The sequence below is a fragment of the Polypterus senegalus genome, chromosome 17 (genome assembly GCF_016835505.1).
Source record: "Polypterus senegalus isolate Bchr_013 chromosome 17, ASM1683550v1, whole genome shotgun sequence".
NCBI classification, from domain to species: domain Eukaryota; kingdom Metazoa; phylum Chordata; class Cladistia; order Polypteriformes; family Polypteridae; genus Polypterus; species Polypterus senegalus.
In genome coordinates this window covers 61,376,665-61,520,843 of record NC_053170.1, presented here as the reverse complement: position 1 = coordinate 61,520,843, position 144,179 = coordinate 61,376,665, and the positions used below count along the sequence as shown (strand labels likewise).

At 38.2% G+C, this 144,179-nt stretch overlaps 2 protein-coding genes and 1 long non-coding RNA gene across 3 annotated transcripts; 1 reads left to right on the top strand and 2 right to left on the bottom strand.

Moving 5' to 3' along the window:
* Positions 1–31,528: 31,528 nt before the first annotated feature.
* LOC120517401 (myeloid-associated differentiation marker-like protein 2) lies at positions 31,529–38,637 on the bottom strand. The gene is made up of 2 exons (XM_039739709.1): positions 38,374–38,637; positions 31,529–33,259 (listed from the first exon to the last, which is right to left on the bottom strand). Exons 1-2 carry the CDS (start codon positions 38,407–38,409, stop codon positions 32,279–32,281), a joined length of 1,017 nt encoding a protein of 338 aa, XP_039595643.1. The 5' UTR covers positions 38,410–38,637; the 3' UTR covers positions 31,529–32,278.
* On the top strand, positions 36,496–61,648 carry LOC120517402. The gene is made up of 3 exons (XR_005631027.1): positions 36,496–36,739; positions 54,926–55,066; positions 61,609–61,648. It is a non-coding gene; the product is annotated as an uncharacterized LOC120517402 (long non-coding RNA).
* notum1a (notum, palmitoleoyl-protein carboxylesterase a) lies at positions 55,809–115,802 on the bottom strand. The gene is made up of 11 exons (XM_039739708.1): positions 115,084–115,802; positions 83,461–83,513; positions 80,542–80,637; positions 79,686–79,746; positions 72,194–72,252; positions 69,667–69,769; positions 67,496–67,687; positions 66,474–66,574; positions 63,026–63,173; positions 62,589–62,636; positions 55,809–57,182 (listed from the first exon to the last, which is right to left on the bottom strand). Exons 1-11 carry the CDS (start codon positions 115,452–115,454, stop codon positions 56,876–56,878), a joined length of 1,539 nt encoding a protein of 512 aa, XP_039595642.1. The 5' UTR covers positions 115,455–115,802; the 3' UTR covers positions 55,809–56,875.
* Positions 115,803–144,179: the final 28,377 nt, after the last annotated feature.

The window sequence follows — 144,179 nt, the reverse complement described above, 5'->3', positions numbered from 1 at the left end:
AAACTGAACAACTAATTTACAAATCCAGACATCATTATTATGAACATGGAGAGAAAGCTAATAAGCTTTTAGCCAACAAATTCACAAGCAAGATGTACGCAACGCAATCTCGTAATCACTAACACGAACGGAGATAAAATCATCGAACACAAAAATATAATGCACACTTTAGAGACTACTATAAATCCCTATATACTACTGAGTTTAAAGAAGACAATATACAATCTAATGCATTTCTGGATACATTACAGATACCACAAATTGACGCTTTTAGTGTGGAGGAACTTGATAAACCTCTGCATTATCAGAATTACTAGATGCTATAAAGTCACTCCAAGGTGGAAAAGCAGCAGGCCCTGATGGCTACCCTGCAGAGTTTTACAAGAAATTCTCCGCTCAGCTAGCTCCCTCCTATTAGCAACATTTACAGAAGCCAGAGATAACCAATCTCTTCCACAAACCTTTCGCCAAGCACTAATCACTGTCTTTCCAAAACAAAATAAGGACTTATTACAATGTGCATCATACAGACCAATTTCACTTCTGAATAACGACGTTAAAATACTCTCTAAAATCATAGCTAGAAGGATGGAGAAAGTGCTCCCTCGTAATATCACAAGACCAAACTGGATTTATTAGGGGCCGACACTTATCTTCAAATCTTCGACGCCTGTTTAATGTAATATACTCACCAACTAAATCAAACACCCCAGAAATATTATTATCATTGGATGCAGAAAAGCATTCGACATGATTGAATGGAAATACCTTTTACTACATTGGAGAAGTTTGGGTTTGGCCCAACATTTGTGCATGGATTAAATTACTGTATACTAACCCAGAAGCTTCAGTTTGCATCAATAACATTTGCTCAGACTACTTTAAACTAGAACGTGGCACAAGACAAGGATGCCCTTGTCACCACTGCTGTTTGCATTGCCATTGAACCACTGGCAATACATTGTCGAAATACTGATCAGATAAAGGGGATTAGCAGAGAAGGACTGGAACAGAAAATCTCATTATATGCAGATGACATGGTACTGTATATATCGGACCCAGAAAATTCTGTGCCTGCAGTCTTAGCAGCACTCACAGAATTTCAAAAGATCTCTGGTCTCAGAATTAATCTGAATAAAAGTGTACTCTTTCCGTGAATTCTCAAGCATATAATATTAGATTAGACACCCTACCTTTTATCATTGCAGAACAGTTTAAATACCTCGGGGTAAACATCACAAGTAAACATAAAGCTCTTTATCAACAAAATTTCGCCGTCTGCATGGAAAAAATTAAACAAGACTTGCATAGATGGTCAACCCTTCATCTCACACTAGCTGGAAGAATTAACACTGTTAAGATGAATATTCTTCCTAAGCTCCTTTTTATTTCAAAACATACCAATATACATTAATAAATCATTCTTTAAGCAATTAGATTCAACAATAACCTCATTTATTTGGAATTCAAAACATCCACGCATCAAAAGAGCGACCCTACAAAGACAACAGGCAGAAGGCGGCATGGCTCTACCTAACTTCCAGTTTTATTACTGGTCGGCAAATATACAGTCGATAAGAACCTGGACACAAATAGAAGAACATACACAGGCTTGGACCGCAATAGAAGTAAAATCCTGCAGTACTTCTTTGTATTCCTTGCTCTGTGCTCCAATAAACACACGCTATCGGCAATACACTAATAACCCAATTGTGCTCCACTCACTTAGAATCTGGAACCAATGTAGAAAGCATTTTAAGACGGAGAAGCTTCTATCTGTGGCACCCTGCAAGAGAACCACCTCTTTCAACCTTCACAAACATATGCAGTTTTAATATCTGGAAAAATTTGGAATTAACTTGCTTAGAGATCTTTATATAGACAACGCCTTTGCATCCTATGAACAATTACATTCCAAATTTAATATTCCAGCTACACATTTCTTTCACTATCTTCAAATCAGGAACTTTGTTAAACAGAACCTTCCAGATTTTCCTCATCTTGCACCCTCATCCACGCTGGAAAAATGATTGCTCAATTTCAAGGAGTTAGACTCCATCTCTACAATATATAAAATCATTTTACAATCCCTTCCTTTCAAAGATCCAAGAGGACACTGGGAAAAGATCTCTCAATTAATATATCAGAAAAGGAGTGGAAAGTAGCAATGCAGAGAATTCACTCAAGCTCCATATGCGCAAAGCATACAATTATACAACTCAAAATTATATATCGAGCACATCTGTCTCGACTAAAACTCTCCAAAATGTTTCCAGGGCATGATCCAACCTGCGAACGTTGCAACCAAGCCCCAGCCTCACTGGGTCACATGTTCTGGGCCTGCACCAAATTAACATTATTCTGGACAAACATTTTTAATTACCTCTCAGACAGCCTTGGACTCACAATCCCTCCTAACCCATTAACAGCTGTGTTTGGGGTTCTTTCAGAGGGTCTTAAAGTGGAGAAGGACAAACAAATTGTGATTGCATTCACTACACTGTTGACACGCAGACTTATTCTGATAAACTGGAAGAACCCAAACTCTCCTCTTTTAAGTCAGTGGGAAACTGATGTGTTATATTATTTGAAATTGGAAAAATCAAATACTCAGTTAGAGGATCCGTACAGACTTTTTTCAAAACATGGCAGGATCTAATCAGTAATATTTTAAAATAAGTTTATAAAACACAGAGAATTTATTAATTTAGGTATTTTACAAGCCTTAAATTTTACCGTTTGGCTTGCTCTCTCTCTCAGGGTGGGGATCGATCTGTTCTTAACATAATTCTTCTTTTTGTAAAAACTTGATTGCTATGTATGGATTGTAATAAAATATTAAAGTATGAAAAAAAAAAAAAAATAAAAAAAAGAAATTTCTTTTTTTTGCTACACAAACTCAAATCAGCCAATTACGTCTTCTTCATTTTCATTGCATGTTCATAATCTACTGGTCTCTCATTCCCCTTCACATATTGGACCATGCCAACAAAGGACATATCACTAAAGAAAACCACAGAGCGGCAAAGTACTGTAGTATGTGAACAATGATGCGAAGAAAGCTTAGTCCATCTTAGGCAGAACATCTATAGTTCTTCTAAAGCAGGGGTCGCCAACTCCAGTCCTGGAGGACCACCATGGCTGCAGGTTTTCATTCTAACCCTTTTTTTTAATGATTGTCTTGTTTGTACTGCTAATTAACTTATAGTGAATTTATTTTAATTGTATTGCTTGTTTTTTTAAGATTTGTTCCTCTGAATTGCTTTATTTCTTTCCTTAAATGGCACCTAAACAGAAATGAAATATGAAGTGAGGGAGCCAACAGAAGACCAACTAAGTCTGGGCCTCCAACTCCAACCAATTTCACTCCAACCAGCTGCTTAATGAGGTGCTGATTCTTGTCATTAATTAAACCCATTCTTTAGTTCAATGGCTTGTCTTCTGTCATGGTGCATTAGCAGACATTTCCAAAATTGTTGAATTTCTCTTTCTAAGAGCACTGTTAAAATGTTTTGGGGACCTGAGCAGATTGACATTCCTGAGACCTTCATCTTTCTTTATTTTCAGATATTGTATGATGGACACCAGGGGCCTCATGTATAACGCCGTGCGTAGAATTCAGACTATAACATGACATAAGCACAAAAGCTGAAATGTGCTTATGCACAGAAAAATCTAGATGCAGGACTCTGTGCGTACTGCAACTTCCGTGTTCTTCCCCTCCATAAATCCCGGTCAGCATGAAAAGTAATGCTCATGCACGCGTGTGCTGTCCCGCCCAAACTCCTCCCAGAATTATGCCTCTTTGAATATGCAAATCAATATAAATCGCCCTTACGCTCAGCCTTCTGGGAAAAGACAATAGGAAAAGCAAGAGGGAAAATATAAGAATTTCAGCGAATACCAACTGGAGGCAAAGGAAAAACATACTATTTGTTAATTTAAACAGTGGAATAAACAACAAAAGGAAGTTGATCGAGTGACATAGCATGTCGAAGAAACTCGAAAGCTCAAGTTCACAAAGTCTCACAGTGCCAAAATAAAAAAGAAGTCACATATCAAAGTCGCCGTGAAAAGGCGAGTTGTAGCCCACCGTCTGAGTGTCATATGAAAGCTTATTAGGGTACAGACAAAAAAAACAGGCACACAGTGGGAAAAAAGCACGAAATGTCAGCTTTAATCTCGAAATTTCCATTTTAATCACATAGTTTATTTTGTCATTAAAGTAGAACATCATAAACTTCATCTTAAATTCATTTAATTTACTAGTTTCTCAAATCCCATTGTAACTAAAGTAGCAAGTTAAATGCTTTGTTTTTTTATTTGATCTTCTATGTGCTCTGTGTGTGAATCACTACGTGCTTCCGTTCTTTCTCTTCCTCCAACAGGACACAGAATCCATTACATTCCTGATATTACAGCTGTCTGAATAATTAAAATACAGAGATGTATACTGTACGTGATATCATTTTCATGATGACTGGAATGAAAGCATGTTATTAAACATGGAAACACGATGGCACAGTGATTGTTCATGTCTCACACCAGATGCTGCTGCACCATGTGTGACCTTTGATGAAGTAATTTATTGCAGCAGTACTGTATCTTTCAAATGTACTAACCTCTAATTCCTGACGTTACTTTTCTTTCCCCAAATACCCAATCGACACACAATCAGCTCTGTAATAGACATTAAGCCATCTGTAAGCTTACAATGACGATTCTTCAAAACTTTTAAGGAACATTGAAATATCTTCGTAATGTTTAATGATTCTATCCGTCTATCCTTCCAGTGTCGTGCCAGCCTCAGCAAATATACAGCGCAAGGCAGGAACAATTTGTGAACTTGCTAGTGCTGCGGCACCGTGTCCTCACGTGTTTAATTATTAACAATACAGATTATTTAAATGAAGTTACAGTTTTATCTGTATAATATAATCAACATATTTTGCTGCATTTCATCTTAAAAATGATATTGTCATCATATGTAAATATGCGCTTTATAAAGTGGCGCAGGTTGTGCGATATTTTAACTGTAGTGCAAGTTTACAGTGAGGTGATTGTACTTAAAGTACAAACAGTTCTACAAGGAGCAATTGATTGAGTGCATTTATAGTTCTTGGGATGAAACTGTTTCTGAACCGCGAGGTCCGTATAGGAAAGGCTTTAAATCGTTTTGCAGTGGCTGAGACAGCGTGTCCATGAAACTGTATACCGATAATTCTCTTTCTGATCAGCTAATGCTGTGATTCACACTCAGATACAGTGATATAAATACTCTGAGTGGTGCAGTGAGAGTAATATGGAAAAAGATGATCCGCTGTGGGAACTCCTAACGGGAGGAGCTGAAAGAAGAAGAAGAAGAAGAAGAAGTGAAAGTAACAACGCTAAAGCAGTTATGGTATTTGGAATACTATGGCTATTCCCTGGGCCATTATATTGTTACAGGTAATCTACAATCAGATGCATTACATTAATAAACAATATGTGGTTAGTTTCAGTGTATTTATAAAGCCTCGTCAGAAATGTGGTTCTAAGAAATAAAGGGCAACCACACAGGAACAGTAGCACTGCTTTGACGCTGGGTGCCACCAGCCTGCAAAACCGAGCGGAGAACTTGCGTATGACAGGGTGTGAGGTACCATGGAAATGTATGCGTGGCTTTACACCAAGTGTAGGTTTTATACATCGCGATTTGAACGTAGAAATGTTCTTACGCAACATTTCTGTGCGTACGCACTGTTTATGCATGAGGCTCCAGTTGTTTGGCTTATTTTGTATATCATTATTGTTTGACTGTTAATTATGGAAAAGAAACAATTCAGGGGTGTGAGTCTTCAAGAGCAAGTCAATTAAAATTACTTCAAAATAAGTTATTTAGCAGCAAAAACAGGTCACTCATTAAGAAAAGGGTTAGAATGAAAACCTGCAGCCACGGTGGTCCTCCAGGACCAGACTTGGTGACCCTGGATGTAGATAATCTGCCATGCAGTCACAAAGCAAAACAAAGTACTAAATATATTTCTGGTGTGATTGACAGTATCGGTTGATATACAGATTGGTAAAGTCAGCTGTGCTACAGAGAAGAATCGGCTTCAAAGTGTTAAATGCAAAGAAAACTAAATGAAATGCAAGACAGACATGGTGGTCTTTGAGCACTGCATTTAACAGTCGTAAAGGATATTAATAAAGATTTATATTATGTTATAGCCAAGAGTTTTCCCTGGGTAGTATTTATTTACTGTTTCATTGTTAATATTAAATTACTAATATCTGATTATTTGTGTCTTTTCTGTTGGTCTTGTTTATAATTCATTTAATATTTTTTATATTTTTAAATTATGTACAGTATAGTACATAAGAAATGCACTGTTGTTGACCTTGCTAAACCTGGCACCTTGCTCTGTTACTCCAGCAGAATCAGAAGCAAACACCATCATAGGGCACATTCATAAACACACCCATGATCATTATTGTTTTTTATATTAGTTTTTATTTTTATATTATTTTTCTGATCTTACTGAGAAATTCAGTTTAATTCTAGTTAGCATTAATGCTGCATTGTTAGTTTAGTTTTTATTTCACAAAAAACATTTCAGTTTATTTTATATATGTTAGTTTTTGTTTCAGTTTTAGTAATTACTAGCTGTGGTACCCAGCTAAGATGGGTTGAAATCCAAATACAGTAATCAACATAAACCTCAGTGTTACTGTTTGCAGTGGACTGTGCAATACATTTGTGTCCATTATATGCCATATTGAATTAATAAAAGCGGTGTTAGTGTTTATGATGTCCATCTACTGGAATGAAAAATGCATGCATTTTATTTCCCAAATGTTTATGATGCACCATCTTTTGGATTGACTGAGACATACTGTAACAGCCAAATGGGCACACTGACTCTTATCCTTTTATTAAAGTGGATTGTATGGCTAAATACATATTAAGGACTTTAGTTTTATACCATAAATAAACAGAACTACAGAATAAATGGGCTTGGGTATAATATTTGCTTAATGTTAGCAGAGGCCTTTAAGTACACGCCACAAGAAACAAGTGAAAAGCAAATCAAATACTGAATATGAACATTTTTATAAAATACTAATATTTTGGAGTACTTGTGCTGAACAAGCTGCACTTTCCATGTAGATTATCCATCCAAATGTAACTGGAATACAACAAACAACAGATGATTAGATTAGATTAGATTAGATTAGATTAGATTAGATTAGATTAGATTAGATTGAGGGTGGCACGGCGGCGCAGTGGTAGCGCTGCTGCCTCACAATAAGGATACCTGAGTTTGTTTCCAGGGTCCTCCCTGCATGGAGTTTGCATGTTCTCCCCGAGTGGGTTTCCTCCAGGTACTCCTGTTTCCTCCCACAGTCCAAACACATGCAGGTTAGATGGATTGGCAATTCTAAATTGGCCCTAGTGTATGTGCTTGGTGTGTGTGTGTGTCCTGCGGTAGGTTGGCACCCTGCCTGGGATTGGTTCCTGCAGACCCCCATGACCTTGTGTTCGGATTCAGTGGGTTGGAAAATGGATGGATGGATGGAGATTAGATTCAACTTTATTGTTATTGTACAGGTACAATGGAATGTTGTTTAGCATCTAACTAGAAAGTGCAAATAGTCGAGTAAAGTGCAATAGACAGTGGGTGCAGATATCAAATTAAAGTACAATGAGGCAGCATACACAAGGAAGAGTATATAGATATGAATACTGATCAGTAATTACAGATACATGATATGAATAAATACTGATAAATAACATATTTTTGTGTACAGAATAGATATATGTAAACAGGTGAAAATATACATAGAGTACAGTTAGAATTTATCGATATTTAAAAAGGTCAGCTATTTGAGTGGTAAGGGTTGAGAGTTCAGAATGGTCATTGTGTTATGAAAGAAATTGTTCCTGAGTCTTCTGGTGCAGGTCCAAAGGCTCCTGTAGCACCTCTGTGATGGGTGGAGTGTAACCAGTCCATCGTTGTGGTGAAAGGCATCCTTGATGATATTGTGAGCCCATCACAGACACCGTGTATACTGCAGGTCAGCAATAGTCAGCAGCGGGATGCCGATGATGTTCTGGGCAGTTTTCACCACCTGTTGCAGGGCGTCCCTGTCAGCTATGGAGCAATTGCCATACTACATCGTAATAAAGTGTGACACTAGAGGGTGCTGTTGCTCCTCAAACCCCACAGGCTTCACCTCCCACTGTGTCCTGCAGTAATCCAGGGCACCTCCCTGCTGCAGAAAAGATGCCATCTAGAAGCCAGGATGTGTAGGCCGGGATGAACTGCCAGCCATCTATCACAACAGTTAGTCAATATGCTCTTGACAGTGAAGCAGTAAAAGTTCAACAAAATCTGAGGGAACAGGCAGGCTTTCTTTAGCCTCCCCAAAGAGTATAGTCACTGTTGTGCTTCTTTAACCAGACTGGAAATGTTTATTGTCCAAGAAAGGTCCTCAGAGATGTGGACATCCAGGAATATGAAGCTAGAAACACTCCACGTCAGCCCCATTTATATAGTTGGATGCATATCTGCTGCCTTTACTTTTTTGGTAATTCACAATGAAATCCTTAGTCTTCTTCATGTTGATGGAGAGGTTATTGTCAGCACACCATGTTGCTAGATGCTAAACCTCCTCTCTGTAAGCTGACTTGTTGTTATAATTGATCAGTCCAATTACCGTGGTGTCAGCGGCAAACTTTAAAATGGAGTTGGAGCCATATAGTCGGATGCAGTCATGGGTGAAGAGGGAGAAGAGGAGTGGGCTGAGCACACAGCCATGTGGAACACCATTATTCAGAATCAGTGTAGAGGATGTGTGGTTGTTAAGCCTGACGAATTGGGGTCTGTTTGTTAGAAACTCCAGTGTCCAATTACAAAGAGAGATGCTGATGTTGCAGTTGCTGAGTTTATTTACCAGAATGGAGGGGAAGATGGTGTTAAATGTGGAGGTAAAATCAACTAATAGCATACTGATGTAGGAATTGTTGTTATTCAGGTGTGTCAGGGCAGAGTGAAAAGTTGAGGATATGACATCCTCCGCTGACCTATTGGGGCAACAGGCAAACTGGTAGGGATCTAGTGTGGGAGGAAGACTGGATTTTAGGTGGCTGAAGTATCCTAATAGCACTCTTTTACTACCCTTGTACTGCATTCTGTCTTCTATATTTACAATATTAACCTTGCACAAGCCATCTAAATTTAGAATTTACATCTAATCCAATCATCTCATCTTTGGAATGTGGGAAATTTAAGAACCCTTCACCCTCCAAAGAAAACATGCAGGCACCACACAGATATTGTCTGGATCAGGACTTGTGGCCCTGTGAGGCAACAACATTAACTACCACCCAACCTAAGTAATGGCTACCTACCAAATATCTAAAAGCAGCAAAACTAACCCAAAATACAACTTCCCTGTGCCACCACAACAACTGTTAGCCATGTTAAGGTAGCTTGCTGTTGCTGAAGAGCACTATCACTCATTCATTTCTGGGCTCAGATGAAGCTTTGATTGCTTTCAAAGGTTCTAAACCTGCATTTAGTTTTTGTTGTGAGAACCCTTATTCATATTAGTGAGCAACAGTTGTAACCTGCATCCCATGAGGAACCTAAAGGCACACGCCAGAGAAATTCTTACCTGGCCAGGAGTGCAATGTGTTTTATTTATTTATGTAAGTATTTTGGTCTCAAAAACGCAGAAGATGATTTAGTGGTTTGATATGCAGAATGGGCATTTCTTAAATTAGAAGGAACTGCCTCTCAATTACTTACTTATGTATCCTCATTTGTATCATTAAGTTGCTAATGATAACTGTTTATTTAACACGTGTGTAGGCTTTGGAATCACTTAAACATCTCTTCATTTTCTGAGATTACTTATGCCATTATGGGGAGATAAGACAATAGACCCTGTACCACTAATATTGTAGAAGTATTATCCAAGTCTCAGTCAGTTTAGCATGGACCTCCAAACACGAGAGAAAATAGAGTATACAGAAAAATGTAAACACAGTGAAAACATAAAAAGTACATGTAATTATCAGATGTCACAAACTCGACAAAGAGCCATAGCAAAGTTTGGGGCAGCCACCTGTATATTGTTTCCTGGTTGCAAAATTGAATAAATTGATGTACGGAAGTGTACAGATCAGAGTGCTGAACAGAACTGAGGGGATAGAGGAAAGGTTGGTGGCTTTTAAAGGGCAGTATAGCAAATGACCTAAAAAGGGTTCGGAACCTGAAGAGTGTTCATCCATAGGCTCAGACCCAGAAGTGATGTCAAAGGGGTCGGAACCAGAATTGATATCTTCAGGACCATACGGAATTTCCTGTGAATGGTCTTTAGAAAGACAAGAAAAAGAGTCGGTGCACTCTGCTACCCCCCAGTCTGATTCGGATTTACTCTCATTCAAGCCCTTTAGCTGCCTCCCATGCACACATATGCGACATAGAGTATAGTTACCTAGAGCTGTGAGGCAAAACTGCTAAGCACTGTGTCCTCAAAAAGCACAAGGGTGATATCTAAAGAATTTACTGGAGAAAATTCCTCTGAGTGATGGTTAATTACCTAAAACATTCCACTGTGGACAGGAGGAAAACTACTGGGAGTAAGACATGCTGTTCAGTTGTCTTCTGTGAGGTCAGATTTCTCAGCAGCTGAGGAGTGTCTTAATATTAAGGTGCTGGCCACATTCCAGTCATAACTGAAAGTGGAGCAGATGGTGATCAGTCTTGTCTGAAATGAATTTACTACTAAAAAACTTTCTCACCACAGGGATTATAGTGATATTTGGTGATCTCTCATTCTCTCTATACCTCTTATTCTGTTCACACTTTATTTTAAGGTTTGCCACCTAGCGATCATATTTAAGTATTGACATTGTCAAGTTGTTCAATTCATCTTTCTTAAGAAGGCAGTTTAGTGAAGTTCTGAACACTTTGTAGTTTTACAATCAAGAATGAATGATTTATCAGTATAAGCCTCACTCTGAACAAGAATCGAGTTTACTGGAGTTGTTGTTCGCTATCTGTCTAGCTTTGCACAGATACGCAATCGTGAGGGCAGAATGCCTGTCATAGCTGAAATGGTTCCCATTATCTGTTTAAGGTGTTTAGGCTGACTTTACAGTCCTGATGGTAAGAGAATCCCTTTGGAATCTATACACACTCATCAAGGGATTAATGATGTCTTGATTTTTTTTTTTATCGTAATTTTATTTGTAAATTGGTTTTCATAGCATTAAATTTTAAGCCTTTGTTTGAAAATGAACAGTTATCATGTCACCTAGGCTCCATCTCTGACCTGCGTGACCATATGAACTACAACATCCCTAAACCCCTCAAGCAGTCATCCCGTTTTACTGATAGCCTCCCAAACATACTTGTCTTTCTTTCAAAATGAAGAACAATATATACATTAAACTTTAAAGTCCAAACTACCCACATAGCAATGCCACATATATAAATCTTAAATAAATTATTATTACATGATAACTTAATGATTCATGATTAGCAGGATCTTCTGGTCTTTATCTGCAACTGATGCTATACAATAATAGGGAAAGAAAGGACCCACAAAATACATCAGCAAAATTTTACATAAAAACTAAAGTACCCCCACATGTTTTTAGGGTTTGAGATTGCAGTGGAAGAAGACACAGGTTACTAGAATCAGCTTAGCAGTCAGAGCAAAGAAAAAGGAATGAGTGTGGTGAGTTTGCAGTTTTCCTTGATGGTGATACCTTTAATAACTTGGAGTGTTGCTGGAGCTACAACAGTGGCCATAAGCATAGGAGACTATATCCATGAAGTAAAAACATACTGGTGAGAATATTATTTCATTGTCTGGGAACCTTGCTAAATACACTTTTCCATTTTTCTTTTTACAAAGAGGTTATCAAAAATGTATTGGTACTGCATATTTTGTTTTCAAATTTGCATTCTCTGTGTAATTATTTATTTTCTTAATTGTGTTTTCATTGCATTTATAATTACTGTGTATTATATATATATTTAATCTTTCAAGTGTGACAGTGGTGAGGTCTGCGGTAGGAGTGATGGATGCATCCAAGGTGGAGGTGGGATTACATCAGGGATCAACTCTGAACCCTTTCTTATTTGCAATGGTGATGGGCAGGTTGACAGACAAGATTAGACAGGAGTCACCGTGGACTATGATGTTTACTGATGACATTGTGATCTGTAGTGATAGTAGGGAGCAGGTTGAGGAGACCCTGGAGAGGTGGAGATATGGTCTATTGAGAAGAGGAATGAAAGTCAGTAGGAACAAGACAGAATACATGTGTGTAAATGAGAGGGAGGTCAGTGGAATGGTGAGGATGCAGGGAGTAGAGTTGGCGAAGGTGGATGAGTTTAAATACTTGGGAACAACAGTAGAGAGTAATGGGGATTATCAACGAGAGGTGAAAAAGGGAGTGCAGGTAGGGTGGTGAACAGTGTCAGGAGTAATTTGTGACAGACGGGTTTCAGCAAGAGTGAAAGGGAATGTCTATGGGATGGTAGTGAGACCAGCTATGTTATATGGGTTGGAGACGTTGGTACTGACCAGAAAGCAGGAGACAGAGCTGGAGGTGTCAGAGTTAAAGATGCTAAGATTTGCATTGGGTGTGACGAGGATGGACAGGATTAGAAATGAGTACATTAGAGGGTCAGCTCAAGTTGGACGGTTGGGAGACAAAGTCAGAGAGGCGAGATTGCGCTGGTTTGGACATGTGCAGAGGAGAGATGCTGGGTATATTGGGAGGAGGATGCTAAGGATAGAGCTGCCAGGGAAGAGGAAGAGCGGAAGGCCTAAGCGAAGGTTTATGGATGTGGTGAAAGAGGACATGCAGGTGATGGGTGTAACAGAACAAGATGCAGAGTACAGAAAGATATGGAAGAAGATGATGTGCTGTGGCAACCCCTAACAGGAGCAGCTGAAAGAAGAAGAATATATATTTAATATTTCAAATTTTACTTCTTTTGGCTTCTTACTATTGTTACAGGAAATTTGAAGTGGAACTAAACAGTAGCATGTCCAAATACAAATATTAAACCTATAATTCAAAGTAGCTAGCTTTATCATTTGGAAACCACAAACAGCTGCATCCTGAATTAGAATATGTTGGTTTGAGAATGCGAATATGTGTTTGTGTATGTACGTACACTCAATGAACAAATTGGGTCCTTTAATACCAATCGGTCATTGTTTGAATGTGATGGCCTATTTGACTATTGTTGCTGACCACTTACATCTCTTCATGTCCACAATTGGCCCATCTAGTAATGGTTTCCTCCGTCATATTAATGCACCATGTCAGATGTCATTTCAAACTGGTTTAATGAACATGATAATTAGTTTGGTGTTCCTAAGTGGCCTTTGCAGTCACCAGATCTGAATTCAACAGAATGACTTGGGGGTGTGGTAGAATAAGAGAACATGCAGACATTGTGTGTAGCAATCATATTAACATAGATCAGAATCTCAAGGGAAAGTTTCTAACATCATGTGGAATCCATGCCACGAAGAATAAAGGTGGTTTTGAGAGTAAATGGAGGCTCTACTCTGTATTAGTGTAGTGCTCCTAATTATTTGCACAGTGAGTGTATATACAATTGAATGTTTCTTATTGCCTTTAGTGCCCTCTTCATCTTTTTCATTTGCTATTATGAGTTACACTATGCTTTGAATCATGATTTCCTGTTGAGTTCTCTGAGCAAAACACATTCTGCAGAATACTCTACAAATATTAACTGAATTGATTTACAGGGGACAGCATGGAGGCATAGTATGTAGCAGATTTGTCTCAATGCTATGTGGACTAGGGTTCAAATCTCAGCATAGTCACAGCCTATATAAGTGAGTGTGGTTGTGTGCATGATTATGTCTGCAATTAAATGTTACCAGCACTGAAAGAAAAGCTTGCAGCTCACTTAGATCCTGTAATGGCAAAAATGACATCAGAAAATCCATAAATAGACTGCTGACTTATAGCAGGAATGGTGACAAAGTGGTCTCACAACTCAGAAATGCTGAGTTCATGGCTATGTCTGGTAACAGAGTGGCGTCTTATCCGGTGTTAGTTCATGTCTTTGTCCTGACATCTTGGGATGTGCCATGACCAATCACATGGATAGGTGATTTGAACATGATGTAACTTAGTGGTGTGTTTAGTAGGACCTGGGTTCTGTCTGAGTTTATTTTTGATACTTCACGCATCCTGTTTAGTTAATTAATGAAGGAATGTGGGCATGTATGTGTATTTGTAGGACAAAATGGTCATTGCCCATTCAGCTTTAGTGGCACACTAGGCCTGTTAAGAAAACAGATTTAACAGGGATACAGGCATCCAGCAGTACATTCCCCCACTTAAAGTAAATCAGAGTTGCATTGTCATTTCTCTAGAGACCCCTCTGAAGGCTTCTTGAGCCAGAAGGCATGAAATGGACCCAAGCAATAACAAAGAGCTTCAAGTCAATGAATGACTACTCTGATGGAAAGGAGACACTGATTTTGTAACTAGATGTGACTTTAATCCAATCAGGAAAAGTTATACATTTCCTTAAAATTTGCTGCACCATCTGAAAGGTTCTCTAGGAAATGTAGGGCTCTCTTTGTCTCTCTTAGATGGCTTGCTCAAGGGAATTCACTCTCCAAAATGACTGAAAACCTCTGAAACCTGCTCTCTGAACCTGAAACATGGGAGCTGCTCTTCCTAGGGGCGCTGAATATGACAAACTCTTCTCTTTGTGAATGTAAGAGCTGAGATGCAGTTTGCCAAACTAAACACCAAGCCAGTCTGAAGGCATGGAAGCAGCTATCACTTCAAGAAAGTTACTTCAGGACCTAGACTCTTGTACTAGAAACAGTAATGCTTCCTCCTTTGAAGTGGCAGACAATACTGTACAGCAAACAGCCTAACTAAGGAAAGCAGTAGACAGCAAAAACAAAGGGTCATGCAGCAAAGAGAAAGAGTGCACGCCAACACAAGTAGAATCCTCCACTTGAACGCAAAGCAGCAACAAAGCAACAACTCCATGCATTAGTGGACATCACCTTTAAAGACTTGGCATTATACAACTATTTATCTTTGTCAAGATAAATTAGCTGCGGTGGGTTGGCACCCTGCCTGGGGTTTGTTTCCTGCCTTACGCCCTGTGTTGGCTGGGATTGGCTCCAGCAGCCCCCCGTGATCCTGTAGTTAGGATATAGCGGGTTGGATAATGGATGGATGGAGGATAAATTAGAACTCTAAATAGCAAGTAAACTGCCAGCCCCACTGTGTTATATATTTGTGTGAGTCCTGTCTTATGTGTCAACCTTGGCAAATTATTTGATTAATTACCAGTATTGCTGAAGGCAAAACTGATAATTAATTAATTAATTAAAGTTAAAATTCACTTTTCCATTCCCAACATTTATTGACATCCTCTTGGGTGGGTGTTTTATTGATTCTTATCAATTCCTACACCATTAAGCTTTTAAGACTAAGACAACACATGCTGGATAAAGCAGAATCCAAAATGGATAAATGGATGTTTTGAAATTAAATTACAGAATGGTAAAGCTGACATGAGAATAATGTCCTTCTTGATAGTAATGGAAAGTAATGAACAAATTAAATGAAAGAAACAGTCAATTCATTGACAAATATTTCACCCCAAACTCTATGAAGTAGAAACTGCAAGATCAGAACTTAAGAGTGTTTGTGTTCTTGCCCTTTGGAACTTTGACATTTAATGAAGGTAAACAAATTGATTATTAGTTTGCCTACCGTTAATAGCCTTTTTGGCTCACTTGGCCCCTGTGATGAGATGCTGAGCGCTGCAGGCGAAAAATTTAGATGCATACAGCAGCAGAAACATAAAAAACAAAAATACAGCTGCTCAAAACTAATAATACAATATAATAATCACAAATAATAATATAATAATAATAGTAATAAATGTATATTTGTGCAGAAATACCAAATTAAAGAGTACTAAGGGGCTCTGCCCCCTACTTACTTCGTTGGCAAACGCCAAGGGGCAGGCACTGGGCGCCCACTATCTTGCAGCTCAGCAACTCAAAGGGTGTTGGGGTCCCCTCTACTAGAGAAAGTGATTACATTTAAAGAAATGGTATACAGATGTGTATGCGGGGCTTGGGTTTGGTCCTTAGTTATTATAGGTAGAAAATCAGTTACTTGAGTATTTCACTACACCTGTCTATTTTAAATGTCAATAAATAATATAACGTAGTAAAACGTAAAAGTCAAAAAGTAAAATGTAATAAAAAGTAAATAAAAAAATTAAATTACATTAACACCTCGTGAAAAACACAATATTATGAATTACTTTATCCTCTTACTTACATTCTATAAACGTTGCTTTTTTGCATTTCTATTCGCACATCGTTTGGGATATTTTTCTCTTTTTTTATTTATAGCACGATTCTCTTTTTTCTTCATTTTTTATTAAATGCAGCTGTTTTTTGTTCATTTTCTTTTTTTGACGTTCATTATCAGCTCTTTCCGCTCTTTTTCCATCGATCTAAAGTTTGACATTCTTGAATTGATAAATTTGCTTTTCTGCCTTGCCATTATAATTGACTGCGTTGAAGGTTGAGTTAGCACTGAGAGTGTCTCAGGGTGGTATGCGGAGAGAGGATGTGCGCAGTAGGAGTAATGATTGTGCGAGCGGTGTGGAGTGGAGTGATCAAGGCCGAATAACACAGACATGACAGAAAACGTTTTTAATATGATAGAGAGATAAGTATGTAGTCAAGGATGTCAGAAGGAAGCGCTGAATTGCCTGATAGCAGCATTCAGTTTTACCACCATACTCATTTCCACAACAGCTTCCAGTGTGTTCAGGGTTCGCCCTATGATGGAACAGGCTTCCCTGATATGTCCGTTCTGACGTTATGTATCTTTTGAACTCAATTTGCTTCCCCAAGAGACCACAGTATAGAACAATAACACTGTGTGGGTAAATGGGGGTGGTCAGAAGGCTATTAGGAGAAGTATCATGTGAAATTTGTTAAAAGAAAGCTTTAGTCCTCCACAATAGTAGATTATAGCTTGGAAAAGGACACATCCTATAAGAGATTGCACACAGGTCAAAATTGTAATGAGAAGGTAAAAAGAAAGCCACAAGGGCTGAAAAAGAGTAAATTGAACAAGAAAAAAGGTTTTCAAATAAACAGATGGAGTCTGAAACAAAAAAAATAATGTGAAAAAATGAGGGTTGTTCCAAAAAAGAGCTAAAAATTGAGGCCAGAAATCAAAATAAAATCCTGATCCAACTTTGCAGAAAAATCATTAGATACCTATGTATTTTTCATTGCTCTTTACAGAAAATCCAGAGATTTAGACATGTGGCAGTGTCTCAAATAGGGATGATGTCATGACATGACATGCGAATATACTTCCACATGTCACCAAGCAATGGGTGTTGTTACCATAATGAAATGCCCAAATACTGCAAAATGGTGTCACCCATGCACACAAAATACTAGTGCAAAAATCCTATAAAATAAAATTATAACGATAATGTAGAACAGGGGTGCCCAATGCGTCGATTGTGATCGACTGGTAGATCGCAAAGGTAGTGCAGGTGGATCGCGTTGCATTCAAAAAAAATTTTTTAGATGTTAGTCTATCACAGTGATGGCTAACATTTTTGAGCCCGAGTGCCCAAACTGCCGCACAAAACCAAAGAATTTCCTCAAAGTGCCAGCACGTCAATTAAACCTTAATAACAAGATTTTAGTATCTAAAAACTCTTTATAAAGTTGCCTGAACTATGTAACATTATTTTTAAAGGTTGGAATCTTTGTATTGTCAGAAAATCAATTTGATTCACAATCCTTTGGTTTTCATTTCAATTTATTGCCAATTTATAATGTTTTAATGATTTCATTCAATTTAATGAATTTAGGAAGAATTTGATTCAGTTACACAATATATTTTAAATGTATTATTCACATAACATGTCAAATGTATCCTGAGTAAAAAAAAAGATAAACTTCTTAAAACTGTTAACTGTGTCAAGACTCGGTGTGTATTCCCAAAGAGTCTATACATGTTTTTTTGTAAAATTTACAATCAAATTTGAAAATAGTTAAATCATTACATTTCTAATAATATGATGTAAAGAAAACAAAAGAGCTTTCAATTAAACCAACCGTTTTTATTGGAAATTCCAGATTGGAATGCAACAGGGCCATGTAAAGTCCCTTTTTTAAATAACATCTTTAAATAATGTTTAAATAACTTAGAAAGTGTCTTAACTGCAAACTGAAATCTCTGCTTCATGTAAACATATGCATTGGGCATGCTCTGAAAAAAATTTATGTGATTTTTGTTGTTGCATGCATGCTGATAACTTGTCAATCCTTGGCTCATAGTGCGTTAATTTCAGAGCAACACATGCAGCACTCATGTCATCCGTTAATCTGTTTCTAGCATCAGATTTTATATGATTCAAAGCCGAAGACAGCTGCTCACAAGCATAGGATGACCCAAACAAAGTAAGAAGAGCAATCCCAAGTGCTTTCATGGACTTAAAATTGTCTGGCAGAGAATTCCACGATTTTAGGATTTCATTTCCAGAACTGCTAGCAGTGATTTCATTTGTCACCCTTTCACACTCAATACCTTCAAGAGCCGCACGCAGGTCATTGAATTTACTTTTCCAGATGGAGCTTTCTTGAAATTCCAGTAGCTCCATTTCCAAATTTTGAATATCCAACGACTGTAAGCAGGAAAGATCATGATCTTCAAATGTGGACTTTTCTGGGGAAGTTATAAATGAAAGGGTTGTCTCCATCTTACGGAACTGAGAAAATCTTTTACTAAAATTCTCCTTTGCTTCGGCTACAATGGTGGGATATGCTTTGTGGATTTCCTGGTGTTTTTTATGACTGTCCACAAATGTTGTAGAATTATCCAAATGTATTTTTAGGTTGGGAAAATATTTTAGCTGTCCACTCTCAAGGTCTTTTTCAAAAACATGCAATTTTCTCTCAAAAGCTTTGATGTCGCTAAACATGCTTTCTGCTGTTTTTCCCATGCCTTGTAATTTTTTGTTTAGTACATTAAAGTGGTTAATAAAATCTGTAAAGAACATGAGGTTGGTAAGCCAGGCCATGTTGGTGAGTTGAGGATAGTCTTCCCCCTTTTCGTTCATAAATAGCCTAACTTCTTCCAAGCAGGCCACAGATCTCTCTAACACTCGTCCTCTGCTCAGCCACCGGACATTATTGTACATCAGTAAAGTGTTATTTTGTGCCAGAACCTCATCAAGAAGGGCATGAAATTGTCGAAAATTAAGAGCATGCGCCATGATGAAGTTCACCATTTTTGTTACATCTTTGAGGACATTGTCAAGTTTTTTGCTGCTTTCTTTGGCGCAGAGAGCCTCTTGATGTATTATGCAGTGAAATTTAATCAGTGGATGTTTTGCTTCCTTAGCAAAGAAATGAATGAATCCTGATGTTGTCCCCACCATGCTAGGTGCTCTATCACTAGTAACTGAAACCACTTTTTCTGGACTTATGTCTAGTGATGAAAAAGCCTCCATCACAGCATTGTGGATATCTATCCCTTGTGTTCTTCCAGGCAAAGACAGCAGTTTTACCAGCTCTTCTCTCATGATGTCACCAGTAGCATAACGCAAAATGAGAGCTAGTCTTGCATGGTTAGTAATATCTGTACTTTCATCCAAGCACATGGAGTAGAAGGGTGCTTTTTGTAAGTCGCAAGTAAGCTGTTGACTAACATCAGCAGCCATTTGGAGAACCCTATCTTTTGCAGTATTTCTGCTTAGCGGCATCTCAGAGATGTGCTGCACAATTCTATCCTTGTTTTGGAAATCATGGAAGAGTGAATTACTCCCAGCCAAAATTGCCTTTTTGATAAAATCTCCATCAGAGAAGGGCTTACCATGTTTTGCCATGCACAGTGAAATTTGAAAGCTGGCAACTGTAAGATGATTAGTTTTTGAAAGATGGTTGCTAAAACTAAGAGACTGGGAGTGATATTTCTTTAGTTTTCCTACAAGGAACTCTTTTCTTTGAGCTAAACCAAGTTCAGCAACACTGTTATGGTTGGTCTCAAACTGACGTTTGACACTTGATGTGCGAGACACAACACTTTCATTACACATAATACACAATGCTTTCCCACTGCGTTCAATCACTCCATATGTCTCTGTCCAGGCCTCTTGGAATGGTCTTCCACTATCTGTTTTTGCTTTTTTTGCTGTACTCATTTTCTTTGTTCAAGACTTCAAGTCTACAAAAAGATAAAATTTGTATAATAAAAAAAATCTAATGAAGTGCTGTATACAAATCCGTCCCCATAAAAAAAATATGTGATTGGGGAATTTTACTAATTGTAGACATCCGTTTTGGTCAAAAAATATACTGTCCGGGAGAAAACCGGACTTGTGCAACCCTAACCTGGACACCTAGGCAAATAGCCAGATAATTTAATAAGTTTTTAAAAAGGAGCCCAGGTAAGTTTATAATTAACATTAGTATTATTGGTCCAATTAAACTTAGGCAGCACAGGTAGGGCAAAGTAGAAGTTTACCCAATAATAAATGATGTAGAATGCAGATTGCGTCTCCTGTTCTCCTCAAGTCTCCCACCAGGGTGGGAGGGCGTGACAGAAGAACGCTCGGTGCTGTAGGCGAGTACCTGGGCGGGTTCAGAGGCGGAGGCGGGGAGTGAGACTTTGCTTCTCACAGCCCCGTGGCGGTTCAGGCAGCCGCGAGGAACACATTGCCAGGCAGGGCTGGACTGGGACAAAAAATAGGCCCGGGCATTTTAGGTTGAGCAGCCCAATCACATGACCTCACGCAGGCCCCGCCCATTGAAGTCCAGGGGCAGGGCTAAAATGCAGAAGCACACTTGAGAGGCACGGCCAGCCACTAATAAGTAAGGAGTGCAACAGCCAACACACAAGAAGATGTGACATGGGGGAGGGGAGAGAGAGAAGATGGGACATGGAGGGGGGGAGAGAAGATCCATAAAGACTACGACTAAAACATCTCTTCTTAATCCTCTGCTGTCACACAAAACTCCCAAAGGAATGCTGAACACCCAAAGATCCTCCAGAAAACAATGTAATTTAAAGGAAGATGCACAGGAAAGATAATCGTGCAATATGTTCAAACTTTAATGTTCTATAAAAGCAATGACAGACTCTCACCTTTGAAACAAAAATGACAAGCGCTTATCAATAAAACCAAACCACGGGGTCCGCGCTTTTTACAATGAAAAATCCGGATAACAAGAGGCAGCTCAGCAATGTCCAACCTTAGTGAGCTGGAGGTTTATGTGACAGCAGAGGACTAAGAAGAGATGTTTTATTTGTAGTCTTGATGTATTGGAGAAGTGACTGCGATTCCCCAAATAAAATGACCTGCAAACTGGATTAATCGCATTAATGACTATACAACATTGGATTCATCACAATAACAACTAATTAAGAGGTGACCTGAGTGTATGGGAAAAGGACTTTTATTTTTCATTATTGGAGCCTTTGTTATTTTATTATGATGTTTACAAAAGCACTGTGAAGGGCCACATATACACTTTACTGTTTTTTGCTATATTGAGTTTTCCATAAGGTACAGCGCAGAGGATTAGTGTGTTGGTTGTTCACAGAGAGCCCAGCCCTACTCTCAGCTTACTGAACTTCTCTATGCAATCATCATAAGCAGCTTTTTTATTTCCTCGAATTTAGCATGTCCCCCATGGAAGATACAGAGGTTTTTACAGAGGAGCACATTATTAGACGCATTAACATCCCCCATATCCTCACCTCTCTAGCATGGGAGCACTAGGAACTGTTCCTGATTACAGATGTCACATGTGGAGTCACACTACAGCCTCACTGAGTTCCTGTGACAGACTCAGTGTGAAGCTTCTCTTCCTCCCCCGACTTCCCCCTCACACACTGCCTGGCTCATGGGATACTAAGGGGAAGACAGGCAGGCTAAACATCCACTCACAGGACTGCAGCCAGCACAGGAGGATTGGCCGCGGCCCACTGGGACAATGGCCAGTCCGGCCCTGTTGCCAGGTGAGCTGCAAAGCAGACACCGGCACACTCGCCTCCCGCCGCGCCGCATATCTTAATTGCGGACCTTCCCGCGTGCCAGCTGCAAGGCCTTCGCGTGCCACAGGTTCGCCATCGCTGGTCTATCATATCCTCTCTATAGCATTTGCCACTTGATTGACATACAGCCAGTCTGAGATCTCTTTTCTTCTAACACACTGGTCATCCCGCATGCATAATCAAATGCGCGAGTTACTGCAAAACTCATGGTTATCTAAGTGATCTAGTTAGCCTTCCAATTTATATCGACTAAAGAAGGGATATTCTTTTATATAAAAGCAGTCGGTGTCCTTCCGTCCCGTGAGTGCTACGCAGGCGCGGAGTTTCACACACGCCCCGTCCATTTTGCAATGCACGATGGGATTTGTAGTTTCGTTTTTCCAGGTAAAAGATGATTTTCTACTCCAGACTGTGCGATATCTTCTTCTTCTTTCTTACTATATAAAAGCAGTCGGGATTGTCCTTCCGTCCCGTGAGTGGAAAGCGTAGTGGTATTCCGCTTATCACAGACTTACTACTTGCAGCTTGCGGTACGAAGCGACATGATGTGAGCAGAGTTCTGGTGCTCCCATCGTTCCCTTGCTTTTGTGCGCGATGCGCTGGAAAAATAGACAAAATTATGTCTCTGGAAATAATTAATGTTGATGGAGTACAAATGCCTCACCGCGTAGTACATATCAGGGGGGTTCAAAAGGGCGACCTCAATATAGAAAAAAAGTTTCAATTTCATCACAAAAATAACAGAAACTACGAGTATTAAAGTAATACCGCTCAAATGCAATATAACCAAATTAATGAGTTTGTATAAAATATCAAATTGATCTACATATTGAATTGCCTTAAGAAGTGGTTAACTTAAAAGGCGGGTCAACCTAGTGAAAAAATAATTGGTGAGGGGCTGGACATGTGGAATTTGAAGAGGAATTTTTTTTCTCACAATGTCACAATCGAAGTGTGTTTATCTGTTCTGTCAATCTATCATTTCTATTCCAAAGAAGGAAAATGTGGAAAGGCACTTTCGAACTGTTCATAAAAAGTATGAAACTGACTTCTTTCCGAAAAGTGATCTGACCAACATGTTAAATGAGCTTAATTTACAGCTGCAAGTAAAAGACAAAACCACGGTCAATATGATTAGCTCAGTTAATGCTTTCAAACAAAAAATGCAACATCAGTCCTCAAAGCTGCAGCGCCTTGATTTGGGGAACATCCAAAACCTCGCGTCAGAGCTGGAGACGCAATGGAAGGTGTGTGTGCAACTTGACAGCATACGCAACACAGAGCGGATTGAAAATTTTCTGTCAGACTTTGACAGACGGTTTCAAGACTCAGCTTTATTTGAGCCAATCACTACATTTAAGTGCTATCCATTTAGAGAAGATGTTGAGGGTGATTCACCCACATCAAAAATTGCAACACTGTTTCACCTAAAACCCCCCTACAGTGGAGGATAAGATTTGGACACTACAGGATGGCATTCAGCTGAAGTATAGGGATCATGGACAGTTTTGGAACACTCACAGAGGAAAAGTACCCAAACATGAGGAAATGTGCTACCTCCTTGGCTGCATTATTCGGCTCTACTTATTTATGCAAGTCAGCCTTTTCCCACATGATTATTAAGTCTAAATACTGTAGTGACTGTAAATGTATTGAATTGTTATTGTGCCATAAGGGTTATTCAGTTATGCAAGGTATGCTAACATGTATTTTATATATAAAGTGTGTGTGTGTATGAATATATATATATATATATATATATATATATATATATATATATATATATATATATATATATATATATATACACCTAACAGTTTTAAGGTAGGTAGATCATTTTTGACCTGGTCATTTTAAAAGTAGCTCGCAAGCTGAAAAAGTGTGGGCATCCCTGATCTAGAAAGACACACATGTGTTCTTGACAAAAATATCATTTTCTTGTCAACTAAAAAGGTGCTGCGAGTTGGGGTAAACCCAGGGCTCACTAAGAAGAGACTGTGGCATTCCAGTGTTTCCAGAAATCAGGGATAACAGAAGTAAATCAAATGAGGAGTATAAATTCTTGTTTCCTAAGAGCAAACCTTGAGCCTACAGCCAGAGGGTGGGTTGGAGGAAGGGCAACTAGAAGGAGGGAAAGATGGCACTAATACAAGAAAATACAAGGTGACATAGAAATGGTAGGATGTATGCTTTTGGATGGTCAAGTGAACAAGACATTCTATTGGAGAAACATAGAAAGAAGTGTTTTTAGTATGGCTCAGTGGAGCAGTAGAACTTTAGTTTCATATTTTATTGGCTACTATCTACCCAGTAGAGAGCACTCCAGTTTAATATAAAGTGCTTTTCTGCATTAAGGGCCAGTGGGGCATAGCCCCACCAGATGGTGTGATAAATAAGTAATAAACTTCCCTCAACAATTAAGCGTATTATTAAAATGTTTGTAGCAACCCTCAGCTTGACTTCATAAACATTTTTTCATCATATGCTCAGGTAATTACTTATCTGGAAAAACTTTACTTATTGTAGAATGAGAAATTCCCCATGCCATGTTCATCAAGACCAATTGGCCCTGAAGTGATCTTTATGTCCTTAGATGTAAATGACTGTCCAAATTGTATTTTAGAGTTTAGTAATGGTGTTTGAACAACAACAACAACATTTATTTATATAGCACATTTTCATACAAACAGTAGCTCAAAGTGCTTTACATAATAAAGAATAGAAAAATAAAAGACACAATAAGAAAACAAAATAGGTCAACATTAATTAACATCGAATAAGAGTAAGGTTGAATGGCCAGGGGGGACAGAAAAAACAGAAAAAAAACCTCCAGACAGCTGGAGAAAAAAACCTAACATAAATGAAACAGTCCTCTTTGGATTTAGGGTTCTCACGGAAGGACTTGATGATGATGGTCACATAGACTTCAGGCTTTTAATCCATCCATCATTGTTTGAGCATCATGATGCTTTCAGTAGGTGGTGGCCTGCGCCACCACCACAAAGAAACCGGAAAAAGAAACAGAAGAGAGAGTAGGGGTCAGTACGGATTTTAGAGCCACCATGAATTGTTATAATGAATTGAACATACAGAGTATCAGGATTAAGTTAAAATGAAGTTATAAAAAGGCCATGTTAAAGTAATGTGTTTTCAGCAGTGTTTTAAAGTGCTCTACTGTATCAGCCTGGCGAATTCCTATTGGCAGGCTATTCCAGATTTTATTTTTAGCAGCAGAAGGCCGCCTCACCACTTCTTTTAAGTTTTGTTCTTGGAATTCTAAGGAGACACTCATTTGAGGATCTGAGGTTACGATTTGGAATATAAAGTGTCAGACATTCCGATATATAAGATGGGGCGAGATTATTTAAGGCTTTATAAACCATAAGCAGAATTTTAAAGTCAATCCTGAATGACACAGGTAACCAGTGTAGTGACATCAAAACTGGAGAAATGTGTTCGATTTTCTTTTCGTAGTTAGGATTCTAGCAGCTGCATTCTGCACTAGTTGCAAACGATTTATGTCTTTTTTGGGTAGTCCTGAGAGGAGTGCGTTACAGTAATCTAGTCGACTGAAAACAAATGTGTGAACTAATTTCTCAGCATCTTTCAGTGATATAAGAGGTCTAACTTTTGCTATGTTTCTTAAGTGAAAAAATGCTGTCCTAGTGATCTGATTAATATGCATTTAAAATTCAGATTACAGTCAACAATTACCCCTAAGCTTTTTACCTCCGTCTTGACTTTTAATCCTAATGTATCCAGTTTATTTCTAATAGCCTCATTGTATCCATTATTGCCAATCACTAAGATTTCAGTTTTCTCTTTATTTAACTTGAGAAAGTTACTATTCATCCATTCTGAGATACCAGTCAGACATTGTGTTAGTGAATCAAGAGAGTCGGTGTCATCAGGTGCTATTGATAAGTACAGCTGTGTGTCATCAGCATAGCTGTGGTAGCTCACGTTGTGCCCTGAGATAATCTGACCTAACGGAAGCATGTAGATTGAGAATAACAGCGGACCCAGGATAGAGCCTTGTGGAACACCATATCTGATATCATGTGTCTTTGAGTTTTAATTACCACAACTAACAAAAATTTTCTCCCTGTCAGGTAGGATTCAAACCAATTTAAGACACTGCCAGAGAGGCCCACCCATTGACTAAGGCGATTTCTAAGAATATTGTGATCAATGGTGTCAAATGCAGCACTCAGATCTAAGAGGATGAGAACAGATAAATGGCCTCTGTCTGCATTTACCCACAAGTCATTTACTACTTTAATAAGTGCAGTTTCTGTGCTGTGATTTGTTCTAAAACCTGACTGAAATTTATCAAGAATAGCATGTTTATTGAGGTGGTCATTTAACTGCATAATGACTGCCTTCTCTAGAACTTTACTTAAGAAGGGCAGGTTAGAGATGGGTCTAAAATTTTCAAGAGCTGAGGGTCAAGATTATGTTTCTTAAGAAGGGGTTTAACTACAGCAGTCTTAAGACAGTCTGGGAAGACCCCCGTATCTAATGACGAATTTACTATGTCAAGAATATTATCAATTAGCACGCCTGATACTTCTTTGAAAAACCTTGTTGGTATCGGGTCAAGGACGCAGGTGGAGGGTTTTAATTGAGATATTATTTTTAGTAAATTGAGTAAATCTATCCTAGTGAAAGAGTTTAATTTGTGTATAGCAGATGCTGGGGTTTAGGAGGATCCTTAGTGTTGGAGGGATATACTATGTTATTTCTAATATCATTAATTTTTTGATTGAAAAATACAGCGATAGCCTCACAGGTTTCACTGGAAGTACTTAGGAGGCATTCCTTTGAGTTACCTGGGTTTAGTAGGCGATCAATTGTAGAAAATAAGACTCTGGGATTACTAGCATTGTTATTTATAATCTTAGAGAAGTAGCAGCGCCTCTCAAGACAGACAGTGTTGTTGTATTCTGTTATTTTAACTTTTAATATCTCATAATGGATAGTAAGTTTAGTTTTCCTCCATTTACGCTCAGCTCTACGACATGTTCTTTTTAAATCAGACACTCTTTGGGTCTTCCATGGTATAACAATGCTAGAAGATTTTTTAACTGTCTTTTCAGGTGCAACTATGTCAACAGCAGCTCTCACTTTAGTATTAAATCTTTCCACCTTACTATTTACATTATCCTCGCTATTATAGCTGGCACTATAAACGGACTGATTGCTTAGAATGTTTGTAAGTTTTAAAGCTGCTGATGAGTCAAAGAAGCGTTTTTTAACAATATGCTTCTCATGGGTGTTTTTTATCATTATTTCTATATTAAAAAGTAGAAGAAAATGGTCTGATAGACCGATATCAATGACCTGCTTTATATCAACTTTCAGTCCTTTAGTAATCACTAAGTCTAATGTATGACCTGCTTTATGTGTAGGCTGATTTATGAGTTGTCTCAAATCAAAAGAATCCAGGAGGTTCATAAATTCTTTTACTTTTAGATCACACTGATTATCTATATGAAAATTAAAGTCGCCGACTATTAAGGGTGTGTCATAGTTCATAATTAAAATTGACATTAAGTCAAAGAATTCCTCAAAAAAAAAAAGACGCGTTGAATTTTAGAGGTCTATACACGGATAATACTAGAACTTGAGAATCTCCATGGATAACAACGGCGAGATACTCAAAGGACTTGAACTTATTAAAACTGACATCTTTACATTTTAACCGGCTCGAGTAAATGTTTGCCCCCTCTTTTCCCTGGCGGTCTGCACGAGTAAAACTGTAATCCGGAGGCGCAGATTCAATTAAAACAGCCGCGCCGTCTGAGTTAAGCCACGTTTCACTTAGTGCAATAAAATCTATTTTTTTATCACTAATAAGATCATTGATAAAAAACGTTTTGTTAGTTAAAGCTCTAACATTTAATAGTGCCATATTTAATGTTGAAGGTCATCACCCATATTAAAATGACAACTGCCATATGTTTACATGCCCAGTTTGAACTTTTCCCATTCATGGCCATGTACCACATGCCAGCGAAGAGGTACAGAACGTCCAGTACTATTTTCTCCCTTGAAACATAGTAATTATAAAAAAGAAAGGAGATCAATATCAGGAATTCATTGTTCATTAGACATTATGCTGCGTCTTGATTTTCAGCCACCATTGAGGAGGACAGTGCTAAATTTAGAAAAGACACCAAGTAAGCCACCATATGCTGCTTTCACTTTGAGGAAAAGAAGCGAAAGTGTGATGCTCTTGTTTCAAAGAACTGCAAAATCCTGCTACAGAAAAAGCAGGGTTGTAAATTGAAAATTGTTTTTTCAATTCTTTGTTGGATGTGCAGTGTGTTTAGTCTGTGCATTTGTTCCATGTTATTCTGACTTGTTCTTTTTCATGTAATAGCCGTTTGATTCTAAACCGGAGATGTTACTGTTTCAATTCAGACAGCTCATAGCAAATATGTTTTCATGAGCAGGGGAGGCTCTCAGATTTTTAAGATATTTAAAACTATATGAATGAATTTTGTCAAAAGGTAACCATGTCAGAGGGTATTTACAAAGATGTGATGCCAGTTTAGACAGGCCAGGCACCAGCATCCCATTGTTTGACTGATTTTTTTGTGATGTGAAAAGTATGTGAAAGTGAATGTTTTATTAGTCATTAGCAAAAGAGGAATAGACATTATTAGTTAGGCAGGTTAATTTTTATGCAACAGATACCAAATCTAGGAAACATTAGGTGTAGCCCCACCACAATTTTCATGACAAACATGACACCAGTTTTGTGACTAACAGGAATGAAGTCTCCTTGAAGGCTCCATTTAATGTTGAAGGATACGTTCAAGCTCACTTATTACTTTACAAGGCCAGGTTTAAAACCATGACTGTGGAATTACTAGCATTAATTACTATTTAAGAGAAGTGACACTTTTTTGAAACTGGAAACATGTCTTTTCAATCATTCATAAGGGTCTTCACTATTAGTGTCTCCTCATCTCCTCCCCTCACAGATGCACACTTCAAAAACTTAAAAGCAGCAATAAAGATCAAATTCAATAACCTGAAATCCTGCAATCCTGTGGCCTGCATAAAGAATTTTGGTAGGAAGACCCCCACTCCCGCCCTCCCAAGCATATCTTCATATAGCGTTCATTTGAACCCGCTCCACAGCAGAAATAATGAACTGCTGTATAACTGTCATCTAGTTTTATTTCTTGCACAGTGTAGATGCAGCTGGTGTTCTGGTGCGATAAAACACCAGTGGCTATCCAGGACACTACAGTCACATGATAATATGGAGCCAGACCATCCATTATGAACTCTAGAGGCCTCCAGTGTGTATGAAGGGGACTCTAAGTTATTGCTCTTGTTAGTTGTAATGTGAATGATGTGTTATTTGCTCATCTACCAAAGTACAGATCTGGCACATGCAAGGAGCATTCGAATGAGGCTACTGTAAGTATAGACAATAATGGAGCTGCACATAGGCACATGACTAGTGTGCCGACGGCTGGGACGCCCCTTTGACACAGGATCCGGGGGAACAGCCATGGGATGCACACTATGTCCCCCAGGAGGAGGAGGACGACGACAACAACGACGATGACAAAAAAGCTGTCTGGGAGGATTGAAGGAAGAAGAGTGTGTTGGTGTTTTCGTTTGGTGTGTTTGTGGGGACTGTGTAGGGCCTGTGGGACACAGGGAAGATGTGCCCCAGAGCTGAAGACAAACTAAATCTTTATTTTCATTTTCATGTGCCTCCGGTGTCAGTCTGTGTCAGGTCGTCGCCAACCAAGCACTTCTGCCACACTAGGTTTGTTATTTTCACTGTCTATTAATGTCAATGCCGAAGAAATTCCTCCTCTGAAGAGGCTCCCCAATTGAAACTTGCTTCACTTTCATCTAAATAAGCCCCATGTTGAAATGTAGCTTATATACCAGGAGATTTTAGATTGAGCAAATAAACTGTGGTACCTCACAATCACGTACACAGTTTACATTAGTAATCTGTTATAAACTGGTACCCCATGATGATGATTCCGGCCTTGTGTCTAAAACTGACAAGTAGGCCTTGGTCCCCCATTACCCAGAACTGGAATAAGTACTTTAAATTGTAAGTTATGTCTAATCTGTAATAAGAATTGTACGACTATAACATACCGTTGTTAACTAAACAAATGAGTACAGCTAAACATTCATCCATCTCTTCGTCCACTGAAACCTAAAATCTAAAAATAACAGCTGTAAAAAGGCGCTATATATGTGCCCGACCGACACAAATTGGACACGGAGGCACACGTATAAACTAAATAAACTATTTATTTTTCTTCACCTGTGGGGTACGTCTTCCCTGTAATCCCCACAGGCACAACACAGTCCCAAGCACAATACACCAATACAAAAGCGTTCTTTCTCTGCACCACCACTCCTCCCATGCAACCTTGTCCTCCTCCACCCGATTCTGGCCGCTGAGTGGTGGTTACTGGCTCCTTTTACTGGGCACCCAGAAGTGCTCCATGCTGCACTTCCAGGTGGGGCAAAATCAGTGCTCCTGCTGCAGCACCCCCTGGCAGCGCCTGCAGAACCCAACTGGGCTGCACAACACTCCAACCCCCATGAAGCCCTGGGTGAGTCCGAGGCACCGCTGCAACCCAGGGAGGCTGCCATCTAGCGTCCAGGGGGAGATATTGTGTTTCCCATGCTTGCTCCCCTGGAACATATGCTGCAGGGGCATCCCGGCCGGGCATGGGCCCCTGGCCATCCGTCACACAGCATATTAGAGAAGCAGAGTTTATCCAGACAGCAGTAGGTGCAAGGCAGGACAAAAATGACCTATGCACCCACAATTTAGAGACCAAGTATACATCTTTATATCCATCTATCTCTCCACCTTCATGTTCACTCATATTAAATCTAATTTAGGTTAGTTGGGGGCTCGAAATAAAGCAGGGCACAATCTAATCCAGGACAGACACACATGACCCCACTGCCACTCACACTTAACCAGTTTAGATTTGCCAAAAAAAAAAAATACCTTTTATGTCTGTGTGTAGCAGAAGCAACCTGGAGTGCAATGAGACTTGAGGGAACACGTCACCTCCTTTCATCACAGTAGACTGCCATGGATGGTGCAATGAAGTATCGTGACATGTGGAGCACATGGCATTATCTGTATTAGGTAAGTGACCATGTAATTCCAAAATACTCTGTGCGGCTTCAACAAGGCAAGCTGTGGACTTTCACGCTATATCATGTGGTCAGTTTTCAGTTTGGCTGTTTTACCATCAAATACCATGAGGGGAGTTGTATAGTGTAAAAGTAAGCATCTGTTTTCTTCACAGTGGTTTTACATTTGATTTAGTTTCATGTTAATACATCCATAAAAATACAAAAATAATGAACTTCACAGAAATATTGATATTTAAAACGTATTTATTAATGTAACGAAGTGAGAAAATGTGTACAAATCTCAAATATGGAAGGCAGATAATGAGTCCAGCAAGGACTCACCACTTCTGAGAGGCACATATAGTATATTAACAACGTCAAAGGATTTTGTTTTTGCAGCTGAGACCTTTTCTCTGACAAACCTTTCATTCACCCTATCAATTCAGAGTAAAAAGCCACTCTTCACTCATTGCTTGGTATTTTGGCCATAATAGGTGCCCGTTACTTTGGGGCTGCTTTTTGGTTTGCTGTAAAATGAATGACCAGGAACCAGCAAGTATGGGCTCCAGCAGATTCTAGTACCCTTACTACCATGTCTCTACAGTGATGTCCATCCAGCATAATCATTTTATTTATGCCCTTTTATAAAACCCTTGAATCCATTTGAAATGTCTTTGTGAGTGGGTAACACCTTTCTTGTACAAGTGCTGTCATACCTCTCAGCTCTTTGGTAAATCAAAAGTAAGTTCTTTTTCTACAGTGAGCAGAATCAGGGTTTTTACAAGATGGCACAATGTTATCGAACCCGCAGCTCTTCAGATATGTAGAGGGTTATAATTTTGTAGGTTTTGCACATTCCATTAGTCTGCTGTCAAATCCATGGCCAACTACCGATGTTACCTTTGCTCCATCAATACCAAAAATTCCTTTTCTTCAATCCAAAGACACCATTCTGAGGCAAACATGGTCCACTATGAATATGCACTTCCCCTTTATTTAGGGTTGGCTAATAAATCGAATCCTCTGAGAGTAAACCAGATCAGCTATATAGAGGAGAAGGTTGATGTAGGTAAAGATGGCCACCACCAGTTGGCTATCCCATGGACATTTTCCTCTTTGGCAGCCATAGGGCCGACTTGGACTGCCATATTTCTTATCAAAGCAAAACACTGGCCAGATGACTGCTGTGCTTGTGTACAACAAGACAGCTAAGAAGGTATAGATCACCACAAGTCGGTCGAAGGGGCACTTTAGTGAGGCAGTTTTACCAGAGACAGTCATGCAGACCACAATAACCGTGAGAGCAAAGCAAAGACTGTATACCACTACACAGTACTGGGTGGCTATATGGCGGTTGTACTGGCTTCCATTGACAAGTGCTCCAAAGATGATGCAAGCCACAAAGGCCTCAACAATCTTCAGAAGACCCGACACTGTGGCCATGTAGCCCACAATTTGGCCAGGCTTTGCTCTGGTGAGGAAAACTTCAGCTGCATATGCAAAGAAGGCCAAACAAGAGAAAATGGTCACTGCTATGCGATAATTTCGTACCTCACAGTTATTATATGGACATTCATTCTGCAGCAAATAAACTGGGTAAACCACTGAGGCCGTCACATACATTAGCGTTGCCAACATTGCGAAAGAGATGGTGAAATTGTCCCAGGAGATTCTGAGATAGGTGTGTAGCCGAGTGAACTCCAGGGTGAATATACAAATTGTCATAGCAAAACAAAAGCACCACACAAACATGCAGAATGTCCCATATGCTGCACTGAAGCCTGCTTGATGGGCCACCAAGCTTACTGTGACACAGCCAAAAATGATTTGCCACAAACGAGCCACACCAACTGGGGACGCTATAGCATTCACATTTAGGTACGGCCCACTGTGTGAATCCATGTTGCCAGCAGAGGAGACAGGTTGTGTTCCAGAGAACAATGGTACAGGGCTCAGCTTCGGGACATCATCTGCAGCCTGGGGAGGACACATCAAAGAAAGAGAGGATTTAGGAAGTGAGCTTATTTTTGATTTTTATTGTAGCCTTGTTTGCTTTCTTGTGAGGTCACCAGCTGAGAAAACTTCAAAATAAAGTAAATATTAATTGGCTATATTGTAAGCATTTCTTGGCGTTACCGTCAAACAAAGATCAGCTTATGTTTGTGTGTGTGTGAGTGTGTGTGTTATCTCATTGGGTATTACGTAGAATGAATAATTGAGTTCAAGTCATTACAGCATAAAAGTGAATGTAATACATCTGGAAAAGAAAAATATCAAATGCATAAAGGGAATGGAAAGATGAACACACAATCCAGTTTTATGGTGATGGAGAGTTAGAGCCCACCAAGGCCTACAGTACTTAATAAAGGTTTTCACATTTTATTGCATTGATCACAGTGGATTTAATTTGGCTTTTTTATGCTGATCAACATAAAAATATTTTTTAATGTCAAAGTGAAAACAGATATCTGCAAAGTGGTCTAAATTAATTACAGATTTAAAGCACAAATGTTCTCCTTCTATTAATTTGACACACCTAAACCATCACTGGTGCTGCCAGTTGGTTTTATAAGTCATATACAGTAATTAATTCAATAGAAGTCACTTGTCTTGGGTCTGAGACTTGTGATAACTCTGAAGGAGTAACAAGTTACACTTGATAAGTTTAGACTGGCTGTGCAAATAGCAACTATTGCCCAGGGACATCGCCAGCTGCAGCTTTATGGGAGAGAAGAAAAGTGAAACCTCCTTTAAATACAAATGTACATAACATCCTGGCCAGAGATTTCCAGAAGACAAATGAGAGATACTGTAGTCAACTGTAAGAAGGTTCTATGATCTGATGAGATCTAAGGACTCCCAGACTAAGCATCATTTTTGGCATAAGTCAAACACTATACATTATCAAAAACACACCATCCGCACCGTGAAGCGTGGTGGTGGCAACATCCAGCTATGGGGATGCATCTCTGTGGCGAATGCTGGTAAGGCTTGTGATGAAAAAACATAAAATACAGGAGAATCCTGGGATCTCAAGTGGTCTGCAAGAAACCTGCACCTTGGGAGAAGATTTATTTTCCAACAAGACATTGGCCCCATACAAATAGCGAGATACACAGGAATAGTTTTAAAACAAAAATGTTAATGTCCTGGAGTGGCTGAATCAGACCCCACGTCTCAATCCTATTAGGAGTTTGTGGCTAGACATTAAAAAGTTTGTTCATGCAAGATCCTCATGCACCCTGAAAGAGCCTGTGCAATTTTTCAAACATGAATAGGGAAAAATTACAGTGCAAAGACCTGTGCCCTCAGACTCAAGGCTGTCGTGGCTACTAAAGGTTCAACTACTAAATATTGACTTATCAAGGTTTTTGTATTTTATATTTGTCATTAATTTAGATCGCTTTGCAGAGATTTGTTTTCATTTTGATATTAAAGTCTTTTTCAGTGGCTCAATGTCAAAAAAGCCAAATTTAATTTGTGATCCAAAGTTGTATTAACAATAAAATGTGAAAACTTCCAATGGGGGAATACAATTTATAGGTAACTTAGTAAAATCCAGGGACAGGGAATTCCTTACTTCCTTATACAAATACCGGCACTCCGTCACACTAGGCTAGTTCAGAGTATCTAGTCAGCTTCACTTGTAGATCTTAGGACATGGAAGAAAAACTATAGAGTACCTATGGGAAAATGTATTCAAGTAGAGAAAGAATGTGTACACAGAGATTAATCAAGTCTAGGGTTGCCAGATTAGAAAATTAGAAAATACGGGACACTCTTAAAATCTTTCTCCATATTACTATATAAATAAATATATTAATTTATACATGTCCATTACACACCCAGACCAATACATTGTAGCGACCTCTGCTCCATGCTCGAAAAACAAAGACGAAGTAAAAAAAGAACAGACAGGCGTAGTAAAGTCTCTCAAAAGTTTTACTTGAACGGTCAAGAAAAGAAACGCCGACCTCGGAAACCCCAAAACACGAAACTTCCAGCACCTCTCCAACCTCTCCTCCCATCCCGGGTCCCGCCCCTCCCTATTTTATACAAGCTAAAAAAAATGCTGTAAAAATTAAATTATTTGAAAATATTTATTTAATACAGACAACGTAGAAATATCATTATTATTTAATACAGGCAGTTAGAAAAAAAGTGGGCCGTGGCAAGTAGGACCAACACAATGCTGATCCAGAACTGCAGAGCAGCGCGGCTGGAGAGCAAAACGGTAAGAGTGTCCTCAGCCAGCCACAGCGAACAGTCGTTTCCTCGTTACATTTGGGTTATTTTCTTCAAGACAATCTGAGAAAAAATATATAATTACTAATAAAGTTACAACTAAGTACCGTAAGAAGGTAGTAAAAATATATTTGTACAGTATTATGAAATTTGAAAACGAACTAAATGCGGGACATTTGGGTGTCCCTGAACGGTCAGTACGGGACAAGGGACAAAATGATCAAATATGGGACATGTCCCGTATATAAGGGACGTCTGGCAACCCTAATCAAGTCGGGGTTCAAACTGAGTTTGCACCGATGACCACTGCACTACACTGTGCTGCTATCCATTGCGCAATAAGATAGAAAAACAAACACGGGCAGGAAGAGCTTTAATAGTACCAATCAAACAGTAATGGCCCTTGAAAGCAGAAATGAAAACTAAATCATAAAGTTACAAGAACTGTGGTCGCTGTTATTATGACGTACCACGTGTTCTATCCGCCAGTCTGAATATTTCTTAACTGGTGTTCTATATAACATTATAGAAAAAATATTATTTAGTCTAATTGGCTTTTCACATACATGACATTCAATTTTGTTTTATTCTAAATATTAATAAGAGTATTCAGTTCCTGGCACATTTCCATTGCGCTGCTTTAGGGGATGGCCTATGATATGCAGCGCCTGTTTCTCTAACGACACACATTCAAATTTATTTTTCAAATTTCTTTTATTCACTTGGAAGAAAATGGCTCCAGTTTGCTTGAGCATGTTTGATCCTTAAGTGTGGATGGTACAGTTACAGCAAATAAGGTTTTATTAATGCTATCGGGTTATAATGGATGTCTTTTCTTTTTTGACACATGAAGTAACATGCCCTTCTTAAATGACATGATTAGTGTGAAAAGTTTTACCCAGAGGTTGGTAATTAAACCAACATGGTTGACAGTGTTTCATCTTGACCATTAAGCGCCATTCATTTTTCTAAGTGCTCTTATTTCAGTTCAGGTTTGAGGTGAGCCAGAGATTTCCTGGCAGCATCAGTCACAAAACAAACCCATGACAAGATGCTAAGACCATATCCACAATCACAGCTCTTGAATTTAGATTTGCCAGTTGACCTAACCGTTAGGATATGGGAGAAAGAAGAAGTGCCTGGAGAAAATCCATGCAGACATAGAGAGCCAGTATTTGAGGGGATTTGAACAGAAGACTTTAAAGATTTGAGGTAAGAGCATTCACCACTTAGGTCATTACAGTTATCTGATATTTAAATACTTATAATGAATCTAAGGTGAAGTAGGGGAATTACTTCCATCATTTTACTAGCATACCCATGGCTTTAAGTAACTGGGGAGCTTGAGAGCCATAGTCCAAAAGACCTGGAAAGAATATGTCGCTGTCATTAAGAACATTTTTGGTTTTGTTTGTTTTTGTGACAAAATTATCATCATTTTAAGTGGCCTCACTGTATCACTAATCAATTAATTATTTTTCCATGGGTACTGCTGGCGTACTTACCACCCTATTCTTTATATCATCAACCTGATTACTATTTCTTATTTGACTGGTACTGTTATCCAAGATGTGTCTTTTGTTTTTCCAAATGGTGCACAGGCAGGTGAAGTGACTTGCTCGTAGTCGCACTGTCTCAGTAGCTGGCTTTGAACCCACAGCCTCAGAGTTTGAGGTCCAAAAACTGAACCACTGCACCACACTGCCTTGCTGCTAGACATGTGGGACCTGGAACATCATCATGGTGTCCCTACACAGAATGGCAATATGCATACCCTAGGAACTTTAAAATCATTGTAGGGAAGAGGTTCAAACAAATAAACAAACAATATTTTAGGGAAAGATGGATAGAAACTCTGAGTTGAGTTTACATTTGACTTTTGACTTCTGGGTTTGGGCAGCATGGTGGCACAGTGGGTAGTGCTGTTGCCTCGCAGTTAGGAGACCTGGGTTCGGTTCCCCCATGTCTGCGTGGGTTTCCTCCAGGCGCTCCGGTTTCTTCCCACAGTCCAAAGACATGCAGGTTAGGTGTATTGGCGATTCTAAATTGTCCTGTGTGTGTGTGCCCTGCAGTGGGTTGGCGCCTTGCCCTGGGTTTATTCCTGCCTTGTGCCCTATGCTGCCTGGGATTGGCTCCAGCAGACCCCCGTGACCCTGTAGTTAGGATATAGTGGGTTGGAAAATGACTGACTGACTTCTGGGTTTCATTTTTGTTTTGGTGTTCTGTCTCTCTGTGTGCCAGCTCTAGCTTTGGGCAACTCTTTTTCTATCCTGTCCTGCCCTTGTCCTTAGGTACCACTGCTGTACAACATTAAATCAAATACTGTATGAATACAACGGTTAGCACTTGTAGAAAATGAAAAGAAATAAAGAGAAAAAAGCAAAATAAACAAGTCCAGAGATGTAGCACTTCCTGTACACGGCCCTCTGATTTAGAATAGCTTCCATATTGAACAATTTAATGTAGTGGATAAAAGAAATGGATAAATCAAAAGAATCATTAAGGACTCTGGCAGGAATGTGATACTGTCAAATACTCAAAATTATAAAATCAGAAATAGACCTTATACTGCTTTAGTAAAGTACAGAAAATATAGAATAGAATATAAAAAGTGAAATGTTACAAAATATATATATATGATAGACTGATTTCTGTTTGCAGCAACAGTTATTATTTACAAGCACAAACCTGGAAATAATTTCTGGGCAGCACCTGTAGAATGTGTACTTCTAATTGACTACATGACTGCTAACTATATTGACCACATTAGCCTGTTCTCACTGTGCACATCATGTCATGTATTTTAAGGTTAAAAAAAAAAAGAAAAGGGAAGCTGTTCTCCTTACCTTCCACTTAGAGTAAATCCCTTCCTTTCGTGCCATGAACCATCACTCTCCAAAAAAGGTGACAGTAAGTATTGACACTGCCGAGTTCTGAGCTGTTGACTTTTCTTTAGAGTGCTGTTTCCTTTATATTTCTTCTTTGCCCTTAGAGTGCTGCCTGAAACGGGTCTGCTGATTGCCAGCCAGACATTTCCACACTGCAGTAAGGCGGCTAAGTGCAAGTAATTTAAGAGCTGCAATGCAGCTGAGCCCCAGCAGTGCACTCCGCCAAGCTCTGCATTCTTGCTATAAATAGTGAGCTAAATTGACAAAGGAATGACAGTGATGCAGTCATACTTTTTAATTTCTAGCAGTCAGAACAAAGCAGCTACTCCACAGCTATGGTGACCTGATTTAAAGCCCCTTGACTAAGATGTATGAGTAGAAAAGTTCCAGAAGCCTGGTTGGGGTTGTGAAGGTCACTCAGCCAATGACACCAAATGCTTACATCTAAGGGCACCACTGTCAGCAAATAAAAATCATGGCATTTGAGGTGAATATTTTCTGTACTGGTTCTATCTATCTATCTATCTATCTATCTATCTATCTATCTATCTATCTATCTATCTATCTATCTATCTATCTATCTATCTATCTATTATTGAATGTCATTAACAGCATGTACCATTGCAAGGTGTATTACAACATCAATATACAAACTAATCAAATTTTCCTGATCCCACTTAATTCAATTTAAGGGTTGCAAGAAGATAAACTAATCATTTCAACCAGAACCTATTCTGGCAGCACAGGACACAATCTAGGAAAACACCTTTGACATTGCCACCAATAAATCATGGAGCCACCTCATGCACATACCCACATTCACACGAGTGACAATTTGCAATTGCCAATTAACTTGACTCACACACATCTGAGAAAATGAGGGCAGAGTATCCAAATGAAACCCCATGCAGAACCTGGTAGAATGTGAAAACTCCACATAGGTGGCAACAAAGCTTTGGATTTAAATAAATGAGGCAGGAGTGCTACCCACTAGGCTACCTCAAACTAATAAATTAAACACAATTTAAAATCATTTATCCATCGTTCCATATTCTAAAATTCTAGTCGAGTACAGGGATCAGTGTTACTTGTTCTTGCACATTTACCTGAAATGAAGACATCATTTAATAAAAATTATCTTTTAAGTCTGGAATATTAATTACAAACAAACTTTAATTTACAGTATCAGTGGAAATCATTTTGGGTGGCAAAAGGCTTTAACCTACTGAGTCAATAGAGTGCTGGGGATTTGACTTATGGATTTATTGGTACATCAGTATTTACCTTTCGTCCCCACAGTGTTTTGGCAAATTGGTGATAAGACCTCTTTTATCTTCTTAACTAAGAACAGTTATAAATATTTTAAACAATAAATAACAATTTTAAAGCAAGAAGTGTAACCCTATTTGCTAGTCAGACATCTCTCTTAAGTGATTATGTTTTCTGCTTCTTGGATGCATTACATTTCATTGAATTAACAAGACAGTGTATTAGTTTCTATAAGAAAAAAACAAAATCAAAATGTCCAAAAATAATGCCTAGAAAGCTTAACATTTATAGTAGTGTCTTAGATGTCTTTAGATACATAAGATATTTATGATCAGTATAAATAACAAACAGAGCCTCTGTCCCTTCAAACCAAGGACCACTTTAATGGGTAATAATTCTCAATTTCCCACATAATATTTTGCTTTGTCGTTTGTATATTTTAAGAAAAGAAAGTACAAGATTTTAATTTACCTGTATTTGTAAGATTTTTGGTTTTGATTTAAGGTCCAGATAGATTTTTTTTTCCATTCTTTTGGTGAGGCAAGTTATTGGGAACATTTACCAAAGTGAAATTGACAAATCTTTCAGCAGAAGTATGTCAAGTGCTACTGAGGCTCCTTCATTCCTACAGCAATAGACCCGAATAAAGCCTCAATGTGACTGGGACTTTCAAGTCAGAAGTTGTCTTTGCATTTTCTTCCCTTTTAGTCATTCTGGTGTGTGTTCAGACCACAGTGTGTATGTGCATATATATTTATTTATCTACCTACCGACCTATTTATTTATTAAATGAGCTTCAAATAAACACCCTGGTGACCACGTATAATTAGAGTTGATAAAACAAAGAACATATAATAATTGGGAAGACATCTTTCCAGATATGAGTTCACTATTGAACTGACTCATGATGGTGAAAATTCCAGACTTAAAATGCACTCGGCAGGATGGGGCAGGTCCAAGTGGATGAACACCAGAAGTAACGTCAGTGGTGCTATAACCATCAATCTTCCAGTATGCAGATGGAGGAAGAGAAAAACCATTAGGACACAACGCCTGCTCCTGAAACGGCAGGGAATTACAATCATCAGAGCCCTTAAGCTGTCCCCTATGCATACACGTGTGACAGTATGACTATATATATATATATACTGTATCTACAGTAATTACCTCTCCAATGGAACTCTAATGTCACTTTCAGTTTCTGGCCTCCTGGACACGTCCCTTCCACTTGCACTGCCTCATTACCAGCTCTACTGCCATCTAGAGATCTGGAGGCAGTCAACAGAAGACTTCAATCTGAAAAGATGTTTTGTTTGAACTACGTGTTATTTGTTTTTGTTGTTTGTTTCATCAATAATATGGGTCACCTGTGGTGCCAACAACTTTTTACAGTTTCTATTTTTGATTATTTATACAGTGGCATAGTCTGTAGGATTTTGCACAGAAGATATGACTAAACTAGTGGACCTAACAGTATTAGTGGCTGCCTTGACTGAGGAGATGCAGGCTTTAATGGTCCAGGTAGGACACCAACATAACCAGCTCACTGGGGTAGAGGCTCATGAACAAGTTAGGGTGGCACTATGAGATGAACAAGCATTAGCACCGTCACAGGTACTTGTGCTGTTACAAACTTGAGACAATATTGTAGTTCATGTTTTGATTTTTGATTGCACTGCAACTTGGTATCACTGGCAGCATGCAAAATTGGTGAAATTGCTGGTGCCTTTTTTGAATGGATGAAGCTCAGAGGACTTATTATGACCTCAATGAGCAAGCCACCAGAGACTATGATACGTTCAAGGTTGAATTATTGGCCTGGTAAGGCATTTCTGCGTACCAGCAGGCAAGGCAAGGCAATGCAAGGAGTGGCAATTCAATGCAGAACACTCTCAAGGGCTATGAGGCAAACTCGAGCAACAGTGCAAACCTAGAGCCAATAACACAAAGAAGTGTATGAAGGTGGTTGCTTATGATTACCTGATTAATGCCTTCCCTGAAACTCTCGCCCAGCAGGTCCAATGGCATAGCTGGGATAACATGAATTCTCTCATTAAGACTGTAGAGCGACACAGGACGGCTATGCAAGTTGAGTAATTGGGGCAGTTTGATGATCACCAAAAATCTTGGATGGGTCTTGTACCTAAAACAAAGTCCAGTCACCCCAAAGGAGAACCCACCACTAGGCCAAAGTAGACGTCTTCACCTCTTCTCCACTATTTGAAGTGAGGGGAGGTGGGACACATTCCCAACTGCCCACATCTCCACTAGCTGATAGATTGAAGTTGGGTGCATGGAGGAAGGTACTGTTAGTTGCTAATCCCCTTTGTTTTTCTTCTATTGGAGTAATTATAATCAATAGTCACAAAATCACTGCACTTTTTATTCTTGGAGCAACATTTCTATTGTTGTGAGCTATGTGTCTCCACGAGAGAAGGAAAATAGGGAAGGCCAGTCTAACTTGTATTCATGGGAAAGCCCATGAGCACAAGTCTGCCTCTCGTATCATTACATGTTTGGTTGTCGTTCAATGCATTCAGATGGCTGTTATGCACAGTCCACCCTACCCTGTCATACCGGGGTGTGGCTGGTCACAAAATAAACACAGACAAGTATGTAACACCCCTGATGAATCGTTGGGCCTGGCAGTACACAGAAATACTCCGTCTGAACGCTGTGTAATCAGAAATTGATCACATGGCCACCTACTGTGAACAGGGTGATGTCACACCATCAAATACTAATGTCTTGATAGGAAAATTGTTAACTGAAACTCTGCTCTGTGAGTTCACATCTCATCTATTCTCAGAGTTGCATTTTCATTTTAGAAACTTACTGATTTCTTTTAAAAGGAAACAATGGAATGACAGTCCTCTAAAATTTGTTATAAATGCAGTCATCCCAGGGACCTAATTTTGTGATAAATGATTTATTACATCATGTTGCATTTGTTGTTGCTAGTGCCAAAAGCCTACCAGTGGCAAGTTTGTTAAATGGTTTATGCCCACCTCTTAGGAGCCCATCTCGGGTCTGACAAAACCTTACAGCTGATTAAACTATGATTTTATTAGCCAGGAATAAACGAGGAGGTTTATCACTTTTGTGGGCCCTGCTTGGAATGTTAATTGCAACAAATTCCTATGAGGGACCATTCTTTGCTTATTTCTGTGCCATTGATTGACATAGCTTTGAACAGATCAGAATGGATATAGTAGGATCACTCAAACCCTTGTCCTAAGGACATAAAGACATTCTGGTCCTTGTGGATTATGCTACTAGATATCATGCAACATATGACATATCTTGCGACAAGACAGTTCCAAAGATATCACTTGGAACTTATTGGCGTCCTATAGTGCCACCTACCGAGATGTGCTGGCAGTGCTCCAGGTACTATGTGAAGCCAGTCTTTAGATAAACCTGAAAAAACGTTATTTTGGGTTGACATTGGTCGAGTATTCAGGCTGCATGGTACCAAAGTTAATGCCATATTAAACTAGAATTAAAAAGGCAGGTATGAGCTTTCTTGGGACTAGCGATGCGCTACCAGCGGTTCATGCCGCATTTTCCCAAAAGAGCTATGCCCTTGACTAACCTCATAAAAATGCAGGCTCCCATTATGGTGGCATGGGATGAAAAAGAAGCGGCTACATTTCATGGCCTCAAACAGGCCCTTAGGTCAGCACCAGTACTAGTAGCTCCGAACATTTCTTTGCCTTTTATCCTCCAGATGTTTCAAATACATGTGTGGGTGCCTTGATGTGTATTTGTGTAATGAGGGAGGGTGTGGCCTAAGGAGATCAACACCCTATATCAAGGTGTGCAGAATTATTAGGCAGCTAGTTTTCCTCGGGCAAAATGGGCCAAAAAAGAGATTTAACTGACTCTGAAAAGTCAAAAATTGTAAAAAGTCTTTCAGAGGGATGCAGCACTTTTGGAATTGCTAAGATATTGGTGTGTGATCACAGAACCATCAAACATTTTGTTGCAAATAGTCAACAGGGTCGCAAGAAACGTGTTGAGAACAAAAGACGCAAATTAGCTGCCAAAGATTTGAGAAGAATCAAACGTGAAGCTACCAGGAACCCATTATCCTCCATTACTTTCATATTCCAGAGCTGCAACCTACCTGGAGTGCCCAGAAGTACAAGGTGTTCAGTGCTCAAAGACATGGCCAAGGTAAGGAGGGCTGAAACCCAACCACCACTGAACAAGAAACATAAGTTGAAACGTCAAAAGTGGGCCAAGAAATATCTGAAGACAGATTTTTTTCAAAGGTTTTTTGGACCGATGAGATGAGAGTGACTCTTGATGGACCAGATGGATGGACCTGTGGATCAGTAATGGGCACAGAGCTCCACTCCAATGTGGTGTTGGGGTACTGGTATGAGCTGGTATTTTTAAAGATGAGCTAGTTGGACCTTTTTGCATTGAAGATGAACTCAAAATCAACTCCCAAACCTACTGCCAGTTTTTCAAAGACACTTTCTTCAAACAGTGATACAGGAAGAAGACCATGATTTTTATGCAGGCCAATGCTCCATCACTTGCATCGAAGTTCTCCACTGCGTGGCCAGCCATTAAAGGCCTTAAAGATGAAGGAATAATGACATGGCCCCTCTTCCTCATCTGACCTAAACCCTTTTGAGAACTTGTGGGCACTTCTTAAACGCTAGATTTACGGGGGAGAAAAACAATACACCTCTCTGAAGAGTGTCTGGGAGGCTGTAGTCACTGCTCCACAAAAAGCTGATCGTCAACAGATCAAGAAACTGACAGACTCCATGAATGGAAAGGCTTATGACTGTTATTGGAAAGAAGGGTGGCTATATTGGTCATTGATTGATTGATTTATTTTTTTTGAAATGTCAGAGATGTTTATTTGTAAATTTTGAGGTGTTTATTATTCTCACTATAACAGATGAAAATAAACAAGTGAGATGGGAAAATTTTCATTTTTCCTTTAGTTGCATAATAAATCTGCACACTAATAGTTGCCTAATAATTGTACGCACATATGTACTCCCCTGATGATGTTCACACTCACATTTCCGTTGTGAAACATTCAGGTTTCAGGTTTATTAACATTTTGGATTGACTGATAGCACTGTGTTTGTTCCATATTAAAATTAATCCTCAAAAATACAACTTGCCTAATAATTCTGCACTCCCTGTATATACAGTATATATACAGAGTGCAGAGTGACTTCAGTGATTGTCTCTCTATTATTATAAAAAAAATCCTGGCACAAGACGTGACTTTATCAGAGAGATTCTATCATATCCCGTGAGATGAGACTTTGTGCCAAGAGGTTTAACCACAGGCCCAGAAATAAAAGACAAAGAGTAAATGACAAAGTAGAACGTCATAAAGAATTCAAAAATGTTGGCGCGATACACATGCAGAGCAGGTTAGACATAATGGAAGTACTAAAATTCAAACGTCTCAAAAAATTGATAGTAAAGATCGCATTAGCGCAAACAAACGGAAATTATTACTCAGTGAAATAACAGAACATCGAAAAGAGATTGAATATATTGTTCAGATTTCAACTTTAAAACGGAGACTTGTAGATCATCTAATTCGTGTTGCCGTCAGGGAAAAGTAGTGTTTCTTCCCAATGAAGAGGCGTATCCACGAGAATTAAAAGATTTGTTATTTGGTGAAAGTGAAATCCACATACGCTGTCACACTTGGGTCACAGAGTTGCACAGGGGATTTTAGACAGAAACGTTATTCAAACAAACATAAGTCTCTTTCAGGAGTTAATCGAGCTCCATGTGTAGTCGGAGGGGACAGTTCTGTCTCTCAATTAAAAGCATAGAAAATCTTACTCTTCATAGGGGATGTCTGGGGGAGAAGAGAAAGAAGACAGTTTTATAAATATTCAAAATACCAACTTTTCCCTAAAATGTACCTAAAGATATCATTCACATATGATTAAAATACTGCTGGGGCATTAGCTAGCCCATAGGGCATTACAAGATATTCTTAATAACCTAAAGACATGTTGAAAACTGTCCTCTTCAACTCATTCCCTACTTGGATTCTTATGGTATTATATGTGCTTTGTAAATCTAATAAGTTCTGTCAATCCTTTTACTTCAGTGAGAAGAGATGAAATTCTATTTTTGTGTCTAACAGTGAAAATAATCAGAGGAATGTGATTAATGAAGGTCATGATCAAACCATATTGATGATGGTGCATTGCAGTGATTTGGGGATTTAATAGAACACCTAAATGCACAGGAAAAAATATTAATTAAAAGCTATGATAATATCTGTATAATGCAAATGTTCGAGTCAATGTATTATTAAAGTCGGATGTAAAAATATTCAAAATATAAACCAGCAGCTGACGGTAGTTTCTCTTTTAGGGCCAAGAAGCTAAACTCAAATTTTGATGTGCCTAGCATGCGACTTTCCCTACATAAAGCCACCTCCATCCATTATCCAACCCGCTATATCCTAACTATAGGGTCACGGGGGTCTGCTGGAGCCAATCCCAGCCAAGACAGGACACAAGGCAGGAAACAAACCCCGGGCAGGGCGCCAGCCCACTGCAGGGCTACAACACTTTCACTATGCATATATTTGTGGCAAATTCAATAGTGTTTCTGCATTAAGGGCCAGAGGGTTAGGCTCACATCCAAACGTTGTGCAGAATAAATACGTTTCTCTCTGTAATTTAACTCATTATTAAAATGTTTATAACAACCTTCAGTTTTATTTTTAAAAGCAATTTTTTCCAGTTTTCTATCAAATGCTCAATGAAATTACTTATCTCTCTATTATAAAAAAAAATTTGGGGAGGGAGACGAGATGTGATCTTCTCATAAGACAATCTGACGTCCCGTGAGAGACAATTTAACGTCACGCAAGACAAGGCAGTGAGACAACATTTAAAACAAGTTCACGGACAGAAAACTTTTGGCCGACAGACATCATATGCTCCCAGTTCTTAAAATAAAGGACAAGTATTGTTTTTACAAAAGTTTTAAAGTAAAAGTGAAAATAATGCATATGTAACAATTCCAATTGAAATAACAATCTCTTTAAATTGTATATCCGGTAAACCAAACCTGTCTGTTTGCTCGTTTTGTGGACTGAGATCTGTTAAGACCACTTAATATGAACCAAACCTTCATGTTTGGCAGCCATACTTCAAGTATATGGGCAGCAGCCCCCAAATCTTCTCCTATGTTGTCTGAATCCATTCACACCTGAAAAGTGGCAACAGTAATGTGAACTGGAATGGAGATCATTATCAAGAATGCATTATTCATAAGACATTATCTATATATTATCTTGATTTTGATTCATTGCTAAGAAGGACTGCACTAAAATTGAAAAAGCCACCAAAGGAGTATCCATGTGCCACTTGCTCTTCATGGAAAAGGAGCCATCAGTATAGTGCTCTTGTTTTAAAGAAGCAAAGAATCCTGGCGTAGAAAGAACAGGTATGTATCACAAATTCATTTTTAACTCTTTCCTGCCCTTCTGCTCTACCTGATGTGTGCTGTGCAGTTTGAGTTGTGCCATGGGTGCCGTTGCAAGTTCTTTCTATGTTATTGTGGCTGTTTGATTCTAAACTTGAAGTGTTGCCATTTCAATTTAGGAAATTCATATCCAATATATTATCCTGATTAAACAATGCTTGGAAAGTGCTCACTTTAAAACAAAATAGCTGTAGTTTGTCAGATGATGAAGATGTCAGAGGGTATCATAATAATCTGATGCCAATCAAGACAGTCCAGGCAATAACACCCCATTCTTTGATTAATTTCTTGTGACATGAAAGTTGTGTGAACTTGCATTTTCACTAGACATTGGGAAAAAATGGTACAAATATTATTAGTTAGTCGGGTGTTTGGTGCCTATATTCAAGACATCTGCACCCATACAGGAAAATCTGGTATGGCCCCACCATAACGTTCAAGCCAACAACACCACTGAGCATATTTAGTTATCTCTGTGAAGCTAAAATTTATTGGAGCAATTTTACGCTATATCAGTTGGCCTCTAATATTTTTTAACCACCAAGTTTCATTTGGACTGGGTGATTTGTTTTTGAATTTTCAAGTCCACAGACATCCACAGATCCCCAGCATGCCTGCCCACACATACCCCATTCATAATAAAACAGTGACATCTTGTGGATACATTTTCAAACAGCAAATTCTGTTCATATTACACAGGATATTTACTTTTTAGAGCAGTTTGTTTCTTTTGAGTAATACTACAAAATATTTGCCCCTTTATTTTTTTTTTTCCTCTTAGATGTTAAGTATTTGTTTACTTTACATTAAGTTACTGACTCTAGGACCCCCAAAGAACCTGCAAAATCCTCTTAAACTTCATTAGACTGGATACTAAGTATCTGTAAACAACCATCTTCAGGTCTCTCCACAAATGTTTTATGGAGTTTACGACTTGATTTTGGCTGGGACATTCAGGGATAGTCAGAGACTTGTCCCGAAGCAACTCAAGAATTGCCTTGGCTGTCTGCTTCGGGTCATTGTCATGCTGAAAGGTGAACTGTTGCCTCCATCCAACGCTGTCCACACTCTGCAGCAGATTATCTTCAAGGGCCACTCTGTATTTGGTTGTATTCCCCCTTTCCTCAATTCTGACCAGTCTGACTGTCTCTGCTGATGAGAAGCACCCATATAGCATGATGCTGTCTCCGTAAGAATATTATTACGCATGTGAATAACTGACAGACATAGTGCTAGTGTTTAATTTTTGTGTCATCAGACCAAAGGATCTTTTTCCTCATGCACTTAGAATCCTTTAAATGATGTTTGGCAAAAATACCTTTTGCCTAACCAATCTATATATATATATATATATATACACTGTATATATTGTGGTCCCCGGCCGGGGCAGGAGCCCGGTCGGGACGCCCAGGAGGACCAGAGGAGGGCTTGTGCCTCCTCCAGACCGCGAGGGGTCGTCCGTCCTGGTTAGGTTTGGGGGCCTCGGGTACAGGGCTTGGAAGCCCAACCCTGTAGGGACCCGTGGCCACCGCCAGGCGGCGCCCCGATGCCGGAATATCTCGTGTGGTCCCCGGCCGATGCCCAGGAGGACCAGAGGAGGGCTTGTGCCTCCTCCAGACTGCGACGGGACGTCCGTCCTGGTTAGGTTGGGGGCCTCGGGTACAGGGCTTGGAAGCCCAGCCCTGTAGGGGCCCGTGGCCACCACCAGGCGGCGCCCAGGTGCCTGAGGAACCCTGGAGCCTAGCACTTCCGCCACACCAGGAAGTGCTGGGGGGAAGACGACAGGGGACACCCAGATGGCTTCCGGGTGCGCAGCCGGCACTTCCGCCACATTGGGGTGTGGCTTGGACTGATTGCCGGGAAGCAGCTGGAGCCCATCCGGGTTCCTATAAAAGGGGCCGCCTCCCTCCAGTCAGCAGTGGATGTTGGGAGGTAGTGGACAGAGCTGGAGCAAGGACTGGAGGCGGCCAGGAAGGAAAGGCACAAAAGACTGTGAGCCTGGACAATTGGGGGATCGGTGCAAGAGGCACTGGGGTTGTGTGAGCACGTGACTTTTGTACATAATAATTGTAAATAAACAGTGTGTGGTGATAATATGATGTCCCTCTGTCTGTGTCCGGGTCAAAGTTCACAATATATATATATATATATATACAGTAAAAGCCAAATACCACTGAGTCACTCATCATGAAATCTCCCGAAACATGATGACTAGGGACTTGAAATTTATAATGTAGGTTACCCTTGGCCCATAAATGCTTGCTAAGAAACGGTTTTAAAAATGTCGTGGCCCAAGCGCGTTCTGTCTGTTTGTCTGTCCGCTTTTCACGAGAGAATTACTTAACAGATTTAGATCTGGTTGTTTCCTAGAATTTGCTTGAACTTTCCGGTTGATTTGGCGACTTCTCTCATCGCACTGAGTACCACAGTTCGCTTGCGGTACTGATGTCTTTATGCAAATCCAACAGAGTGGCTGTGGGCCGAGAGCAGGGGGGCGGGGCCTTCCTCATTCACTCACCAGCCTCCGTTTGGGTTGGTCTAAGTCTCGCCACGTGTTGGAGTGCACCTTGCCTCTGCTTAGTTAGCGATACCTGTTTGTTTAACAGACATTATCATCTACAGATTGTTAAGGAGTAACATTTGATGTTTTTGAGAGAGAGATCAGAGCTCCATGTGTTTTAGAGGGTAGCTGCTGATTGCCAGAGATATCACGGACATGTGCTTTTCTCCCCACGCGGGGAACGCTCTCCTGTCAGAGCTGAAGACAATCAGATACTGTGCCAACGTCTATTGATTTTTACAGTTTGTCCAGTTTCATTACTATGTGGGCGCAGCCATGGGGTACAGCTAGTCTACCATAAATGCCTAATTGATGGAATGTTGCTGTGATTGGCCATCCTTCTGGCAGATTCTCTCTTCCCAGCAGGGGACCTCTGAAGCTCTGTTAGAGTAACCATTGGGCTTTCAGTCATCTCCCTGACCAAGGTTCTTTTAACCCAATTGGAACATTGCCAACCACCAGGAAGAGTTTTGGTGGTTCAAACTTCTTCTATTTCACAATTAATAGTACTACTATTACTACTAATAATAATTCTTTACATTTATATAGCACTTTTCTCACTACTTAAAGTGCTTTTTCATAGAGCAATGAGCCATTTCAACCACCACGAATGGTCTTATACTTGTGCCCTGATCAATGCCTCATCATAATTTGATTGCCAAGGTCTACAGAGAGTTCCTTGGAGTTCGTGGCTTTTTTGTCCAGACGTGCAGTGTGAATTATGATACCTTATTTACACAGGGGTGTGAGTAGAACTATGTTCTATCAATTCACTTCACCAATTGTGGACTCTAATCAAGTTCTAGACACACCTCAAGGATAACTAAAACAAGCATGATGCTCCTGACCACAATCTGGAGTGCCACAGAAAAGAGTCTTAATACTAAAAATCCCAGTGAAGATGATGGAACTTTGAACTATTAGAAGAAGACACCACTCTCTAATGACCAGTAGAAGACTTTTGTCTCCTGAATTAGGCAGATCAAACATCTGGCTACATAATGCAGCTTCCAATGCAGCTTCCTGTGTGTAACAACAATTCTGACTGAACATGAAAAAAATAAAAAGACGTTTTTAAGTCTTGGGAGAGACATAAAGAGAGTGACAAGGACAGAGAAGTAAGAAGGGGTGGAAAGTGCAGTTAAGCCACCAAAATAAATTTCTGGTGTCTTCATTGCTTTCCACACACAGCACGATTAGCCTTAGGTAAAACAGGTGCTCGGAACTGCAATATAGCCCAGAAAAGCAAGGAGATGCAAAAAATGTTTTTATGTGCAAAAAAAAGTTATGGCCAGGGAGCAGACCAGAATTACCAAAATTGTATCCCAAAACAACAAAATCAGTCAAAATAATTGTTGAAAAGGTCTATGTCATTTTTGTAACCTGGAAACCAAAACTGTACACCGTACTCCAATGCATTATAAAGCTTGAGCATAACCTCCTTGGACTTGTACTCCACACATCAGGGCGCTATATAACCTAACATTCTGTTTGCCTTCTTAATGGCTTCTGAAATATGCCTGGAAGTCGATAGCTTAGTACTCTCGATTTTATGACTGCCCATTGTGTATTCAAACCAAACACTTAGACTTCTTATGTGTAATACTTTAAATTTACTGACATTAAATTTCATCTGCCACAAATCTGCCCAAGCCTGTATGCTGTCCACGTCCCTCTGTAATGATTTAATGGATTTCAGACTATCTGCCAAACCAGCTTGATACTTGTATATCTATCTAAAAAGTCACCCCCTGCTCGCTTTGCTTGCCAACCCCTGTTTTTGTTTTTCTGGATACACAGTTTTAAGATTTTTTTTCTTTGAATTCTTGCTATTTTATTAGTTTCACTTTTATTTCAGAACTACTGTAAAAACAATATTTGGAATCTATTGGGTCCCAATGTGCTGAATCTTTTAAATGAGGTCAGTGAGACATGTGTTTAATGACTTTGTACCATAATTCAGGATAGGTTTCTCTGTTTAGAATTTCAGCACAGACAAAATGATCTACATCTTCAGCAGTTAATAATTTTTTTGCAAAGTAACTAATAAATGCATGTGAGGTAAACTCTATTTTTGAAATTCTCTGACTTAAACTTCAAAGCCTTACAATATTTACATACTTATGACACATCACCTTTGTCCATATATTCGATCTCTATTCGCCTTTTCGTTATTTCTCTGAATAATAATTTCTCTTTTTTTGACATTTTCATTTTTTTCTGCTTTCATATTCTGTATCTTGCTCTGCATGTGTTTCATGCCTACGTTGTTTTTGAGTATTTTGAATTCCAGTTTTCATTATCTCTAACCTGCTCTGCATGTGTTTGGCCTCCTTGTTTTTTAACCTCTTTATGACGTTTTACTTTTTTTTCTACTGTCTTTTACTTCTGACCTCGCTTTATCCTGCTTTTTTTTCAACGACACCTGGTCGGGGGTGATTATTTTCCCTTTTTTGAGTAATAATTTCCATTTGTTTGCGCTACTGCGATCTTTACTTTCTTTTTTTATACTTTTGAATTTTCCTTCTTTCATTTTCTTTAACTTTCTCCACATGTGTATAGCGCCAACGTCCGTATTGGATGTGCTTTTTTTTCAATTCCACCAAGGAGCTGGTAGTGGATTTTAGGAGGCCCAGGCCCCTCATGGACCCTGTGATCATCAGAGGTGACTGTGTGCAGAGGGTGCAGACCTATAAATATCTGGGAGTGCAGCTGGATGACAAATTGGACTGGACTGCCAATACTGATGCTCTATGTAAGAAAGGTCAGAGCAGACTATACTTTCTGAGAAGGTTGGCATCCTTCAACATCTGCAATAAGATGCTGCAGATGTTCTACCAGACGGTTGTGGCGAGTGCCCTCTTCTACGCAGTGGTGTGCTGGGGAGGCAGCATGAAAGCCGCCTCATGCCTGGACAAACTTGTTAAGAAGGCAGGCTCTATTGTAGGAATAAAGTTGGACAGTTTAACATCTGTGGCAGAGCGACGGGCATTAAGCAAACTCCTGCCAATCATGAAGAATCCACTGCATCCACTGAATAGTGTCATCTCCAGACAGAGGAGTAGCTTCAGTGACAGACTGAGGAGATCGTTCCTCCCCCACACTATGCGACTCTTCAATTCCATCCGGGGGAGTAAATGCTAACATTATTTAAAATTATTGTCTGCTTTTTCATGAATTTTTATTACTATTTAATTTAATATTTTTTTTTTTTTGTATCAGTATACTGCTGCTAGATTATGTGAATTTCCCCTTGGGATTAATAAAGTATCTATCTATCTATCTTGTTCCAGGCTGATAATTACTTTCCTTATTTTCTGAATTTGCACCTAGATTATACTTTTTCTTTTTTGTCTCTCCAACACTTTTGAGTCTCTTTTCTCCGCGCTGCTTATTTCTTCGCGTAGTCGTCAACGTTTCATCTTTAACGTATTGTCCTTATACGATTTATATAGAGCCCTGGATCTGTGTGTGCTCAAAGCCAAACCATGACTGAGTGTGTTGCTGCCCATGGTCTTATTTGATATTGGTTCTAGGGCATTGGTAGGGCATGTCTCGCAAGAATCTCATGTTCCACGTTATTGCAAGACGGTCCTGGGTCAATCTCTTGGCACAAAGTCTCATATTTAAGGTCCCAGCGAGATGCTCTGTGGCCAGTCTCTTTCGTCTTGCAGGTCTTTTAAGTGTCTTCTATGATCTTCACGTGAAGATCACGTCTCGACGCCCTAGTGTTTCTCTCCAGGATTTTTTTTATAATAGAGAGATTAAAAATAGTATCAGCCCTGGCACCAAGCCTTGTGGAACACCACTCTTAACATCAGCCAACCCTCTGCTTCCTGTGTCTGAGCCAGTTCTGCACCCATCTAAAACATCACCCTGAACTCCCTCTTCTTTTTGTTTCATGTCCAACCTCACATGTGGCACCATATCAAATGCTTTTTGAAGGTGCTTTAAGGTGGACAAGCAGACAACTCAGCCCACCAGACAAATGTAGTAGGAACAGAAGACAGGGATTGGGAAAAAGTTGCATTCTTTTCAATGTGTTTTGTCTTTTTTAATACTCCCTTTGTATGATCTTTCTGTGTGCAGTTGTATTTTTACATTAAGGACCAGAGGGTCACAGTCCCACCAGATGTTGTGCAAAATAAGTGCTACGTTTCCTTCTGTAATTTAACTTACTTAATATTTATAAAACTCTCAGCTTTACTTAAGAACTTTTTCCCAGTTTTCTATCATACACTCAGGGTAATTACGTATCTAGAAAAATACAGCTTCTTGTAGTATGTGAAATTGTCTTCAAGCAGAAGAGTTAGGCTAATTGGCCCTTCAGTGTTTATATATTTGGGTGTACAGTATGTGTATGTGCAGCCAAGAGCTCTTCACTTTAGTGATGGAATTCAAAGGTCAAGCTCTGTATTACATTGAGGCAGACCTGTCATTGTTGTTAATGTTTTAAATTGCATGCTTGCATTTCCAAAATCAGCTCTTCCATGTTGAAGCCTCACAACACACACCAGTGAAGAAAAAGTACAATACCATTTGTCCCCATAAAGGTGGGCACAGTAAATGGAAAATAAAAAGGAAGGAGATCAACTTCAGGAATGCATTAGACTACATCTTGAATTTCCATCCACCACTGAGGATGACTCTGATAAATCCACGTCAAGAAAAAGAAGTCAGCAGTATGACACACCTTGCTAATTTGTAAAAAAAAAATTTAAAATCCTGTTTCAAGGAAGCACAGAATCCTAGTGCAGAAAGAGCAGGTACAATATGCTTATAGAAATGTTTTTTCAGTTGTTTTCTGGTCTTGTGCTGATCAGCCAACCACTGGTTGTATCGTCTGTATCTGGTTTGCATGTTATTGTGGCTTGTCCTTTATCACCTCAATCCTGTTCAGTTGTAAACTTGAGGTGTTGCTGCTTCAATGTAAGCCGTTCATAGCCCACCAATGATCCTGAGCACTGGGTGGTTGTGAGGCTCTCACTTTACCTAGCATTTCAATCTGTATGTATGGCACATGGTATTACAAAGATCTAATGTCAGTTGAGACAGACAAGGCACCATTGAATTGTTTGATTAATTTTTTGTGACTTGTGTCATGCATGTGTTCCAAGGGACCACCTTCCAGGATGAGAGAGGCACTGGCATTAACATCATCTTCTTCTCTTTTCCTTGTAGTATCTGCCCACTACTCCCAAGAAGGTCTTGCCCCTTCTGGTTCAAATGCCATTAAACTGGGTTGCTCCTGGAAGCTGGCATCAAATCGTGACCCAACAACCAAAACAGACAGAACTCCCATGACTCAAACGGCGACTTAAGGTGGTCTGCAGACTCTTTATTTTCTGCTTGTGTGCCTGAGTGACTTTTGTTTTCATTTTGTTTATTTGAAGGGGTGACTTGGCTGGTACCCCAATAGTACTTCAGCATATACTGGTCTGCTTTCATACATGAAAGGTGCATAAACTTATATGTCTGGCTCATCAACAGCAAAACAGGGGAAGACATTATTAGTTAGGCAAATTAGGGAAATCAGAACATATGTAGGAAAATTCAGTTATGACTGCGCCACAGCAATGCTATTGCTTGTGTGTTTAAATTATGTTATAAAGACACAATGCTTTCCTGCTTTGACTTATTTTGGGTTCAGTAATACTCTAGAGTGCCCCCTAGTGTTCCCACCTTTTGTTCTTGAGCTACAAAGCTCTCCTGTACTGTCACTTCAATATGAGCTTATTTGCCACTGAAGATTCGATACAAAGCAGCCTGGCTACAGTATATAATGTGGAGGGGCTCAGAAGTTGATATATGAATTATTATTCATTTCACAGTAATTGTTAACACAGCAGTAAATACCTAAAGCAAGATTATTTTTCCTTCAAAAAATGTTGAGGATGTCCTCTTTTACAGCATATCTGACCATAAAGTGGGATAGAAATACTCTAAATGCCTCAAACACCCACCTATGTAGTATGAAGTCATGGCAATTGTCATTGAAAAATGTTGAAGACTACTTTTAATATCAGCAGAAAATAGGGCATAAACAATCCAAAGGTCCATCCCATTATTATAAAGTAAAGAAATTTTAATTTTACGGAATTAAGGAATACATCCAATCTGCCTATTTATGAAAAGTATACTTAAAGAAATTTCGAATGCAGAAGAAAAGCACAGCTGTCATGTTGCACGTGACAGAACGTGCTTATTGGGTGCATGTGTCTGTGTAATTGAGAAAATTTGTTTACCCAGCTGGAGTCTAGTGAAAACAAAAATCCACAATTTCTGGTTGCCATAGAGATAGCATTTCCTTTCTTTTGTTCTGTTACAGGGACATGCGATCAAAAAACAAAATTGAAAAACAGAAAAAAAAAAATAAAACACAAGTATTTACAATTTACAAAGAATCACTTCTGAGCCTTAATAGCACTTATAAATATGATTTACATAATAAAATAAATATTTGTAATACAGCCAAACTAGCTTGAGTTTTCTGTTAAAAAAATATGTTACCAAATAAAATAGAATTAGTAATAACTTTTCCTGCTTTTTATGAAGTCATTTCATAAAAAATTGTATCGAGTACATTTTTTAAAGAAAATTAAAGTCCACTGTGTCTACATTGGTGTCCACTTTGAAAAGAGCCAGAGCCCTGCGAAAAATCCAGTCCTTCCTTCAGCTGCGATTGGACGGACAATCCAGTGCTTTTCCCACCATGGTTTTGAGTCTTTTTTTTAATGAAAATTGAGGTCTGAAGAACAAAATTCTGACCAGTCAACTTGTTTCAGGAGTCCCATGTTTTTATATTACTATTATAATAATTAGTTTAAATCTTTTTTAATTAACATATTTGTGGTTAAAACTATTTTTCTTACAAAAAAGGTATATAATCAGTGTCTTAAACTGGATTCCACTTGAAGTAATGATCTTCTTTTTGAAGCAAAACAGAAATGGTGGCTTGCTTGTTATGTGCAGAATAAAGCTTTACATCTTTAGGAGATGACTCAATTTTAGCTATGGGGGGGCTGCAATATGGCCCTGCCATGGGGCTAGGGACAGTTGAGTGGTGTCTTGCTAAGCCCACCTTTCTATCTTCCTGAAATGAGCCCCATTATTCTAGTTTGACACATATGTTTAGCTGCCACTACTCAGCATTCCAAGGAGTTTGCTAGGTTCCATGCCTTGTTGCCTGGCCATCTTCTGCACGTCAAAGCCCATGTGCATCAGGAACTGGATTACGTTCATCTCCTGGCCTGTGAACTGGTCCCGTATGGTGGGACAGGTGGGGTTGCAGTGTGGCCAAGGACAGCTGTCAATGAGGTGAATGGGGCAGCCCTTGGGTGGGTTCTTGTTGTTCTTACTATTTTCATGCAGACTGCGGTCCCAGCAGTGTAGAGCTCGGGGTAAAGAGGTGCCTTTGACTTGAATGTCCATCCAGTAACTAAAAGGACAAACATAGTAAAAGAAAAGAAATCTGTCACTTGTGGTCAAATGTTAAACATATTCTTTTCTGTGCAAATGTCTATAATAGTTATATTAGGAAATACATTTAAAACAATCTATCTATCCTTTTATAGTGACACTTCATTGTCAGAACTTATCCAGCTTCTTTGGCCACACCAAGTCCGGATAAGAGTCACCTGCATATTTTTAGGATGGTGAGGTAAACCAGGGTTGACAAAAAGAACTAAAACATACATGAGGGGCATGTGACGACTCCAAATTGAGACGGACTGAGTAGACTTTCAAACTTGAGTCCCTGCACCTGTCAAACAGTACTTTTGATACTATGCCACCATACTGTTCAATAAAAGAAAAGTGCAACTCTTTCATTTAATCAGATGGCAACACCCTGCAGCTAATGCTGTAATGTGCAAATCACAAAGTTTCATGACACTGTCATCTTCACTGACTCCCTGTGTGACGCTGAAGTACACTGGAAATATATAAATATTTGTTCAATGCACATTTTTAAATTGTTGTTGAGGTTAGCATCAGGACTTAGAAGGCTAGTAGAACACATTTGAGCAGATAGGCGATAGTATTACAGTCAGATGGGAACCTGTTATCCTTTTTTTTAATTTTAGTGATTTTATTGAAATCATATAACATTCCATACAAATTGAAAGCAAATCAACCCCCACCCCTGAGAAAGAGAGCATGGGCAGCAGAATAAAATGTAAACCTAGTAAAAATAAGTAAATAGATAAATTAATAAGTGAATAAGGATAAATGTAGAAGAAAAAGAAAGGAAAAAAAGAACAGGGAGAGAATATGCTTCCTCAGTGCATTAAGAGCTTATTCTAAAATGTTATTGATTAGATTCTGCCAGGTTTTGAAAAATTTCTGCACAGATCCTCTAAGTGAGAATTAGATTTTTTCTAGTTTCAAATAATAAATAACATCAGTTACCTACTGACTTAGAATAGGAGAGTCAGGATTCTTCCAGTTGAGCAAGATAAGTCTACGTGCCAATAGTGTAGTAAAGGCAATCACAGTTTATTTGTCCTTCTCCACTTTAAGCCCATCTGGGAGTACACCAAACACAACTGTTAATGGATTAGGAGGAGTTGTGACACCAAGGCCTCCTGAAAGGCATTTAAAAATGTTGGCCCAGAATGATGTTAATTTGGTGCAGGCCCAAAAAATGTGACCCAGTGAGGCTGGCACTTGATTGCAACGTTCACAGGTAGGATCTTGCCCTGGAAACATTTTGTATAATTTCAAGCGAGACAGATGTGCTCGATATATAATTTTGAGTTGAATAATTGTATGTTTTGCACATATGGAGCTCAAGTGAATTCTCTGCATTGCTACCTTCCACTCCTTTTTTGATATGTTGAGGAAGAGATCCTTTTCCCACTGTACGCTTGGATCTTTGAAAGGAAGGGACTGTAAAATGGTTTTATATACTGCAGAGATGCTGTCTAAGTCCTTGAAACTGATCAATATTTTTTCCAGCATAGAGGAAGGTGGGAGGTGAGGAAAATTGGGCAGGTTCTGCTTAACAAAGTTCCTAATTTGAATATAGTGAAAGAAATGTGTTGCTGGAAAGTTAAATTTAGAATGTAATTGTTCATAGGATGCAAAGACGTCTATGTACAGATCTCTAAGTGATTTAATCCCAAATGTTTTCCAGGCATTAAAAACTGCATATGTTAGTGAAAAGGTAGTTCCATTCAATCATATCAAATGCTTTTTCTGCATCCAAGGATAATAATATCTCTGGGATGTTTGACTTTGCTGGTGAATATATTACATTAAACAGGCGTCGGAGATTGGAAGCTAAATGTCGGCCATTAATAAATCCAGTTTGATCTTGTGATATTACTGAAGGCAGCAATTTCTCCATCCTTTTTGCTAGGATTTTGGTGAGTATCTTAACATCATTATTCAGAAGTGAAATTGGTCTGTATGATGCACATTGTAATATGTCCTTATTTTGTTTAGGAAAGAGGTTGATTAATGCTTGACGAAAAGTCTGAGGTATAATTTTATTGTCTCTAGCTTCTGTGAATGTTGCTAATAGGAGGGGAGCTAGCTGAGTGGAGAACGTCTTATAAAATTCGACAGGGTAGCCATCGGGGCCTGCTGCTTCCCACTCTGAAGTGACTTTATAGCATCTAGTAATTCTGAGAGAGATAACGGTTTATCCAGTTCCTCTGCATTAACAGTATCTATTTGTGGTATCTCTAATACATCCAGAAATGCATTAGATTGTGTCTTGTCTTCTTTAAACTCAGTAGAATATAAGGATTTATAGTAGTCTCTAAATGTGTGCATTATATTTTTATGGTCAATGATTATGTCTCTGTTTGTGTTGGTAATTGGTGGGATTGCACTGAGAACTACTTGCTTGTGGATTTGTTGAGCTAAGGGCTTATTAGCTTTCTCTCCATGTTCATAGTAATGATGACTTGATTTAAAAATGAGTTGTTCAATTTCTTTAGTTGTCAAGAGGTTGAGTTCTGAATGCAGAGCCTGCCTTTTCCTATGAAGAGCCTCACTTAGACACCTGGCATGTTCTTGATCTATTCTAGTAATTTTGTTGGTTAGCTTTGATACCTGCTTGGCTTCAAATTTATTTCTGTGGGAAAGATATGAGATAATGATTCCACTTAAGAAGGCCTTCAGGGTTTCCCAGAGTATTCTTGCAGAGGCCTATGAGGATATATTTGTGTCTAGAAAAAAACTGATTTGTTTTGATATAAATTCTGTAAAGTTCTCGTCTGCTAATAAAAGTGGGTTAAGACGCCATCTGCGAGATGAGTATGTGGAGCATAATGATATTAGCTCCAAGATCAAAGGGGCATGGTTGGAAATAACAATAGCATTGTACTTGCAAGATTTAATCGCAGGCAAGAAATGGTTACCTACAAAAAAATACAGTGGAACCTCGGGTGATGAACGTCTTGGACCACTTACAAATGGGGTTAAAAGTTTGCCAAACTTTTGCATCTGTTCACGACCACACACTCGGGTGACGAACAAGCCAGTTTCCCTTCCGGCTTGTACGCGCCGATGATTTCTGCACGTGTTCAGTCTCTCCCTGTGCATTTCCTGTGCAGCGAGCGAGCAAGAGAAAGAGCGCGAGAAGGCAGTTAAAGAAGGCAGTATGGCTGAGAAGACAGTTAAAGAATGCACCGGGCTTGTTTTTAAAGAGACTGCTTCGAGAATTGTTTTAATCTCGTATTTAATGAAGACTTTTTTGTATTGGATTTTAACCTCTACTTCACTTCTGTTTTGATCATTTATTTATTGAAGGATTCTGAAAGCAATGTACTTTAATTTGGACTTTGTTTTTGACTGTTGTTTTGTTGATTTTAATAAAAGCACTTGGCACTTTTTCAACCATCCGATTGCTCCATTGTAGTGCCTCACTGTTGTGCTCATCGGTAACATTACCGATGGTGACGGGTTTAAGGGCTCTCGGAAGCGAGATGGGAGCATGCAGCGAACTTGAATCTTCACAGACTTTTCCTCTCTACCCAGTTCCTCCTCACTTCCTTCATGCCAGAACTCAACTCATGCAAGGTTAGTTTTCTTGGTTGTTTATGTTTATTTTTTGTATAAATTATGGATTTTTCAAATGTTCATTTTTTTTCCTGTGCTTAAAACTCATTAAAAAAAGTGTTTACAGAGAGCGGTTCGTAAGACTATAGCGTGAACTCTTGCAATGTTCGTTTTCTCTGTTCAAAGTATTCTCAGTGTTATTCAATGTTTTTACATTTAGTTTACTATTACACTGTGCATTCTATCGTATAAGTAACTATTTTTGTGCTTAAAAATCTTTAAAAAAATATATATTTACATACAGCTTGTATGGTCCAGAACGGATTAATTGTATTTACATACAATCCTATGGGGGAAATTACTTCGGGTCACGACCAAATTGGGTTGCGACCAGAGTTTTAGAACAAATTACGGTCATGACCCGAGGTTCCACTGTAATCAATTCTTGAGTAGCAATGATGCACTGGTGAGTAGAAGGAATATGTTCTTGAGTTTGGGTTTAGAAATCACCAGGAGTCTGATAAGTTGTGGTCAGTTACAAATTGTGTAATTATCTTTGCAGTGCTAGATGTCATCCACCATGTTTTTATTCTAAAATAGTAAGAATAAGAGCAGCTCATTTCTCAAAAAATGTTATAGTCACTGTTGGCTGCTTATCAACATATTTACAAGACAAAAGACGCTGACGGAGTGGTGCGAAGGGATTTAAGGTGGGATGGATTTACAAGTTTTTTCGTAGTCTTTGGTAATTCTAGTGTTAACGATGTGTTTACACAGATTGTTGTAGACACAGAACACACATGAAATTTATGTATTCCAAATGACGATCTATTATTTACCTTCTACAACTCCAGGCACTTCACTTCAAGATAAACACTGAGAACCTTCTTTTTGAATTGAGCTGTGGCGATGGGATAGTAGGCTGCTTCTATTGATAGACACAATTACAAGATATAAGAAACTGATGGAGAGGTGCGAACGGATTTAAGGTAGGCCGGGAATTACACGTTTTTTTTTCATAAGCTTTAGTAATTTTAGTGTTAATTAATGCTAGAAGTCATGTGGAGATGGATCCTAATCCAGCGGCATAAGTTCTGAGGACGGACCAACATGTTCTCATCACAATTGTTCTAATGTTCAAATATTATAAAATCCTTATACAGGACGGCTATGCACTATAGGGCACACTTGCTCATGCACAAACCAACGTTCACTCACATTGCACCCTTATTAGCATTTAGGATGTTATGGCCAGAAAAAAGTCAAAAGAGATTAAGGAAAAAAACACAAACTTCACACAAACAGTAAAAGTACTGTGGTTCAAAAATAGTGCCCTTAAGCCATGAGGCAGCAGCCCCAACCACTGTATAACTGCGCCACTGTGCCGCTCTGTTTCTAGCTTTAGCAAAGATTTTAATTCCTGCAATCTGTTTCTGTTTAGTACAGTGTGGTCAGGACAAAATCAAGACAAAGAAATACACCAAAGCTTTGAGAAACTAGCTGTGACGAGAGGAAATGAGAGAGTAAAACTTCAAAAGACAGGGCTAGATTAGGAAAGTTAAAAAGGGGACATGAGCCCATTCCTCGGCTGCCATGCAAGACAGCCTACAGTGATCTTTTGAAGATTAGCCCTCTTCATCCTGCGGAACACCTTTAGAATTTCTAGCCCAGAATCCACTTTGGCAATGTGAAGATTAGTCTTCATTATTATTGGGCCCTTGAAACAGAAGTATGAAGAAATTCAACATATGTTGGGTCTCCCTTTCTGAAAACTCTGATTTCCTTATGTGTCAGACTCATATTGTTTAATGGTAACACATATTTTAAAACTTACCTTCTGGTGATGACTTCATGCGATAAACAAGCTGGAGCAAACATTGCCCTAAAATAAAAAGACAGAAAATTCATTCACCTTCTATCTCTTTGACAATTTAGTAATAAACCTTATGTTCTAAAGTAAAGCAATATTGCCCTTCCGAATGAATGACATCCCAAATGCCTCAAGTTATTTGACTGAAATGGGGAAAACAGCTATGTATGTAATGGTTTGTGTTTCAGTCTGATTTAAAGAAATGTACTGTTTAAGATGTCCATTACTAAATATCTGGTACCATTGCTCATATTCTCCCCACACATTTACTCCTGGAAGGGAAACCCTACCATCAGTTTCAAGTTATAGATTGCTACAAAAACTGTACCCTTAAATGCAATAAAAGAAAGGTACCCTCGGTTTTAACAATATCTAAATCCACCAAATTTAAATTTCCTTACGGGACATCCTTGAGCGTATTCCGTAGCTCTCTGCCAAGATTCTGAATGTAAATCCACTGGCCCTCCTGGACTGGTTGTCCCGTTAAGTGAATGTTGTCCACAGTCAACTGAGCTTCATCAAACAACCACTGGACAACAAATACTGGACCTGTAAATTATATTTTTGTTAATAAATTGCAGTACAGGAACAAAGTGGATATTGTTGGAGGAAGCATTTTATCAACTGCTATGGAAGCTGTGCTGATCTAGTGAGGGTGAGACAATTTTCTCAGCTGAAATTGCTTATGTTTTTGCGAAGCTCTGCAGTGGGTAGGAATACAGAAGATGCTGGAAACTGTGATTGTTTCTTAGCTAACTAACCTCTTAAGTGTTACATAAAAGGTCAAGACTAGTATAACAGTTCTTTTTTCAAAATAGGGAACTAAAAGAAGTGTTTTAAAAACCAAGATAACCCACTCCTCAATTGGTAATGTTAGGAAATTTGAAGGAATCCAGATGACAATGGCACTTTCCAAAGGTAGTAATTATCAACTAGAAAACAGTGGCTGGCACATATACTAAAATCACATGAAGACGGAGTGGTTTAATGGCAGATATGAGTATTTTGTTCTAAATGGTGCTTCATAAACGAGTTAAGTCCCATATTGCATCAATCCACTTACAGCCTCAATGCAATCTAGGATGCATGTAAGCATCATGCAAGGAAAACCACATTTTTGTTGTGACATTTGAATACATTGACAATTCTGCTGTGCATGTTCTGCTTTCTATAATATATTCTAGATTTCTAGAATACTCATCTATGGCTCAATCCTCCCAGTTTTGTGAAAAACATTGCCGTACACATTTTTTATCAAAACCTTAGATTTTTTAGCGTCCTGGGTATGGTGTTAATCTGCATCCATCCCTGTATGTAGGTCCTTCAACCTGCAGGGAAACACTTGGGGGTTGGTGACAGAATTGGCACTCCAGCCACCATAAAAAATCTCCCACTGTTCCACTCCATCTGAAGTAGTGTGGTGCTGAGGTGTCACCCGTTGCATGGCTGCACTTGGGTCCTAATCTGGGATCCTGAGTTGGTTTGTTGTGTGGTGGATGCGGCAATGCGCTGTATCAGTGCGTGCTCCTAACCTCATCCTCAAGACAGCCTGCAGGTCAACACTAAGTTCACAAAACCAATCAACACTCAGCATTGTGCTCTTTCTGTTGCACGTTATGCGCACGCACAATAAAAAAAATACTGGGGAAATGAAAAGAACAGATTATGCTATAGAACTAAAAGCACCACAAACCAAAGATATGCTAATAAAAAAACTGAAGACAACATTTGTGAGTGATTAAAAGCATAATAAGTGGGTTTCACTAATTTCTTCTTGGTAGATGTTTGTCAGATTTGTCTATTATGTTCTTCACAAACACTGAAAAACTAGAAGTGATTGTAAGTGTGACATGTTTTAGATTAGGCTCAAGTCATAGTCATTCAACACAGCATAAGTACTATGACAACAAAATGCAATTTTGCATTTAACCAGAAGTGCAATTAGTAGTTAAATGCATTTAATCATATAAGTATAAAAATATACAGTAGTGACGAATTTGTACAGACAAGAGTAAGTCATGAGCATAGAATGGTTAGTGATAGTTAATATATTATATAATATTATGAATATACAGATTCCAATGATGTACAGATAGATAGATAGATAGATAGATAGATAGATAGATAGATAGATAGATAGATAGATAGATAGATAGATAGATACATACTTTATTAATCCCAAGGGAAATTCATATATATATATATATATATATATATATTGTGAGCTGGAGGGCTGATCGCACCCCAAATAAAGACAGACGCCCCTGGGAAAACCACAAACCCTGAAACACTGGCTACACATTGCTCCTTATCCTTGCACTATAACGCGTAATACAAGCCTCGCGCGGTACTCCGCTGACTTATAAGCCTTGCGCAGCGCCTGTCAGTTTGAGAATTGATTGTTTGCCTTTATCTCTCTCTGCTCCTAGCGGAACTGTTATATCTGACTTGTCATGGAGCACGTTTAAGCTCATGTGTTTGCGGTGTCTGAATAAAAATCCTTTTTTTCTACGACCTTCTGTGTCTCTGTGCAAATCTGTGACCCAAGCGTGACAATATATATGGTCTTAGGGAGACATGGGAGGGGCAGAGGCAGCCTAACAGCCTAAGATTTGGAGTTCAGCAGGGTAGATCTGATATAGTTGGTCAGAATGCTCTTCATGATGCAGTAGCAGAAGTCAATTACAATCTGACAAAACAGACGTTCTTCAGCTGCATCAAAAAGAAAAGATGGTTTTCTACTCTCTAAATCAGGGAAGGTTTGTTGAGGGACCAAGAAAGTTAATCAGAAATGTTAATACTAAGTGATTATTATTTAGTGATTATTGTCTATATAACTGAGGCCGCAATTCACTCTCACAGAGCAACATGCAATCATGCCAGATATGACATTAGCAGAAAATTAGTTTTTCCAATTTAAATGTATATGCTAGAGGAAACTAGGCTCCTGCAGCTGAAAGGAAGCCACAGAGAGAGATGAGCAGTGGAACGAAGCACACAGCCAGCCTTCTTTTAAAACCTCACATAAATATTTGCTTTTCTTCTTCCAATAACAATATGTACCGTATATGCTGTTTTACAATACTGTGTTCAATATCAAGACAAGGATCAATGCTCAGTTTCATTCTTGGGTTGAAATGTTGTCTTCTTGCTTGATCCAATGCCCTTACTTTAAACCACAAGAACAGTTTGGATATTTTTTTTATAAAAAATGTAAGACAGCTTCTTGTAGGAAATTAATATATAACATAACTGTGAACAATTAACTTCAACATAAAAAATACTGAATTTATCCTTTAGCGTACGTAACATTTGAAATGACAGGGTAAAAAAGTACAAATGGCACAAAAGTTTACACAGTACATATCACAGTATTACCAAATTAGATGCTTGAACAAATAGAATCAGAAGGATTTCTGACCAAGCTCATGGTGAACTGACAAGTGCTACAAGGCATGGTGAATAGTGACTAGTTGTCATCTCTCTCACTTTGTTTTGATGAATAAAAACCAATTGATATATTTACTGTGTTTTAACTGGCATCTTAAAATAAATCGTAGTTACTGAGATATTGATTTGAATTGCTAATTGATGTGCTTCTCAGGAACCAATCATTGAAAGATAATGAGTGCCTTCTATAGATTGTACTTGACCTTTTTGTAAACACGGCAGATATTGAGACATTACAAATTATAAGTCATTTTAGACCATTCACACCATTAAGTTCATCTGTTTAGATAATGGCTAAGATATTCCTGCCTTTCACTCAGAATATTTGTCAAAAGACATTAGAACATTAACTTCATCTTTTCACATTTAACAGGTTTTCATTCTGAAAGTGATGCTTACTTTTTAAAGTTGAATAGATTTTGTAACCAAAGAAGCAATTCCACTCTTCTCCGTCTTTGAAGAGTTGCTTACAGCGTTCAGGTACTACACCATTCCAGTACCTATCAGAAAGGGAAAAGGAAGGAAAATGAGGAACTTTATCAGAATGAACTGTTCCATGTGAGACATTCTTATTATGCATATACAGTATTTATGTTGATTACATGAGTATAATCTGTAGTGCAGACTAAATCTAGTTCACCACTACTATCTTAAAACTAAAATGAACCCGTCCGTTAATTTCTTGAATTCAGTTAATCCAATTTTAAGAGTGCAATGGCCCGAAGTCTGTTTTGGCAGGCCTACTTAACAATTGATCGTGGAATCCCATAATCCCTCACAAAGGACCATTTTGGAATCACAAATCAACCTAAACCATGTGTTTGGCATGTGTGAGAAAGGAAAAAAATCCATGGGGATACAGGAAAAAGTGCAACCTCCACATAAACTGCAACAAGACTGGGATTTGAATTCAGTCCTCTTGAGCTAAGCACTACACCCGTATGCCACCCTAGAATGACTTTGAATGTAGTAATTATGATCACTGACCACAACACGCTAACAATTATGCTTTATTTCATCCATCTTCTTTCACTCTGCTAAACTTTCTTTTCTTTTTAAAATACTTGTTCTGACAAGGCAGAGCTTAAACATCATGCTACTCAACTAAAGGGTATTAAATCACTTTTACGCTTGTAGATATGTAGACAAGGTTATGGGACTTTCATCGTTTCAAACAGAAAGCTAGCGCAGGATGTTGAACTTGCAGTCTTGCATTAATCAAGTTTTTCAGGTTTTCAGTCATTACATTATTATTGGCTTGTTCTGTCCCAGTACCAATATTTATAACTTGCCCAGTTTATTTGTTTTAGATGTTGCAGAATATGAACTGTAGTGATTGTTGATGTTAGGTCAACAAAGTTTTCTTTGCTATGAGTAATAAAATGGAAATCATTGATATTAATAAACAGAAGAGATCTTACTTTATGCCTTTCTTGATGGCCTCTGTTGGAGCACAGCTGATAGTATCAATGCAGTCTGTCCGCCGGTACTGTTTATTGTCTAGAAACCAGCCTGAGTCAGAGAGGCCTCGAACTTGTATCCCATGATGGCCCATTTCGTCAAGCTGCTCAGCCACTCTGTCTACGTTAAGCAACACTCCTGTCCCACCAGCACTGCCAAACAAACACATTAAGAAAACATTACTTGTAATCTTTGCAGTCTTTTTGCAGAGCTAAAGGTTAAACAGTTTATGCAGAGGAATTTCATGGAGGTGGTTGTCCCTAAAATGTTGCAATACTGTTGAGTTAGCAACGCACAGTTCTTTCAGGAGTACCATATAATGAAGGAGTAAGGGTTCATCTGTACCTAGATAGACAGATTGCAAAGCCGATGTGGAGAATAATTTGCTCCTGTCTTTCAAAGGACAGAATGGTGCAAGCTTGGCATGATTCACTCAAGCATTACTTCAAGTAATCACTGACTTGGAAGAAAAAATATATACCACTTAGCAACGTATAAGTGAGTAAGCATAGTGGAGAAAAGAGGTGAGTAGGGGAGAGAATGTGGATTTGCAGAGCAAGGATTTAGAGAGAATCCAGCTGTTATCTAGCCCAAAGAGGTTCTTGTAGTGTAAGATTTCATGGACTCTACTTGAGATCGTGCCTTTACAGTGCAACCTTACATTAAACTTTTTGAATACAAAGTTTGAATTGAAAAAGACTAATGTGCATACAAGTATAGTTATTGAATATGAAACTGAAGCCTGTTGAACGAGTGCCATTTAGCAATGCAGTACAAGGTAGGAGAGTGCAGACCCATAGGTGCAACACTAGTGTTCTTGTCTATATAAACAGGCCTATGAGGATGCAGTACAAACTGCAAATGGGAAGACATAATGAAATTCATTTCATAATTTCAATTATGTCCAGGTTTTAACAATGTATTGCAGAGATTTATATCAAAGAACTACAAAAAACAAACAGCAGTATCAGATGTGAAAAGAAGAGCAAACAAGCACATCCTTGAATTAAACAGAACTAAATCTCTGTGGTCTTCAGCAGAGAGGACTACATGGGTACCTGATCCAGGTTTTCCAAATTAACAAAAGCATCAAAAACATTGATTGCACAAATACCTAATCATCTACCCAAGGATATCTGTAAAAATTAAGAGAAAGTGCATTCCTGAACAAACTACTGAGTCTAATAATTGAGGCCAAAATTTTGATAAAAAAAATGTCTGAATGATATATGGCAGCATGTTAACTATTAGGTAAATAAATTAGTTTAATAAATAACATGGCCACTACTTGTCTGTACATTTTTATGTGCTTATGTTATAGTAAAAGAAGCCTGTGGTGTTTTTTTTTTTCAGTTGAGGTGTGTACACAATGCATCTCTCTTGCTTTAAGTTCCTTATGCCAGTGTTTTCCAAATTGCCCTTTCCTTTTCTGAGTAAACCACTGAATACATCACTGTTTGCAATGGAGTTTAACAGCTTTAAATACTTCATCATTTGTGTAGTTTTTACATTCAATTTGTGAAAAAAATCTGAGCATTACTACATGATAATTACACTCCTACAGCTAGTCCTAAATAATTCAGGCCTACATTTTACAGGCCTTGCATATTTATACTGGATTTTCCAAAGAGTCTTGAAACTTAAAGGTGATTGCAAAGTATGAGAAAGACCACCTTGTAGTAATTGCCTGATTTTTTATGTGCATTTTTTTCTAAGAAATCATCTTTAACTGGCAGATATAAATGATCTGGACAGGCATCTAGAGAGCTTTGCGGTCCAAGCTATTTCAGTGCCATTTTAATGAATTCCCCAGCCAGGTTGAAATAAAAATCATTGCACTTATCTAGACAAGTGTTTCCCACCTGCCATAAAAATAAAAAGAGCAACCTCCAGTTTAAATGCTGCTAGTAAGTGAGTAAGACTGATAGGCACTATTAAAAGTAAAAAGAAAAAACAAAAAACGGAACATCTCAGAATAGGGCCTGCTAAACACTCACAAGAGATCTGCTGTACTATAAGTATAAAGAAAAAATAAAATTTCTGAAGACTATCTGTGGCTTCAACTTCCATCATAGTGATCTGTTAGACATGTCAAACTTAAATTCATAAAAAAAAAAAAACTTGTACCAACCTGCTGCCAGCCAGCAAAACCACCTTGGCATTGTCAAGTCCCTTCATCAGCAGCTCTTTTACCACCTCCTTAACGATGAGAGCTCCCATAAAAGCATAATCACCTTAAAATAGAAACAGAAATGATCATTCCACACCGTGGCTTGATAGGGCCCCACTTTTTAAAGTGCTTCTACAGTGGATTCAGAAAGTATCCGGACCACTTTGTCATGATGGGCTATTGAGTGTGGATTGATAGGCAAAAATGAGCAACTTCTTCATTTAAAATTAAATCTACAACACAATCAAATGTACAAAAAGTGAAGGGGCCTGAATTCTTCCTGAATCCACTATACTTTCAACCGACTGCCCAAAGAGTGCTGAGGGTTTGTGTATTCTTTGCTATTTTGGTGAATAAGGAAAATCAGTGGGAACAAATTAGGGTCATGGGGAGTCCAACATAAAATCAATAGCAAAAGGGCAAGAACCATCCCTCATAGCCAATGCATCTCAGGGAATGCATAATCATAGCCAAGTACACTCTCTCTTAGGCACAGTCACTAGTTAGCATGTCTTTGAACTAATGGTGGAAATCAACATTCCCAGATGAAGACCTTGTTCAAATGTTCAGTCATTCAAGCGCTGTGAGTTCTACCAAAGGCAACTGTGTGCTTCAACATCCAGTAGCTTGGAAGCTCAAAGTCTCAGTAAGATCTGAGAAAGCTAACGAGTCATTCTCTAATCATGCACAATTAAAAGGGTGATATTCTACAGTGTTTCTTCAAAAGTTTATATCAATTTATTTTTTTATGCATCTCCACCTAAACTTTGACCTAAAATTCAGCAATGTATTTATATGAATAGAAAATATGAAATCATAGATTTCCAGTAGATAAATTATTTAAGTAACCATGTAATGTAAAGACAAAAATTGTTACATTGATATAACTGCTGATATGTTTATTGCTTGTCTTAAAATCCATTGGCGGTGAATTCAGATAATAAATATTTTATGGCACATCTGTCCTCCTTCAAGTTCATGATGCCTATGTGTTTCAAATCTGTCTGAGTTAAAGGCAGCCCAGCACGACTTTTGAAACTATGAGGGAGGGTAGGGGCAAGTTGTGGGTGTTTTAACACAAGGATTTTACATAAAAAACTGAGAAGTATATTTGAAAAAAAGAAATCATTTAAAGAAGTAGAATACAGAAATTGCAAATAGTGGTGATAAGGCAGATTTTTTTTCCTATAAAGGAATACAGTGTACACATTTTCCAAGTGAGGTTTACATATTTTTGCAAAAATGACCACAGAGTGGTGGCACATAAACAGATTATAAAACAGGTGGGCAAATATTTTGAGAAGGTGAGTGAGTGTGTCACACATTTCAAAGAATCTAAGAAGGATTAAAAACACACGGCAAGTAGAAAATGGAGAAGAACATACAATCTGCAAAAAAGACATGAACTGGAGACACAAGTCATTACAACTCATCGCAGCTCATCACAGGCTTGAAATGAATTAGGGGCAGTGTGCCTTATTCAGTACATTTAAAGTGAAAACATATGGTTGATAGTCAGCCTAATCTTAAAAAATAAAACTAAATTCGATTGAACTGATTTGTTCCAAAGAGGTAGTAGTGTGGAGGGCACATGATGCAGCTTGTAACATTGTTGCTTCAAAACACTTGAGCCCAGTTAGACTTCCAGCTTTAAGGTTGAACCCTGGTACTTTGGTTTCCTTCTAGTATTCAAACTCCTCTCACAGTCAAAAGACACACATTGAGGGTGATTGGTAATTGTACATTTGTCAGGATAGGAGTATTGTGCCATGTGGTAGATCATAAGCAAAGCCCATAGCCTTCATGCAGTCCAGTTGTAAAAAAAAAATGAAACACAGACAGACAGACAGACAGACAGATAGATAGATAGTGTCACACACAAGTGACTGGGGAGCAGCTAAAGGACCTGACAAGCCGCACGAAACTGCAAGACAGGGGACTGGGACAGTGTGCTAAACGCTCTCTCTTTATTTCAACAGGAAAGACAAGCAACAAAAGAACACGGCACATTGAGTTCGTCTCCAAAGCCCTATCCAGACGTCTGGGCCAGGTTCTTTAGTCACCTCCAGTCCCTTGCAGATGATGCCAAGATCCTTCGCGTCATCTTTTACCAGCATTCCTACTTCCGTTCCCACCTCATAAATACGTCTGTGTTTTTCCCATTGGGTGCCACTTGTGTATCCCATAAACTGACCATAATTTGGGTTTCTGACTGTGCTTTACAGTATATGGGGCCGGAATCCCCAACCCTTAAACGTGGTCTCTGTGTTTTCTTCACAATAGATAGATAGATAGATAGATAGATAGATAGATAGATAGATAGATAGATAGATAGATAGATGTACATAATCAGTACAGAATGCTGCTCTAAATAATATAGTCCAGGACAAGTGTAAATGAAATACAGATGAGTAACATTCTTTAAAGGCATAATGAATTCAACTGATATGATTAACAGTGTTAATGTCCAAAAACAGCAAAGACTTACTTTTATCTGACTTGGATGAAGCTCCACTCCAAACATCACTTGAACAGTAAGGGATGAACCTTAAAACCAAAGTACATTACATTTTTAAATAAGAAATATATATCTGTACTGTATATCTTAAAATATAAGAAAACCTCTCTCAAATCTAATTACCAACAGCATTTATGAAAAATCTCAGTCTGGCTTTTGACCCAGCCGTAGTAAGAAGAAGCTTTAAGTTGTGTTTTAAATGATATTCTAATATATTCTAGCACATGAAATGTGACACTCACCATGCTTTTAAAGTTAACTGACCATAGCATTCTGATATGGAGACTTGAAAATGTAACACTGTCCTTACATTGCTTTATTTCTATTACCAAGAAGAACATCTTTCATGAAGCTGCTGTATTGCTGGCAGTTGTACTTAAAGGTGCCAAAGATATAAGCTCATGCACTAAAGCCATAATCATAAGAAAACAGGAGTGAATTGATCGAGTGAACATCATAATAGGACAAAACCAGAAATCATAGTCAAGACAGCTTGAGTCTGAATTTGTAAAATAAATTTAAAAACTGTGCTTTTAATCATTTTTTCAGTTAGTGTTTTTAAGTAAAAGTTAACTAAATAACTAATGCAAATCAGCTCCAAAGGTCCAGTCTGATATGTCATCAATTGACACATTCGCAACAGAACCACAGCGACAAGAGTGTGTCCACAGACTCAGAGCACAATGCCAACCAAATGACCAACAAGGCACCAGAAAGACCCTAAGATTAACCCTATTAATATTTTTAAATATTTTATAGCCTAATAGTACTTGAAAATGACTTTAAATCATGGCAGCTTCTTCATTCAGCAGTACACCCTCTATTAGACAAATAATAGCCTATTCTGCACAATGATTTTTATGCTGATGGTACTGAGTGATATTCATCAATGAAAGTGAATGAAACATCTTTGTTAATTAATGTGGCTACTTAAGCAGGACAAGAGGTTCGTGAAAATTACCTATACACTTGAAAAAAAGTACTTTCTTTTAGTGTGTGTAAATGCTATAAAGAACAAGACAATTTCAGACCTCAATGCTTAGAAATTTACTGTAGATTGCTTGAACCCACTACCCATCTTTAACAATGATAACTTTTAGTCATTATATTTTTTCACTTTGTAAGACCTGCTATTTTCATTTCAAAAGTAATACTAATTTAAGCTGATTTATTTACATGCTAAATTCTAAAAAGTGATTAATTTGAGTCAAGCAGAACTGACTGTTGAAATGTTTTATTTTATAAATTTTTGTGTTTACTCTTAGTTAGGTTTTGAGTCATTTTTAGACAAAAAGCAATACGTGGCTTTGTCTTGTAAACCCTACAAAAAATCTGATTTAAGTTAGTTACCATCACATTTAAATATGTTTAATTGATGGTGGTGGTGTTAAGAGCACATGCTGATACAGCTCATTGCCACACCCACCACATGACAAACCAAGTGAGGACCCCAGGTTAGGACCCGAGTGCAGCCATGCAATGGGTGACACCTCAGCACCACACTAGTTCAGATGGAAATGATCTCAACATTTAAACCAATACAGACGACACTTCATTCTACCACAGTACACTCCTGTTAGAGTTGCTGATGGACACACTCTTAATGATTTTTAATAACTGTGGCAGTTATTATAATCACGTGAAGCTAAGCCTTTTCCTTCCTTCTCTCTCTTTGAGGTGTTTAAACAATATTTGTTTTTACAGGGTATTTCAGACTCCACAACTTACTTGGAGGAGGTCAGAAGTAGGCAATTTGGTAAGTAAATTGTGCTCCCCATGGGTTAGTCAGTGGCAATATACCTTTTAGGAAGGATCCATTGTTTTCCCTTTCTTCATTTGTTGCATTCTCTGCTATTTATTATAAACTTGTATCATTTGCCTTATTTCTGTGTAATAAAACCACACATTTCTGTACCTTTTGAGTTTCTTTGGTTCCTTTTCACATTTGGGGATGACTTACAAGCACCCTTCACACACCATACGCAATTTACTATGGGCTCCTGGTTTTAGATTTGCTGTTCTAAACTAAGTGCCAGTGATGTACAATAGGAATATTTTATTGTTCATTCTGGTGTTTTATTTCAATTACATTACATTTATGAACATTTATAGCCAAGGACCCAAACAGGGGATTGTGCAGAGTATGGGTATAATGGCCCTTTACCACTGGTGGGGGGAGCTCAAGAACACCAATATGCATAGGGGGATCAAAGAAGGCAATTGCTCCCCCAATCCTGGAGTAATGCTAGAGAAAAGAGGCAATAATAAAAATGAAAAGTCCATACCGGCTGTGTTGCTGCAGTCTACTATGGCTTCATTCAGCCTGCAGTTAAAAGTTATTCAATTATGATTTTTAGCTCATATGCAATTTTTCTGTTAGAACGTCCAAATTAATTTTTCAACTTATTAAAATTCGATAGGATTGTGTATTAATATCTATCCTGAATCCACAAAATTAATAAAAGCTAATTGACCCAATAGACAGCCAAGAATATCCATTTCATGCTGACTGCTGACATACTGATATCAGATTGTTTACATTGTAGGACATCTGCAAATTCATCGTCTCACAAGTGCTTCAAGATGCCTTAATTCGGATCGTTACTGTCCTATCTGTACACAGAAACCGGAGAACAAGACAGATGATCCAGAACTGGTGGAAAGACGATGTGGAGTTTTTTGACAATTTCACAATGTTGCAGATGACATTACGGCAACGTCAGACTGCAGGACTCACTTAAAAAATACATGTACCAATTGGGCTACGGTGGCAGGCTTTCTTCCAAGATTAAATATTTGTAACATAAATGAAAAATAAAAGTTGCCTTATAAGTGCAATATATGTATGCATTTTAAATTTTAATGTTTTGCTTGTTCTTTTCCTTTCAGGATGTGTTCAAATGCAGCATACAGTAAGTATTGTACATATACAGTACAAGACAGTGGACATTAACCTAGCTATTTTAGTTTGATGAGGAAATACAATGTAAAATTAAGAAACTATAACTGAAATCCCCATTACCCAAACAATGCTCAGTTTTATGTGTATTTAGAGTTTAATCGACTACCACTTCTTTTATTTTTTGACCAATCTTATAGAATTATGCTTCTAGATGCCAGGAAAAAAAACAGTATGAAAGTAATAAGTGGCTTACATGGACTCTTCATGCTACACCAGTTACAGTTTGCAAGGAGAAATGAAATTCAGTTTGTCACCATTTAAGTGTTTAAATTGGCTTCCTCTTCCCAATCAGATTTGACTTCTGGTAACAAGACATTCTCGAACTATGCACTGACCTGAGAAGTTCATTTTAGCTTTAATGAAGGACCACTGCCAGGCTGAACCTTTAACCTATGCAACTTGAGTTCCCTTGAAAAAGTAGCAATAGATAGGTGAAAGGTTTCCCTACAAAAAGATGAAAAAATACAGCACTATAATCTGACCAGGGCATGTCAAAGAGCTGGTAATTACAGTGGGTGGGAGATCCTAAGAAATAAATGATCTTATTCAGAAAGCTTTCAAGTCAGGATAGAGGGCTGTTGGTGTTTTCTTCCGACCAACTCAAAGAAAACCATCAAAGTGTAACTGAAGACGTGCAATCCGCTTCATTTACTGACTCATGCAAATCCAACAAAAATAAAGGCGATAAAAAAGAGAAAACAGGGATGTGAATTTCAAGAGCAAAGAAACTTGCAAGCTTGTTTGCATTTCAAACAGAAAGCAGGCTGGAAATGCCGTCTGTGGTCTTCTCAACGGCACCTGGTTATTTCCGTATAAGGAGACAGACCCAGCTGAAGTTTGCGATTTTACATTTCCGTAACAAATGGCCTTCCAACAACCTTTGCTCTAATGTCACACATTTAAAAAAAAAAAAAAGAAACAAGAAAGATTCCTGCAGTTATCCTGGAATAAATGTGTTAGGAAGTAACTTCATATATATTTACAGTGCCAGCAAAAAAAACTAAAATACAAGAAAGAAAATGCACATTCTTCTCTGTATCTGTATTTCTAGTTGTAGTAAAACTATCAATGGTGTATCGGCATTTGCATAACATATACCCTAAGCAGAATGCCCCTGTCCCAAAGATTATGTCAGTGTATAAAAACATCTGAATATTGCTATATATACCACTGCTATGAAAGATCCACAATACCAACTCTGTAGCATTTAGTCCCTTCTTCTGGCTCTCAAAAATGTTCTTTTCTTTGGAAAGGAATTGCCTTTGTCATGACAGTCACTATTAAAATCTCGCCACATAACTGATCATGAAGTCTGAAGCTAAGTGGTCGCATATAAGAGCGTAAGTCCTATAAAAAAAAGTTCCAGGAATACATGTAGGGTGACATCATGGCTAAACAATATACAGGTGGTGGGTCAGCATTTTGCATAATCATTTGCATTAGCATTATGATTATTAGTTCTTGAGTAGAGTAGGAGTGGGACACGTACATTTTCCAGGTTTTAATATATCAGGACAAATACACATGAGGTTTACTTCCTCTATTAAGACTGGGGAAATGTTATGGAAGACACATTCTATATTTACAGATAAGTGAAACAGAATGTCAAAATCAAGATGCTTACCACAGTGATGTAAAACTAAATTAACAAATGTATGCTAATAGATTACATAGATGATAATAGATTACTGCCTATACTGATACTCTGTGCAAGAGAGGACAGAGCCGAATATACTTCCTTAGAAGGCTGGCGTCCTTCAACATCTGCAATAAGATGCTGCAGATGTTCTATCAGACAGTTGTGGCGAGCGCCCACTTCTACGCGGTGGTGTGCTGGGGAGGCAGCATAAAGAAGAGGGACCCCTCACGCCTGGACAAACTGGTGAGGAAGGCCGGCTCTATTGTTGGCACGTAGCTGGGCAGATTGACATCTGTGGCAGAGCGACGGGCGCTGAGCAGGCTCCTGTCAATCATGTAGAATCCAATGCTTCCACTGAACAGTATCATCTCCAGAAAGAGGAGCACCTTCAGCGACAGACTGAGGAGATCGTTGCCCCCCCACACTATGCGACTCTTCAATTCCACCCGGGGGGTAAACGTTAACACTACACAAGATTTTAGACTGTTATACCTGCCTCACACTCTCCACCTTGCATTTTGTTTAACTTGCACTGTGCTTTTATTGCTCTTTAATTAATATTGCTTTTATCAGTATGCTGCTGCTGGAGTATGTGAATTTTCCCTTGGGGATTAATAAAGTATCTATCTATCTATCTACATAGAAACCAACCTGCAACGGCTCATTGGAAATAAGAAATTAAACAATAATTAATGTCTCCTTATTTTTTTAAGTTATTAAAACTAGAACAAAAATATCTGCTTATGAAATGCCTTTTAATGACTATAATAAACATTGTAACAAAACTGCTCCTCAGGGACAACAACTAATAATTCAAAGTATTTCTTTGACTGAAAAAAAAGTCTTAGAAAATAATAACATTTTTAAACTAGCTTAATCCAATTCACTGGACACAATGAAAAGAACAGCCTGGTTTTTTTGTCACAGTTCCTCAAATGGCCCACTCACATACAAAACCACACTTATGCTCAAATTGGAAACACCAATAAGTCTTAGAAAATGTGTGGATTTATTAAGATGTTTATCTGAATTATATACCAGCTTTAAAGATACATAAATACTGATTTCATAAACAGATCAACCTTTACTATATTTCTGTTATGAACCTGGGTTTCTCCCATCCCATTTTCAGTCTGATCACTTTTTGAAATATTTTTGTTTGCTTTTGTGATTCAGATTTTCATAGGCTTGTCTTTTACGGCTACAGCGGAGGGTAGGCAATATAAGCAAAATTATAACCCAGATACTTGTAAAATTATAGACAGTAACGGTATATATCAACTTATACATCTAAAAATCTAAAATTGTCTAAAATGAAGTCCTTATAACTTCATTAATATTAAAATATTTACAGAGTATGGCAGATACAAACATACACACTCACTAATACAATGGCAGATCAACCTAATAAAAAGTCTCTGGATGTTACAAGAAACTGCAAGAACCAGAAACGAAATTACAAAAGCTGAAAGAGAATGTGCAAAACTGATGACTTGACACTCAAAAAGATTTACAATAGTGGAGAATATGTAAGAAAGTGACTGAGCCAGAATTTGACCCAGCATTTAAATTTAATATGGAACATCCTCTTCAGCAGGAATAATCTTTTTATTTTGCTCACATTTTTTTAAAGTGTTAAGATAGGTTGTTTAATTTTCTGTTTTACCTTTAGACCTTTATTTGAATTTTCCCAGGACAGTTATCTTATCCAAAGATCTTGACCATACATTGTTCTCCTCTCTTGCTAAATAAATCTTAGCCTGAAGAGGTCTTAATTTTTTACATCTAAGATGTCTCACTTAAAGGTTTTCCAATGCTGTACCTGTCCTAGTGTCTATATAAGCACAGGGAATTCCAGTTTCTGTATTACATCTTGCCAGAGGAAGGAGCCTGAGTTGCCTCGAAAGCTTGCATATTGTAATCTTTTTAGTTAGCCAATAAAAGGTGTTATTTTGCTTGACTTCCCAAGAGATTAATAAAGTGTATCTAATCTAATCTAATCTAATCCAAACTTTATTTATAAGCATGTTGCTTATTTAGACTTGGAAACAATTAACATTTAAAATACACATTGCATTGGATTTATTGAATACTGCTATTTGAAGGAGTTAAATTGAGTTAACATGATTTACATTATATTTATTTGTAGTTAACTTTGTCTTCATGCCTTACATATAGTGGATCTCTACAGCAGATACACAGTAAGTGCCTTGCTCAAGGGCACAATGACAGCACCACCAACTAGCACATAAGCATGGCAGAGTGTAGCATTTTTTTTTTGGTTTATTTAATATTATTCAATGTATTTCTCCATCCATTTTCTAAATATGTCTAACCAAAGGTTCTGGGCATGGAGAGAATCCTGTTTTAAAAGTAGGCAGAAATCTTAGGGCGCTTATCCACAGTTATTCATGTAAGGAAAAGTAAGAATTGTAAATCAGTAAGACCTTTTGCTCAGATTATAAAGGGGAACAACGGTCACCAGTGTTATCTTATGATCTGTCTATTAAACAATTACATTTAAAGGAATTTTAATATAAAAAATATTAATTGATTTAAAAGTATGGCTAAAAAAGCACTATAAGTAAAAGCTACAGTATTTCTTGTTTTGACTAAAATCAATACAGGCAGTTTGACTGAAACATGATTAGAAGACAATATATATTTTCATCTAGAAGGTGTGGTTTAGAGTAAAAATATAGCTTGCAGAAGCAACACTGTAGACATGGGCCCTTGTACACCATGGATATGATGTTGTATCTACCTTTTTTGACCTTTTACACTCTGCTTTTGAGTTAAGCTAGCTGAGGTGTGCATCTCCTTAAGAGCAATCCTGACTTGACTTTTTTTGATTTACTTACACCATATTGGCATTCCACCAGTGAGGGTTTTCTTCTGGTTGAGGGGACAGAATGCCTGTTCCTTTAAAAACACAAAATAGAAAAAGCAAAAGGATAAAAAGTGTTACACAGAGAGGCAGCATGTTGTTTCTGCAACCTTTTTAATTAAAGTCAAAAAGCAGTTATTATGACATTAAAAGCTAGCTGTTACCCCACCTTGTAATGACAGGTGTAACCAAGGGCGTCACTGCAGTCTGATGTGCAGTCAGTGTGTCACTTCAGACTTTGATGACTGCGTATCGCATTTGGTACTTACATTTAGCCCTGGAATGCCTTTCTTTATTTTTTTTCCAATAATCTTTTCAACTCAAACCGGACTGTGCAATGTTTTATCTTTTGCTTAAACAGAATAATCAAGAACTAAAATATCCTACTTTTTAAAAAAAAAACCTCTGGCTCGATAATGTTTTATCCAGTTAGAAAAAGCAGATCAAAGATTTTACATGCAAACAGGAACAGTTTTGCAATGATCTGAAGGTCATAGGCTGTTTGAGTCTTGTAAAAGACATTAGACTAGAATACATGTCTTTAACACAGTCACATCACAGTGGTAGAGGCTGAAATCTCCAGTTCCTTCCATTATGCCTTTTAACAGTACAAAGTTTTCATTTACTAAAAGTAAAATAAATTTCATACATAAAATCTAAAGAAACCAACTGTCTCCAAGCCTTTTCATCCAGAGCACCACTTCAGCGATAGAGCCACACTTCAGATGTCGGATGAATTTGTTTTTCCTTGTCATTTCAAGTACAGTATTTTACTTTTGTAAGTTAGGCTCCGAATATCTAGAGAAAACACTTTAGTGTGTACAATTTACCTGTTTTAGTGTGAGGCCATTCAGCTGAGCTCATCAGCCTCTTCATGGTATCATACCGGCTGTCACAATTCTCTTTGCTAAAGCAGTACCAACCACCTGTTTGGAAAAAGACACAATTAGAGGCTCATTTCTTTGCAAGCTACACTGACTTATTAGGTGGGGGATCAATTCACACAACATCACATAATGCAGAGGAAAAAGTAGTCAATAGACACAAGCAAGGTATATATAGTGAGCCGGAATTAGTTACAGCAGTCAATGTCACGTCTGTAAAGTTGGCAGGTGACATGAAAGTCAAGAATAAATGTCTCAGGCTGAAATCGGACACGTGTGACCAGTCTCATGTGCTTTCACTACAGTTACATGGGGGAAAATTTGAAAACAGTTGGCCACTAAATGTAGTTTATTGTACAGTATATATTTATATATTGTCATGCTTTTCCATTAGGAGTGGGTAAAAACTGGTCCACAAAGATATGCGTCAGGAAGCCTTTAATAATCACTGCACAGTATCCAGGAGTATTCAGCAGTACATTTACACTGAATTTAATGAAATAGATGCTGCTTAACAGGTCAATGCTCTGGCTCACAGTAAAGAGTGCATTTAGTTTGTGTCCATATGCTAAACCTGTGAGCAATCAACTAAATCGTGCTTCTGCTGTGCATGACAGCCAAGATAACCACACAACATATAAAAGTCACTCTGAACATTCAAGTTCTTAAAAAAAGAACTCTGAACTTTTCTGGTCACTAAAATATATTAGAGCTGTCAGCATTAACACATTAACACTTGAGACGAACTTAAAAGTCTTGACGTGTTAAAATAACGTAACGCAAAGTAATCGTGACATTCCAGAATTTACTAAACAAAAAGCCATAATTCAGATGGCTGCCGTAGAACCATTTTTTCAGGAGCGTTGCCCTGTTCAATTTGTGCGGGCTTAAGATGTCAATGTAACAGTGGCAAAGAAACCTGTGACGCTTCTCATCGGAAACGTTTGTTTTGAAACAAGCATTTCAGAAAGCTCTGTGCATAAAAACAAAGTAGTATGCACACTCTGAAATGAGGGGTTTGTACACCACCACAGCTCTTTGAGTTGAAAGTATCATTTAAAAGCAAAGTACACGTTTGCTTGTGCAAAAAGCAATGGATATGTGACAAACCGTCATGGATCAATTCAGCCAAAACGCTAGCGGACAAACAAATTAATCTGCTGACAGCCCAAATATATATATATATATATATATAGTATGTTAACCACTTTAGGAATCTTTTTTATTTACATGGGGTCACCAGGTTGCAGGTTGAATCTAGTCAATAATTCTTTACTAAGCATGTTTTCCATTATGTTGCCTGTGATGTCAGCCCTTTTCCATACTCTCTCTTCCCCTTGTAACTTTCCTTTCAATTCTGTAACTCTTCACCTGCGCATGCCCCTTTCCACCTCATCTAGTAGTAAGTACACTTCTCAAGGTAAGAAACCATGACTAACCATGCCGTGGGTGCTGTTGGGTTACTATTACATTCTCATTTTCTTCTTGACTTCTTTTCTTCTTTGATTTTCATTTCTTTTCTCTTTTTTTTCCAGACATAAAGAAGAGTGTGCGAAAGTGCGCGGGTAATAATGGTGTGTTTGTTGTGACAGCTAAATATCTTGGCCCTCTTCATTTCAGGAGCAACATGATAGATAGCATATTTTGTGTGTAACATCATCTTAGATTATCTTTATCTTTTTCCTTTACGCAAGTGCATACACGTGTGGACTAAAACAAGGAGAAAGTTAACTTGTAGACACCCATCTGCACTTCCAGTACATTCCAGAATGCTGAACCATTTTGTGGTGAAGGTTGTCAGCTAATGATGGTTAGCTTTGTTTTATCTTTTTTCAATAATGTGGATCATTCTGAAAGACTTGTATACAAACAAAATAAATATTATAGACAGGTTCCAAAATATTATGAGCTCTGAACAACAAAATAGTGGTCAAAGTGGTGAAGAGTATGATTTTTTTTTAAATATTAGATTTCAATTTTTCAATTTTTCATAGCTGCTTTGGCACTGATTCATGACTGGTATACTTTAAAGTCAAATTTCACTGTTTTTGACATATTCTTTCAGAGATAAATAAACCTCGTTTAGCTCCACTGTAAGAATTTTTCCACCAAAATGCCAATTATTAAAGTGACCTAACATGCATTCTAATACATAAGAGTATACAGAAAATCATCAATTCATTTCCAAAATAAATGTGTTTATAATTCACACAGTTGCATAAACAGACATAACTACTTGTCAGTAGTTCATATTCATATTTTTCTTACTCTTTTTTTCATACTTGTGGGATGTATTAATGTTCAGGACATAATATAAGAAGCAGATCTATAGAAAGCAATCCAACATGTTTGCCATGTCAGGTTTAGATACCCATTTTGGAAGATACTTACTAATTCATAATGATTTAACATGTTGTAATGCTCTGAATGAATTTGCAAAGAGAATGTGTTGAAACCCAATTTATAATACAAATTACTTAAAGAGTGTAGAGAATATGGTGGATTTTTACTTTAATGGGTATCTCGGAGTAGTGAGGCTATGAATGTATATATATTTTTTGTAATTCATGGGTATAACTGATTTTGTGGTATTGACTCTAGTTCTGTATTCTAAAAGCCCTGTAGATCAAAATGTGCAATCTTATGCCTTAAAGCCATATTCAGTCTTGGTACTTATCTACTGTGTATTCTACTTGTCAGTTTTATACATTACAATAATCATAAGTTTTATAAGGTCGCTATTAATTACATTTTTATTAGCTTTATTCTGGCTTAACCAATACTGTATAAACTGACACAATAATTCTTCTGCACTACTGTGCAGCTATTTATTTAAGAATGAAAATGAAAATTCAAGATTCCCACCTTCTAAGAAAATCAGCCACCTTTTGCTGCCTTTGGATTCCTTCATGTAGTACCTGTAGTTTAAAAAAAAGGATCTGATTAATTTCACTATTTTATTATAAGGGGAAAGAAGTCAGTTTAAAACAAATGGGCTAAATAAATATCTCCTAAACAAAAGAAAATCGTGTGCTATGTCAGAATCTGTTTGTGATGAAGGGCTGCAGAAACCCATTAAAGCTACAGTACGTGAACTGAGCACCTCATGTCCAAAGAGAACCTTCAAAAACACAAGGCAGGGAACAGACTGCTGTACAAAGGTATGGCAGTGTGATTTTCAACTAATGTATCTTACATTTATGGGATTTAGAGCATGGAGAGAACCGATTCCAATTGAATTAGGAAGCAAGTAACAAAACATGCAGGCAGTATGGTGTAGTGGTTAAGTCTTTGGAATTCAAACCTTGAATGTTCTGGGTTCAAGTCCTACTGCTGACACTGTGTGACCGTGAGTAAGTCACTTGACCTGCATGTGCTCCAATTGGAAAACAAAAAGAAATGGAACCTATTGTATCATAAATGTTAGAAGTCACCATGGATAAGTAAATGTAAATTATCTTGACATTTAATACAAAAAGGTATTGACTGTCAAGGTCAAATAGTAAAGATTAGTGATGAGCACACCCCGTGAAGTATCCTTCTCTCTGCAGTAAAATCACAAAAATGTTTGTGAACTTTGCTGAACATGGCGAAATGCATTGAAGTCAATGCAAAAGGAGGAACTAAACTAGTTTAGAGAGGATTATCATGGTGCAATCATCTTTTACATGTCTCTGACATCTAGGGAAAAGTCTGCCAGCTATACTGGAACAATTATTGTGGCTAAAAATGTGACCTGAGCTGTAAAGCAGCAGTGTTACTCCCTGTGTCACTGTGCATCAAGCAACAAAAGAGGAAGACAGAACCACTGCACCATTAGTACAGTACAGCAACTAAAAAATGATTAGCTTTGACATTCAATATGTTTTAAGAATAAAAAGCAACCAAAGAGGCACCAATAAGAAGAATGAGGTCAGTTGCTTGACTGAGCTGGCAATAACCCCAAAGTACAACCCCCAGCCCCACAAACAATACCCTACTTACAAACACATTAAATAAAATTCAAACAAACCCCACAGCTTTTCTGGAAATGTTCTTTTAGCTTTTAAAAAGATACTAAGGTTAAGGTCTGGGCAGAATTATCTGTCTTTCATTAATTAATGCATAGCTTCTAAAAAGGAAAGTACATATACAAAAAAAAATTAAATAAAATGTAGCACAATTTCATAATACACTTGCTCTTATAAACTCAACATACAGTATATCTAAATGCAATAGAGAAATGCGCTTTTTTCCTTTGGAACATTAAAAACAGAGTACTCTCCTCTGGATCAAAATCATCCTCTGTTGTCTACATGCTTAAAGGCAGAGATTGCTAAACAACTGTCTGGTGTCAAAACAGAAGTTGAGGGTCATGTTAGTTAATGAGTGACTGTACATTTATAGCATGCTATCTTTATATTATGAGAATAGATTCTAAGCAAAATCAATTACTAACTTTAAAGTTAGGAAAGATACACAACTGGCCATGTACAGGCATGCAAAATATAAATAAATAAACAGAAGTACAAAATGTCTTTATCATAACAATCAGTTTTGCAAAGTCGGAGTATAGGGGTGCACCTTAAAAAAGCTATCCACAGTGCATTGCAGAAGATATGAACCATGATAACACAGGAAAATACTTCAGAACGGATAAGTATCAGCTACATCTCAGTATAACATGGCAATAATTTTGTATAATCATTTCAGCAAATTCCAATTTTGCACTTTGCTGGCATTTGCCTGTAATTTTGTTTGAATCTCTGAAAAACAACATGTCACCTCTGGGTTCAATGAATGGCCAGCTGCTCAGAGGAGAAGGGAAGCCTGGGGAAATGGGGCAAATCTTTAGCATGATGCTTGGCCAATTAACAGCACAGTGGTTAATGCTGTTGCCCCAACAAGCATCTTGGGTTTGAATCCCACATCTTATTGTCTCTATGGTTTTTAAACATTCCCAGCATGTTTCCATGTTGCACTCTTGTTTTCCTCTCAGGGTCCCAAAGACATGTAAGATGGCTAATTTGTAGTTCCAAACTGGCCAGATTTGAGTTTGGCTGTCTGAAAGAACGGACTCTACGATGAACTTGCACCTGTCACGTGCGTGCGTATAAGGGGCAGCGAAATGTAATTATCTACTGCTCCAGGGTTTGGCACTGTGTGCTAATGCATATTTCTTCCAACTTACTGGGAAAACCTGGGGGTTGGTGGCAGCCACTGTAAAATACCTCACGCTACTCCAGTGTGGTGCTGAGGTGTTACCCACTGAAACCCAGGTCCCAATCTGGGCGGTTTGTCGTGTGGTGGGTGCAGCAACGTGCTATTAGCACATGCTCCCAATCTCTAATGCTTGTTCTCTTCCTCCCTCTACAGACCAGATGACTGCCAGAAGGACATATGACCAGACATTTGTCTATTTTGAAAACAATTCACTTTGTAACTCTTGTCTGAAACGACCTTGTCACAACTATTGCTTGTTTTCTCTTGCATTGTTGCATTCAAATTATACAGGGTCACCAGGGTGATGCCATTACTGTTTATCATAGTTACACACCACATCCACGGTTTGTCCCTGGTTTGTTCTTGATCCTGCCATGATGTTCTCTGATCCTCCACAATCCTGTACTAGATGAAGTGGGATTGGAAATGTTATGTAAAATTTTAAAAAAACTAAAATTCAGCAAATTTCTAACGACAAATTACGTTTCACTTGAAAATGCAAGGAAAAGCCTTGTAGTTACATTGCAGCCAATTTTTCAGCAGTAACAGACTAGAAAAGAAATTTATCTGAATTACACATCTGCTATGAAAGGAAACTCTACATTAGGAAAAGCATATGTAGTTTATAGTGCATGTACAACAACCTTCAACTGAACATCAGCAAAACAAAAGAACTGGTGGTGGACTTCTGACGTGCCAAGAACCCTCTGAGACCAGTCACCATTTATGAGAAAGATGTGAAATTGGTACAGAGCTACAAACATCGGGGGGTTCACATAAACAACAAACTGGACTGGTCTGAGAACACAGTGGCATTGAACAAGAAGGGCCACAGCAGAATGTGCTGTACCTCCTAAGGAGACTCGGGTCTTTTGATATGTGCAGCAAGTTGCTGGAAATGTTCTATCAGCCCATGCTAGCAACTGATCTGACAGTGTCCTAGGGAAGCAACCTGAGCACAAAAGAAGCACGATGCCTAAACAAACATATCAGGAAAGCCTAGTCCATCACAGGGTGAACCCTGGACACACTGGAAGTTATTGTGGAAAAGAGGATGAAGGTAAAATTGGATGTCATCATGAAAAATACCCTCCTTCCCATCCAGGAGGTGCTCTCTTGGAGCACTTTTATCTATAGGCTCAGTCCACCATAGTGTGCTCAGAAGCGCCTATGGAGATCTTTTCTGTCCATTGCTATCTGGCAATTCAAATTGATTTATTAAATCAATTGATTGGTTGTATTATCTGTCCTGTGAGTCTGCATTGTTGTTTTTTAACGTTTCTGCTACTGTATTCATTTGAATTTCCCCATGGGATTAATACAATTTTATCTATCTATCTATTTATCCATCCTACATCCACTCGGGCATCTTAATTACTAAGGGAATATTGTAACTCAAATTTGCATCTTAAAAAAAGAGTAACACCTCTCAGTTATACTTCCTCTGGAACAGCTACATACAAGGCCTGCCTACAGGATGTGCCAAGATGACTTCCAAACACTTTGAAGCTAGACTGCATGGCGTGTTGGAAAGTAATTGGCTGAAGCCAGAGATAAGTTTCCCTGTTTTCAAATCAATTTGTGGACACTCCTAACCAAATAAATGTCTCAGCTCTTTTAAATGTAACTTATTCCACTACAGTCATAGTCATTTGTCTAATATCCACACATCATTTTATAAAAAGAAATGTATTCAGTTCCCTAACAGTTAACATAAGAAATACATTAAAAGACATACTGTGGAGAGAATGATTGCTGCATTTGAGAATAGGATACTTTTACTGAAGTTTACCACAACTTATTTTTGTTGATTGAAGGTCATTCATGTATCTGTTTGTCCATCTTGGTTAAATAATAATAAGCAATAATAATAATATGTATTTATAAACTGTGATCTGTTCAATGAGGGTGCTGGACTGGACACGTTCCGGTAGATAAAACATTGGCATAGTATTCCTACTACCACCTTTCTTTTTCTGCAATTAAGACCTGTCATAAAGTCATGTGAATTAATTTCATTCAGCACTACATGTTCATCCTGTTTCATACTTTTTTTATTTAATTTTCTCAGGGCAAACAGCTAGCTTTCTTTCTATATTCAATGCTTCATGACTCTTCCCTTAAAGATTTATTGATTATTTGTCAGATTTAGCCCTGAGATCTTGAAACTGAAAATACTCATCACCATTATTGCTAGAATACTATATTTATACACAACATCAGTGGTTACAGGAGTTATATATTACTTCCCAAAAAAGATTTAATATGAAACTCTTCTCAATCCTATTTGCCACTTTTCCCACAAGCTCAAATAGGGACCTCTTTGTGTTTGTTCTAGTTTTGCCCTCCAATTCTCTCATCTGCAAAACGTATTTCTCCGCCTCTCTCTCTCTCTAATATAGTTAATCATAATCTTCCTTGCATATCTCACATCTTTATCTTGTTAGCAAAAGCTCCAAATGCAATGTTGCTGCCAACATTCGCATTGCTTCTCAATAGAAGTCCCTGGATAATCTGGTCATCAGACAGTGGTATGCCCAATTTAATGAAATAGTTCATTTAGACCTAACTGATTATTAATGGTTCCGTGTGGTGTCTCAAAAAATGACTTTCAGTGAAAAGCCTTTTGGAAGTGAAGATCGACATCCTTTAACTTTTAACCTTACTCTTTCTGCCTCTTCCCTCAGTACTCCAGGTTTGGATGGGCGCATGGATGGGAGGCTGGATTGGAGGGTGGTCAGACTGGATTAAAATCTTGGTTGTTGATATCCTTACTCCCCAATTAAGCTGTTCTAATAATAATATAACAATTTTATATAGGTTCTCATGTATTTGTATTGAAATTTACTAGCAATAAAAAAAATCATAAAAAAGAAACAATTAAATTATAATAGATAAATAATGAATACATGTAATTCCTCTGTTTTCTAGCCTGCCTTTTCCAGAAAGGCCTAGTCAGACAAGGAGAGCCTGCACAAATACTACACAAGAAGGAACTTGCTGCAGGTGAAATCCATCATTATGGAGCCATGAAACATCAGTGCTGACCACTGTTCCACAATACTGTTGATATTACTATGTTGAGCTGTTTAAGTGTAACTTGAAAAATGACTTCTTCCAGAAATCCTTTTCCTATTTTTGGTAAATTAACTTCTGTGGTGTTTATTTTTAATATAGTAGTATATTAAGTATGCTCTGAGTTTGTTGGTATTATTTGCCTTTTCATAAATTGTTGCTTTTAATTTGGCTTTTTTCACTATTTTTTGCTTTGCAAAATGTGAAAGACACCAAGTTATTATTATTTATTATAGGCAATGCAAGAAAAATTCTCTGAACTAAACGTTTGTCACATCACATGGACAAAACAAAATTCCTGGACACCATGTAATTTCAAATTTGCAAATGTGGAAGGAATTTTTTTTTTCATTAGTTTGAGTAGTTTACACAAGGAAACAGGAAATTAGTGTAAAAGCATATTTGAGTATCATTCCTAACTATCCTCCGGTGGACATTTATGTTAATAGATTTATGTTAATAGATCGTAAAAGAACAGACAACAAACACTTTACTTAAGATCATCACAATTTGTCTCTTTGGGTGCTATCAGCAGTCTCAAAGCTATATATATTTTTTTTCCATTCTGTTTAGTCAAAAACTAAATGAGACACACATTGGTTCCCATTGCTGAATGCGCTGTAATTGAAGGGAGCTGTCTTGAGTAAAAAGGATTGCGTGATATGCATTCGCTTTTCGTACTAATTTATAGGAAGCAGCCCTTCTGTTTGTGTTCTTTTTGAGATAAGATGGTAATTTTGTTTGATGGTTAAATGTCCCGTTTCCTCCCACAATCCAAAGACATACAGTTACATTAACAGGAAAGACTAAAAGAACTCAGTTTCAGTGTGGATGAGTGTGTACAAGAAAGTGTCCTGTAGTGTAAGACTTCATTCCTTCCTTACATTCCTTGTTATCAGGTAAGCTCCAGACCATTTCAACTCAGTAAGAGAAACAGAGCTTGAGAAAATTGGTGGGTAGAGGAATGGAGATATGAGTGGGTTAAGAGCCATGTCTAGCTACATGTTATGTGAATATAAAATGATAAAGATTCAGACTAACTATAGTGAATAACATAGATGACTGGACGCCCGGTTGCCAGGGACGAGCACTGACAATGTCACAAAGATCAGCAGAAAAATAAGAGGAAACCTTCATACACTGGCAAAAGCAGTGATATGTCATACTCTAGTGTGTTCAAACCAGGCCATCAGGCAACTACCTCATAAGTGAAAGGACATAACTGTTATGAAACAGCTTATAAAGTAGGTGTTCTTATGTTACATCTGGCTCGTATTTATACAGTATATTGTTTCATTGTTGTTGTTTTTTTAATTAAGAATTATTTATTTATTAAGTTCTGTTTCTTTAATTGTGGTTGCGTTCCTAGTCCCCAAAAGACAGGACCACCCTGACCACACTGTGGCTTAGACCTCCCTCTGACCATATAGTGAGCTAGGAAAGAGTAACTCAACAGTGGTGCTTTGAGTTTGCAGTGGTGTTTAAGTTAAGTATTGCTTTTCTTAAGATTTACATGTCTTTAGGTTCTTGCTTCTATTTTGGGGTCTCTGATTACTGGATTTTTTGGGACTTATTTGCTTTGGATTATCTTTGTAGGCAAATGCTTTTGTCTTCTTCCCTTTTTTGAACATGTTATTTGTTACAGTTTACCTATTTTTACTTTCTCATATATGAAGTAAAGGGAAAGTATTGTAATCCTCCAAAGATTCAGTTTCGAGATTTTGATGAATCTTGTTGTTTAGACTTCCCCAAGTCCAAAAATACAATTTTTGTAATTATGTCTGTGTGTGTGTGTGTGTGTGTGTGTAAACAGGATAATCGGAGTATGATTTCACTTAGGTCAACACAATTTTGCACACAAGTAATAGGTACAAAATGTAGATTTCTATCACCTTTTGGGCTATTTCTGGTAAGCAGAAGTGGTACTTTGCCTGAACACATACTCGATTTTTTTTTATTCATGCAGCTACAGAATCCGATTTGTTCAACTTTACTTTTATAATAATTGTTTAATATATTATTAATTTGATTTGAATTGTTGTTGATGGTTCTTTAATGTACATAATATAAAAATGTAATCACTGTCTTATGGTTTACTCCTCAAATATCCATCCCCATATCTCGAGTAGACAAGAAAGTCTAGGGGAGACCACTCCCGATTTTTTTTAATAAATCCTTATTTAAAAAAATTGTATGTTGCCCTTTTGTCTTAAGCCAGAAGTTTACGATCACCATCTCTTGTACAGCATTTTGAAAATGTGGGGATATTTCTTTCTATTTTGAACTTTTTAAATCAGTTCCTCATTTTTGGGCCTGATCAGGCTGAAGCCAGCAGGTAATTGTTTGGGGCAAACTGGTCCTGTCCTGTTTTTGTCACTATTTTTGGAGGACTCAAATCCTTCACTATGTCTCAGACTTCATATTACAACAGGTGTTCTAAGAGTTGAAAAAGATGATCTAACCAGGAAATGAAAAATTAGGAAGAGAAGGATGTGATCAAAAGGACTAGCGGAAGGTTAAAATCAAAACTAAAATGAGATCCAGACACTGATAGGTAAAAGTTCATAGCGCTGAAGTTTACACCAAATGAAAAACCGTGAAAGCTCTAATGAGAAGGTATTTGGAGAATTTGTTGTTTTTGGAATTATTCCAAAAATAGTATATCTACACTATCCTAAAGCCAACTTAAGTATCCTAAAGGAAATTACATCACACAACATGAGATGTGAATCACATGGTCCCAGGAAACAAAGTACTAAAAATAAGGTAGTTGTGCATATAAATAAAAAAGTCCAAATAAGGAAGATACTCTCAAAATGGTGGTTCAATGACATTAAAATAATATAAAATTAAATAAAAAGAAAAAATAACATATGTCAGCCTTAGAAAAATAAACTTTAGGTTTAACAAACAAAGGTTTCTGACATTAACATCCTGGAAAAAAACATGGATTACCTCCCTAAGACACGCAAATAACTAAGCTCATGCCTGAACCTCTATTAAGAAAGAGATAACAGGCCAAAAGATCTCCAGCCAGACAGGAGGAGGGCTATGGTTCCTTTAAAGGATTTATAGGAATAATTTGCTATTTCAAAAAGGCAACCAGTAAGAAGGCTACCTAGAAGGCCAGTCCTTCAAAGAGCTACTCAGAAAGAGGTGCAGGAGCTCACAAGACAGAGAGCAGGAAGAGACCCATTTTGCAGTCCCTTCAGTCCCAGTAATCCCAGTTGGCTTATCCTATCTGGAATGATTGTTGAATTTAGTCCATAAGTGGCTACAGTATATGATTTAAGAAAAGGGAAAAGTGTGTCTAAAGACAGGGAGATAGATATAGCAATGTCTCACTGGTGGAAGTAAGAGACGAGAAACAGGATGCAAAAAGGAAGTGTTTTGCTATGGTACTTAAGAAATATATATATAAGTAGACAGTCCACTTTACAGACATAGGTTCAACCCTGTATTACAAAACAGTGCAAAACATTTATTGTCCATGTTTGGGGTTTTTTTTTTGTCTGTCATTCCCTTTATTATTCAATAAGCACATCCTTCACATATATCTGAACTATATGGCACTATTTGGAGTGTAAAATGAGCTCTCTAAACTTAACACACAAAAACTTACATTTGAAATTGTAGGGAGTACACCTGGTTCTTGGATGTCCGTCAAAAGATTTCTAAATTACGTATTTAAAAGAGGTTTCAGGCAGAATTCTCTACATGGCCCAAAAAAGATTATATGTTGTGTAATCACGTTTAATGCTGTAACCTGAACATTTGCATTGGCTTATTGACTTAAGCAAAATATAAAACTACCAATTCCATATATCTACTTCTTTATATGATTCCACAATTGTAATCTCTCTGACACTAATTGGTATTTTAGGTGGTCATATTTTAAATGATGCTCACCTCTGCCCCTCACACTCAAAATAATCAAATCCCTATGTGTTGTATACATTATTTTTTTTTCTTTACAAAGAGCATCTCCAATTCTGGCTGTTTAAATAGGAAATTAAGCCAGCCTGGCTTTCAGCAGAAACACAAGGCTTACTGTGCCACAGGATCTGAATTTCACTTAATTGTAACCCTGAATTGCGAATACCTTTAAACGATTTCCAAAACCACAAATGAATGTCCAAGTGGCTGCCAGAAGGATTCCTAACTACATTTCTATTTGTGTCTCATACTAGGAGCCTGCTTTTCTGTAGTTTTTTTTTCCTTTGGAAAGTATCACATTGTCTTTTGCAAGGCTCACTATATAAAACAATGTGAACGGAATGTGCATTCCGAGCCATGGTAGGAAGGACACCTTTGATTTTACCTTCACAAGCAATGACAAGTATAGACTGCTGGTGGTAAAATATGCCACAAATTACCACAGCCATAAAGTGAAGAACTGGCTAAATGAATTTGTTTTCAAGCAGACATAAATTGTTATGTTATAAATTCAGATAAGACTTCCACTATAAAGTAGGCATGCTATCCAAGCCTTTAAGGACAAAGAGTCACCTTATTTTTATCTCTTGCAGCCCATGTGAAAACATTACCACTAAAAGCTCTCCCACATGCCAGTCCACCTTCCCATACTGCAAGATGAAAAAGAATTAAAAGCAAAATACCTTCACTTTTGGTTCCACTGTGATAGTCCAACAAAGCTATGATCAAGAAAGAACAAGCGGTCAAATATGTCCTACTAATGTCTTACGAGACCACACAGGAACTAGAGAGGAGAGTGTGAGTAAACATCACCCAGTTACACCTCATCTTGACTATCCAGCACTTTTATGAGGGATCAACGACATCTGCCATGGCACACTGATTATTGTGGGAGCTCCAAAGTGTTTTTTCCATTACTTGAAACTTACCATGATTTAATCTATTTGAAATTATCCCACCAATTACCGCCTTGCTCAAGATTAGTGTCATTCGAATAAATGGTAGACTGAGATTTAATTTTCTTTATAATAAATGGAAAAAGTGAGAATTCATTATGAATCTGAATGTTTGGCACAGATCCCTTCAAATATAACACACCCCACATTAGAGGTAATGCATTCCAGTAAATGTTACTTTATGTGTTTTTTGAAAAAGACTTTTAGCCATAGATCTAAAGACAAGTGGAATGAAAGGTGCTAAGCTGCACATTAGAAAAGGCGTTAAGCAAGCAATAAAAAACCTATAGACTGTTTGTTTTAATAGTCTAACAGCCACACATGGCACTAACACTTCAAAACTTAGAAGGAAAAAAAAACTATGCAAATAACCATGAAGGTCCAGTTAATTTCCCATGGTACTTTCCACCTGTTTCAGTTATTCGCCAAGCTGCCTGTCTGACGAGTGCAGCCACGCGGCGGTAGACAGCCAGTGGCCTCCAGCAACGCACAGCACACTGAGCTGGATCGGTGACAATCTGTGGGTTTGGCAGCATTGGCAAGTTCCCTCATTTGCTTGCCACCAAGTCCTAGTTTCATGAGGAAAAGGAAAAAAAAGTGAAAATATAAATGGCTACACGTATCACACTGCGACTTTACAGTAAATCCAGAAAGCCGACGAACCGTGACCACAGGTCTAACCAGGAGTGCTTACTCCTGCCAAGAACATCTAAACTTGAAAAGAAACGAATTAGGAAAAGCAAAATGTGTGCTGTTAACATGTCTGACTCACTTGGCACTTCTCTATGCCCCACTCGTTTCTTAATGCGTGCAGAAGGTTTCATCAAAACCAACACCCAAGCCATAAACAACAGAATAATAAAATGAGAAAAATGCACACAATGAGTTATCTGTGACCGCAAAGCCATACCTGCCCTCAGGGACACTGTACTGTGGCAGGAATGAGTGCATGCAAGGGGGCAATTAGGCTGCACAAGCACCTTGACCACAACATGGAATCACCCTAGCACACAACTCCAACTGACAAACCATCAATAAGTGCTGAAGAATTCAGTAAGATTTCAGTCACTTTGGTTTCTCATATTTTTAAAGTCTCAAGGCAGAAACAGAAAGGAACATCATCTAATAAACAAAACGTAGGCTGGGGATGCAATGGAATCAAACCACCCAGCAAGTTTTTCTTTTATTACAGCAAAAAATAAATAAATAAATAAATAAATAAAGCATGTGCCTAGATCACCCTTTGATCAAGACTGCAAACATTTGGCTTTCATTTTCAAGGTTAAGCTATTCTATCATTAAGCACTTGGGAGTGCTTCAAAAGCCCTGGAAGTCTTATTAAGTATTCAGCTAGCATGGGCAAACTGAGATGCAAGGCTGGGATCAGGACAGTGAAGGCTCTGAACATACAGCATCTGCGGGCTTTGAGGCAGAGGAATGGACCACATGATCCTCGACCCACTTCCACCAGCTTGAATTATCTTTATCCCTTTGTACTACTGTAAGAGGACATTATGTTTAACTAAAATCAAATTTTGCAATGACGTAATGTAAACATTGAAAATGTTCAAAAATATGCAGACATATGGTTGTTGAACAGTGGAGTATGGTCTGTATGTGTTACTTTTTCTTCTTATACATTTAAATGTTTACAGGGTGAATTGGAGAGCCTGCTGCTTTAACATTTATGCATAATCCGTTAATTCATAATTGGCTGTATCAATTGCTTCATAATTGGCTGTATCAATTCCTTTATGGACAAGCACAAAGGTGCAGCGATTAGTGATCTTCTCTCATGGGTAAATGAAACTGGGTTTGGTTTGCACTCAGTCACCATTTGTGTGGTGTCTATACTTTCTGCCCTTGCCCAAGTGAGCTTTCTCAGGGTATTCTATGCTCTTCCTATACATGTAAAAGGTGTGTATTGAGTTATTGGTTGGTATTAAATTAGATCATGTGGGCAACTGTACACTGTAGGTCACTGAAGCTAACTGGTGACACTAAACAAGCTCAATGTGAGTGAGAGCACACTCCAATTAATAAGTTTCCTGTTTTGCAATGGATCTTACTTTACACTTATTTTTGGGGAGTTTTCTGAAAAGAATTAGACCAAGAGATGAGCAAAGAGCTTTACAGTTTACATATGCTTCAGCTTCGGTTTCAGCTTTTAAATCCCGGCTGAAGACTCACTTCTTCAGTTTAGCATATCCTGACTAAAGCTGCTGATTAACTGTGCAGACTGCATCTCTGTTGTTAGTCATTAGCACTAAAACATAAGTAACATCCATCCATCCATCCATCCATTTCCCAACCTGCTGAATCCGAACACAGGGTCACGGGGGTCTGCTGGAGCCAATCCCAGCGAACACAGGGCACAAGGCAGGAACCAATCCTGGGCAGGGTGCCAACCCACCGCAGGACACACACAAACACACCAAGCACACACCAGGGCCAATTTAGAATCGCCAAACCACCTAACCTGCATGTCTTTGGACTGTGGGAGGAAACCAGAGCGCCCGGAGGAAACCCACGCAGACACGGGGAGAACATGCAAACTCCACGCAGGGAGGACCTGGGAAGTGAACCCGGGTTCCCTAACTGCGAGGCAGCAGCGCTACCACTGCGCCATCATGCTGCCCCATCAGTAACATGATAATTATAATTTGTTACTAACCCTTACCTATTGTGCTTCTCTTCTCTGTACTTAATTGTGGCACTTGGTGCCACGGCCCACCTTCCAAGTTTTTTTGCCTGCCTAAGGGAAAGTCATCCCTGATGGTGGATCGCAGGAATCGTGGGGTAGAGGGGTCCTTTCATCAGATTGGCTGGCCTAGCGCGGTTTCAGGTGTGGAATGGCCAATACGGGGAGGCAGCTTGATGTCTGAGGTCTCCAGGACTCTGGACAAATCCAAATTGTATTACTGTATTTGATATTATCTACTGTTTAATTCTGCTCCAACCTTGTAAAATTTTTATTTTTATACCGTTTTGAGGATTGCTTGTGTTCTGTTCTGTGTATTGTATTGTATTGACCCCCTTCTTTTTGACACCCACTGCACACCCAGACTATCTGGAAAGGGGTCTCTCTTTGAACTGCCTTTCCCAAGGTTTCTTCCATTTTTTTTCCCCTGTAAGGGTTTTTTTGGGAGTTTTTTCTTGTCTTCTTAAAGAGTCAAGGATGGGGGGCTGTCAAGAGGCAGTGTCTGTTAAAGCCCATTGCGGCACTTCTTGGGTGATTTTGGCCTATACAAAAATAAATTGTATTGTATTGTATTGTATATGTAATGTATTTGCTATGTTTTTGACTTTTTTCCCCAAAACCCCTTCTTAACTGGCCATTTTTCAAGGTATTATAAAGTACTTGTTTGTTAAACCTGTTCCTGAAGTCACTTTGCATACATCAACTGAAAAATAATTCTATGAAATAATGAAACATGATATAAACATGAAACAATGAAACCTGAAATAAACATTACATCATAATTTAATAAGCAATTAAGTATATAAATAGGTACAACATCGGTATAAAAATCAGACCCCTGTTCTTTGGAACACAAATGCAACAGAAATGACAGACACACCATAAAAGAAAGCCATACTTTTCTAAAGAAGACCTTGTGCTTCTTACAGTTGAGACTGTCAAAGACAGGCATGCAGCAGCCTTTCCAACAATAAGAAGAACCAAAAATGGGATGGGATGGAGAACAGATTAACTGCCTATATCACAAAGTAGGTTAGGCACTGATGTTCAAAAAAAATGTCAAGACTTCTCAGGCCTTGCTAAAAGAAAAGCATCTGAATCAAAGCAAGAGATGGCCAAGACAGTACCTAGGCAGACAACAACATTATCACTAACCCCAGAGAAGGAATACAAGTACAATGAAATGCAAATAAACTAAACAAAGCAATTATATAAAAATAGTAGTAATGATGGCCTTTCTAGTCATCCAAGCTAACCTGGTGAACACCCTTTGTTCTGAGATTAGAAATTGTGACATTTCCAACCACCATCTCTTCTTCCTCATCCTATTCTTCCTTGTCTTCACTGGACAGGGTTGCACATGATCTAACAGCTATGTTGTGCAGTATGGCACGCACAACTAAAACAGCAGAGCATGCCATCTAACATCTTATAAAGACAGCAGAAGAGCATTACCCCAATACCTATAGAAGATTCCATCAAGGGTTGTTAATGCGCTGTATTATACTGCCCTTTGTCAGCTGTCTTGGGGTTAGTTGTAGGTGTCAACAGGTATGCATGAAAATAATATTACCTAGTTAAGTATAAATCTTATTATTTTAACTTCCAATGAATTTAATGTGGTCTGATGACCACCATCTGACACTATAGTTGGGACAAGAGGTAGCCAGATTATTAACCACTTAATAATTAACAAGCTGGCTGGGCATCATGTAGGTTATTAAGCATTTAACATGAGTCTGGTGCCTGTTTATCACTGTACACACTTACTCATATCAGGCCAATTTAGAATAACCACTGAAAGCAAGAAGCAAATGCTTGGGATAAAAGGTGTCAATCCAAAGTGCCCAGAGAAAACCCATGCAGACAGAGGGGGTATGTGCAAATGTTTAATCATCATACCTACTGCATCACTTTTGAAAAGTCGTTTCAAACAATAATTGCATTCACAGCAGGGAAAAAATATGATGGTGCTACACAGAACAATGCAGGTGAAAAAATCTGCTGTTCTATGCACATAAAACAAATTTACAAGACAACTTAGTTTAGTCTAAAGCCAAGGGAAAATGTGTTCCAATCCCTCTAGCATCTGTTTGCACATATGAGTATCTCAATGCAGTTAAAAAAGGTCACAGAATCGGGGATAATATGTTGATTGCTAGCTGCTCCGTGGACTTATAATCAACATGCAGCATTGTTCTGTATTTTTCTGGTGGCCATCTATCCGAAGTGCTAGACCACTAAACACTGTTAATTGGTTTATATTTGCATGAATTTCATTCAGTATTTTGCAGCACTTTTTGACCCACAGGAAGCTTTTCCAAAAATGGCCATACAGTACTTACCAGTTCTTCAAGTTGCATTTTTATCATAATCTCTAACGATACCCATCTATTTTGCTTTCTGTCACACTCGTTGTTCTTTACGTCTGACTTCACTAAGTATCAGCACCTTCCCTAGTCTTCTTTCTCAATTTGGTCATTTTTAATCTAGATGATTCTCATTTGTTATTTACTTCGCTTGAATCTGAAAGACCAATTCATTTGTCTAGCGAGAAGTTTATGGCATGCACTGTAATTGTCACCAGCACCACAGTTCAAAGCTTCAGTTTTTATTTTTGGCTCCGCTTTCTTAGCATACCAACTTTCACAGCCATATGTTGCTACTAGCTTTAAGTATCTGGATTGTTGCTGTCAGTTCAACATCTCTGGATTTCATTATCCTGTCAAGGTTTGTCACAGCCTTTCTTTCCTAGAAGGAGTCTTCTTATTCCACAACTGCAGTCTTTATCAATGCACATCTTTGTAACCAGTAAGATCCAATCTTATTTTTATTTTCTGTTTTTAATTGATATTGAAATTAGTTCTTTATAATTAACAGAGCTCCTCTTTTCCTTACCATCATCACAGCCTAACTCCATCATCAATGTGTACAAGGCAGAAATCAAAAGCTCCTACCCTCCTTAGTCATTAATACCGGGTCTGTTTGTAGTAGGCGGCTCTGAGGTTAGGGATTTGCACTGGCAATCAGAAGGTTGCCAGTTCGAATCCTGTAAACACCAAAAGTAACTCCACTTTGTTGGGCCCTTGAGTAAGGCCTTTATCCTGCAATTTCTTCATATTGGGTATGACGTGAACCTGCACCCAGCCCTGCATGTAGGCCTTCCAACCTGCAGGGAAAAACCTGGGGGTTGGTGGCAGAACTGGCATTCCAGCCACCATAAATAAAACCTCCCACTGGTTCCGTTCCATCTGAACTAGTGTGGTGCTGAGGTGTCACCTGCCACATGGCTACACTTGGGGCCTAATCTGGGTTCCAGAGTGGGTTTGTCATGTGGTGGGTGTGGCGAAGCACTGTATCCGAACCTCTGTTTATAGTAACCAATTGATCGGCAAGACATATATTTGGGATTTGTCAGGAAATAAGTACCTGGAGAGACCCACATGGGAATGCAAAGAATCTACAAACTCAATATTAGTAACTTCTGCTGAAATCCAGCTGTCATCTTCATTTTCAGCATTTAAGTAGAATGAACAAGTTTATTCTAAAGAAAAAGTACTAGTGACAATTACCAACTTGGGTCTTGTTATTCTGTTCAGTTTTAACTTGAATGGTTTGTATATTCCTCTCCCATCAGAGTGTTACACACAGAAATATATAAGGCAGGGAAAATAAATCGTGTAACCTCACAGAATCTACTGTGTACACGTAATCATGTATAGCTAGCCAAACAGAAACAAGTTGAATGTATGTGGGCCGGTATACTCAAAATGTTTGATTTGGCCTATAATGTGATTTTAAGAAGAGTCTGAGGTTATTTTCTACTTGTTGTCTTTGTCTCAAGGCCAGCTGAAATGCCACTATGAGCAAAGAAGTAGAGATAAACAATCAGAATCTGAAAGTGCAGCACTGGATTTAAGGTAGAAATAAACTCTGGTCAGGGTGCTAGTCCAGTGCACGGCACACTCATTCACTCCACGCCAATTTAGGATCACACACAGCCACAATCAAACTTCTGAGGTGTGTGAGAAAAAAAAAACAAAAAACAGAAAGCCTGGAAAAAAACTCACACAAATATGGAGAAAATGTACAGGCAACATACAAACAATGAACAACTACAGGTTTTCAAACTTAGGTACTAGAATTATTAGGCAACAGCATTAACTATAGTGACCACTGAAAAAGAAAAATGTGAAATACAAACAGGTAAAAGAAACTTATACTGAATGTCATGTATTGTAATGACCCGTTTCAACATAATGAGACTTTCAAAAGAGCTGGGTTTCTCATAGTTAAACTAATTACAGTGTTTTCCTCTACCCACAAATTAACATGTTATTGTATAGCTTAAATTAAAAGGTTATAGTAATTACATTTTGTCAGTATATCAATTTATGTATTGTTGAATAAGCAATAATTTTGAAATGTTCCCTGTATATTTTTTATTTACTTGTTTTGTTAAAAAAAGATTATATTCAAAGTTCAGCTTATGAAAGATGCTCAAATTAAATTGTCTCTGTTGTGAAAAAATCCATCATAAATCAATTTTGAGTTATTTCACTTTTAATGAATAAACTAGAATTGACATTTTGACTAAATGAATGCTAGTTAATCTAGAGAAAGGGTTTGATTTTATCTTAGTTTCTAATTTAAATTCCATGCTTTGTTTTTTTTTAAAACACATTACTTTAACATGGCTTTCTCATAGCTTCATCTTAGTTAAATCTTGATGCTCTGTATATTCAATTAATCATCATTATCATTCCTGGTGGCTCCAAAAGCCATACTAACCCCTACTTTCTCTGCTGTTCTTTTTCCAGTTTTCTGTGGTGGCGATCTGTGCCACCACCACCTGATCAAAGCACTGTGATGTCCCTACATTGATGGATTAAAGGCCAGAAGTCCACATGACCATCATCAAGTTCTTCCATGTGAACCCTGAATACAATGAGGACTGGTTGAGGTCATTTATGTTAGGTAGAATGCCTAGAGGGGGCTGGGTGGTCTCGTGGCCTCAGAACCCCTTTAGATCTTTTTTTTTCTCCAGCTGTTTGGAGCTTTTATTTTGTTTTTTCTGTCCTCCCTGGCCATCGGACCTTACTTTTATTCTATGCTAATTAGAGTTCCCTAATTTTAATTCCTATTTATTTTGTCTTTTTTCTCTTTTTGCATTCTGTAAAGCACTTTGAGCTACATCATTTGTATGAAAATGTGCTATATAAATAAATGTTGTTGTTGTTGAGAGGTAGAGAGAGGTATTTGCTTTGATGTTCAATAGGTGAAGAACATATCTCCTCAGGGACTGATGGCTTGCTTCAAGAAAAACAAAAATATTATTCTCAATTCTACAGTATGTTAAAACTGGAGGACAGGACCCACAGAAAACCGTCTTGACTGGACTATACAGTTCTTAGAAATGTATCTTGAGCCGTGGGGCAGCAGCACTAACAACTGTGTGACCCCCCAAACAATACTGTGATCCTTGTAAGTAAATGTCATTAAAATAGAGAATGGATCTAAATTTTATACACACTTCCGCACTTACAAACAGGCATAGATTCATCAGTCAAATTACTGTTCAACAACAGAGAACCAGCTTCAGGGAATGTCAATTTGCTTCAGCAAATATATGGGACAACTAGCGACTTCATTTACTATGCTGACAGCAAGTACCACCTTAACGCTTCTGAAATTTGTTCACAACACAGTCAATATAGTAAACCCATTTTAACTGGGTTTATTAATTAAGTACCATGGTGTGTCCTCTACGAGACAAAAAATTTGGTCATGAATGTAAATTCTGATATGAAGGCGTGATTAAATATATTTCAAGCGTAGTATTAAACTTGAAATATATGACTGAAAATGAAACACTCCCATATTTAAAACATTTTCCTTAAAAGTAATCCCTAAGGCATGGTATTTTTTGTACAGGGAGCATGGGGGTAAGTAGCATTGTGGGCTGCTCAGGCCGCCTGGGCCTTTGCTGGTGGGGTGGGAGGTTTATTTCTAATGGACTGGGTTCTTGCCTTACATCTTTTGTTGCATTTAAAATGTGATGAGGTCAAAATGTGTAAAACTGATAGTTGGATGTTTTTTATTTTATCCTGTACATGTGCTTCCCTTTCACAGGCATTACATGGTATAATTAATATTGGAAGATATTTAGTGTGCTGTTATACTGCTGAAACCAAAATTTATTTTCAATAAATTTAAATTTTTAAATTCAAAAGAAGACACAAATCTGGTCTTATTCATTGATGCTGAAACTCAGTGGTTTGGCAGGTTTTAATAAGTAGTCTCTTTCCATGTCTAACATATATACATATAAATTAGTTTTCCGGTACATTTAAAATGAGAGTGCTAAAATTATTTTACTTAAACAGGGCTTCCACAATTACATTTAGAGGAAATCCGTTTACAACGTCCAAATTTCTAATTGTAGTAATCATTGTAAAGACTCTGATGTCTTTGTTTTTAGAAAATCTTAGTTGGCAGCCCTGTCGTTATTATTTAATATCAGTGACAAAAAGCAAACCCAAACATTTAATTATCTTTCAATCATATTAAGGGTTTACTTATCCAAATATAGGTCGACTCTATAATTATTTTTAATTCTGTAATGTATGTAGTTGTTTTTCATTGTACTTATGTATATGTTGCTTTCTTAACCTGAACCCTGATGAAAATAAAACACTGAATAAATGACAAAGAAATGCTCTACTTAAATACGAGCTACATACAAAGACATCTAGGTCAACAATTTCTTCCAAACAATAAACAGGCTCCCCTGCTCCCTCTACTGACAGACATGCTAAAAGCAGAACCAGAAGAGGTCCTGATTGATGCTACTGCTTGATAAATCTAAGGTTTGATGCTGTTCAGTATAGTTTCTGGAATTGTGCAGGCACGTTGAACATGAAGTCAGTCAGTCTGTGACTTCTGTATCACCTTTCATGATAATCTATGGCCTAAAACACCAACCCCAAAACAGTATTTAAAAAGAAACCAAGACATGTATGCTGTATTATTTAATAAGGACAGTACCCTTCAATGATCACAAGCCAAGAAAGTTTATATGTACACTGCAGGCCACATGTCTTACAACAAGACACACACAATAAGAAAGGGGCTGGGTATGAATGCCCAAGCCATGGCATAAATTCATTCATTTTGGTTGAAGCAACATCCCACAAAAACAAGTGTTGTACCATAGAAAGCTTTAAGATACTACTGTATATGCACATATATGTACATTTAATTATTATAGCAAAATGTTTATCCCAAGGACTTGTATCAGAAAAGTGGGTTAGAAGAAGGAGGAAGTCAGTAAGAGAATAATTCCCCACACTGAAGGCATGCCAAAGCAGCAGTATACAGTGAGTAAAAAATAGATAAATATAAAAATGTTATAACAAAACACTGAAGAAAAAGGTCTCTTTCACCACAAAATATGACACAGTTAATGTCAATGTTCTGACTTTTCATAGTTTTTGGCATGGCAGCCAAGCTCACTGGATGAGTAATTTCACAACACATAAACTTCTGTAACTCATTCAAAGGAATCTCTTTGATCTGGTATTTCCTAAGTGAGTAATTTTGTACAGAGTTCAACAAGGGCACAGATTATATAGTATGTAAGATGCAACCACCACACAAAATAATCTCTATGCTACTTTAAAATGAAAATGAAGTCTAGTTTAGCAGCTTGAAAGTCCATTTTATTTTAACATTAATCATGTCAGGGCAGCGCTGTTGCACAGTGGATATCTCTGCTGCGTCACAGCTGTAGGACACATTTTCAAATCCTGGCTGTCCATTGGGAATTTACACAAGCTATGTCTATGTGGGGTTTTTCTCCGTGTACTCTGGCTTTCCTTTCACCTCTTAAACATCTGTATATAAGGATAACTAGCTACCGTAAACTGGCCTCATATGGGAGAGCGTGCCCAGTGTTGGACTAGCACCCTTTCCAGTATTGCATTTAAATTACACCCAAAGTAAATGTGATGCTCACTCTCAGACTGGATTAAGAGGTTTGAAGTTGGATGGATGAACAGATGGATGGATGGCTTAATTTGGCTATGTTGTTCCATTTACTGATTTAAAAAATTTAGGACCTTGCATTTCACAGAAGGAACATCAAGCCATCCTCAGTATCATTTTATTTTCACTTTAAAATGTTTTTCTGTAGATGATTAAAGTATATTAGTAGAAAGTTGTCTTTGGTGTATCGGTTGGGATATTGATGCTCAGAACCAAAAAAGCACAGGTTACAAATAAATACAAACAGCACATCTTCAAAGTGTTTAGCTCTTGTAAGAGATGAATTACCATGTGATAAAAGAAGAAATATTTCCACTACATACTGTACAGCAGATGGCCCCAGAGCAGAACTCATGACAGACATGACAGTCAGAGGGAAGCAGAGTGGGCAATGTCTTAGCCCTTCACTATCTTTAGTACAGGATACTTTCAGCAGTAGGCCTTTAAATAGGTGTGCTGAGGCCAGTCAATATCATAACCTTTCTTTTTTTTTTTTTTAAGATCAGGCCTAGATATTGAGCACTCCACCAGAACTCTGTGGAGCTTCAGCTTGGTGTTGAATAAGGAGAATAGCCCATTTGCTGTGAAGGAAGTAGTTTGAGTATAGCTCTGTCAGAACTGAAATAGGTCAAAACTTTAATGGCTCAGTATGACTCACATTCCACTTTATCACCCTTTTCTTTGTATACTGGAATAAGCACATTTTTTTCCAATTGTTTTTTCAGACACAATCATACTGCTCAGGTCTGTCAACTATTCAATTCTAGGACCTTCCCACTGCCTTGAAGATTTATTACACCAACCCAGTTGTAGTCACTGTTTTACCGGTCTTCATTTTTTCAGCGCTCTTGCAACCTCCACTGTTGAAAACTTACAGTTTAGTCTTTATCTTTTCAAACAATGAAGCATACATTGCAATCACCATCTCTTAATATACCACAGGTGTCACCTCTATCAGCTTGTAACAGAACTCATCTTTCTTTTCATTGGTTCTGCCAACCTTGGGGGTATGTGCTTAGACTATATTAATGAGGTGTTTATAAACAATTATCTTAACAACTACAGCAGGCTCAGTAACCCTTGTCAGCTCTACTTCTTTGTTGGCCCATTGTCTTACACAAGTATGCTGATGCCAGGATTGTCATTAGTTCTCTTCTGTCTAGTCAGGTTAGGTTGGAGAGCATGCACTTGTATAGCATGTTGTCGCACCCATCACACGACGAAACAGCTCAGGATCCTGGTTGGCAACCCCCAAGGCAGACACGCGGTCTAGTTCCACCCTCCAGAAATGAACATCTATCTGCCACAGCCTGGTGTTACGTGGGTTGGTCCAGACTCTTGGGCCCTCAGCAATGAAGATCCTACAAGCCAGATCACCATCGGGGAATCACGCCACATGGCTGCAGTGCCATAACTGATGATCCCTCACAATACAGGTAATTATATGCCTCATTCAAGACTCCATGAGCAACCACTCATTCAACACAAAGCCAAACCAGTGATTCCCAAGGATTCTCTGAAGAGACACAGTACCGAAGGAGTCCAGTCCTTTTCTCAAGTCACTGGATAGCGTCCATGTTTCACAACCACATAGAAAAACAAGAAGCACCCAAGGACTCTAAACACTTGGATCTTCATCCTTTTGCATAGATATCCTGAAAACCCCACACAACGTCTTTAGTGACCTCATGACCTCCCATGCTCTTCCAATCAGTCTACTGTCTACATAGGAAGAGACACCACAGACACGAATGCCACTGCTGAGGTAAGTAAACATCTTGGCAAAGTTTACACTCTCTCTGCAGACAGACACACTGCTGATGGCAGTGCCCAAGATGTCATTAAAGGCTGGGATCTTGGTTTCTATCCAAGACACTCGCAAGCTCAGACACTCAGACTCCTCACTCAGTCTCTCCATAGCCCTGATCACAGCTTCCATTGACTCTGTGAAGATTACAGCATCGTGAGCAAAGATCAGTGAATCTCTCTTCACAAACAGATGCCCAAGAGTTGCAGGATCCCACAACCCTGCCCAATACCCAGTCCATAGGAGCACTGAACAGAGTAGGGACAAGAACACACCCCTTATGAACCCCAGAATCAACTGGGAAGACAAAGGTTCTGCCTCCACTCTGCACAGCACTCACATTACCAGTGTACAGGCCAGTCATGATATCCAACAACCTCGAGGGGGTCCCACGATGTCTCAGGATGTCCCACAGGGTGGCTTGATCAACTGAGCTGAACCCTTTATGAAAATCAACAAAGACTGCAAAGAAACTCTGCCGATATTCACATTTGCTCTCCATGAAAACTCTCAGTGGAAGGATGCAGTTGATGGTAGACTTCTTAGGCATAAAACCAGACTGCTCCAGTCGCTCGTAGGTGAGCAAGTGATCCTGGATCCTATTGAGGATGACTCTATAAAGGACCTTACCCGGCACCGACAGCAGTGTTATTCCCCTGTAGTTGCCACAATCCAGGCGATCACCCTTCCCTTTCCAGATAGGGATGACAAGTCCCATTTTTCAAAATGGAAGCAAAGATTGCTTGTAATGTCAAGATGACAGCCTTACCACCAGTCTAAAGAAGTTCACCACGGATACCACAGATCCCTGTAGTCTTCCCTACCCTTAGCTGGTTCACCGCCTGTGCAATCTCAGTGAGATTGGGTGGTTCACAGCTAGTTGCAGGATCAGCCTCACGAACTGTGGACCCAGAGATGTCCAACTTCATTGCCGGAGGATCAGGTTTAAACACCTCTCTGAGGAACAGATTTGGATGTTCATAATGTAAGTAGGATGTGGGTCACTAGACCATAGATGGTGTGTCACTAGCTCAAAGATTCCTCTAACAAACACCTCCTTATCTGCCCTCAGAGCCCATGCTGCCATCCTTTTTTGTGTTCCCTGTATAGACCGTAGTTGTCATCAAGCTTTGCACTGTGACTCCCCTCAATGATATCCAGGGTGCTTCGAGAGATGAAAGACCTCCTTCTGGAAACACTGGTAGCACCAACACAACCCTCAGCAACCTTCAGGGTCTTGTTATGGAAGGTCTCCCACATCACATTAGAATCAGCAGTCACACACACGTCCGTAAATTCCTAACACAAATTATACGTCACTTTGACCTAAGTTTGGCCAAAATGTTCTATTTTTGTCTCATCTGACCATAAAACCTTCTCCCACATCTTAACTAGGACTTTCTCATGCTCTGTAGTAAATGCCATACGTGCTTTTATGTGGAATGGCTTCTTTCTTGCTACCCTACCGTAGAGGCCAGTTTTAATGAGAGCTCTTGAAATTGTAGACTCAGGCACCTTCACTCTAGTTTCACCCAAACAGCATCGGAGACTTCTTAAAGCGACAACTAGATTTTTAGTAGCCTCTTTCACCCCTCAAAGTTTTGCTGTGATGTTTAGTTTTGAAGGTCAGTCTGTTCTAGTATGATTCTGGGTGCCGTGATGAATCTTCCACTTTCTGATGATTGATCCAGTGGTGTTTAACAGGACTCATCAAACTCTTTGATATTTTTGTAGCCATTTCCTGCCTTGCGCATTTCAGTGACTTTGTTTCTCACATCAGCAGAATACTCATTTGTCTTCATTTTTGCAGAGATTATCCAACAAAGATTATGGCCCTTACAAGGGGTGCTTTTATATCCAGAGAGGTATAAAGAACTCATAAGTAGTACCTAATTAAGTTTAATCATGTTCAAATGACTGTTACCTTTGTGTCCTTTGTGACTGTCATTTGTGTAAACCTGGAGCTTTCAAAGCACAGATGTTTAAATACTTATGCAAACACTAACATTTCAGTTTCCATCTTCTGTTAAATATTGCCAGAAAATAGTTTATTTTAACTCTGAAAAAATAATGAATGGATAATTATGAATACAGATCTTATGTCATGCAGAAAATTATGATGACTTCCAAGGGATTGAATAATTTTGCATGCCACTGTAAAAGGATCAAGACTTTGGAACTAAGTTGCTACAGCAATCCACCACTTATGGGGATCCATTTATATGACCAGTGTAAGAATCACTAGCTGTTTATATGCTTTGATTATGTGGCGAGTATTTTCAGCTCGTTATGCAATTTACCAAAAATCAAATAAAACTTTAATGAATAGGCAGAGCATTAAGTTTTCCTCTTGAGCTGCACTGCAGTTCAGGCATTTCCACCCCTACTCAAGTAGGCAGTGCTCTCCCTAGGCTCAGATGTTTAAGGTGCTTGATTCTTCCATTAGGATAACTTATTTAACTGAATGAGTTAAATTAGTCGTGATTATGATTGGAATTTAATTCCCTACTTTATGAGTAGGAAAAATTAAAGAAGTCAAAATATCCATGAATCTTTCATTATACAAAAGAAAACTGAAACAAAATTACATACTGTCTTTAAGCTACATTTTGCTAGGTTTATGGACATACAAATTTGGAATAGCCTATTCGTTTATGTCCTCTGCAAACTTTTGGCTCACAAAAGCCTCTGGTGCAAAACAGAATGTTTAGTAATATACAGTGTATGTCAATATGGGGAAGATCCAACAGGTAGTACATGTAAAACAGGCTCCATTCCTGATCATTTCTTTGTGCTGTCTGGAGATTCTCCTTGTTAGATTTTTCTTGCAATAATTCCTGTTAATACCCTGAGATGTTCTGTTCAACTGACCTGCGACTCTAAATTAGCCAGGTATGACTATACAATAAGGACACTCCACTGGTGTCTCATTTACAACAACACATTACATAAAAAGAATGGATATACTGATGTCTGCATGGATGAATGGACTGATATTTATCTCAGCTAAGCCACTACCTACTGCATGTGGGGAAGGTTGTAGAATTACCTCTACTGCCTCAGGATACAGCATCTTGCAGGCCCAGTTTGGATTTTGCATATTCCCCCCATTGGTTATATAATTTCTTCTGCAGATACTCCAGTTTTCCTCCAACACCCCATAGATGTGTGAGTTATGTTAATTAGCAGTTTTAAAACTACCCCAAGTGGTTGAGCCTTATGATGGACAGATGCTCCTTTCTGGTTTGTTCCTATTTTATACCTGATGTTGTAATGCTGCCAGGGAAGGGTCTGGTCATGAACTTGATCAGGTGGGGTTCGGAAGGTTATGTTTGGTGTTTGTTTGTCTCAAATGCTTTTAAAGAAATAATATGCATAATAAAACCTTAATATTTTTCATTCGTCTTTAAAACAGGGCAACAATAATGAATGAATCTGAATAAAATTGTCTTATACACAAAGTAATAATGACACTTTGATGTTACCTGTTGCGTCAAATGGCAACCACTTAAAATGCAGATGCCCTCAAATCTTCAAAAACCTGAACAGAAACCCTCAAGATATCATGTAGGAAAGATGCTTCTAAAGTTCTTCCCATTTTTTAATACATTGTAAAGTAAAATAGGCTGTTATAAAGAGGTCCAAAGCAACCACTCCCAGATATGTGTGCCTGCTTTGAAATGCTACATTCTTGCCAAGCTCCCTGGTATTTTGGAGCCGAATGAATGTCTTGTAAATAGCATTTACTGAAGACTTTGCCCTTGATCTCTGGCAACCGTCTGCTGACCATTTGTAGTCAGTGAAATCTTTAACAAATGTTGGTCTTAAAACTCAGAGATTGCTACTGTAGGGTGCTTTTTTAGGTTACAGCAGCTGAAATAATTCAGAATGAGTCTGTGTGCATAGCTACCAGCTTAAAAATACATTAAAAAAGAATCACTGCAATGAACTGGCGGCCACAATGCAACAGTCTTTTAAGCATGATAATGGGTTTCATATTTCTAGCTTTTGCCCATTGCTGGAACAGACTGATCCCAGCAAGCCTTCAACTTCCTGTTCATTTCTAATGTTCTGCTTAAACTTTCATCTGTCACGTTGCACACTGATCTCTGTACAGTGCTTTAATGGCAGAAGTTATTATTCTGCACTCACACTCACACCGAATTGATGCAGACCACTATCCTGTTCATCAGAGAGAGCCAGGGGTTAAATGACCACACATTCTGATCCAGCTTCTGAATCACTAAAGATGGTTTACCAGTAATTACAGGAACAACAACAGGCCCGACAGCCGTTACAAGCAGGTAAGACAAAGGAGTCATTTCTTGTACATTGATTATATCAAAAGTATAATTACAAACATATGAAATGAAGGAAATTACTGTGGGGCAAATCATTCTGATTTTTATAATCACTTTTTTCAGCACTCTTCTAAGTTGTGCAGCACATGCTTAAATTATATTTTGTTACTGATTACACTTCTGTCAATTAGACTACACTGCAATATGTACGGTATGTGCACTTCATCTGCACTACTATGTTCTGGCAACTCTAATACCAAATCCAAAGAAATAAGGTGACTTGTTAAAAATAACAGACAGAACAATATTATTTTGATTATTGGCTTGTTGCGTCCATGAAAGCAAACACTGAAATGACTTAGTGGACATAATGCCACAACAGCCTCAGTTAAGGTATTCCCATTTACTATGTTCTATATGCAGAGTGAAATATGAAATTTCACAGATGATTCCAACAGACTTTGAAAACATATATAGTCTAAATATAATATGACTCGAGATGTCCTCTTCAAATATAAAAGACTACACTATGGAGTCCCAAGACAAGCCACAAGAATGACCAAGTATTTCAAACTTACAATGTGGAATCCTCTAGGTAGGATATTGCCTTTATTAAGAAAAGGCGTTTGAAAAAGCAGTCCAAAGAGCTGAGGGATTGAACTTTGAATCAGTTCCTCCATGTTAGTTAGCACATAAGTAAACTGATAGCAGTTATTATTGTTTTTGGCAAAACATGAATCATCAGCAACTCTTTTAATTACACTTATAATAAAACACGCCTGTCTTTCTGTTCATCACCATAAAATTAGTTAAAGTGTCCAGGATGTATCTATATGCTCTAACACCCATTGATGTGGCAATTCTAAGATATCATGGACACAGTTAAATTACCAAAGTGCTTGTCTGGGTGTGGAAGTTGATAATGTCATGAATGTGCAATCTACACTCTTTAATTGTTAAAATACTGTAACATGTGTGCTTTACTCATTTACAAGTTTGTCTTAAAACCTAAAGGCAGTCAATAACAAAAGTCACTGTTTCAAAAATATCTGACACATGAATTAGTTAATAGCACCTTAAAATAACAATGGGTGCCTATCATAAAGTGAACACATGCAGCACTGTGGGCGGGGATTTTCTCCAACACTGAAGGGTAAGTATCCAAAAATAAAACTATACCAGGAAAATGTAGAGGAGGATTTTTTCCTTAGGACCTCGACCTTTTTGTCAGTCGTATCACAGCTATTGTTAGCCCTCTTAGACCTATGCCCAGGACCCTTTTACAGTATATAACATGGATAACAACCCTTCCTTTCTCTGTCCCTCTCTTACTCTTTAAAGTAATCAGGATGTAACTTCAAAAATATTTACCAGTCCATTTTCTATTCTTCTTCTTCACAGCTAAACCCCTAAACTGTAAAGCTGATGACTGCACTTCTAAGAGAAGCACTTCTGAAATGCCAGTATGTGATATTGGACAGAAACAAAGCAGAGTGATGATTCCCAGTACAGTATAACATACAGTTGCAGTAATAAAGAAAAAACAAAAAATTATGTAATATACCTCTGTATATAAAATTAAGGACAGATAGCCAAATGAAACCACTATTATTTATTATGTTAGCTTCTTGTTAATTCAAAGTTGCACACTATAATCCCTGCTGAAGATTAATGTGCTAAGCCTTATGACCAGTTTCACAATGTTCAGACTGATGTTGCTTATCTTACTCCAAATGTACTTTTTTTCTAACTAACAATCTATTTTTCCATGGATACAGTCGCATGTATGAAAATGTGCTTTGAGATAAACAGGCAAAAGAAAACCTAATCTTCATTATTGTGTTTATACTAAAGAAAAAAATTAGAATATAAAATAATATGGGCAAATATAGTTAATATAATTGAAAAATTGCAAGCATACTTATACAGTAGATAGATAATATCCAACCATCTAGATTCTGAATATGTATAATACAAATTCAGGGCCATGAGGACCTACCCCAGTAGCACTAGACTCAAGGCTGTGCCATGATGTCACAGAATTCATTCTCACACATAAACAGGGTGATTTTTTCAATCCCAGAGTAACCTAAAATGAACAGACAGAAAGTGCAGTCTAGTGGCAATCTAGTGGTTAATGCACTGCACTTTTCCCACTTTAATAATCCATTCTGACTCAGTTTATTACTTTGATCCAGAGCAAATCATCTAACCTGCCTGTGCCCCAGATGTTAACAAGAAAGCATGGAGGTGATTGCTATCACAGAACACCCTAAAAATAAGACTTTTTTTCAGTGTCTGTGCATTGTAGGAGAAAAATTTAGAGTATTCAGAAGAAAAAAGAGAATGGGGTGATTTGCATACCCCATAAAGACAGTGGCCCACACAATCTGGGAATTGATCACAGGTCAGTGAAGCTGTAAGGGAGCAAAAAATAACTAACTCTGCCAGAGAATATAACTTTATATATATGTTATTATTAGGCAATTATATTATGTATCCATTAAACAAATGTATTTATCTGAAATGTGTAATGAAAATTCCATTAATTATTTTGTAGTTATTTATACTCCAGTTAAAGTTAAATCCATTGTCAGAACCAGATAAGTCCAGATGAAATTGGACGGGCTGGGGACTCGAGGCCAAGCGAGCGGACTTGACACAAGGCAGTTAACAGTCCTGGTGGAGAACACGAAGTTACGGGGGAAACCCTACACATACAGGGGGGACGCACACAGTCCATGTGGACAAAATGCGGGTGCGATATGTGGCGTTTGATTAATGGACGGCGGACTCTGCTCCAACGTGTTGCCCAGACTGTTAAAACTAACCAAAGTTATTATCTCCAAAAACAGTGACAAGAGTTAAGCCAAAACAAACAACCCTATTACCACCCGAGCGCAACCTGCAGTACCGAGGAGGATCAAACGGTATAGCCGTTGCTCAGTTTGAATCGTGCGATTTTTAAGATCCTTCCAGCTACAGTAGACAGAGAGATGGGCGCCAGTGCCGAGAAACCGCTACTATGCAAAGACATCATGAACTCCAAAAATGAGTTTGATCTTCACTGACTTGTGTCATTTGTTGCGTATCTAATTTGAAGTGCCGATATGGCGCACGCACGAAAAGAAATAGAGGCGCCGTGCCTTCGCCTCGACGTTCTTTCCAGTCTATTATTAAGGCACTTTTTTCAAGTTAGAAGCATTTTGCCTTCAAAAGCGCTGCGGGACTGTGATCCCTTTCATGTGCAAGAGATCAGGCCAGCATCTGTTTTGGATCTGTTTTCTCAGTGACTAGCCGGCAGTTCAGGGATGAGCACCATCGTGGCGCTGCACTAAAGTTACGCACCAAAGCCCACCTAACCACAGACGAGTCCCAACTGGTTCTGAGTTTCGTCTGTTGTGTGGAATAATACTACAAGTACTGATGCTTGGCTGCCTATTTATCCGAAACTCGATCTGCCCTCCACTTGACAAAAAAGATACTCTGTTTTATTCACAAACTTTGATACTCTTTAGAAAAGTTAGAAGAAGAAGCAGAAGTGTGGCCAATGTGAGCTCCCGTCGCTTGCTAGAAAATTTCAGTATCAAAATGAGGCTCACTTTATCAAGTGCGCTGCGGCTGAGCGAAAGGTTCTATGACGGGCAGTCGGATTCTGCTGTAGCAGATAATAGAAGAAGCTCCGCACGGAACCTGGACAGCAGCTCGTTTGCGGTTTTAACTAGTCAAATACGCGCAGTGTTTACATTTCAGTTTTTTGTGGAACTGTGTGTATTTTAATATTTTGACACTTGTAATAGCCGAGTTAGGTTTTGGTGCCCTTTATTTGTTTACATAGGTAGCAGGTGCGAAAAATATTAACATCCATGTTTTATTAACTTTTACACCATATTGCTGTGAAGAATGAAATCTGCACTTTAGCCCGGAGCGTTTTAAACCAATGACCAAAACAAACTGTATAGCTTAAACAAATACGGGTTTTTAAGCAGTGTTGGAATAATGATCTCATTTGTATATTATCATAGTAGTATCTGATTATTTGGAAGTTGATGATTTTAATGATATGCATCAATAGGACCGTCCATGAGTAACTTCCAGTATGATCTAAAAATTACCTCAAAAGTTATCTGAGGTATGACACTGTACTGTACTATGCGATCTAATTTAGATAATGTTTACAAAGAAATACCGCCCCAGACTGTCGACAGAAGACAGGTGCAAATGTTGGAAGCAGAATTTTTGGGATACACTGAAATACTATACCTTTAACGCGTGAATACGAAATCATCTATACATATTTTTTTTAATTAAAATAAACCGTCTTTAGCAGAGACTCGTCTTAACATCACCGGTAATAATGACAGTTTCAAAGAGACCATTAACTCGCACTCTTAAGTTCAATGCATCTGGTAACATCACACTCTATAGTTAGTTCGTTATTCATATCCTTAATAACGTACTCACCCAGCTGGCGTCCCGTCATTACAGGTAACTGATGCGTTTTCCAAGAAATTAAGCTTCATGTCATCGTCCAGTTTTTGAGCAGAACAGGGATAAAGAGACTGTGCCAGATTTTTTACCTGGGTCATAAAATTATCCATATTGCCTTCGACGGGCGTGAAATCCAAAGAGAAACTTTCCTCTACTCCGGCGTCTCCCCTGTCCCGGTTGGAAAGAGGCTGCTGTGCCCGGCGTGGCTGGCTGCTGCTCCCACGTCCGCCCCTCCATCCTTTCCGTGCTTCCGCTGATCCCAGCTGGAGCAACATCAACAAGAAAACGGGCTGCAAAAGCCTCGTGACGCTCTGGTTCTTCTGCCTGCATGCACTATAACTCATCTTTTTGACGAAACTTTTTTTCTTTCTGTCTCTAATTGTATAGACTTTGAGAGAGGCTGGATCAAAATAAGGTAAAAGCTGAAAGAAAACGAGAGACAGTAACAAGCTTCTTAACTTTTTGGAGTAAAATAAGGCGAAGTTTAAATTTTTAAGTTTTCTCCCTTCTGATGTTGAAACAAAATACAATTATACTTTCATTGCAAGCGAAATGCAGAGAATAAATTCATTATTGTTAGCAGATATGAACTAAGAGATATGTTATCATTGACTAAATTATAAATAACTAAAATAAATATTCTAATAGTCTTGCTTTAACGGATATTAAATGTCATTCGCCCGCTCCCTCTACCAGCTATGTCTTTTAAATTAATAATGTCTTTAGTATAAGACTCGCGATTTTTATTCAAACATTTCCCCGTCTCTTCACAGCCTGGCCAATGGGGAGAAAGGGTTGGTCGGGAGGCGGGGTTAGGCTGCGGAGGGTGTTTTTTCCTCCCCTCCAATTTTAATAAGAGAGATGCCCACGCGCTACGCCTTTTGATCTCAGAAATTTTAAGTAAATGTGTTGGTTTTTCTTGGCTCGGGAAACGTATTTCCCAATCCGCAAAGGTTTACAAAGTGATAAATACTCCTTTGAAATTTACAAACGTCACAGGCTAAAAGTACACTGCTGTGAGGCACTGTGCTCACAAAGGAGAGCAAGTCAGACCAAGCTACTCCAGGCTATAGTATCTTAGTACGAAAGGTTCTTGCTGTTCGCTCTTTCATGAATGCATACAGTATCTGCCACCAAATAAAAAATACACAAAAAAAATCACCGTTTATCATTTTTATTACGTGCTAACAGATTTATATTTATAACCTGACCGAAACATTAGACTTTAAATGCAGTACTTTAACCAGCAGATGCGTTTCAATCCCGTGTAAAAATTCCTTTACTGTATACATATATGCTGCCTATGAGATAGTTCCTGCATATAAATGGAAATGTTTCATTAACGTCTTAACTATATTAATTGGTGTTAGTCAATTTCGAAGACTTTTTACTTTCTCCCTTAAATGTGTTTAAAACCTTTTAAAATCAACATCCCACATTCAGAAAGGAGAGAAGCAAGGGCGTTTCTCTTGATTTAACCCTTCTTCAGTAGAGGGTTAAATAAACAGAGGTCAGGACTTTAAAAGTCTTTTGAAGTCTTTTCCCTGCTGATTTCCGAGATGGATAGGGAAAAGAAGCATGTTTATTTATTCAGATCGCAATTTGTAGGAGACTTTCCTACAAATAATTCACCCCGTTGGAGTTTGCAGGAAAGCGCCAATGAGTTAAATCCTATCACACACAGGTGATTTGATTCGTTCGATGTAATTACGGAAGTCTAAAAAAGTTCAATAACAGGGGATAGAAACATGTAAATTGGGCTCTGTCCTGATCACAGTATGGATTCTTAAGAACGATACGCCCAATGGCAACTCAAAGACAAAGCCATTTATCACAGATTTTAATTGATGTCACACACAGGGCTCATCGCACTAGACTCCCCGTGGGTTTACTGCCCATTTCACAAAATCCCTCTAAACAGATCAAATCAGACGCTTACTTATATTTTCTTATCCTGTTTGATCAAAGCTACATCTTTCCTTCATTAGCAGAATCCACTTTTTTATAAAGTAATTGTTATTATAAAGGACTGTAACACTCAGCCGTTGGAACACAAGAAAAATAATGTCACTATGAAAGAACCTGGCGATTTTTAATTCACTGGATAACATAATCATTAAAAAAACTGATTTTTCAAATTTGTACTTGTAACAAAACATGCATTTATTGCGGTACACATCATAACATTATGAGAGGCATCGGTTTTTGATCACTTGAATCCTTTTTTGTCAGTAGTCAATTTAGGTCACTCTATAAAAGTGTAATGTACTGTGTGTATTCGTATATAAATGCACACATTTACAATTACTAGTGACCGCATTTAATTTATGAAAATATCTCATAAGGTAATTAGGTAAATGTACATTGAGTGCTATTAAATTATTTTTAGATAATATAAATAGTTTTTTAATACCTTTCAGAACTATAAAATATTTCCACAAGGCTGAATGAAGTCTTGTTTTTTAATCATAGGTGATATTTCTTATGGACTTCGTGAAACATCACATGCACGTATATATCTGCTACATTGTTAATGGAAAAGAATCAAGTTGTTTTCGTTATGGCTTTAACATGCATTTTTTATAGGGAAGTCTTAATATTACTACAGAACCTAAATGGATTTTTGTACTTAAATCTTTCGTAAACAATTCAGAATAGTCTTGCAATGTATGAAAGCGGTTAAAAGCACTTGTAAGTAAGTCCTACTCTCTGTATTCGTACGAATATCTAAGACTAACCATGCGTAAAATACAAAACATTATTTATATTAATTTAAAAAAAACGCTAATATTACGATGAAAAAGAAAACAATCCAAACAGAAAAGTCAAATCATCCTGATAAAAACTTAATGTTTACACTATCCGTGAATTTAAATCTACTCAGAGCCTTTATGGAGGCAAAACGTGGTTAACATAATCAATTCCTTATATTGTAAATTACCGACTCTGGAATAAGTGCGTTATAGACTTCTAAGGAATACACCATTGCTAGATTGATGTTGTTTACTTTTGTGAAATAGTACATGGACTACAATTTGTCTTTTAATATTTCAGCCCAAATACAGTATATAGTTTACCTTTCAAGGTGTATTTCTCTTAAATCTTATTTGCCAAAGAGTTTGAACCGAAGCCCCAGTCTTCTCGCTCAAGTCTCCTTTCCTGCTAAAGAGAAATGAAAGCAGCGGCTACTTCTAGCTATAGTTGAGGCCCCTTCAGTGATCAAAGCAACCCAAACAAGTCTCTCGGTCTTTCCCACCCCCCGTAAGCGCGTTTGTGCTTGAGCTTTCAGAAACCGCTCCCTGAGCTTCTAATACCGGGATGATCCTTTCTCAGATCATAGGAAGCTGTCGCATTTAAACCATCCCAGCATTACGAGAGGTAAAAGCCCTTAGATGGACAGTTTCAATTAAACCATTTCGGAAAGGTGATTACTTTAGACTTGTCTACCCTCTCAGCCCTGTAATTTAAACATTAAAGCGCATCAACTCAACATACTCACTTTTCATCGCTTTAAAGATAACACGCAGGACTTATTCAGAGGAAATTCCTGGGATAAGCCTTCAATTTTCTGATATCCGTAGAAGAGTGAGTAATAGGGCTTCTTTTTTTCTCCTTTTCTCTGAGTAACGCTTCAGAGTCATGGGTCAAAACGACTAAAAGCGAGTATGTCTTATAGAGATGAAATATAAAACCATGTGATTTAAGTACCAATATGGGCTCTCTTACAATAGGAAGGGTCTTCCTCAATATTAGAATGGCATCTACTTCACTTTCATTGTCACCAATTCATACATAGCTGAATTTGTATACGGGTTTCTACTTCTGACTTTTGCCTTTTGCAAAGTCTGCGAGCGTCAAGTCGTTGACTTGGAGACTGGCCACTGGCAAACAACCAAACGATCTTCTGTATTGCAGTAGTCGTGGAATTGATCCCGGCTCCGCGGTACGGACTGCGTCCTTGGGAATCAATAGATGCTCTTTTTATATAACCAACAGTTAGGGCTTTAAATACTACCTCTAATTCCTGTTACGTTTTAGGTGCAAGTAAATGTTAGTAATAAACAATCCAAAGCAGTAACAGTAATCTGGACATTTTACATCTTATCCAATACAGTTCCTACTAAAATGCTGTAACTTAAGAACGCGAGAATTGAAATAACCCTGTGAAGCCCGCACTGAAACGAAACCAATTTAAAAGCTATAGAAACATCATAGCAGGCGTGGACGCGCCGCGCGACATGAAAAGTTTCAAAAAGGGTTTTAAAAATGGATAAAACACATAAATGTCTTAGTCAATTGACATTCTTTAAATGATCTTGTCGGTGGTGTCTTAAAAGCTCCATGGATCGGAGTGTGTTTAATATTTGCACGTTTATTAATCTCTGGGTTTTCTTCTTCTTAAGATAATTTATTAACTCAAACTCCATTTACTATGACCCGTCTGGGCTTTGTTCCTGTACTTGGCGGACTGCTGTTGTGTGTACAGATCGGCTTCCCATTACCTTGAACTGGTTTTAATGGGTTTGTCAGTGGGTGGGTGGACGAATGCATACTATAGAAGCGAATTTTACACTGACTCGTTAAAACTGTAATCGTGTTTGCATTATAAAGCGCCTTGATATGATACTCGTGTGAATTGTGCAAAACAGAAACTTACTCAACTCAGTATGTCATCTTCTGAATGGTCCAAGCAAGACTGACACAACTCTGGAATAAGAGTGTGATTTATGTATTAAGTTAATAGGCCACTTGCGATTAAACCTGCATGGATTAATGAGTGAGTGACTGTTCCTTGAGATGAAATGTCACCCCGTCCAAGAATGTTTTTGTCTTGTGATCGGTGACGCTGGAGTAGAATACAGTCCACGAGGCTATGCAATGATAGGCGTTTCGGTAATGTATGGAGGAATTGACGCGATCAGAGTGCACCAAGATCAAATATAATAATAAATGTGAAATACACAGGATAAAGTATGTAATAGACAGGCAATTTAAGTAAATGAGGCAATTAAATGGAATGGGACGATGTACAAATATGATTTAAGTACGTTAAAAGAATTACGTACTACCTAATCAAAGTAGATTGCGAGCCTTCACAAATTTCTGTCGTAATATTTGAACAATAAATGTTCAGGTGTAGTTTATATTTAAAACACGTAATTGGGGGAGAATGTTTCTTTTTGAACTTAGGGACTGAAACACGCCCACTTTCGACAGTCACCCTTTCGACTACTGACTTTTATTAGAGAAAACGTGGCGAAGCCAGTTTCTCTTCGCACCTCCTTGAAAATGTGCAAAAAACAATCACCACAAGAGGCCCCTAAAAAAACAATGGGCGTCTTTGGCCTTTTTACAAAACTTTTGTAATTGCGTTAAGGTACTTCAAATAAAAGTGCTTTTTCACACAATCTGTTAAAGCACTTACAAATCATGTTGCGGTTAATTGTCGTGACAGTGGGTCATGCACACTTTGTATGGAACAGCAATGATGTCTTAATGATCTGCTAAATGCAGTAAATGCATAAAGAGATTAGTGATTTACAGACTGTCGGAAAAACTAAGTCAGCAAATTGATGGGCAAATCCTTATTTTAAGAGTATAAACCTTGACATGTAATGATTTTAAAGAATGGTAACAAATGTAACATTTAATGTAAACATATAATAATAATAATAATAATAATAATAATAATAATAATAATAATAATAATAATAATATATTTTCAAGCTGTCACAATTAGGAAGCTAACTTTTCGAAAAGTATAATGTAAAATTCGCTTGAAATTTATTTAATTTGTGTAAACAAATGCCTACTGAATTGATCATCAGCTTGAGAATGTGTATCTGATGGGCATTTTGGACATTTAAACTTAGCTCGGACACCATTGAATTCCCGGAATATCCCTTATAAATCGCGCGGTCACAGACGCATACCGTTCAACAGTTTACAACCCCTTCAAACTGATTTTTTTTTTAAACTTGCAATAGCTAGTAATATTTTTGTGCTTGCTTGTTTATTAAAGTGAAAAATATATGTACAGTGCAATGCCTTTTCACTCATGACTTATACCGCAGTTTCCCACATCGATATTCTTTGCAATTGCTTCAGAAATATTTTAAATTGTTAAAAGGCCCCTTCAGACACATATCACACATTTGAGTGGTAATTAATACAACAGGCAAGTTTTTGGGAATGTGAAAAAAATAATAATACAATTATGGGTAGAACATGCAATGTCCACATAGATAGCAGCAGGAAAAATTCAGACCTGGGGCACTGGACACTTGAGGCAGCAGCACTAACCACTGCATCACAGTAACTGTCTAGACTTAGTAAACCTGCCTAGTAACAAATATATTCAATATAAGTATTCTATAACACATACAAAAGTATATTATTGAATTACGTTATACTTACATCATTTTCATAATGTGCAAATGTTTGATTGACAGCACTTTCTCACTCCTAAATCTCGCGTTCCTCATGGTTTGCTGTTTATATTTTTTCTCTGCTTATGATTCCATTTGGATTTTATTATGATTTCTATGTATTTTGGAGTAGTTTTTTGAACTCCTTTCCTTTTTTAACTTGTTTTTTTTATTATTTATTTTTTCAAATTCTTTTGGTTGGGATTGGATTATGTCATCTAATGTGGTATCTTGCTGGTTCCTATGGAGGTTCCTTTGCAGTGTTCCTGTAGTGAGTGTAATAATTGATACAGTAATAGGTAAGAGCTATTTAAATGCAAGGGGTCACATTGGTTTGTTTATTTGAACTTTATTTTTAAAAATAAAGGAAGACTCATTAGCAAGTAGGAAAAACAAGATTTATTGTTTTAAGTAATTTGTGCTTTTGATTTAGATTTCTCATTTAGAATTTTTCTCTTTCCCATTTTACAAAAGTGTGCACAATTGTTAGATGTTTTTGATCTGTTTAAAATCACACAAATGTTTCTAAATGTTGCCGTGTTTTATCAATACCATTATGTCATCATACATGACACAATGACAACATGAACATTGTACTACAAGAAATAAGAAGCATCCAATGACAGTGAATTATGTAGTAAATACCAGAAATTGGAGTCCCAAAAATCCAGACTATCCACACAATTACTAAAATCACAACAGTGATAAGACTGGTAAACACTTTTCTTGGACCTCAGCATGGTAATTTTTTATTTCCATATAATTAAATACTATCTGCAATTTTGAGGCCTTTGAGGATTCTGGGGTGGCTGAAATTTTCAGTTGTTTATCATTGTTTAATAAATTAAAAAATTGTCAATTTTTCATATAGCTAGAAAGTTAAAAATGTGTACAATTAGCAGGGTCACTCAATCTAGTTATGAAAAATGCAATGGTTCCAATAAAGTAGACTGTATGTATTCTATACAAAAATATCTCTTATTATTCAAAAAGTAATATGGCTTTCCTAGCACAATCCTAGTATCTTATAAAAATGAGCACTTCCTCCTTTGAAAAATATATTCCTTTTTTCCATCAGTCCTTTCTGCATCAATCACGGTTTATTATTGGGATCCATTACATTAGCTGGATTTAATTTTTAGTAAAGAACACCAATTAGAATTACCACTCTATAGGTAATATCACCGTGTTAATATATATGAGCTAGAACACCATTAGCTTAAGGGAGGTTAAATTCTCAATACAAGTTGAAATTGACGGCTAAGGACAATATACTGACATACATAATATGGAAATTATATAATCTCAGATTTACAAAAATAAATCTAAAGTATCAGTAGTAAAAATTTTGAACTATGAAAATTTTGCATTTTTATTCAGCAAGCTATACCGCAACACAGCAAAGCACTTCTACATTGCTCTCCCTCTTTTTTCCTCAGTCTTCCTTAAGACTTATTTTCTTCTTGCTACCAATCATTTAAAATGATTTTTGCTTTTTATTTTACCTCTTGTAATAGCTTTTCTTCTTCATCTAGCAACTAAGCCCTTTGTCACCAACAACTAAAATACCGCCTACAGTGAATAACAACGATATTACGAATAATGTATGTACCATTGAAATAAATTTATGTTTTTTATTTAAATATTTAAACTGACAGAAATAAAATGTTAAACATGTTCACTGGCATACTGATGTATTATACAATCCATTTAAATTGTATGCAGAGCCTCTAGAGTGTAATTAAAGGGTGTATGGTTGGTGTCAATTGTTTTATGAAAATTTATAGTTGCATAAAGATTTCCAGAATGGAACTATTACAGAGCTCAAGGTAGGTTTCTATTAGCGTAATTCTACAAATATGTTTTTTTGACTTGTCAGTGAGAGCTTTGGTGGAAAGATGGATAAATCTTTTTGCCACACATTAACTACTTACAATTAAATGCATAATAATATAATAATAATAAAAACAGCTACCTAGTATTGTCAATTTGTCTTTCCTTAGTCAAATCAGTGATTTGATCATGTTTACCTGTGTAAAATAACATCTTCAGGTCATTACAAATATTTACTTATGTCTTACGGTATAGCTAATGCTTCAGCAGTATTTTAATTGCTTGTAAATCACATTTATTGATATGTGTGAGAAGTGGTTGTGCTAATATACACAGATACCATTCTTTTCTTTAATTTGTCTCAGCATATTGAACAGTTTCATGCTGTATTGCAAGGACAACACTGAATAACATATTTCTTATCTCAAAAAATGTGAATTCTTTCAGACATCAGTACAGTTTTTGGGTTATGTAATTTCTAGTAAAGGAATGCACATGGATCTAGAAAAAGGTAAAAGCTGTTCTAGAATGGTCACTTCAGCTTTCAATAACACGGATTCAAATATTGATTGAAACTACCAAAAATGACAGGAAATTATAGCACCTGAGCCATTCTAACATGGCTACTTCCCTAAATACTAAAACTAATAAACTATCTATTTGATCAGTGACACAACGATGTTTTCTTCAATTAAAAATGCTTTTACATCTTCTCGAATTCTAAGAAATCCTGACTACTCTATACAGTTTAAAATGATGTTGGCATGTTCTTTCTCTCTTTTATTCCAGACTTAGGAAAATTGCATCCTTGTGTTATTTTGTCTTGGAAGTTATCTCCAACTGAGCAACATAATGATGTGGGAACAGAGAATTGCTTGCAATATAACTTGCTTTTGAAAGAATGGTGACATTGGATAGAGGGCGCTAAAGTACTAATTATTATGCATTCCAAACATATAATGCTGATTTTAAAGACAGTCCCACATGTACATTCTTAGCAGGTGAGGATTTAGCAGTTTAAGTTTGTGATTTATTTTTGTTCTTCTGATAAAAACACTTGCCTCATCTATGACCTATGAAATTAAAGATTCAGATTACAAACTTCAACTAATATTATTTACTCATTGATTTCTTTGTGTCTCTGTGATGCTTGCAGATGTTAATTCCGAAGTAGTTGTTGAAAACTAAAAAATGGCATATATTATTCTGGAATGAATTTTCAAAATTTTCTGGTCATCTACTGTAGTAACTCATAGAGCCAAGGTATTAATTATTCAATACTTATGATGACACAATTTAGATAAAGTTGTTAAAATATATGTAAACTTTATTAGGATATTAGAACAATCTAGAAAAGATCAGGCCACTCATCTCAACAAAGCTCGCCTGTCCTATCCACTTGTTTCTTCCAAAATAACATCAAATTGAGTCCCTGAAATTCTGCTGTGTACAACGCTACTTGGTAGTTGGTAGTTTATTCCATGTGTCTGTGGTTCTCTGTGTACAGAAATTCATTCTAATGTTTGTGTGAAATTTATCCTAAACAAGTGTCCAGAAGTCTTGATCCACTGTTTTAACTCCCTTCATAATTTTAAACAGTTCAGTCATGTCTCTTTTTAATCCTCTTTTGCTTAAACTGGAAACCCTCAGCTCTTTTAATCTTTCCTCATAATTCATCACCTGGAATCAGCCTATTCATTCTTCTCTAGACTTTTTCTACTGCTGCTATGTCTTTTTTGTAGCATAACCTCCTTGGACTTCTACTCCACACATTGTGCTGTGTAACCTAACATTCTGTTAGCCTTCTTAATGGCTTCTGAACACTGTCTCACAGTAGAGAGTATTGAGTTCACTACGACTCCTAAATCGTTCTCATGTGTACTTTCAATTTTCAGACCTCCCATTGTGTATTCAAACCTAAAAAAATTTACTTCCTATGAGTAATACCTTACATTTACTTACATTAAATTTCATCTGCCACAAATGTGCCCAAGCCGGTCCAAGTCCCTCTATAATGATTCAACAGATGCTAGATTTTCTGCCAACCCTCCTAGCATCTACAGATTTAACCAGTTTATTACTTACTAGACATTAAGCCCGTTACAATAACGGGTGCTAGAACACTATTACATAAACATTATTAGGAACAGTCTATATTAAATGGCAAGGGACCTTGACCTCATTCTGTTTGTTGTCTTAATTTTGTTGTTTAAAATATTTTTGCAAGAAGGCTAAAGTAAAAGTAAAATAATATTAAAAATAGAAACCTATATGACAATACAGTTAGTATAATTAATATTGCCTTAGTGTAAAACTTTATAACAATCTGTAATACACAATATCTGAAGAAGATATTAAGGAAAATGTTTTTATTTTTTTACCTCAGGAAATTTTTCAATAAAAATTCATTATAGACAACATTTGTTGTAAACACTCTTGTTCAGGACCATCTACAACGTTGACAACAACATCTGTAAAACTTCTAACTCTTGATAATGCAACATATAACTGACCGTATTTGAATACTGGTTCTGGCAAGTAAATGGCAACTTTTTCTAAGGTTTTCCCTTGAGCTTTATTAATTGTTATGGCAAAGGCTAATGTAACTGGAAATTGTCACCTTCTTATGGTAAAGGGTAAATTAGTAGAGGATAGAGCCAAATCAATACGGGGGATATTCTGACGCTCATTTTCTTTTTTACAATCAATCTATTTGCTCACAGTTTTCTTTTTTGTCTTTCTTTTGTTGATGTTTACTTGCTGAGCTGACCGTTCGTTCTTCCAGGAGATGTTGCTTATATAAGATTTGAGTGTCTGTGTCTTTTGTCCTACTTGACGTGTCCTTTTTTTTTGGGTGGCATGTTGTTAGTAGATAGTTAGTAAACATGCACAGGGCAGTATGCGTGGCGTCTCCCCAGCAATGGATTTTATGTGCGCGGCCGCGACTACCCAATCAACACGCTCCCCAGCAATGCTGTCCTTTATTTGCTTATCATGCGTGGCTACGCCATTCACTGTGTGCTCAGCTTCCAGTGTGTGTGTGTTCACGATGCCGGTCGTGCGTGTCGCACCCAGCCTTGCGCATGCGTACTTCACCAAAAGACACACACACACGGACACCTAGACGTACACAGGGGTTTTATTAAAGAGGATAAGATAACAAAAGAGCAGCGGCCGTAGCACTGACCCCCGTGGAACACCACTGTTAATGTCAGCCAATTCTGATAGGGCTACTCGCACCATAACCCTCTGCTTTCTGTTTTTTAGCCAATATTGCACCAATCTAAGACAACATCCTGAACTCAGACTTCTTTTAATATGATGTCCAACCTCTCATGTGGTGCCTTAACAAAATACTTTCTGAGAGTCAAGATAAATAATATCATTGCTCCACTTTGATCATATGCTTTTGTTGTTTCCTCAAAAAATTCCAGCATGTTAGTAAAATATGACCTCCCTTAATGTCTAGTTGGCAAAAATAGAGAACTATTTTCCAGCAGGGCACCTTCAGAGATTGTTTGTTCCAGTTTGACCATAATCACATTTTAGTGGATTTACTATAGATTTACCTTCATCCGTGAAATTTATCATGATTTTCGTAGTATTGGAATAAATTTCCAAAATAGTTCACTTTATTTATTTAAAATATGCTTCCGCTCTCAGATATTTTTATTTTTCAAAATGATCATTTACATATAAATCATATCAAGCTAAGGACCTTAATTTATTTCTCAATCCTTGAAGGATTTTGTTCGCATCTAAAAAGAAAGTGAGATTTATATCAGGATAACATCCCACATCTAATAAATAGGCAGAAACAGTTTACTAAGGTCTTGAGAAGTATTAACATTGCAACATAAATACTTTTTAATTAGTCTAGATCAACATTTTTCTATTAGTGGAATTCTCTCTTAATATATTTACAAATTTACTTCTATTAGAGTCTCACCATTTGAACATGTTTAAGTTTTTTTGCCATCTCTTTTATCAAACACTCACAAAGCCACTTCAGTGCCATGTGTACAACAATGCTACACTTCTGTCAGGGCCAACCTTTTAATTTTTGCAAACTAGGCTATCACCTAAGGCAGCTAGATTTTGGGTCATATTTTAAGGAAAACAGTCCCCTGTTTTGCAAACACTCTGACTCAATACAACTCTTCAACTCTCATTAACCCTATTAACCCTGTTGTATTGTTTATATTATGATAATATTTTTATACTGTAGGTGATTTTCCAAATCCCTGGATGCACAGTACTCAACTTCTTTATGCTGAATATCATTGTATCTTATTCTCTTCAGATGCAAGCTTGTAGGTTTACTTTTATTTTAGTACTGTTTCCTTTCATCAATTTTGTTCTTTAAATTATTTTCCATCTATATTTGGATATTGGGTTGATATAGATTTTGGATACATACTGTACATATATTTTTCTTTCCATTTCATCCTTTATTCTGATGAAATGATTTATTCATCATGTAGTCTGTCCACTTTATGTTAAGCTATATTACATTTTCTTCCAGCTGCATCTTCCATTGCTGCTCGTGGTACTCAAGATCTTGTCATGTGTCCTTCGCAAGCAGGATGTTATCGGCATACAGTAGTGTCAAGAGATGTGGTGTTTGCTTGTCCACCATGGCTGTTTCCATGTAGAGGATGAATAGTAAGGGCAACAGGGTTGATCTTTTGTGGATGCTGATTCCGATTGTAAATGGTGATAAGACTTTGACAAAGCATCGTACAGTGCTGGTGATGTTGCTGCATAGGAGCTGCATGAAGGATCTGGAGTTGCTGTATAAGAGTTGCATAAAGGCTTTGGGGACACCATGGGATTGAAGAATATGCTTGCATGAGCAGGTTAGCAGCATGGACAGCATCCCTTGAAGAAGTTGTATTGGTTTGTGGTAATGCTGACAGTATTGCAGAGACAGCCATTAAGGACGCAATTGGATATCTTCATTATATGGCACAGTAAATGGATGGAATGATAATTTGTGCATTCATTGAGACTTCCCTTGCCCTTTCAGACTGCCACTGTAATGACAGTTGATCAGGTGTAGGGTGCCATGTCATCCTCGATGAAATTTGATGTCAGGATGTCCAAGCAGTTTCAGACCTCAGCTGAAATGTTATCATGGCCAGTTGGTTTGCCTTTCTTCATATTTTAGATGACTGCCTTGGCGTATGAGGTGGTAATTAGTGGTGCTAGTCAATGGAGGAGCTACGTGGTTGGTAGTGGTGGATGTAGATATTCATCATTGCGTGTCTTTGAAAAACTTTTACTCTAGCTTGAAGGATAGTGGATGAGTCACATAGAACTTGGTAGTCTTTAGTTTAGATGTTTATGATGTGATCAATGTCTTTTGTTGAACGTTGGTGTGAGCTGGCAATGCGGTAGATCTTGGTTGTGCAAGCATGCATGTCCAGATGATCGTACAGGTCTTGGTAGGGCTTGTTCTTTGCTCTGACCACTTCACTACTGACTTCAGTGTCCTATATCACTGTCAGTCATCTTCAAGGTTTGATTGTAGCCAGATCTTGTAAGCTGCCTTCTTTGCCTAGACAGCCAACATATCTGTGTCATTCCATCACCTGGCTTACTTGTCAATAAAGTTCTTTCCTGGTTTTGTACTCACGAGGGTGTCAGCAGTAGTAATTTGAACTTGGTCAACAATGTTTTTCTAGAAAGCTTTTGCCATTTGGTATCGGTCCATATTGAGTGTACTGAGGAAGCGTGTTAGCTGGCTCCTGTGCAATGTTATAAGATGATATTACTTTTTCATTTATTGCCAGTTTCAGATAATATCACCATAACAATGTCAATCGATATCGACATTCACTATTGGTGTTGATGTTAAGATGTGCTATTCTATATTTTTATTAACGTGAATTTTTTGTGAAATGAAATGAAAAACCCTATCATAAAATGCAACAGTCATCTATATGGTTTAGCTGTGTTATCTCTCTAGGAATTTTGTAATATCTGTTATAGTGATGTTGGTTAATCTGGTGTATCAGAGGTACTATGTAACTAAATAGTATTTTTTTTTTTTTTTACCAGGGCTAGTGTTATTGGCTGGCATTGTTGTGTACTATTTCATGCTATGGACTGAAAACTTAAAACTCTGAGTAACTCCTGCTATAGATTCTGTGTGACTACAAGCAAGTCACTTCCCCTGCTTGTGCTACAATTGGAAAAATAAAAGAAATTTAACCAATTATATCTCAGATGTTATAAACTGAGTTGGATAAAGGGACCAGGCAAATAATAAATAATAATAATATTACAAGGTCACTTTAGCTGCTTATTCTTCAAAATGCTATAAACAATTGTTCATGAGTAAAACATTCCTGCCATAGATCAGCTCCTGTTTTTCCTCGCTTTTCCTAATGACTTGGTTTTTGTTGATGGTTATTGCAAAACACAATATTAAAGTAAAGTGTATATTTTTAAACAGAAATGGGTAATTAGCTGCTGTATGTCAGTAAGTCAGTCATTGTCCAACACAGGGCGCAAGGCAGGTACAAACCTTGGGCAGGGTGCCAGCCCACCGCAGGACACACACACACACACACACCAAGGACAATTTAGGATCGCCAATGCACCTAACCTGCATGTCTTTGGAGTGTGGGAGGAAACCAGAGCACCCAGAGGAAACTCACACACTGCACACACAACTCCTTACTGCGAGGCAGCAGCGCTACTACTGCGCCACCGTGCCACCCGTATTCAGCTATGTTCCCTTTTGAACTACCAAGCTGTTGTTATTGCGTTTATCACTTCTCTTTTGTGCAGCAGGGTGACACACAGCTGTTATTGTGCCTTTCGCTCTTTGATGATACCATGGGCCACCGGTCACTGTTTATATGTTGCTCCTTCATAGTGGTCAATACTTCTACTCCCCCACCAGCCCCACTCAATATTCATGTGGAAGAGCTTTGTGGTGTTCGACACTTCACACCCAAAGATTGACAGAGCAGAATGGAAACCAATATGAGAGCCAGTCTGAATTCAAGATGCCAGCAGTCAAACAGGAAAAAAAAAACAGTACTTGCAAATTACTGAGTTTGGCATCTTCTTTGAACTTTGCCTAACTTTCTCTTTACAAAACTTAATCATGTCTCTTTTTCCTCTCCAGGTGCCTCATGCATAACACCGTGCGTAGAATTCATACTAAAACATGGCATAAGGACAAAATGTGCATACACACAAAAAATCCAGATGCATAAATCTGTACATTAGCCAACTTCCACGTTCTTCCACTTAGTGTGAAAAGTAACGCACGTGCACATGCCTGCTGCCCCACCCCAACTCCACCCAAAATTATGCCTCTTTGAATATGCAAATCAATCTAAATATCCCTTAAGCTCAACGTTCTGTATAAAGACAATGGCAAAAGCATGGTGGGAAATAGAAGAATTTCAGCGAATACCAAGTGGAGGCAAGGAAAAATGTACTATTTGTTGGTTTAAACAGTGGTATAAACAACAAAAGGAAGTTGATCGAGTGACAAATAGAGTGTTGGAGAAACTCGAAAGCTCAAGTCCACAAGTCGCTGTGAAAAGGATGTAGCCCACCATCTGAGTGTCATATGAAAGCTTATTAGGGTACAGAGAAAAGAAAAAAAAATAGGGACACAGTGAGAAAAAATCTCGAACTGTCAATTTTAATCTCAAAAGTTCCACTTTAATCGCATAGTTTATTTTGTCATTAAAGCAGAAGATCATAAACTTCATCTTTAAATCATTTAATTTACTACTTTCTCAAATACCATCGTAACTAGAGTAGTATGTTAAATGCTTTGTTTTGTATTTGATCTTCTATGTGCTCTATGTATGTGAATCACTATGTACTTCTTAAACGGGCTTTCTCTTCCTCTGACAGGACACAGAATCCATTACATTCGTGATATTACAGCTCTCTGAATAATTAAAATACTAAGATGTATACTTAATATCATTTTCATGATGATAGGAGTTAAAGCATGTAATTAAACATTGGAACACAGTGGCGCAGTAATAGTGACGAGCCGGTGCCCTGTCCAGAGATTGTTCCTGCCTTCAGCAAGATGCTTGCTGCTCCATGCGCGACCTTCAATGTAATAATTTATTGCAGCAGTACTGTCTCTCTCAAACTTACTAACCTCCAATTCCTGTCCTTCCTTTTCTTTCTCCAAGTAACCAATCGCCACACAATCAGCTCTGTAATAGATGTTAAACCATCTGTAAGCTTAGAATGCCATTTCCTCAAAACTTTTAAGGAACATTGAAATATTTTCGTAGTACATGTTTAATTATTCTATCCATCTATCCTTCCAGTGTCGTGCCAGTCCCAGCAAGAATACAGCACGAGGCAGGAACAATCCCTGAACTAGCTAGCACTGCACCACCATGTCCTCACATGTTTAATTATTAACAATATAAATTATTTAAATGATGTTAACATTTTATCTGTATAATGTAATAAACATATTTTGCTGCATTTCAACTTAAAATGATATTGTCATCATATGTAAATACGTGCTTTATAAAGTGCTTTATAAAGTGGCTCAGGTTGTGCAATATTATACAAACAGTTCTACAAGGAGCACTTGATGGACTGATTGAGTGCATTTATAGTTCTTGGGCTGAAACAGTTTCTGAACTACGAGTTCTGTACAGGAAAGGCTCTGAAACGTTTGCAGTTTGAGAGCAGTTCAATATATGGCTGAGGCAGCGTGTGCTTGATGCTGTATACTGATTATTGTCTTTCCGATCAGCTGCTGTAGAGCTGTGATTCTACACTCGGACACAGTGGGATAAATACTCTGAGTGGTGCATTGAGCGATAACTATATTTGGAATAGTTTGGCTATTCCATGGACCATTATATAGTTACAGGTTAATTACAATCAGATGCCTTAAATTAATAAACAATATGCGGTTAATTTCAGTGTATTTATAAAGCCGGGTCAGGGATGTGCATCTAAAAAAGAAAGGGAAACCACAAAGGAACAGTAGCACTGCTACTGCCAGAGTTTGAGCTAGCCTGAAAACGTGTGTGACTTTACGCCAAGTTTAGGTTTTATACATCGCAATTTGAGCGTGGAAATGGCAGTACGCAACATTTTTGTGCTTTGTGGTCTATGGCCGGCTTATCATCCTGGCCAATACCCCCAGGCCGCCAGATTGAGCCCTCCCTGTAGCATAGAGGTGCCCTGAAGACCAGCAGGGAATCCTGGACAAAGGAGTTTTCATCCACAGCCCTGCTGGATACCCCAGGGGCCACTAGATGGAGTTGCAGGGAGGAGCAAAGAATATTATTTGCCCTATGCCCCGGAAGTACGTCCGAGTCACATGAACAAGGGGAATGACGTGCTTCCAGGGTGAAGAAAAAGAAGAGTTTTGATCTGACCCGGAAGTGCTAAGAAGTCACATGGACAGAGGGTTCAGAAGCACTTCCAGGTCACAGACTATAAAAGGACTGTGGCAGCTCCCAGATGGCGAGGTGAGCTGGGTGGAAGGGTGGCAACGCGTCTGGGAATGGAGGATTGTTTATTGTTATTTTGATAGTGTGTATTAATGAGTATTGTGGAGAGGAGGGTGCTTGATGCACTGTTGTTAATAAATATAGTCTACTTTTGGACTTGTATCTGGTGTCTGGAGTCTTGGACAAGGGTTCAAGGGAGCGATAGCACCCCCTATCTGTCACAGCGTACACACCGTTTATACATGAGGCCCCAGGACACTGTTTTATCTTCATTTGTCCTTCCACAGTATTAGCCAGTGGTGCTGTTTGCTTGACCTGTCAATTGGTTTGTTGCATCTTTCATTTGCTTAAAGCATGCTCTCAGTGGCGCACAGAACATGTAAGCTAGCATGATTTTAATAAATACTTAAAAATAAAAAAATTATTCACAAACAAAACACATGGGTTGGCTAATTTTCTTTTTTTTATAATTCACCAATTTTCAAACAAATCCTTCAAGGCATGATTGAGATTTAAGGACATTTAGTTTTTCTATTGTACAGGGTGCGCACAAAGTCCGTATACCCCTATCTTTTGGAGGATTTTGAAAACACGTTTCGATTGCGGAAGCTGCAATAAATCAGGCACTCGTCAGAGAACATAACCTTTTCCTTCTCAGCATTTGTTGGAAATTTGTGCAGCATCAGATCACAAGCTTCCTGACGTCTGTCCAAGTCAGCATCTGATAACTCGTTAACGTGCAATGGACGCCAACATTTCATTTGCAAGTCCTGTTTGATGTGTTTTCGCATTGTTGATTCCGCTATTCCCAACTCAGCAGCACGTTTACGAGTGGATTTCATTGGGGATCGTTGAACAGACTCTGCCACACCTGCACATGTTTCATGCCTTGTGGATGGTCTTCCACTTCGCAGCGCATCTCGGACGCTGCCCGTTGCAAAAGCCTTCTTCTCCCACTGCAACAACGTCCATTTTGTTGGCGATGCCTTCCCAAAACGCACAACAAAGTCATCCATGACATTTTTGACTGATTTCCCAGTAACAGGCCGCTCATGAACCCACACAGTGGCCAACAAATGCTCCTCAATCGTGAAAACACTTGTCACCCATCGCTTCGTCTTGGAACAACCGTCACGTTGTTCTTGAGTGGCAGCAGGTGGCAGCACCAGACAGGATGTCGGAAACACACCTCGGAATGCCAGGAAGACTTGGGCTGATGTCCACAGGAACCAAATTGTCATGGTTATTCCTGTAAATGCTCCTAAAGATAGGGGTATACGGACTTTGTGTGCATCCTGTAGGTGGGGTTTACTCCTAAATATTGGTATATTGAAACGTGATACCTAGAGCCCTCGATGAACCATTCTGCCAAATTTGAGCTTTTTTTTTGTGAGAGAGTGAGCTTTGCATTATATATATATACAGTAATCCCTCCTCGTGAAAATCCGCGAAGTAGAAACCATATGTTTGTATGGTTATTTTTATATATTTTAAGCCCTTATAAACTCTCCCACACTGTTAACATTATTAGAGCCCTCTAGACATGTAATAACACCCTTTAGTCAAAAGTTTAAACTGTGCCCCATGACAAGACAGAGGTGGCAGTTCTTTCTCACAATTAAAAGAATACAAACATATCTTCTCTTCAAAGGAGCGCCGTCAGGAGCAGAGAATGTCAGAGAGAGAGAGACAGCGTGACAGAAAAGCAAATAATCAAAAAATCAATACATGCTGTTGGGCTTTTAAGTATGCACACCGCGATAAAGCAGCCGCAAAGAAGGGAGCAATGTGAAGGTAGTCTTTCATCATTTTTTAGAGTAGCGTCCATATCTTCTAGGCAAACAGCCTCTGTGCAAACAACCTCTCTGCTCACACCCCCTCCGTCAGGCACACGGCATATCAGAGAGAGTGAGAAAGACAGAGAAAAGCAAACAATCAAGCACTGCGCGGGAAGCACATCATATATCATTGATGAGTTTTAGTTAATACGTAATACATGCTCTGATTGGGTAGCTTCTAAGCCATAAGCCAATAGCGTCCCTTGTATGAAATCAACTGGGCAAACAAACTGAGGAAGCATGTACTTTAAATTAAAAGACCCATTGTCTGCAGAAATGCGTGAACCAACGAAAAATCTGTGATATATATTTAGATATGCTTACATTTAAAATCCGCGATGGAGTGAAGCCGCAAAAGTCGAAGCGCAATATAGCGAGGGATCACTGTATATATATATATATATATATATATATATATATATATATACAGTGGAAGCTCGAGATACGAACAGCTCTGTATACGAGAAATTCAAGATACGAGGAAAGTATGAGTGAAAAATTCTGATCTAAATACAATACAATACAATACAGTTTATTTTTGTATAGCCCAAAATCACACAGGAAGTGCCGCAATGGGCTTTAACAGGCCCTGCCTCTTGACAGACCCCCAGCCTTGACTCTCTGAGAAGACAAGGAAAACTCCCAAAAAACTTGTAGGGAAAATGGAAGAAACTTTGGGAAAAGCAGTTCAAAGAGAGACCCCTTTCCAGGTAGGTTGGGCGTGCAGTGGGTGTCAAAAGAAGGGGGTCAATACAACACAATACACAGAACAGAACAAATCCTTAATACAGCATAATAATAAAATTTTACAAGTAATGGAGCAGAATTTAACAGTAGATGATATCACATAATAAGATTTGGATATTTTTAGAGTCCTGGAGACCTCATCCATCAAGCTGCCTCCCCATTTGGCCATTCCACGGCTGAAACGTTGTTCATGAAAGGACCCTCTTTCCCATGATTCCTGTGATCCTCCATCAGGGATGACTTTACCATAGGCAGGCAAACAACTTGGCAGGTGGGCCGTGGCACCAATTGCCACATTTGGGTACAGAGAACAGAAACAGAATAGGTGAGGGTTAGTATTCAATTCTAACTATCATGTTACTTATGTTTTAGTGCTAATAACTAACAACAGAGATGCAGACTGTACAGTTAATCAGCAGCTCTAGTCAGGATATGCTAAACTAAAGTAGTGAGTCTTCAGCCGGGATTTAAAGGCTGAGACTGAAGGGGCATCTCTTATAGAAGCAGGAAGACCATTCCACAGTTTAGGGGCCCTGTAACTAAAAGCTCGACCTCCCACTGTTATTTTATTAATCCTTGGAATCCTAAGCAGGCCGGCATCTTGAGATCTTAATGTGCGCTCAGGTTTGTAAGTCATGATAAGTTCAGACAAGTAAGCTGGACCTTGGCCATTTAATGCTTTATATGTTAAAAGGAGGATTTTGAAATCAGCCCTAAACTTAACCGGGAGCAAGTGTAAGGATTTAAGAACTGGAGTTATGTGTTCATATTTTCTTGTTCTTGTAATAATTCTTGCAGCCGCATTTTGGATTAACTGGAGGCTGTATAAAGAACAGTTTGAACAGCCAGTGAACACCGCAATCAACTATAGTCAATCCTACTAGAGATAAATGCATGAATTAATTTCTCCGAATCCTGTTTATTTAGAAAGCGCCTTAATTTCCTAACATTTTTAAGATGGAAGAAACATGTTTTGGACAACTTTGTAATATGTGCTTTAAATGACATGCTAGAATCAAAGATAACTCCTAGATTGCGGGCTGATTCAGTAAAATTAATTGGGATTCCAACTGAGTTAAATGATGACAGAATATTGCTGTGATCAGCGTCATTCCCTCCAACAATTAACATCTCTGTTTTATCTGTATTTAAAGACAAGTAGTTCTCATTCATCCATTCCTTTAATTCACTAACACAACTAATTAAAGACAACATCGGAGAAACTTCATTTGATTTAAATGAAAGGTATAACTGGGTGTCATCTGCATACGAGTGAAAATTAACATTATGTTTCCTAATGAGAGATCCCAGTGGAAGCATGTAAAGTGAAAACAGTAAAGTAAAAAAGTAAAGAGCCCTGCGGGACACCATATTGAACTTCTGTGTTTAATAATGTAGTACTGTCAGCACATTTCTGTACATATTGGAATCAATTTGATAAATGAGAACTGAACCAAGCGAGCACAGGGCCTGTAAGCCCAACATCGTTTTCTAGCCTGTGCAGTAAAATAGAATGGTCAATGGTGTCAAATGCTGCACTTAAGTCCAACAACATAATTACAGTGGAGTTTCCTTCATCAGAGGATATCAGAATGTCATTTACAACCCGTGTTTCTGCAGTTTCTGTACTATGACCAATGCGAAAGCCAGACTGGAATTTCTCAAATAAATTGTAATGCGTAAGGTGTGACTGAAGCTAACTGACGACTACTTTTTCTAGTATTTTAGAGAGAAATGGTAAATTTGAAATAGGCCTATAATTATTCAGTATGTGTGGGTCTAGGTCTGACTTTTTAAGTAAAGGTTTAATGACTGACACTTTTAGTGCATCAGGTACTGTGCCATGCAGTAATGAACTATTGATAACGGTTAGAATAGGCACTGCAAGAACATCCATTGCACTTTTTACTAGTTTTGTTGGCACTGGATCTAGGGAACAAGTAGTGGGCTTCATTTTAGTAAAGTTAAGACTTCCTGGTGAGTTACAGGATTAAAATTACTAAAGTGCTGAATGCAATGTGCAGCAGGGTCTGCTAAGCTAGTATTTGGTTTGTACTGTGATGCTGAGATCTGGGATCTTATAGTTTTAATTTTCTCATTGAAGAAGTTCATAAAGTCTGTACTGCTAATATCTGTTGGTATTTTGCACTGTTGATTTGAATTTGTTAATTTAGCCACTGTTCTAAACAGTACCCGAGGATTTTTATTATTGCTATCTATTAATGTAGAATAGTATTCTGAGTGAGCTTTAACACACTCTCTGTCCATGCAATTTGAAGGACATGTAGCTTTGTTGTTCTCCATCTGTGCTCCAGTTTTCGACACTCTAATTTAAGAGCTCGAGTATTTTCATTAAAGCTGGGAGAATTTCTATGTGCTTTGATCACTTTTGTTTTAAGGGGAGCCACTGTGTCCAGAGCATCTCTCAAGGTCACATTATAATGTGATATTAGCTGATCTAAATTGTTTTCCATGTTTACATTTGATGTTAACTGATCTAAACGGTTTTCCACAATTACGCTTGACTTACTCAAGGTATCTATAAATTTTGAAAGCAGAATTGTTTTAATTTTGTTTTTTTTTTTTTTGTTTTAATCTGTGAGTGCGTTGGCATGGGTAGAACTAAATCAAATGTAATTAAGAAGTGATCGGAAATAACTACGAGCATTGGCTCGCATAACGAGCCACGAGCCAGGCTGTGGGTATGCGTGACGCGTTTCCCGATCCGCCTCGACTCGGGGATTCACCCAACCTGATGCTGCCAGCCCGTCAGCTCACTCAGTGTTCCTTGTTCTCCCGTAGCATGAGGATCTACGCGTTTGTGTGCTTGTGATTTCATTGTTTCGCTGTAGTAGTTCGCTGTATAAACGTATCCAAAAATATCGCGAACATGTAGACGGAGAATAGGAGACGATTGCCCTCAAGAGGAGAGAGAGAGAGAGGCGCGCGCACGAGCGGGCGAGAGAGATAAGGAGAGAGAGAGAGGGGCGCGCACGCGCGAGCGAGAAAGATAAGGAGGGAGAGAGAGAGATAAGGAGAGACGCGCACGAGAGAGAAGAACCATCAGCTCAGTTATGATCACATGACGCTCAGCAGACAAAGTGTATCCATACTACTCGTATTGCAAGACATTGCTCGTTTTATCAAGTCAAAATTAATTAAAAAATTTAGCTTGTCTTGCAAAACACTCGTAAACCAAGTTACTCGCAAACCGAGGTTCCACTTGTATATATTATTTATCAGTGTTATTTGTTAGGAAAATTGATTTTTATGTTGATATTTTTGGGGGTGTGGAACGGATTAACTGGATTTCCATTATTTTCAATGGAGAAGTTTGTTCTAGATACGAGAAATTCGCTATACAAGCTCAGTGCTGGAACAAATTAAACTCGTATGTCAAGGTTTCACTGTATATACTGTATCTATACTAATAAAAAGCAAAGCCCTCACTGACTGACTGACTGACTCATTGACTCATCACTAATTCTCCAACTTCCCGTATAGGTAGAAGGCTGAAATTTGGCAGGCTCAATCCTTACAGCTTCCTTACAAAAGTTGGGCAGGTTTCATTTCAAATTTCTACGCATAATAGTCATAACTAGAAGCTATTTTTCTCCATTTACTGTAATGGAGTTGAGCTCGAAAGCCGTGGGGGGCGGAGGTTCGTGTGACATCATCACGCCTCTCACGTAAACACGCATTACGTAGAAAACCAGGAAGAGCTACAAAATGTGCTGAAGAAAACATGCATTATATAATTAAGAAGGCAGCGAAACAATTAGAAGCGAGCGAGTGACATATAAAACCATATTCAGCGACTCACGTGAACTGACGCAGTACGCAGACAAAAAGCAACAGTTCCAAAGAATGCTGAACAAAAAACGAATTACACTGCTACGCTCAAATAGACAAACCACACGCCGTGGCACAATAGTAGAGGCTTCGCCTTTAGCGCCGACATCCGAGGTTTGATTCCCGAGAGGGGATGTACTAAGTATGTACGTACGCTTCTCGATTCATTTTAGCCTCGCATCCCCTTGGTTTGAGACGTATGAAAAAATATGCGGTTAATGCAGAAAGACAAATCACCAATTGAAGCTTTATGAATAATGGATGCTTTATTCGCGATCAATGATTGTTTTGGTAAAGCCATACTCAGTGTATTCATTAGATGAACGGTAAAAAAGTAAGAGCGAGGGGAGCGTAACTTATTGAGGCACACATGCAAAACCACAATAGCACACGGGCTCTATGTACTGTAGTGCGCGTCAACTCGATCTGAATTGCGCGATCACATTCGAAAAAATATTTCTTTTCAAGTTCTATTTAGTCCATATGTGTCAAACTCAAGGCCCACGGGCCACATCCGACCCGGCGTATAATTATATCCTGCCCGCGAGATCATTTTATATACTATATTATTGTTATTAATGGCCCAGGGATATGAAGCGCTGGTAACACAATAAACTACAGATCCCATAATGCAGCGCTTCAGCTGCCTTGCCGAACACTTACCGCGTTAATCAAGTCTAGCTTATGATGCTGCAAGTTATTGTGAAGCTAGCCCACACGATTCCGAAGAGACAAGGTGATTCTGAACATAGAGCCTTTAAAAACTGATGGGAGGCTGAGTATATGTTTACTGACATTGCCGGTAAACCCGTGTGTCTCATTTGTGGAGCTAATGTGGCTGTAATTACATAATTTAATCTAAGACGGCACTATGAGACAAAACATCAAGATAACCTGAAAGACCTGAATGCAATGCACAAGATACAGAAAGCAGAAGAGTTAAAGAAGAATCTGACACTTCAGCAGACGTTTTTACCCGTGCAAAATCACAAAGTGATTTCAAGTGAAGCTACTTTTATGGGAGACACAAATGCACCAGTGCAACTTGCCCCACTTTCCCTGTTGCCAAGTAATGTTGAACCAAGTCGGCACTATGGTGTTCCCAAATACGCACTTTGCTCATAAACTGAACGCACTGCGCACTGAGTTCGCACGGCGCTTTGGTGGCTTTGAAGAACAAAAAAAGAATTTTCAGTTGTTTCGCAACCCATTTGCCGTCGATGTGGAAACTGCACCTGTGCAGATTCAGATGGAGGTGATTGAGCTGCAGTGTAATGGCACACTGAAGGCAAAGTACGATACTGCACGGCCGGCACAGTTTATTCACTCCATTCCCGCAGAAATGCTCCAGTTCCGTCTACATGCGGCTTGAACCTTGTGCATGTTTGGTACCACATATCTGTGTGAGAAGCTCTTCTCAGTGATGAAGACTAACAAAACAGCACACAGGAGTCGCCTCACTGATGAGCACCTGCAGTCCATCCTGACAATCTCCACAACACAGAACCTCACACCAAACATAAACGAACTTGTTGCCAAAAAAAGATGCCAGGCGTCCAAATCTGATAAAATGACATAAGAGCAAAGACAACTGAATGATTTGATTTGTTATTGCTGAAAAGAACAAATGTTATTTATATTTCCATGTTTTGTTATGCACCATGTTCATATTTGAATTTGTATAATTTTGACAGGATATATTTTTATGGAGAGCAAAATCTTTTGGGATATTTAAAATTTAAGTTTATTTTTTATATAAAATTACATAAGAGCAAAGAAATTTGAATGTTTGTTCTTTTAACGTTTACTTTATTTCTAACTTGTATAATTTAGACAGGATATATTTTTATGGAAATATTATAAGTTATTTAAGGTTTGAGTTGATTTATTCCGGAATAATATTCTGTTGACTAAATATAAATTCCTTCTATTTAAAATTTAAGTAGAACTTGAACAGATACGATAGTTCATAATATCCACGCAGACTTGCACGTAAGAGCGGGAGTCATCCGTTTTAACAAGCAGCGTACTGCACTGATACGAAATAGCCTGCCCATTTAATTATTTAGGAATGGATAAATAAATTAAGATTTTGTACAAATAATGTTTTTCATTTTTCTTCCTTCATGGATTCTGGCACCCCCAGCAACAGTTGCTCGCACCCCAAAGACTGTATATATGTGTGTATATACAGTGGTGTGAAAAACTTTTTGCCCCCTTCCTGATTTCGTATTCTTTTGCAGGTTTGTCACACAAAATGTTTCTGATCATCAAACACATTTAACCATTAGTCAAATATAATACAAGTAAACACAAAATGCAGTTTTTAAATGATGGTTTTATTATTTAGGGAGAAAAAATCCAAACCTACATGGCCCTGTGTGAAAAGTAATTGCCCCTGAACCTGATAACTGGTTGGGCCACCCTTAGCAGCAATAACTGCAATCAAGCGTTTGCGATAACTTGCAGTGAGTCTTTACAGCGCTCTGGAGGAATTTTGGCCCACTCATCTTTGCAGAATTGTTGTAATTCGGCTTTATTTGAGGGTTTTCTAGCATGAACCGCCTTTTTAAGGTCATGCCATAGCATCTTATTTGGATTCAGGTCAGGACTTTGACTAGGCCACTCCAAAGTCTTCAGTTTGTTTTTCTTCAGCCATTCAGAGGTGGATTTGCTGGTGTGTTTTGGGTCATTGTCCTGTTGCAGCACCCAAGATCGCTTCAGCTTGAGTTGACGAACAGATGGCCGGACATTCTCCTTCAGGATTTTTTGGTAGACAGTAGACTTCATGGTTCCATCTATCACAGCAAGCCTTCCAGGTCCTGAAGCAGCAAAACAACCCCAGACCATCACACTACCACGACCATATTTTACTGTTGGTATGATGTTCTTTTTCTGAAATGCTTTGTTCCTTTTACGCCAGATGTAACGGGACATTTGCCTTCCAAAAAGTTCAACTTTTGTCTCATCAGTCCACAAGGTATTTTCCCAAAAGTCTTGGCAATCATTGAGATGTTTCTTAGCAAAATTGAGACGAGCACTAATGTTCTTTTTGCTTAACAGTGGTTTGCGTCTTGAAAATCTGCCATGCAGGCCGTTTTTGCCCAGTCTCTTTCTTATGGTGGAGTCGTGAACACTGACCTTAATTGAGGCAAGTGAGGCCTGCAGTTCTTTAGTCGTTGTCCTGGGGTCTTTTGTGACCTCTCAGATGAGTCGTCTCTGCACTCTTGGGGTAATTTTGGTCGGCCGGCCACTCCTGGGAAGGTTCACCACTGTTCCAAGTTTTTGCCATTTGTGGATAATGGCTCTCACTGTGGTTCGCTGGAGTCCCAAAGCTTTAGAAATGGCTTTATAACCTTTACCAGACTGATAGATCTCAATTACTTCTGTTCTCATTTGTTCCTGAATTTCTTTGGATCTTGGCATGATGTCTAGCTTTTGAGGTGCTTTTGGTCTACTTCTCTGTGTCAGGCAGCTCCTATTGAAGTGATTTCTTGATTGAAACAGGTGTGGCAGTAATCAGGCCTGGGGGTGGCTACGGAAATTGAACTCAGGTGTGATACACCACAGTTAGGTGATTTTTTAACAAGGGGGCAATTACTTTTCACACAGGGCCATTTAGGTTTGGATTTTTTTCTCCCTAAATAATAAAAACCATCATTTAAAAACTGCATTTTGAGTTTACTTGTGTTCTATTTGACTAATGGTTAAATATGTTTGATGATCAGAAACATTTTGTGTGACAAACATGCAAAAGAATAAGAAATCAAAAAGGGGGCAAATAGTTTTTCACACCACTGTATATATATATATATATATATATATATATATATATATATATATATATATATATATATAAAAAATATATATATATATATGTATATATATATGTAAGGATATATATATATATGTTTATATATATATATATATATATATATATGGATACTAGTAAATACCAAGGCAAGTGAGAAGTAGTGTGTTAAAGAAGTAATGAAAAAGAAAAGGAAACATTTTGAAAATAATGTAACATGATTGTCAATGTAATTGTTTTGTCACTGTTATGAGTGATGCTGTCATATATTATATATATATATATATATATATATATACACACACACACACACATATAAACATATATATATATACACATATCCATACATATATACATATACACATATACACATATATATATATATATATATATACACACACACATATATACATACATTATATATATATATATTGTCAGGGATGCCAGGGGCAACGACCCGGCCGGGACGCCGTGAGGGACCGGAAGAGGGTCAGAGCCCACTCTGGATCACGTGGGGACCGCCTTCCTGGTTGCTCTGGGGGCCACGGGTACAGGGCATGGAAGCTCCACCCTGTAGGGGCCCATGGTCACTGCCAGGAGGCGCCCCAATGCCTTGGGGATCTGTTACCCCAGCACTTCCGCCACACCAGGGGGGAAGATTTAGGACGGCACCCGGAGAGCTGCCGGGAGGACAGCCGGCACTTCCGCCACGCTGGGGCGTGGCCAGAGGAGGAATGCTGGGAACACCTGGGGCTCATCCGGGGACTGTTTAAAAGAGGCCATCTCCATTCATTCGAGGCTAGAGTCGGGTGGAAGAGGACAAGGCAAGAGAGGAGAGTGGAGGCGGCCCGAAGAAAGGCATTAGAGTGGCCAGGACTGAGTGTTGGGGTGTTTTGTGCACAGAACTGGGTCTGAGTGACCATCTATTTATTTGTAAATATTGTAAATAAAACGAGTGGTGGTGAGTAACAACATTTCCACCTGTCTGTGTCTGGGTCGGCTCCACAATATATATATATGTGTATATGTGTATATGTATATATGTATGGATATGTATATATATATATGTTTATATGTGTGTATGTGTGTG

Excerpts from the sequence above, each read along its gene's own strand:
- notum1a (XM_039739708.1), bottom strand. The coding sequence starts at position 115,454 with ATGAGTTATAGTGCATGCAGGCAGAAGAACCAGAGCGTCACGAGGCTT. Across the intron at positions 79,747-80,541 it reads ATGGCCTCACACTAAAACAG|GAACAGGCATTCTGTCCCCT; the intron begins GTAAATTGTACA and ends GTGTTTTTAAAG. Across the intron at positions 66,575-67,495 it reads GCCATCAAGAAAGGCATAAA|GTACTGGAATGGTGTAGTAC; the intron begins GTAAGATCTCTT and ends CCTTTCTGATAG.
- LOC120517401 (XM_039739709.1), bottom strand. The coding sequence starts at position 38,409 with ATGGCACGAAAGGAAGGGATTTACTCTAAGTGGAAG. Across the intron at positions 33,260-38,373 it reads GGATTTACTCTAAGTGGAAG|GCTGCAGATGATGTCCCGAA; the intron begins GTAAGGAGAACA and ends TGTCCTCCCCAG.